Raw genomic sequence first — 144,179 nt, 5'->3', positions numbered from 1 at the left:
ATTAGTCTTCCCAAGGTCCTTGCCATAATAGCAAACAAAATGGGTGAAATAGGATCCCCTTGTTTGCAGACTCTAGAAGGTTTAAAGAAGTTAGAGGAAGATCCATTCACCAAAATAGAAACAAAAGAAGTGGAGATGAGTTGTCATATGAGATTGATAACTCTTTTATTGAACCCAAAATAATTGAGCACCTTGCACAAAAACAACCTATCAACTCTTCCATAAGCTTTAGATAAACCTAATTTCATGACGAATCATTCTTTTTTGGCCATTTCAAGGGAGTGAATATTTTCATGAACCATAATAATGAAGTCTAGGATTTGTCTTATAGAGGGAGTTGCATAAAATTATGGGTCTAAAGCCATCAACAATATCAACTCCTAGAGTTTTTGGAATAAGAGTAATGAAAGTGGAATTGATTTCTTTCAGTAAGGATTGCAAACCAAAGAACTCTTTAACACAATTAGAAACATCCATGTCGATAATAGTCCAAATCCTTTGAAAGAACGAAATAGGGAATCCATCATGGCCTGGTGACTTTTCCCCTTCAAAAGAAAAAATCACCTCTTTAATCTCCAACAAAGAAGGGATGGCAAAAAGAGTTTTACTTTTCTATTTAGAAATCCCTTTAGGAAGAGCAGAAAGAAAACCTTCTTGATAATGAGTATTAAGGGTAAGATCTTTCTTAAGAATATAAGAGAAATATTTCATCATTTCCTTTTTAATACACTCATCCTTTTCTAATTTACCTTGAAAATTTTTAATGGATTTGATCCTACTAGCTACTTTATGTTTTAGAGTTTTCATATGAAAGTATTTATTATTTTTGTCACCTACTTCTAGTCACAAAGCTCTAGATATTTATCTCCAAAAATTTTCTACCTTGAAAATAATATCATGGTAGTCAACCAAAATTTCACTTTCATTTTTCTTCCAATGGTCTAAGAAACAAGTCTCTTGAATCTGATCTTGGATATTCTTAAGATTATCAAAGGTTTTGTTTTTTTCCTTTTTAAATATCCCCAACTACCTCTTTTCTCCATTTATTTATTTTAGTTTTAACATTTCCAAGCTTTTTAGAAATCTTAAACATGGAAAATCCCTCCACATTAATATTCCACCATTCCTTGATTCTAGACTCCAAATCAGGATGAGCTAACCATGCCCTTTCAAATCTAAAAGGATTATTAGTCTTACCTATTAGAGGTTTCGCAATAAAAGAGAGGGGGGAGTGGTCAAAACCAATATGAGAGAAAGAAGAAAGACCACACTAGTATTTAGATAATCAATCCATAGAAAGGAGTGCTCTATCAAGCCTAACTTGATTTTGGTCTTTCCTCGCTCTTCTGTTTGACCAAGTGAATTGATTTTCTTGCAAATCTAAGTCAAGGAGGGAATTATTATTAATGATCTCTATAAGATCCAGCCTACTTTCAATATTAGGAGCATCCCCTTCAAAATTATCCGAATCCTTGAGAAGAGTATTAAAATCCCCAATCACCAACCAATTGTCAAGAGGGAAACAAGTTTTAGCATTTTCAATTTTTTTCCAAAACAAATTTCTACCACTCTTAAAATTTGGAGCATAAATGTTAGTGGCAATCCATTCAAACCTATCTCTTTTATGAAAGAACCTTATATAAATTAAATTGTTATCAATACAAATGGGATTACCTTCCACCTGGTCAATATTTTAGAAAATGGATGTCCCTACCGAGGCCCCAAAAGAGTCACTTCCTTCAACACCACAGTTTTTAAAAATCTTAATTTTTTCCATTTTTTCTTTTAGTATTTTAGTCTCTTGAATCATAACAATATTTGATTTATGACCATGCATAAAATTTCTTAGAACTTCTTGTTTACGAGGACTGTTCAACTCTCATATATTCATGATATGATCTTCATCTTTTGATGGCTTGACATGCCTCCTAGATTGTGATTTTTTTCCCATTCACTATATTTTTCTTTCTTTTTAACTCCCTTTTTTTTCTTGCCAAGAATCTTCTACTCCTTCTTTCTGAGATCCCACATCATCTTTCATTTCTTTAGTTAAAATGCTAGGTGATTCTTAAACCTCTCCCTTTTTACTTGTTGATTTTGATCATCCTTTTCTCTTATTTTTAATTGTCTTCTAGCCCTCTTCCTTCATTTCATTATTGATACATTCCACTTTAAACCACACCACAAGCCAAGAATGAACGTTGGTTTGTTGGGAAGAGATCTCCTCAATAAGAAATTCTTTTTCAGCCTCCAAAAGGTGGAATAACTATTGATGAGTCATAAATTTCTATTGAATAGGGTTGATTACCAAAATCTAGTTTTCATCCTTACCATTTTCAGCTTGGTTAGGACCTAGAATTTCCCTTTCTGTCATGCCCAAAATTTAAAAGGAAAAACACAACTAATAATTTTTTTTGAAGGATAAACTTAGGAAACCACATATTGACTTATGTATGTTAGAACAAGGTTATTGAATGGTTAGGTGTTTGGATTACATCTACTCCAAGTCTTCAAGTAACAATTATGATCACAATGTTGATACATACTTCAAACACTAAATCAAAAGTGATCTCTCTCAAGTTGGTTGGTTTGGCATAGAGTGTACAATTACAATATCTAGTTGTCATTAACATTTACAACTAGGTCTTAGGTATCACAAGATAATTAATTATGTACCTATAGGATGCAGTTTGATTGATTATAACTCCAATTAGGTGAAAATGCTAGATGGTTCTTATACTTAGTATTCTAGTATCACAACATTAGGATATTAATTGAGAATATATTTTCTGCAGGATTCCTCAATGTCAGCATTTAATAGGGTTCAAGTTAGCTCATAAGGACTAGGTGATGATTTTAAGATAAGTGTGTTCCCCTATGAACATTGTTGTGTAATTATTGATTAGGATATCAATTGAATGTTGCAACTTGAATATTGCATCCATAATGTATCACACAATTTTTTTTTCCAAAACATAGGTTCATAATTGAGTTGAATCACAATGGTTATTAATAAGTCCATATTCATGTTAGGATTCAAACTCTATATTATTTCTTTTAATGCTATATACTATGTCCATCGATTCAACTTATACATTTAGGGTTCACCATGTGATACTCCTTTATAAGTTGCTTAGATAGTTAAATTCATGCATGTTTGCCTCTCTTCTTTTTTAATATCACAATTACATATGTATACATTTTGTCCTCTAATGCTCATTAAATAATGTATATTTTAATTATTATAAATGCGCATCATAGTTTAAAATGGTAACTAAGCTATGGTAATGATTTAAATATCGACACTTAAGCATTCATATCATAGAAAATATGTAACGAATAACTACCCTACTAATCTCTAGCTAATTAGTTTACTAATTAATTATATACTACAACTCACACAAATATCTATCTTATTACCATACTAACTTACAACCTACTAATCCCTAATTACTTGATTATTTATTTCTAGCAAGTACTAACCATACCCAAGACTTTCTTTTTGCTAATTGCTGACCAATTTTAATTCATTATTTATTAATTAAATCAATTAGTACTAACCATTACTAATCACTAACTATAAATCTTCACTTCTTATATTCTATTATGACTAATTTATAATTTAGATTTCACTAGCACCAATTTATCCCTAACTACTTTTATGGGTGTTACCTAATCACTAGACAAAACAATTTAAGTTTATTTCCTAAACTAACCATCCATTCCCTAACCACACTTGCTATTTACCCCTACCTAGGAAACCCACATGCCCCCTTCCCATATATGTACTTGCCTACCAAAATGCTTCACTAACTCCCTAATGCATACACTCAACTAATCCCAAGGAAGGCGCATGCACTTTACTCCCAATTTAGTTCATGTGCCCATTCTGTATGCCATGTCTCATGTCCATCCCTCTTTCACAGAACATGGCTTGTCATATTGTACAAAAGTGAATAAAGCGTTCATATGATCAACTTTTAAAATATACATATATTATCGTATTAAATAGTGGTTTAATATATACATTTTTTTAAAAATATATATTATTTGTAACACTTTTATGGCCCATTTAGCGACCAGAATAGGAATTAAAAATAGGCATTTGCTATCTCAGATTCATTATTCTTGCATTTGTTATCCTAGATTTGTTATTCTCAATGTGTTTGGTTCACCCATAATTTGATGGAGAATATTTTTATCCTTTGTTTGGTTGTGCAAAATTAAAATAGGAATAAGATTAAGTTTAAATATTTCCCCCATTGCACAATCACCCAACTTTCTACTTTATGTGCTTGTAACATCTCTATTTGGATTGAATTCAAAAGTGGGAATGTCTTCGAATTTGGAGCTGATGGCAGAGTTAATGGGAAGGTTTCAATGCCCCCAATTCCTGCACTTAATCACAGAGACAAAGAAGAATACTCAAAAGATGAATATCCGCTTGCAGAGAACTCCTTGCAAGATTTAAATTCCTTCATTACCAAACCAGTGCTTTAAACCATCTATCTGGTGAGCTATCACTGCAAGTGTTCGCAAGTCCCTTGGAATAGTGTCTACAATGGCTTCTTAGATCTCATCACTTCAAGGAATACTAGTGTCCTCAAGGGTTTTGTCAAAAATCTCAATTGACTATGTTCGAGCCTAGAAAGTTGTCACATAAGACTCTTGAATCCAATTCATTTCTTCCACTTTTAATCTATGGTATTTGTAGAGCATATTCATGTATTCTCCATCTTGCTCATGTAGAAATAATAAATCAAATTCCAAACCCCAAACATGATTAAAATGTGAAAAAGTAAAAAGAAAAATCAAATGTACGTTTTGGTGGAATTTTATATTCCACATATTTTGGTGGAATATCAAATGCACATTTTGAGGTCAAAATGAGCTTATATATTCATATTCCTAATTCCTATTTGTCACACCCAAATAGTGGATTCAAAATTTGGGTATTTGTTGACGACTATTCCAGTTGTATTCTTGTCACCAAACGGGCCCTTATTCTTTTTATTTGTGGTTGGAAATTAGAATTCGATTATATTTCAGAATGATTTTTAAAAATATTTTGTTTTGTATAATTATAATTTTTTTATTACAAAATTGGAAGTTGAAAATGTTTTCTTAAATAAATAGATTTGTAAAGCGAGTCAATTTTTTCAATATTAATAACAATATATAGTTTGTAAATATCACTATAGATCTATAACAACTTAAAAGTATTAATGCATTATTGAATTTTTTTTATCAGAACAAGTTTAACTAGAAATATATTTAAAAAAAATTAATGTATAATTTTTAATTAATTATAGTTTTATATTTAAGATGGGTAAATTAAGTAGAATAATTATTTAATAGTATATTTTTACTTAATAACATTGAATTCATTAAATGTCACTCTTAGGATATTTTGTACCATTTTAATTTTAAAATATAGAGATTTTTTTACATTGGATTATTATTTTAATTTTTTATAAACTTGGGTAAAATAAAAATAATTATGCAATTTATTATATAATTTGAACTAATAGATTAATTTCTTTTGACTAGAAATACTCTCTATCAATTAATAGAATTGGAAGTGTTTATGTATATAACTTAAGTGCGTCAATTATTAATAAAAACTACAAGTTAAAATAATCTATTATCTTCTTTTTTATGTTTTATTATGGTTTAAAATAATTATTTTTAAATTTATTATCTTTAAATTAAAAATATTAATCTTAATTTAATATAATAATAATAAAATTCTTCATAGTGCATTCTAGAAAAAATCTATTGTATATATTTAGAAATTAAAACTAGTATAGATATCTTAAATAAATCTATCTCAAGAAATGCAGATAGATATCACTACAAAATGATTAAAATTTAATTTACTGCACCCAAAACTATTTATATTTCCTTTATCTCCATTTTTTTTTGAACTAACTTGAACTTTTTATTTTAATTTCTAAAATGCATTCATGATTTATATCTCCAAAGATTATAATTTTAACAATTATTTTATATGGCATTTATTAAATTATAGTAAAATATATATTTTATTTATAATAAAATTAAAAATTTTGATTTGTGGATGGTTGTCTAATTTAACCTAGAAAGATAAAAGTTAACATTAAGACACTCACACCATCCCACTCCATCCTTTCTACCATTTCTTCAATTGTAGAATGTCTATCGGCATTAATTATGAAGTTTCTAAAGTTATTAATATATTTAATTATATTTTTTTCTACATCTAACAATGTTTTTTTTTTGGGTGAAACATTATATTTATATTAATAATAACTGGTTCAAAATAGCTCTCGAATGAAAGAACCAAAAAAGAAAAACTTTGATCATTGCCTAATACAAAAAAGATGTAGAAGAAGAAATACCACATCAAGAGAGAGTATCTATCAATACTAATGAATCTTGTCCTAGAGATTCCCAAATCGAGAATATAGTGATTACAAAGAGCCCAAAACTCATACGAATACAATTCATTGTTTGGTGTCAGAGACAAAACCAAGAGCCTAGCCAAAAACTATCATAAAGATTACCATCATTGATCTACATCCAAAACTCCAATTGAGACCATGATATTAGAACGTCATCTAATGCAAGTTCAATCCAAGACCTTGACCTACATACAATATCTCAAAAGAACAAGTGAGATCCATAAAAGTAAAAACATGTGAAATCATAGAGAAGACATGATTTACTATCAAATAAAATATGAGGACTCAACCTTATTCGAAACATATTCTTTTGTCATAATATTAACCAAGTTGGGGAGATCAAGGAGGTTAAGTGGGTAAAGTAAAAAAAAATATAAACCCTGTCAGTATCCAAATTAGCTAGACAATGAGCTAAAAGATTGCCTTCTCTATAAGTATGCATGATGTAACATTCAGAGATTGAATCAAGAAGAGACCGTACTTGATGTAATATATATTGTATGGACCAATTATATACATGACATTTAATACACACAATAATAATAATGGATGAATCCCATTCAACATGTAACATAGATATAGAAAGTGATTTTGCAAGTTCCAAACCAAAAAGCAAGGCCAAGGCCTCAACTTTGTTATTAGTACACTAAGGGAGAGAAGATGATTTTGTTGCAATCACATGACCTTTAAAATCTCTAATGGCTATGCCATAGCCAGAGTTGTTTGGATTTCCTCTAAAGGCTCCATCAAAATTGAGTTTGAAATGACCCTCACTTGGAGGAATCCACTTGATTTGTGCTCAGATAAGAGGAATCTTGGATGGACACAATGGAGTAGGAAGATGAGGAAAAAGTAAACCCTTCCACCGATGAATAACATAGCCATCCCAAGGAGAAAAAACATGTTTACCCTTATATTTACTTACTGAAGCATTAACAAGCTCAACAATTGATCTCTCTAATCCTTCCAAAAATTGAGGAATTGGAGATGACATCTGTCTAAAAATTCTCTTGTTTCTTTCCCACCAAATTGCCCATACTATAGATGTAGGGATACACTTCCAAAGACATGAAAACATTGATTTAGAGTATAATATTGGCCATGCTTGGAATAAATCCCATAGAGAATTAGGTGATGGCATATGGAAATTAAGCTTATTAAGGACAAAATGCCAACAATCTTGGGCAAAAGGGCAATTTAAGAGGAGGTGATCTGTTGTTTCTATAACTTGCAGACAAAGCACATAGTTAAAGGGATCGGAAATGTTCAATCTATGAAGACAGTCACTAGTTAAAATTTGGTTTTTTAATGCAAGTCATGCAAAGCATCCTTCTTTTGGCAGAATTGAGCTATTCTAGTAGAATTCAAAAGCATGATATGTGGTCTGATTAAACTGGTTGTGTTGGAGAGCTAAGTATCCTAGTTTAATGGAGTATTTACCATATTTAGCTAGAACCTAAAAGAGGTAATCTGGTTGATTAGACATAAAAAAATTCCTTTCAACTAGTACTTGTTTGAAAGAAGCAACTTGATTGTGGGATATAGGAAGAGTTGAGGGGTCTTGCCAAATGACTAGCCCTGTGAATCTATGAATAGCTAAGACATAAGTAGAAAAAGATGTCCCCCAATCTTGAATCACTATTTTTGAGAAATCCTTTAAAGAATCAGGAGTGGTAGGGAACCCATTCCATGAATCAAACAAAAACTTAACACTATCCTCGTTCACTTCCCATGATATGAATAAAATGATAACTTCTTGAGAAGCCATCATGAAATCCTAAATGATAGACCCCTTTGGTGGGTCTAGCAAAGTAAGAACTCTGAAAGGTTCCAAGTTATCTAAAAATTTCTCTTGTAAAAGGCGACACCATTTGGTAGAGGATTTTTCATACATTTTCCAAATAAGTTTAGCACTAAAAGCCCTATTCCTATTGGCAATGTTGGAAAGTGTGACACCTCCTATTCTATAAGAGGTTGACATGGCATGAATAGAAATTGGTGATATTTTCTTCTAACCATTCATATTATCTGACCAAAGAAAGGTGCATATTAAAGTTTCAATTTGAGAGAAGATACCTTTGGGGGCTTGTAGAATGCAGAAGTAATAATTAGGAATGGTAGAAAGAACAATTTTGATAAGCAAAATTCTACCTGAGAGGGATAACCAGTGAACCTTCCAAGCACTAATTCTACTATTGATACGATCAATCACAGATTTCCACTAAGTGGGTTTGTTCAAGCCCATAAAAAAGGGAACACCAAGATAAGTAGAAGGTAAATGATCATGGGGAAAACCAAGAAGATAGATTATTCTTTGAATAACCAATTGGGGTGTATTAAAAACATAAATTTTAGATTTAGTTGCAGTGATACATTGACCTGAAACTTGTGTATATATGTCAATGGCTTTCTTCATATTTTTTGCTTCTTGATATGTAGATGATCCAAAGAGTAAAGTATCTTCAGAAAGAAAAGAAAAAAAAAGGGGTTATGGACAAAGATGTACCTACAATATTGATACCTTTATACAACCCTTTTTTATTAAAAGAGTTAATAAGTCTACTAAAGGTCTTTGCCATAATGATAAATAGGAATGGAGAAAGAGGATCACCTTGATGAACTCCTTGGGAAGAGGCATAGAAACTTGCTGGTACACCATTAATGAGAATAGAAAAATGTACACCTGAAATGCAAGCTTTAATCCATTTACAACACCTAGAAGAAAAACCAAACTGATGAAGAACTAGAAGAAGAAAAGACCAATTCAGTTTATCATAAGCCTTCATCATATATAATTTGGCAACAAAGGCTACAATAGTATGTTCTTTGATGGAATGAAGGGTCTCATGGGATATTATAGCTCCCTCAGTTGTTTCTCAACTAGGAACAAAAACCCCTTTTTCTATCGATATAATTTTTGGAATAATGAGCTTAAGTTGCAAATAAATAGCCTTTGTGATAATATTATAAATAGTGTTACATAAAGAAATAGGATGGAAATCAACAAAATAATAGGGATCATTAACCTTTGGGATGAGAACAATATTGGTGGTATTAAAATTCTTCAAAGTAGAAACCTTTTTCCTGGATTCTTCAAGAACCTCAAGCAATTCAAAACAAATGACATCCCAACAGTTTTGGAAAAATAATGTAGTGAACCCATCAGGGCATGGTGCCTTATCAGTAGGCATAGAAAATACTACAACACATATCTCAGAAAGAGTAAATGGGGCCATAAGAATCAAATTGTCTTGTTGCGTAATCAAAGAAGGAATCGAATCCAAGATCTCATCCACAAGGTGAGAAGAAGGGGGATCTTGCAGTGGAGGGGAAAGTAGATTAGAGAAGAACCTTTCACTCTCAATTTGAATGCCCTTAGCGTCAGAAATCAAATTTCCTAGATGGTCATGAATTGTAAAGATTGTGTTATTAGCCTTCTTTTGTTTGGTAGATGCATGAAAAAAATTAGTATTATGATCCCCTTGTTGAAACCACAATTCTCTAGACTTTGGTCTCCAATACTTTTCTTCTCACTTACATAATTTAGACCACTCCTCTTGCAAATTCTTCTATCTTGAATTATCAACATTTAAACCATGGAGTAAAATATGTTCATTAATCTCAACTAGTTTTTCTTCTACCACCTTTTTCTCCTCAAAAATATTTTTAAAAACATGTTTCTTCCAGATCTTGATAATTCGTTTGATATACTGCATTTTGTTGTGAAACTGAAACATTTTGGTTCTTGGCTCTAGTGGAACATCCTTTCACCATTGTTTTAAGAGGCCATAATATTATACTGGTTTTGGGCATTTTAGTTCAGGCAGTCTATTTTCAGCTTATTTTGAGTAGTTTAGAGAGTCATGACTCCTCCACGAAATCTAATCATGGATAATCATTCATGATAGATGGAAAAGGAAGAGGAGTCATTTTTGTATATATTTTTAGGAGTTAGGAGTTGTGAAAGCATGAAGAACTATATATTATGCTAGGCCCTAGGCGAGTTTGTGCAACCCGGTTAGAGGTTTAGAGGTGAAAAGAGTGAAGAAACATTGTATGGTTGTACGTATCCGTACTGCTCCAGGAATTTTTCATGAAGATAAACATCATATCTATCCATTCTATGCACTAAATTGTCTTATAAACTTCCTATAGTATTGTGCAAGACCATGAAAACTCCTTACCTCAGTTGCTGAGCTTGGAGTAGGCCAATTCATGATAGCCTCTACCTTGCTCTTATCCATTTTTAGATTGCCATGAGATAAAGAAAACCCAAGATATACCAGTTCTGATTTGATGAACTCACACTTCTCCAAATTGATCATCAACTTCTCTTCATGCAGCTTCTTGAAGACAATATCGAGATGTTTCAAATGCTCACTCTTTGTCTTGCTAAAAATCAGTATATCATCTAGATATACAACTACAAACTTGCCTATGTAGTCCTTGAGTACTTCATTCATGAGCCTCATGAATGTAGAGGGCGCATTTGACAATCCTAAATGACTGGTATGACTCCTATATGCATAGAATGGATAGATATGATGTTTATCTTCATGAAAAATTCTTGGAGCAGTACGGATACGTACAACCATACAATGTTTCTTCACTCTTTTCACCTCTAAACCTCTAACTGGGTTGCACAAACTCGCCTAGGGCCTAGCATAATATATAGTTCTTCATGCTTTCACAACTCCTAACTCCTAAAAATATATAAAAAAATTAATCCTCTTCCATTTCCATCTATCATGAATGATTATCCATGGTTAGATTTCATGGAGGAGTCATGACTCTCTAAACTACTCAAAATAAGCTGAAAATAGACTGCCTGAACTAAAACGCCCAAAACCAGTACTTAGATGAACTCAAAATGACCTGATATCAAAATGAAAAAGTTCATAAAAAACCTATAGAACATTAATCAAGAATTATATTTAGTCGTTCAGTCCATTAAATATGACTGTCAACACAAACACCAGTAAAAATATGTTAAAAATGCTTGCAGAGCTCTCTAAACTTTCTCTAAACTATTACAATACTTCCATCATACCTTGTGTTCAAGTATTAGGTCTCATTAGATGCCATTTCCTTCATTTTAGGGCCTATTAGATGCAGCATAACCATCCTATAACTTAGGGAATCCAAAGATACCTGAATGGCATGCACTCTTTTGCAATAATTGCAAAATTGAAGACAACTTCTTCTCAACACTTGGCAACTTTGTCATGTGCCTCAATCCTATATTCTAGGACTCATAACCACCTATTTTTCATGGATCCAAAGCCATTTATGACCTTATGGAATCTTTACAACAACCATTATGTATTTAGAACACATTTAAGACTCCAACTTAAGCTAAGCTCCTAACACTAGGAAATTGAAATAACAACAAACAAAGGTTAATTAGTGACCTTAGTCCTAGTGACTAATTCACCTAACCAACATAAAACAAGACCTTCTAAGGTCCTCAACCAAATTACACTAACTTCTTGACTTGGCTAGAGTCAAGTACAAGCCAAAATTGACTAACTAGTAGAGGTTAGCCTAGGTGCTCCTGCACCATCCTCCCCAAAATAAGAAGTTCAATCCATCCTTGGATTGATGATGGTAGGATCAAATCCCATCTTTTTGAACTCTGATTCTGTTATCCAAACAGCATCAACATCATTTTTTCCATGCCTTTTAATGAGATGCTCCTTGTACTCTTTAGTCCTTGTCTTTTTATAGACTCTTGTATCTAGTACGATGTCTGGGCCTATGACTGTAGCAGTAGGTAATTGGAGATCCTCCACATCTTGGATCACTTCATGAAGAGTCTGATCCATGTCTTTTTGTGGTCCTTTATAATGGACTAAGTCAGCAATATTAAAAATGGGTGACAATCCACTGTCTTCCGACAGTTCAACCTTGAATGCATTGTCACCATATTTAGCCAATATAGGACAGGGTCCTATCCTTCTCATTTGTAGCTTGTGGGGGACTCCTTTTTGTAGTCTTGACTTGTTGAGATGCACCATAACCAAGTCACCAACATTAAAATCAACTGTCCTTCTACTTTCATCCACTTTGGCTTTATGTTTTATAGTGTTCTCTGTCAATGTTTTCCTCACTGTTTCATGAACTTCTTGCATAGCAAATGCAAAGTCATCAGCATATGCACTTGCCTTGACTCCATCTTTTAAATCTCTCAACTCATAGACACCTCTAGGATGTAGGCCATATACAATTTCAAATGGACTCTTGCCGGTTGATCTATTTATGGTGTCATTATAGGCATATTCAGCTTGCCCAATCAACTGATCCCATTGCTGTCCATACTCCTTAGTTAGGCATCTTAGAAGGTTTCCAAGACTTCTATTAACAACCTCAGTTTGACCATCGGTTTGGGGATGGTAGGCTGACCCAAAGGATAAGTTAGTTCCCAATCTTTGCCAAAGAGTCTTCCAAAAATGACTCATAAATTTTGTGTCTCTGTCTGAAACAATGCTGATTGGTAGTCCATGTATTCTCACTATCTCTTTGAAGAATAGAGATGCTATTTGACTTGCATCATGTGTAGTCTTGCATGGCACAAAGTGAGCCATCTTGCTGAATCTATCCACAACCAAATACACACTATCCATTCCTTGTCTTGTCTTGGGTAACCCAACTACAAAATCCATGCTTAAGCATTCCCATGGCCTAGTAGGAATAGGTAGTGGTTGGTAAAGACCAGCATTTTTTGAAGTGCCCTTGGCTTTTTGACATACTAGACAACTCTCCACATACCTCCTAACATCAAGATTCATTCTAGGCCAAAAGTAAAACCATGAAACAAGGTCTTGAGTCTTAGTGATCCCAAAGTGACCACTCAAAGCACCATTATGCTTTTCTTGAATTAAATTCTCTCTAATAGAACCTCTAGGAACACACAATTGATTCCCTTTGAACAAGAGATCACTTTGCAAAGTATAATCAACATATTTGCTATGAAAATGATTCTTGTATTCAACACATACCTTATAGATGTTAGCAAAGTCCTCATCATCTACATATAGATCCTTGAAATGATCTATCCCCATGCTTTTCAACTGGATTTCTTGTAATGTGAGGGTTCTTCTTGACAATGCATCAACCACCTCATTTAGTACACCCTTCTTGTGCTTGATATGGAAGGTGTAGGCTTGTAGGTACTCAACCCACTTCATGTGCTTGTGACTCAACTTCTCTTGTGAATTCAGGAAGCTAAGTGCTTGATTGTTTGAATACACAATGAACTCCTTGGGAAGCAAGTAGTGCCTCCATTTTCTTAGAGCTTGGACCAATGCATACATCTCTAAGTCATATGAGGAGTACTTCCTCTTAGCCTCACTTAACTTCTCAGAATGGAAAGCCACCGGTCTACCCTCTTGGCTTAGAACAGCCCCAATTGCTACATTGCTAGCATCACATTCAATGGTGAATAGCTTCTCAAAGCTTGGCAGCACCAAAATAGGTTGGGTAGCTATTCTTTCCTTCAACAACTGAAAGCTCTTGTTAGCATCTTCATTCCACACAAACTTGGTTTTCATTCCTCCTCTGATAGTATCCAACATAGGAGCACAAATTGCACTAAATTGTCTTATAAACTTCCTATAGTATTGTGCAAGACCACGAAAACTCCTTACCTCAGTTGCTGACCTTGGAGTAGGCCAATTCATGATAGCCTCTACCTTGCTCTTATCCATTTTCAGATTGCCATGAGATAAAAAAAACCCAAGATATACCAGTTCTGATTTGATGAACTCACACTTCTCCAAATTGATCATCAACTTCTCTTCATGCAGCTTCTTGAAGACAATATCAAGATGTTTCAAATGCTCACTCTTTGTCTTGCTAAAAATCAGTATATCATCTAGATATACAACTACAAACTTGCCTATGTAGTCCTTGAGTACTTCATTCATGAGCCTCATGAATGTAGAGGGGGCATTTGACAATCCAAATGGCATGACAAGCCATTCATACAGTCCTTCATTAGTCTTGAAGGCTGTCTTCCACTCATCTCCTTCCTGGATTCTTATTTGGTGATAGCCACTCTTCAAGTCTATCTTGCTATAGTACTTTGCTTCACTTAAACAATCCATTAAGTCTTCAATCCTAGGGATAGGGAACCTATACCTTATGGTTATCCTATTGATAGCCCTTGAATCAGTACATAGCCTTCAATTTCCTCCCTTCTTAGGTGCAAGTACGGTGGGTACAACACATGGACTAATACTCTTTCTAATTAGGCCTTGGTCTAAGAGCTCTTGTATTTGCCTTGCTATTTCCTCATTTTGTTGAGGGGTCATCTTATAGGTTGCTTTGTTAGGTAGGGTAGCTCCTGGGATAAGGTCTATCCTATGACTTATGGCTCTTTGAGGGGGTAAGGCTGAAGGTTGACCATCACTTACAATGCCTTGGTAAGTCTGCAACATACCTTGAATCTCCTTTGGTAATCCAGTCTTCTTAGTCACCTTGTCTTCATCTCCTTCTCTTGGTTTCAACATCAATGCATACCCTATGCCTTCACCTTCTTCCATGGTTTTTAGGAACTCTTTTTCACCTACCATAAGAACATTTGGACCTGCTGTCTTTACTTCAACATCCTCCAACAATGACTGAATTTTGAAGGTAGTATTATCCTTCTTGAAAGAATAGGAATTATTTCCTCCATCATGTATGGCTTGACGGTCAAATTGCCAAGTTCTACCTAGAAGCAAATGACATGCATCCATAGGCAACACATCACATAAAACTTTGTCTTTGTACCTTCCAATGGAGAACTCCACCCATGCTTGTTCATTTACTAACACATGTTGACCCTTATTGAGCCAAGTGACCTTGTAAGGATTGGTATGGGATATCCTTTTCAATTTGAGCTTGCTGACTACTTCTTCTGACACTATATTATCAGTAGAGCCTGAATCAATAATGACCCTACATACTTTTCCCATTATCTTGCATTTGATTCTAAACAAAGATCTTCTTTGGCTTGGCTCCTCCTTCACCGGTTCCTTGATTAGAGTTCTCCTCATCATGAGGTTCTCCCCTTCCTCTGAATTTAATGGAATCTCAGAATGTTTAGCCGCTGCATTAGTGTCTTCATGAACAAGGTTAGCTCTCTTATCACCTCCTTGTGATGAGCCACCTTTCTCAGGGCATCTATAGGTAGGGTGCCCCATTTGATTGTAATGGTAGCACTTCATATTGGCAAAATAATTGCCTCTTCCACTTTGTGAAGAACCACCACTTCTTCCTCTAAAGTTAGAGTTAGAATTCCTTCCTCTACCACCTCTACTTGAGCTTCCTTCTTGCTACTCACTGAATTTTACCTCACCTTGAGCTCTAGAATCAGAACTTCTTCCACCATAGCCACCTCTTTGACCTTTTGTATCTTTTCCTTTGCCTTTACCTTTGGAGCTATCTTGCTTTCTCTTGCTCTTCTCCTCTATCTTCAAGGCCATTTGATAGCATTGCCTAATGGATTTGAAGTTCACTAGGCTCATCTCTTCTTGAATAGACCATTTGAGACCATTCAAATACCTTGCTAGCTTGATGCTCTCATCCTCAACTACCTTGGACCTCAAACACAGTTTTTGAAACTCCTCGGTATATGCTTGGACATCCAAATCTTTTTGCCTAAGATTTTGTCTCCTTCTATGCATTTGGACTTCATAGTCATCAGGAAGATATGTTTTCTTGACTTTGGATACCATACCCTTCCATGTCACAATAGGACCTTTACCATCCTTTTCCCTCTCGGTTTGCACAAACTTCCACCAAGTAAGAGCTGAACCTCTTAGTCTAGACTTGGCCACCATTACCTTTTGTGCTTCAGAGATACCATCACATTCAAAATGGTTCTCAATGTTGTCTATCCAATCCACAACTAAATCTGGATCCATTTGTCCACTAAAAAGTGGAACACCTTCTAAAGCCTTGCCACTCAATGCCTTCAATGCTTTCAAGAATGGCTCTTCAGGAAGAACAGGATCAGGAGCTGGTGCTTCTTCCTCCAACTCTACTTCCTTCTCCTTTGCTTCAGCTTCTTCTTTAAGGTCAATCTTTTCTTTGACCCTATCAGCTTTGTCTTGGACTTCACCCAAGAGCTGCTCCATTTGAGCTATTCTTTGTCTTAACAAATTGTTATCCTCTTCTTGTTCCTCAACCTTCTTTGCTAGTTCAGCATTAGTCACCATGGCTTGGGCTAGTGTATTATCTCCTACTGATTCAGAAGATTGATGCATTGACCACAAGCTTGATCAACCTGTCTCTGATACCAATATGGTGTAAGATAAAACTCCAAGGCTTGTTTTCACACCCTCCAAAAGACTTCACTTGCCTCCTAGTATCCTATTTCTCTATAGGATCTTCCAATAGGCTTAGATCATTAACTAAGACCTATTCAAACTCTTCTATAAGAGTCAATCTTTGAAAACTTCACCTTTAATGATCAACACCCTAGTTTTGATTCACTTCTCCACACTCCCTTAGAAGGCTCTAAGTGCCAAATCTCTATAAACATGCTCCAACATTGCAGGGGTCTTCTCCATCATGTAAAAAATCATAATATTTCCCATTTGAACTATTTTGGAAGGATCTTGACTCATCTTCCAATCAGCTTCAGCAATTCATCATGTAGAGACCTTAAAATAGGTTTATTTCCTTGTAGTCTTCACCAGTCCGTTTTTCCCCTTTTTAGTAAATTTTTTCCAAACAACTCAAAAAAATAAAACTTGATTTGGATACCCTTTTGGAAGTTTTAAAACTTTTATTAAGGGTTCTGGGTCTGAAAGTGATCGTACAGGGGGTTCCTATAAATAAGGACAAGATGCCTAATAGGCCTGATTTCTAGGACTGAACTGTGGTTTTGATAGCAAAATTGCTCAAAGTAAATCCTAAATGACTGGTATGACTCCTATATTCATAGAATGGATAGATATGATGTTTATCTTCATGAAAAATTCCTGGAGAAGTACGGATACGTACAACCATACAATGTTTCTTCACTCTTTTCACCTCTAAACCTCTAACCGGGTTGCACAAACTCGCCTAGGGCCTAGCATAATATATAGTTCTTCATGCTTTCACAACTCCTAACTCCTAAAAATATATACAAAAATTACTCCTCTTCCATTTCCATATATCATGAATGATTATCCATGGTTAGATTTCATGGAGGAGTCATGACTCTCTAAACTACTCAAAATAAGCTGAAAATAGACTGCCTGAACTAAAACGCCCAAAACCAGTACTTAGATGAACTCAAAATGACCTGATATCCAAATGAAAAAGTTCATAAACAACCTATAGAACACTAATCAAGAATTATATTTAGTCTTTTAGTCCATTAAATATGACTGTCAACACAAACACCAGTAAAAATCTGTTAAAAATGCTTGCAGAGCTCTCTAAACTTTCTCTAAACTATTACAATACTTCCATCATACTTTGTGTTCGAGTATTAGGTCTCATTAGATGCAATTTCCTTCATTTTAGGGCCTATTGGATGCAGCATAACCATCCTATAACTTAGGGAATCCAAAGATACCTGAATGGCATGCACTCTTTTGCAATAATTGCAAAATTGAAGACAACTTCTTCTCAACACTTGGCAACTTTGTCATGTGCCTCAATCCTATATTCTAGGACTCATAACCACCTATTTTTCATGGATCCAAAGCCATTTATGACCTTATGGAATCTTTACAACAACCATTATGTATTTAGAACACATTTAAGACTCCAACTTAAGCTAAGCTCCTAACACTAGGAAATTGAAATAACAACAAACAAAGGTTAATTAGTGACCTTAGTCCTAGTGACTAATTCACCTAACCAACATAAAACAAGACCTTCTAAGGTCCTCAACCAAATTACACTAACTTCTTGACTTGGCTAGAGTCAAGTACAAGCCAAAATTGACTAACTAGTAGAGGTTAGCCTAGGTGCTTCTGCACCACATTCAAGAACTCAAATGAGAAGAAGCTTTTAGCCATGGCTACTACTTCATCTTGTCCTTTAAGGTACCATTTTATTTTAATGAAACTTCTCACTACATCTATACTTGTTAGATCCATACCCTTAACATAGTGATCTATTAGCAAATCTGGGGTGGAAATGGTGAAGACCTCTTTCGCTATATCTGATATGTTATTAATATATGGGAAAATTAATTTTCCAGTCTATTTAACTCCAAAGAGAGAAGACCACTTGCCAAGATTCTTGCCTTAAGACAACCCCGAAATATTCCTTGAGCTTGAAGATTGCCCCAAGGAGACTTGACGATTCTTTCTAGTAGGGTTTTCATTATTCTTCTTGGTACTAAGACCTACTAACTTGGAATTATGGTTGTTATCAGAACTCGGGTCCTTTTTCCCCTCATATCCTGATATATCCTTTTTACCTTCAATTAGAATGTCCTACCAAGGAGTAGAAATCTCTCCCTTCTCTTTATCTCTTGAGAGGGCATCATTGATGTGGCCCACAACCTGTGGGGTCCACAACTCACTATCCTTGGAAGAAATGTTTGTTACCAAATGGTCCTCAAACATGATCTTTGTACTAGAATCTCCTAGGAAAAATGCCATGCTCTATCATCCGAGCTGTGAGCATTAGGTCCAACTCCTTGACCTGAACCAACATCAAATACAAGTACCCCACTTCTCCCTTCCCTCCCTCCTCTCTCACCTCTTCCTGCCATTTTTATGTCATGACACTTAGTTTATTGGGTATTTTTGAAGGATATTATAGAATAATCTAAAGAAGTATTTAAATTACACCGTCCACAGAGTGATGGGTAGACATAAGTAGTGATAGGAGTTTGGGAAAACTAGTAAGATGCTTAGAATGAGATAAATTGAAGAGGTTAGATTTGAATTTACCACATGCAAAATCTACATACAATAATTCTATCAAAAGTAGCACTAGTAAATATCCATTCTAAATTGTATACGGAAGTAGTCCTAGAAATGCTTTTAAGCTGAGTAATTTAGACAATAGAGAAAAGAGTCTAGTTTTAAATCTTAGGAACTTGTAGAAAACTTGAAGAATTTGCATAAAGAGGTGAGAAAACACATTTATAAAATAAATATTCAGTACAAGGCTAAGGTAAATTAGAAGAGGAAATATAAGGAATTTCATGGTGATGATAAAGTCATGGTTCATTTGCAAAATAGAGGTTTCTAATATGAACATATAATAATTTAAAGATGAAGAAATTTGGACTAAAGAAAATCTTGAAGAAGCATGATTAGGAAATTCTTCTAAAGTGCAATTGCCAAGTGAGCTCAATATTTACTTGTGTTTAAGATTTTATATTTTATAGAATATTGTGAAGGAAGTGTTGAACATGAGACAACAAAAGCACAATAGAATATTCTAGCACCTAATTCATCTATAGAGGAGATTAAATACATCATAGAAAGTCATGTTGATAAAAACACACAAAATAGAAAATATGAAGAGTATCTAGTGAAATGAAAATGAAGGTTTTTTGAAGTCTCATCATAGGCATCAAAAGAAGAGATTGATCATGTTGGTTTTCCTCTACACACTAAGATGTGACAAGGTGACATCAAATTACCCCAAGTGTCTCATGTAGGAGCATCTAGGGTGTAAGAGAAATCTTGCAACACCCAAAAAAATAGTATAGTTTTTCAATAAGGGTTTTTGTGCAGGGTTACTATTTTCAGTAAGTCTTTCGCTTGAACACATATTGTTCCATTTTTTTTTTTGGAGGTTCATTTTAGATATATAAACATGTTGATAAAGCTTCATGGCATGATCAAATCTTGTATTGAAGGTATTGAACTTTCTATTTGTTGCCAAGTTTTAGTCTTACCCCTTTAAAGCTTGAAGTCATTACTATGAAAGTGAGTGTGTGCCCAAGATATGATGTTTAATAATCTATTAGGTTACTTACTTCTCATCTTTCCCAAGTGCTCTACTTTATTTGTTTTTTGGGTCTCCCGTGGCATTACCTTTTTCTAATCTTTCTTAGCAGGTTTCTTATGTTTTCAATGTGAAAAGGGTCTAGGGGATCTAGGCATGGTTGGGGTGTGTTCTGGCCTCCTCTCAATGAGAAGTAAGTGTTCTACATTTCATTCTTTTCTATCTTTCCCTCACATTCTATATCCCACAGATTTTGAGTTTTCGAGTTGTTTTTCCCCTTGAGCGAACTCTATTAAGTGTGTATCTGAAGGATGAAACTGATTAATAGGCTATGAATATGATTATGTCATGCCCAAAGGCCTATGAAGTTGTGGATAGAAGCTAGAGTGAATCCCATTCAAATTCATGAAGGTAAAATCAAGTGCTACAAGGGAACACAATTCTATGGGTTTTTTGTTTCATACATATGGAAGCAAAGTTGTTTTGTTCTACTTCTGATGTTGTATAAACTTCAATCAAATCTAAGTCCTAATGATCAAGTAGTATGAGCACAATGTTGAATGAACCATTTATGGGCTCATAATTATTAAGACATGCTCAAAATCTGGCTTTGTGGCCATAAGATTGAGGTGAAGGAATGAGGTGTTGTTAGCTGTGCTCCAATCCAAAAAATATTGCTGAGAAAGGGGTTTTCTATCCTAAGGCAAGGAAAAAGGCCACTTCTCCGGAGGCCTTGAAAATAGAAAGTCAAGTTACTCTAAAGTACAAATATTCCTTGGAGATACTCAAAACATACTTTTGGAGAAGTTAGTGATGAAAATACGAACCTGTTATGAAGGAGATGCAATGTTAAAATCTTTAGGCAAAAAGTGAAAGAATGAGGTGCACAAGCTAACACAGGATCACTCCTCATGTTGCAATCCTGGATAGAAGGAAAAATGGTTTGTGAAAAATCTAAGTATTTGTCTCTCTCCCGCATATGTTAACATCATCAAGTATATTTGCATTCTAGATTTTGAAGCAAAGTAAGGCACTTCTCGTAAAGCTAAAGCATTTATGTTGTTAAGTGATTCTTAGTCATGTCACTTTACTTTAAGTAAAGTAAGAGAGCTATTGGGAATTTAGTATTTTACATGAAAATGAACATAAAATTTAAATAGTTGTTATTCATGGAATTAAATGCAAATCATGTCATTATAATTGTTGGCCGAACTTAATTTCATTCATGTGGTGCCAACGTTCTAATTCCTATACCTATTTCATCAGAATTGCGTACAATTACTTTCCTCAAGTATATTTAAATGACTATTTATCAAGAAATGCATCTTATGCATTCATAGCAAATGGCAATCAAAGTTTTTGGTTACGATAAGTTAATTGGCCTGGAGAGTGAGTTAAAAGAGCTTTCAGACACATGCTTCAAATTCTACGATTTGGGCGATCTTCATAGAAGACTTAACCCATTCACCCAATCACTCATAAACTTAAAGAGAGTGGATTGGTTGAAGCAATTGATTTTCCTATGGCAATGCATGCACCTAAGCTTGTAACGGAATGTATCAAAAGATACAACCCATAAACAAAGCAAATTTTGTTTCCTGACCAGTCTATTCTTGTATCAATTAACAAGGCACTAATGTATTATGCATTTGGCATTCCCATGAAGGAGCAGTATTGTGATGTCAATTTTGGGTCTTCTATGTTGGTGTTCAATGAGAAGAAGACCCTCAGATGGGAAGACATGTAGAGGACAAGCTCTAGACTGCTCGCTCAAAGAAGAGCAAAATTCCAAAGACCCTTTTAGGCACAAATTTGAAAAGAGAAATAGAGAATATCCTCGCACTCCTCAGACTAAAAGGAAAAGAGGAGATTTTGGGGTTCTTCCTAGTACAAGCAATATGTGTTGAGGATATGCAAATTGACTGGGCATCGATTATCTATGATGAGCTCACCTCATGGTTGAATTTGGCCAAAGGATTGAAGCAATTCTACATGTCCTCTTATCTGATCTATGCTTTGACAACTCATCACGTGTGGCTCAGCCTCCATAGCATCCTGAATTATGATGAGCGCACTAAAGTATACTAATTTTACCCACACCTGTAGCTGCAAAGAAGCTATGAGGAGTATGTGGTTGTTAATGATGCCTTCACAATGAGGCTATGCCAAGAATTGCAAGGATGCCCTGAAAAGAGATTCTCACCAGAGGTAATTTTGGCCATAAGCCAATTTGGATGCTCATTCATCCAATTCCCAAGTTTCTCTTATTTTTGAATAAGAGCTTACGATGGATTTCCTAAGAGGTTACCAAGATATCCAAAAGACAAGGTGGTTGTAGTCGAACTATGTTAACAGATCCTTGAAGTGAACACCCTGTGTTCTAATGTGAAGAAGATAGTTGGGATTCCCTTCCCTATAGTGGTTGGCCTGTATTCATGTGCCTCCAAATCAAATGCTCATAATGTGGTAAAGAGCTTTGAAAAAAAAAATAAGTTGTTAGACTATGAGGTATGCAAGCCTCAATATGAGCCAGTTAATTTTCTAAGGGATCATTTGAAGTTGGGATATGCCTACAGGCATGTTCCAAATATTGAAGAAATATGGTCCGGGTGTCTCAACGAGTACCAAACTTAGGAGAGATTTTGTTCATGACTAACCATTGATGAAATTAAATTATATAACGATTTTTTTGATGTTTCTGACCTTGCAGATGATGGATCCTACATGCACCCCACATCTTGCGAGAAGATTAAAGGCACCCCAATTTTGTCTACCCCAACTGTAGATCCAAGCATTGATATTATGGAGGTTCTTATGTAGGGGATAATCAATAGAATAGATAAATGGGTGGAGTGGACCCGAGTGAGGAAGAAAGGGACTAAGATCACTAGTTTTATGGGTGGAGTATCTATTGGAGCCTCCTAGTCAACCGCAGCAACAACCACTACAACCACTACATCAACATCTATAGGGTCATCACAATCCATTGGCCAAGGTAGAGACTAGCCTCCAAAAAAGAATGTGCCACTCACTCCTACTTGTGGAGTTGGTTGTCTTTCAAACACCGAGAAAGTTGGGGAGAAGGAGGATGACAAGGATAAGGGGAAAGAACAAGAAAAATTAGTGGCCAAGCCATCTTCCACTATTCAAGTCATCAATCTAGATGGCAATAATAAACCTATGGATTAAGGGGATACCTTAGCCCTTTTGGTAACTAAGGTCACCTTCCCTGTTGCTTCTCATACTAAGCCAACTCCATTAATCCCGAGGAAGTTGTTTGACCCCACTGTATTGTAATCTGTTATCAATGTGCTCTCTACACAGTCATGGCTCGAAGAGACCATTGATAGCAAGAAGAGGAGATATGAGGATGCAACCCCATCAAAGGACTTGATCACGCAAGTCACCTCTTCTCATCCATTCAAGAAGACAAAGAAGCAGAAGACGATTGTTACACTGGCTATGGATTCAACAACTGGCCATATGCTAGTCAAGATTGCTGAGCCATGGAAAGAAGGTAGATTTCATGAGCTCTCAAAGGATAATTTCCAGATCAAGACAATAGATCTTGGCATCCCAGTTCACAACTCCATGGTGAACATGTGGAAGTCTACCAATGAGAAAATCGAGGATAAGCTAGAAGAGCTTAGAGTAGAGAAGGAAATATTTAAGGCCTCAAATAGAGAGTTAGTGGAATACACAAGGTCTGCACTTGGGAGTGCTGCTTTGAGTCAATTTGACCCAAATGCAAAGGAGAATAAAAATCTACTCCTAAAGCTACAACAAGAAAGGCAATTTGGGTAGGTTGGACAAGCATGGGTAGATCAGATCAAGCCTCAAGGTCGCCCACTAGTTGAAAACTTGGGAAGCCTAGTGTTGGATGCTCACAAGCTTAGGGAAGAAAATTCAAAGCATTAGGCAACCATATAGAAGGCAATAGACAAGCTGATAGAGCAATTGGCCCTTCTACAAGAAGTAATTGACATGAAGACAAATGTGGTCATTACTCACAGGATTCTGAAGATGGGCATGGAGTAATTGTTTCACTAGAAACAATCCTTGGAGTTTGTTATAGAAAGCTCCATGAGATCTGTAAATGAGCTCAAGGATGTACATGAATTGGTCAAAAGGTCATTGAAAAATTGTTTCAATATTTGAAGACCTTGCACATAAGTCCCTTGTGTCTACTAATGGCAAGCTTGTGGACATTAAGAGAATGAAATCAAAGTTCTTGGCATTTGTTGATGAATCTGTTGACCCACTCAACTTCCAAGTGTCCAAGATCTAGGAACTCTTAGCATAAGATGCAATCATAAGGAGAGAAACAGAGAAATTCCAGTCAAGAGTGGCTAGAATAGATGAATTGACAGAGATGCATGACTACTGGATGGTTTGAGTCAATAATATCATCATTCCAGATGTTGAAGAGCTAGACAAAGTAACTAAAGCCATGAAAGCTTATAGAGAAAAATTAGTTACTTCTAAAAAGGCATGATGATTCTGATGCTTTTCCAGACATCTGTCATTTTCCTTCTTCTCTTTCCTAATTTTAGCCATTCTTGAAATTTTGTCAATCTTTGTAATGAACAATTATTCAAACTTGTCCTTTTTTTAGTCTTTTTGTTCTGATGCAGGAGCATCCAGAGGTATAAGGGCAATCCTATGTCACCCCAAAATATGTACTTAGACTTAGTTTCTGTTTCATGTCTTTACATTTTTGGATACCCATTTGGCTCAAATAAAGGTTCCAACTCTCATAGTTCAACTATCAGTGCGTTTGAAAATCCCAAAAAAATAGGAGCATGTATTTGGGCCATCATTTCGGTAAACTAGAAGGTGTGAATTGGCCAGATGAATGTAATCATGATTTAGAGCATTCTAGAAAAAGAATGAGGTCAATAGGCCCCACGTTTTGAAAGTTATTGCAGTTTTTTAGGTTTTGGAGACCTCTTAAGAATGCTTCAAAGTCAGGTTTGGGGCATTAAATGACCTCGAAAAGGGTCAAAAAATGGGGGACGAGCAAAGCTTTTCCATAGGGCTATAGAGCGCTTCGAGAGCTTTTCGAAAATGTAAACGGTTCGTCAATTGGAGCTACAGTTCAAAAGTTATGCCTCCCGGAAGTTAGATTACCGTTTCTAGATTCTTCTAGATTTGCACCGACTTCTAACACAACTTCCGGAACCTTCTATTTCGTCGGTGGATGCCTACTAGAACTTTCTAGAATGTACTCCTAGTCCTTAACCCTCCGGGGTCTATTTAAGGAGATTTCTGGCATTGTAAAAGGCAGTTCGGAGTGGAGTTTGAGAGGGGGTGCTAAAAGGAGAAATATTCTCCAGATTTATGCTGTTGTAAGCCCTTAGGGCATGTTTTGAAGTTTATTTTCTCTGCACTGTTTGTACTAGCTTGTTTTCTCAGTTAATATAATTTTCCCTTTCTATTGGTTCCATTCTGTTCTTGGGTTGTGTCCCCATCATGTTCAAAGATGCTCTACAAAGCAATCATCCATGTAACTGACCATTTTGAGAAGGCCTATAAATGTAACCTTTTATGATGTTAATAAGATCAGCAAATTTTACTTTGGGCAAACCCCTAGAGCTAGGACTACTATGTGTGACTCTGAGTTCATTTTAAGTTTTGATGTTCATTAAGTTTTAGTATAGGGAATGGAATGAAGGTGCTAATGTTGAAAGTTAAATGAATGTGAATGGACTTGGTTTTGTTTCCTTCGTTCAATAGATTATATGTCTTACTTTCTTCAATGTAAGCACCTTATTTGTTCTCTACATTGTATGTCATGGTTTATGTGTTTAGTATAGTTTGTTGCATAAGGAAGCTGAAAACTGGTGTTTGGAGTAGTTGAGAGATAGACATTTCGGTATTGTCAAAACATTAGTTAACTATGTAATCCGAGAATTACTTATTTCGCTATCTCTTCCTTTCTTCCTGTTGTCGTAGCTAGTTATGCATGTTTCCATTCCTTGCATCTAGGTTGTAATAGATTGCATGTTGTGAGTTAGTCCCCCTTTCAATTGTCTAGGTTGTTTAAAGTGTTGAACAACTTGGTTTTTGCCTCTTCTACTCTCTGGTTAAGAGCATACCCCCAAAACCCAAAAGAAAAAATTCATTGCATATCTTGCATTCATATAAGGGAGTTGTACCTTTCAATTCAAGGGTCCTTGATAGATTACTACATTGACCCATTATGTTGTTAACAACTTTGTCCTCCACAAGCCATTAGGTAGTCTGAGAGTCAAGGTATAAACCAAAAAGATAAGGAAGACAAACTATTAACCAACATTATTTTAGCGAGATGGCGTAAAAACTTTGAACTCAATTTTGAAGGCCTTAAAGGCTCAAAAAAAGGGGTCAAAACTTGCTCGAGAAAATACTTTGGAATTGAGTCGTAGAATACTACCTAAGGTTTTTAAAAAGAAGTTATAATAGAAAATCAAGCACATGGTTCGCAAAATATGGTCTCCACAAGTTGTCCTTCTTTAAGATGAAATAAAATAAAATCACTTCAAATACTCCAATGATTGTCGAAACCCTTTTGGGGCATATTCTTGACATATTTCAATGTAGGGAAAAATAATCTAACCGTGCTCGACCTTAAAATGAGGGTTACAAATTTTTAGAACCTATTAGAGAAATTACACTTTCCAATATAAATGAGACAAATATGAGTTACTAGGGGTAATATTGATCATACATATGATTGCTTTATCTTGCATATTATTGTAATGAAAATGCCCATGTGGTTGTAGCATGTTTTTAAATATTGTAAAGTCATTTCATTGAAGATAATGGAAAGCAAGTATTTATGTTCTTGCAAAAACAAAAGTATTCGCTTGTGTTGAGTGAGTGTTTAGGTGGGTAAGGAAATTGTCCTTCATTAGAATACAATCTCATAAAATGGTGAAAGCGAGAAAAATCCACGAGACTAAAATTGCCTTCAAAAGAGAGAAGAAACAAACAAGATGCATGGATGGAGGATTCAACACTCACTAAGAACTACATACATTATCTATATACAATCAATCACCCTTCATAGTAAGGAAACAAGGAGACAACATAGTCCCCTTGTAATGAACGGTGTCCTAGAAAGATGGTAAGTGCTTTGTTTAGTGTCGAATCTCATTAGTCCCTAGGTGGGAGATTGTTGATCTATGGTGATTGATCAAACAAGTGCTATACACTAATCATTTAGTGTAAGGGGAAAAAATTGGGGTTAACTCGTCCAACATTTTTTGGCTAACTCGTCAAACATTTCCCTAGGTTTATTTTTCAAGTATTTTTAGGGTTTACTTGTAATTGACATTTGTAAATCGTTTGAAGGACTACAAATAAGTGGTTGTGTGATTTTAAAATGTATCACACTATAATTTTCACTTCATTGAATAATAAGATTGGACTCTCTATTTGGTGGATGTAGCCTGACCTTAGGTGAACCATGCTAAATATTTGCATCTTGTATTCTACTTCTTTGTGCTTTATTCCTTTGCATTCAGATGTAACTGATTACATTTTCAAATCCTCTACCATGTGCTAATTCAATCAAGGACTAATTATACATTTTTTAATACCTTGAAAAGTTTACCAAATTGCAAGAGTTACGCCCTTTTGTGTTAACCCCCTTTGATTAGATAGACTTAAGATGGTAGTGAATTGTCTTTGAATGCCTTCAAACACCCAAACACAACAAGTAGTTGCAAGAAACATGTATGAAGCTCATGTGGGAAGAAAATGATTGAGTTGGATTTTTTTTAAATTTTAATTAAAAAGTTAATTTTGAATGATGCAAAATTTCTTTAACAATGTGAGATTGCCCCAAGATCAATGAATGATAATTGAGGTAGGTGATGAATGTTTTGGTATAAGCTATAATAAAGATACTAAATGTATGAAAAAATGTATAGATATAGATATAGATAATATACAATAGATTATATGAAAATAAGCAAGAATACATAAAGTAACAAACTAGTGAATACATCCAACTATGTTAAATAATTCAATTATTAATGTGGAATTATATTTAGAAATTTTATCAAAATAAATCTAAACTTACATAAAATTTCAATTTCATATTAAAGAACATATTAATGGTAGAAGAAAAACACTAGCCTCTTGTTTTCTATGTAATAGAAATTCTTCCTCATATTGTATTAGTTTTGAAACATTCCATAATGTGTAGTTTGTCCACCACCATAAGATGCGTTAGAAGTTGTGCAAATATAGAGTTGGGCCAAAATCGAGTTGAAAGCAACAAAAGAAGCGAGCAAACGACTATAACGTGGAAGGTCATTTTATGTGACCAAAATATTCAAGATTGCGTCCATCTGTTAAACATTTATCAATTCCTCTTCTTGGTATTTTTAATTCTTCCCATCACTGCCTCTGCAAGAGCTTCTGTACATTGCAATTTGCTTGAAAAAAATGTTACATAGATTAAATTTAGATACCAGAAAAAATAATTGCGTGAGTAGAAGACAAGATCTGTGTCTCGACTCTCTTTTGGCTCAATTGCAAGCAAGTCTTGGCCGTTACAGAGAAACACAACGGAAAAAGCTAATGGCTATTGTGTAAATGTGTGCTAGAACCTCACAAGAATACCAATTGGGATGTGGTAACCAAAACTACAATAATTATCATTAATCCAAAGGATCTTCCTTGCTTGTGAGGACTATGGTTTGGCAGCGGAGGGTATTCATCTGGCGGCGGCAATACACAATCATCACCATTAAAATATACTCTCCGGGGGAATGCCCACCCTTGTTTAAAGCTGAAAGTTTCCTTGTCCTTCTTGAGTAGCAGTTCAGATTGGACATTTCCCATTGGTCCAGCATGCATGAGCATATCATTGTAGAATTTGATGCCCCAAAATAAAGCAGTGTCATCTGCAAAATTGAATGCGTTTCAACCATAAGCATTTGAATGATATGGAGTTTAGATTCAGAGAACAATAAATTATAACTTACTTAGAGATTCATAGGGGTTCAGTGACTTGTAATTGAAGCTGAAAATTTGGGTCAAATTGTTAAAATTCGGATGCTGAGCAACAACATTCCAATCGGTATAATTCATTCTGTAATTGAAGTTTGTAAGAGTGATTTTCACTCTCCAGTACTCCTTGTAGTTGGTTTTGACATGCCAATGTATTCTGATAGGGCACATGTGAGATGTGCACTGAACAAGGGGTGCATTGTTGTGAGCAGGTGTAAGGGCTCTCACATTCTTGAGATACGAAGAATCCTTCCTGCAATACACCAGAAATAATGCTTCACATATTATATATATCTTTCAGTAGATTTTTGGATTACATTTTGTAGATTTTTTCTATCAACATTTCAGATCATACTATTGTTCCATCATCAGAATGAAAATTTAAAAAAAAATTGACGGTTCATATAATATGATTGTCAATGAAAAATCTGCAGCATAATTCAAATATTCGAGTTAAAAAATAGTTTATAGATTTTGCTCACATACTCAATACAATTGCCCAGCTGATTGATATTATCCTGGCAACCACAGCTACATACAGGGCAGCGGACAATAGTGTCATTGTAGAAAGATGAGAAGGAAACACAACAACTAGGAGTTCTTTGCGCCACAAACTGTGAATATATGCAGGTTACATTCCAGGTCACTGCAAGAAAAAGCGAAATCCAATGTTAAAGTCAACTATAATAAATGATCCAATTCATAAACTTGCTATCTAAATGAAATGCTCATGCAACTCCAAACTCCACATCGAATTTCAGATTTAGGACTCTAGAAAATGGAATTAAGAAGAAATGTTCCAGTTCCTAAACAGTTCTCTCGAAGTTGCATCCAGCATTTGGACTTTGTGAGCACGTTACATTGATACTTACTCATGGCAGCTTGATATAGTATCTTGGTTGACCATTTTTATGCCTTATAAATTTGTAATGTAAGTTGTAAATGAACCCCTAAAAGCTAAAGTAAGCTAAAATGAGCAAAAATGTCAGCTCTAAGCTAAAATGTTGGCTCTAAGTTAGTTTAAATCAGAAGTAAGTTAACATCAACAGGGTTCAAATAAAGTAATCATAGTTCAAAATAGCGCTGATATCTTGTTTTTTCTTGAGATTTTGAGAGCTGCACAAAAAGTTTTATTTTTCGCGCCAGAGAATCGCCACTTCTCGACGCTTCCCGGCGAGAAGTTGTTAAGTTTTTGCAGGTGTTTGCCAGTAAAACCGTCACGCCCAGCAAAACGACAAAACACAGTTTTATTCCACCATTGAGTGTCTTGGGTGGAAAAGGGTTTAGGAGGAGAAAATAAGTGTTTTGGCAACGATTTAAAACTTTTAGAACTACTGGGAGGGGGAAGAGGAAGATGTAGACTAATTTCATACTGTATTAGACATTTGTATTTGCTTGTCTTTATAAAGACAATTCAGTATTTGCAGTTTGCTTCAGAGTTCAGAGTTTCTAACTATATCGACATTCTACATGAGGATGCAATTTTGTTACTTATTGCAAATATATATATCAAGATCAACTTGTTTAGTTTGTTTACTCATTTACTGACTCGTTACATACATCTACTTATTGAATTTTGTAAAAAAAATGCATTTTTAATTTAATGTAAGTCATTTTTAAAATTTCCGATATTTTCCCTAGAAGTTGCCAATTTCTTTCCTATATTTGCTGAGGAAACATGTTTTGCCTTGCCAATAACTAGCAGAAAATGAGATTTTGAACTATGAAAGTAATATTGTTTGATGCTGTTTTCGATAACATTTTGGATCACATTTTGTTTTTCAATGTTTTAGATCACATTCTGTTTTTCAATGCTGTGTTATTATGGTAATCACTAACTCTTGCTACTAATTCATAGCTCTCGATACCAGGCATAGTGCTTCATTATACCATCTAAAAAAATTAACTAGTTAATAATCATCTTGCTTTAACACTCAAATATTATTCACCTATTACATTTTCTGGAATGGGGCTGCTAGAATCCCAAAAGAATAGTTTTTAGTGCAATGCATGCACCTTGTTTAGAGGACCACAGATTGGATACAAGGCTCAGCAATTGCATCTGGTTTAGAGGGCTAAATTATAGTGGCATGGCTGGGCGATTATGATGGTGTTAGAATTCCATCAAAGAGGTAAGACAGAATGACATGAACAAGAATCAAATGGATCTGGTTATAATGGCAGGAGAGTAACTGCTATCAGAATGTGGAGCAAGCTATACCAATGAAAACAGAGTGGGTACTATTAAAATAGCTATATTAACGAACATCATACAAGGACTGGTATAGATGCCACCAGGGTGTGACAACTAAAGGTGTGGGGTATTCTTAGCTGGATGAGCATTTTCACACATAAGATGCCCAATTTTCCTATTGAAAAAATGCTTGCAATCCAAGTCTAACGGTATGTTTCTATGAAGACGGATAAAGTATCAGAATTTCCAAAATTAAGTTTCCAACTTTGTAAGCATCTCATTCCTAATGCTTCACTCAATGAGCATCCCATTCCAAAATAAAGTTTCCACTTTGTAAGCATCTCATCCCTAAAGCGAGCATCTCATTCAAACAAAAAGGAACATGCAAGCTCGTGAAAAATGGCCCATGAGTTATTTTAGTGAGTATTCAATGCTAAATATCATACCTTGCTAATCCACAAAAACGATACATAAAATGTTGACTGAATTTAATGATAAGAGGTTGTTATTTCATGCAGCTTTGACTCATACTCTATACATCCACCGAGAAACAATCAGAGGTGGTAAGAATCATCCTAAGAATACAAAACAAAAAACTTGAAAATTTTGTGTGAAATGTCGATACAAAATTTTACACAATTAAATCTAGAGACTACAATCACAGATCTTATGAATTGTGGAAATGAAAAATCAACTGAAAAAATGGTATCTTTCTTACTTAAAGCTTGGGTGCGGCGGCGTCCATCTGAGGTGAGAAACTGGCTGGGGCGAACCTTCTTAGCAGGGCCACAAGTGTAGCCAGGGCCGGGTGTCCAAAGAGTGAAGTTCTTGGGCAAGCGGACGGTCGTATTGGTTGTCCCTGAGCTGCCCACGCTGAGCTGAAAAGCACCAAGTGCTCGAGCAGGGTCCTGACCACGCGACGCAATCACCCCTCCCCTGCAGCAGTTCGCTATCTGCTGGCTGTATGGAACCCCCGCCAGCAAGTCCACTATGGACGGCTCTTTCTTGCAGCAGTGTGGAATGTTCCCCGTATACCTTGAGCAGTCTCCTTGCTCTGTTGCCTGAGCCCCCACCATGGACCATATGACCTCCTTCTTAGCCCATGTCCACCCAAGAGTCCACCCTGGGCTCTCTATGTGCCTGTACTGTTGATAATTTACCAGTCTCACTACAGCCTGTACCAAAGAGAAAAATGCAATACTCAAGCTCTAACCCTCTTAAGAACATTGTAACTTTTTACAACTATTAGATTAGTCCAATACCAAAAAACAAACTTACTTCAGATAATCTGAATGTTGCTTTTGAATCTGATTGTTTATAAGTTTTTTCCTTATCAATGTTTTGAATTATAAAAAGTTTTTTTTTTTGTGATGTTCTCTATTATTCAGATGATGAATCAGATACATAACTCGCACAATTAACTCATAGATTCATGTCCCAAATTCCTAATAACCAATCCCTATGATCATTCTCAAGTAAAGCATGGATATATACTATACTCACAACATAGCCATCAGGTGTCCAGGATATGATGTCCCATTTTATGGTTATGTTACCATTTGGGTCCAGAGGATCATATGCATCTGTAAAACCACAAACACCAAATATTGCTTACAATTGATATTTGATACTCGCCAAAAAAGCATGCACAGACCACAAAGAATGTAATAAAAAACTTAAATCCCGCACAGATTACCCTGAAAAAAGAAAATTATAGAAACAAATCATAAGGGGAAAACAGGACGTATCATCAAACTTCATTTCACCATCAGAACAAGGAGTATTTAAAGTTATCATAAAATCAAATAGAACCCTTAAAAACACACTTAACTGATACAGAATGTAAATTGATTTCAGATGATCTGCTATGGAATGGTATCACTTGCGACTATTTCAGATACTTCAGAGTCAAGTGTGCATTAATTTTGAAATGACGAAAAAAATTGTATGTAGTTTAGCGGTAATTTATCTTAAGAATTATTCAGTCAGAAGAAGATTAGGGGAACTGAAAAACTCGTTATTAAGTTAAATAAGAGAAAGAAATAAAGAACAATTAGAGGATGTAGAATTTGAACTCTTGACCTCTCTGTCTACACCACTAGTTCTCCAGCACAAAATGAACACTTTAAAAAAATAAAAACGACAGATTTTATTGTCCAAATTATAATATTTAATCAGATAAATGCTATAAATCTACTATCCTATTAACTTTAGATTTCAATTTATCTGCAAATGTCAGTATTGTTTGTTGCAGCAGACAAGTTTATATTTGATGTAAAGACCATAAGTCTATTTTGTGTCAAATTTGGGTGAAATAATGTGAAAATTTACTAATGACGCACCTCCTGTGTGTGCTGATAAGAAGATGAATATTAAGCCAAGCAGAAGCCTGCATTTCCATTTATCCATGCCCAACCAAGTTAATGCAACTGCAGCTTCTTCAAATGTTGCCAAATTTTTCTTGTTGAAACCCACAAGCATACCAACGTTTGATTCAACAGCCAGAAAAAACATGAAGAGTTTTTTTTCTGTGGATCAACCATCTCGCCTTTGATTACTTGAATTTGTGCAGGAATGGTGGATTCTAACAAACAGACGTGCAGTGGGAAAAGAGCTTCGCTTGTGTTATTATTAGCTTGTCAGCTTACTCAGAATATTCTTTGGGGAAGAACTAATAATAATATTACGATAAAGAAACATATTCTTATGTTAAATCTTTTAATATTTTTGTAAATTTTATTATATTACAGTTATATATTTTTTTTTATTTTGAATAATCATTATTATTATAATTTTTTATTTTAAATTCAATATAATTTTTAAAATTTAAATATAAGTTATTTTTCACTCTTTTTCAAAAAACAAATCTTAAGAGTCAATTTTACTTGTAAAAATATAGAAGTAAAATTATTTCACTCATTCAAGGAACAAAGAATCATTATTTTGGTCAGAATTATATAGCACACCTCTATAGTATTACATTGCTATCATAAATTAAATATGTGACACGATCAAATCCATGTCAATGAGGATTGATGCATAAAATTATAAAATCAAATCAATTCGTTTTTTGTCATTTTAGTTCTAATACAAATCAGAAATTGTGATTATGAATTATGATCAAAAGTTATGAAAGAAATTATAGATGACCATTTATTCACTATGATAATCACCTAGCTATTCTTTGTTTGTATTTATTTCCAAATTTTAAAATTCTATTACATAATCTATCATACCTCTAAGATCAATGGATTGTCATTAAACATTTCATTAGATTTTTTTTTTTTTTTAGACTGCAGGAATCAGTGCAACACAGCCCCCCTATAAACTGCAGTGCGCCTGTTAACACGGCCCCACTATAAACTGCAGTGCGCCTGGTAAACTAAACTTTTTAACGTGACCGGTAGCGCTGACGCGACACGCCCACCGGTACCACGAGGACAGGGGAGACTAGAACCCGTGACCAACCCCCTGCAATAGGAAAGATTTAGCCAACCGAACTAGGGCCTCCGCCCTTTCATTAGATTTATTATCATTTTAAGGCCTAAAGTTTATAATTATAATATTATAACAAAAAAATATATATATATTTTTTTTATTACTAAAATATTTATAAATGAAATAAATATTATATTTTTACCTATAAAACCTTTCTTTCCCTTTTAGTTGGGTGTACAAGAATCAAAATAAGATATTAATAACATATTGGAAACTTCTTTTGAAAGATTTGCTAACGTTGAAATGTGATTGTATTGTTAGTAATTTCACTAAGGTGCCTCTTTTTAAGGATTTGATCTAATAATAAAATGAGTGGAGATAGTACTTACGGCTCTTAAACATTCTTGGGTTGTAAGAAGATGGTAATGGAAGCTCGCTCATAACTGATTATTGGAGGCTTGAGTAAGGAGAATTAAGGATTAAACTTTAAGTAATTTAATATGATAGACTTGTACTCTTCATTATTATGCTTGTGATAAAGTTACATATTATTTGACTAGTGTAGGAACCCATGGAATCATTGTCTAAATAAGAATTAGTCACCTAAATCTAACAAGATTTATTTTTCAATTGTTTATTATTATCTAATGGCACATTTTAGATATGCTATTTAACCTCCAATCATTAAGTCATCTTGGAGTCTTTGCTTCATAACCAAATGTATATAAGTACCTATAGATCATGTGGAAGGTGTTCCCTAGATATTAGAGTAGGCATGTTTTTAGGTGACACTTGTCTTTAGGTAAAGTTTTTTTGTTTTGGAGATTTAGTGATCTAATTTCTAGTAAATCTTTCTTGTGCATCAATGGTTGAGTTTCTTCTTGAATTTCATTTTCTTTACATATCAACCTTGTCTCTTTTTGATAAGTCATTTCTTTGTGACTGGTCAAAATGTTGAATATTGTGATCAATGATACTAATTAGATTGTCAACTGATTTGTAGATGTCTTTCAAAGCTTTGAATTAGATTCAAAGAAGTCTGTTGATTGTAGATTGTAGAATTGTTATATCTAATTTACATATAGAATAGAAATACACATTACTTTATAATTAATTTGTAATTTAAAAAATAGATTATATCTATTTGTAAAATAATCAAAATCTAACTTACTTTAGATATAAAATAAAAATAAAAATAAAACAATAAATACTCTGCAACCAAATTATAATCAACTTAAAAAATAGATATAACTATTTGAATTGCGGATGTGAAATGGGCAAATTTGATGATCAAATACTAAATAGTAACTTTACTTACACTTCAACCAAAAATAAATATATTATTATTGTTATTCTACTTTATTGCTCAAAATAGACCTTTGTCAATAAAAATTTATATAACATTTTAATATAGCCCATCCGTACAACCCCACACAAACGACAGAGTACTTGATTACAGTGAAACAGAGAGCTTTCAAAACGATTGCAGAGAAAACCAGAAAGTCCTTGAAAATGCCCAAACCGGGTTACTTTCAACAGTCGCTTAAGGTGACCTGAGGCAGAGCACAACTACCAACATATTTGCAATTTCAATCTAGTTGTGTATATATATTGTTTCAGTTCATTGTTTTCTAGAGACATGCGGAGGACCAATTTACAGGAATTGTAAACCGGATTCAATCAGTTGGGCTCAATTTAAAAACATCAAGGCACTGAGAAAACTCATGGGCTGTAACTAAATCGTACTACAGCATGGAAAATTGACCTCATATGAAGAAATTAGACTTACAGTTTCTTTGAAATTGCTGCTAGAAAGAATTACAATTTCCTCTATCTAATCATTTATAAGGCCTCCGTGTTAATGATCTTAGTGTAACGTCTTAGTACTGAACACTAAAGTTCACAATCTTGTTACGAAAACTATACTTCCAGAGAATCACAGAAAACTCAGAATCCTTTTTAAAACACAAGATACTGTCATACATTTCACAGGCAAACATTTGACATTGTAATCTAATCTTACACCAAGCCAAATTGTACTCACCCCCTGTTTGTGCCGAAAGCAGGAGCAGCATAAGCGTTAAGCCTGATATAAGTCCAGAAATTTTGCCACAACACAGCCATTTACCCATTCTTGTTCCTCAGGGCTGAAACAAATCCCCTGTTCCAAGAACCCAAATGCAACAAAAAATAAAATGCTAAGCAGCAGGAATGTTTTTCTCCCACACAAGAATCTGAAACACGGTTAAAGCTGAATTGGGTAAGCCGTGAGACTAAATAACAGCGGCCTCAGATTTTTCGGTGGGTGGCTTTGTATGTTTTAGCCCCTGGTTGTCAATGGCGGAAAATGTAAAAAGGGTCCCGCCAAAATACTCGATTGTTTAACCTTTCCTTGGTTTGGGTTCCAGCTTGGGCATTAGCTTATGATAAGGAGGACAGGCTGTCACCAAGTGAAATGCTTTCTTATTATCATGTAAGCTTTCCTTCCGTTTGTAACAAGTTTCTGACTAATTATCACCCTTGACATTCTTATTATGTATCCTCATGCTTTTGTTGCTTACTTTTGGCTTCAACATTCAGTAATGACTCTTTTTATAATGAGCTAACATAATTGTCATTGCAAAAGCAACATGGTCGATAACTGCACAGGAGTCACATTATTTGGTTGTACATGTACGAGTAAAATCTTAGCCATAAAAATTGGTAGTGGCTACGATGCAACTTATATGCATCCAAACTAGTGTTAAATAGTCTTAAGTCTTTTATATACAAATAAAATACACTCAAAAGAGGTGCAACTTATATGCACCCAAACTAGTGTTAAATAGTCTTAAGTCTTATACAAATAAAATACACTCAAAAGAGGTGCATGTAAGTTGCACTATAGACAGTGCCCATTACAACATCGACTACGGTGTCACCAAAATGCACCAATTTATAATGAAAATATAACTTGCTTAAACTATTGAACATTGGATGGGGTGCATATAAGTTTTCCGGTAGCCATTGGCTCAAAAGACTGGTAATTATCGTATTTATTGAATCTTTGTCATTTTTTAATGTTGTCTTTGTATGTGACTTAACTACTCAAAACGTATGTTTTGACTTATGAGTATTGAAGAAGTTCCTTATATTTTGAAGTTTCCCCTGATACCCACGTAAAGATACCCAAATATTCATGCCCTCAACTCAAAATTACTAGTACTTATGGACAAATGTCCCAATAGTGGTGCATAAATGGACCAATTATGAACCAAAAAAAGATGAAAAATGATCGGTTATTTGAATATGTGAAACTTATTAATACACTTCTAGTTATCAATTTATTGACTCCTTTATAATTAATAATTGTGGGTTTGGGTGCATAAGGAGTGTACAATTATTGATATGTGCTCTACTACTAGTGCTCTTCCCCAAGTCAATAAATGAAGATCAAGTGTAGGAGGGTGCTCTAATTGGTTGATTGTTGGAGTTGTCATTGATAATTTTATCGTTGGTATGAGAAGAAGAATGTTGCACATAGACTTTGTAGGTTGTCATTGATGTCAACATAGTTTTTTTGACTTACAATGTGTTTGCTTTGGCAATTGTGTGATTTTGTTCATCATGTTTTGGTTTGCATTTTTTTGTCATTATAGATATGGGTTCGTGGTAATTTGAACAATATGCTCATGAATACTAGATGTGCCTATCTCCAAGTTAGCATGTGTTATCGGTCTATAGAATGAAAGAGGTGTGATTTGTAAGCTTGATCTAGACAGTTCCCTTGCTTCCTTCAAAATTAAACAGTTTATCATAATCTTCACAAATCATTTGGTGATTTTCAATCCTACATCTTGGGTTGAGATTAAGCATTATTTGTAACATGTGATTTCTGGTTGACACTAATTTGTAGTATGTCTCAGTCGATTTATTTGGTGAAATGTATGAATTATTTTGGAGGAAGCGTCTAAAGCATTTTGGGAGTTGAATTATTGGTCAAATCATGTATGAATGACTTGAAGTATGATTAGAGTGGTATGTGTGTGTAGGGATGATGGCGAAGATATAGATGTGTCACTTGTTATATGTGATTGCAACTAAAATGTGCAAAGTTTGTTTATTAATCTTAAAAGGAATTGATTTCCATGCATGTGAGAAGCAATTATAATAGTTGATTATATTTACTCACTTCTCTCGGGCAGTGAGCCCTCCAACATTGAACCTTGTAGTGAGCAATTTTGCAATATATTATAACTACTTATAGTATATTGAGAGTAAACCCTCTTTGTGGTTTTCCCCCAACAGGTTTCCACAATTAAAATATTGAGTGTTTTCTTGTGCATGTTGTTGTGGATGATGTTTTTACTTTCATTAATTTGTCCATTATTTCTATCCTTCTAATAAAAATAATAAAGTTAATATGTATATAAAAAGGAATTAAATATTTTAAGGAATTTTGATTCATGATTCCATCTCCATTGATGTTTGGGGAGAACCAATTTAGTGTGATTCCCTCCTATTAAAGTTTCTCTTGTGGTTAAGTGTCTTTTAAGTTTATTGAGGTTTCGGTTTGACCCCATATAAGACATTTTCATCCTTTTTGGTTTCCAACTTGATCACAAATAGACTTTGTGTTGTACCCTTTTACCACCCACCTTTTTCTATCACATAGCACTATAATTGTCATCTTAGTTCTTAAGTACTCAAGGTCATATTCATCAAAATAAGTTTAGATATATAAATTTGGGTCTTACTAATTAATTATAATGGAAATTAAACATCCTTGGAAATATAAACAAGATTGTGTTAATGCATGTAGCTTTAGTCTGACATTACTGTGACAAGCACATACATATGTATGTACGTACAATACCATGATGCACACCTTGTTATGCATATATGCATACGTACATGTTGTTGTATCATACACAAACTGCAACTAATGAGATATATATATGTTCTGAGATCATTAAGGCATGTTCGAGATTATTTTTTGGTTCCTTTGATGTTTAGATCATGATCGATTTATCCTTTATATTGGTTCGCAGATGTAATTATTGGTTATACATGTAATCACTGTGTTTATGATAGTAACTAATCATGAGTATTAGTTAACAATGAATGGGTGTGAGAATGAATGTCCATGTCTCCAATTGGAGACATGACCATTCATCCCCACACTCCTTCTGTTGATATTTATCTAATCTGCCCGATGTAATCTTTGCATTGAAATCTATTAATGCAAGCACTCCAAAAGGATCGAAGATATTTTCGAGTTTGATATACTTCACTTTTGTTATTACTGCACTAACGTTTGCAGATTCTGGAAGCAATTCAAAATATGTGTTATTGTTTGTACCTGTACCAAAAATTCTACAATCAATTAAATTTGGGAATAAAATTTACAGATTGAATTAAGTATTTATTTTATGAATTATGAATTTGCGGGACAATATATACTTGGTATACAACCCACATAATTTTTTAAAGATACTCTCATTGGTTGGGAGCCTATTGATGATTCCATCTCTATTGATGTTTGAGGTAAACCAAATGACTATAACCTTCCTCAAATCAAAGTTGCTCTTGTCAACATTTAAGCTTGACCCCATTTAAAACATTTTTATCTTCTTGTTATTAACTAGATCATTCATAAAGTCTAGGGTGTGCTAATTCACCACCCAACTTTTTTCTTTTGAAAGGAACATTGTTGTCCTATTAGTTTTTAAGAAGTATTAAATGTCTTATTCGCCAAAATAAGTTCAGATATATAAAATTGGGTCTTATTATTTTTTATTGTTATAAATTACACTTGAAAATGTTCTAGTTGACATATATTCATATTGTATTTTTATAAACAAGGCACATGAGCCATTTGACTAGATGCCTTTAAGATATAAATACTTTCATGGAACACCCTTGGGATATTAACAAAATAGATTTTTTGAAAATTATTTAGAAACTTTCAACCAAATGAATTTAGCATGTGTACATCCATACTCAACATCCTTCACCAATATACTCCTAGCTTGTGATAAATGGGAGCTTTGGAACAAGGTATGGAAATTCATTGGAGCATAAAGGATAGAGGAGTTTTCTTAGATGTTGTTGTTATAACTACCTTAGATATTGTTCTTAGATGTGCATGGAAATGTATAACCCATAGACAAGGTACATGAAGTTTTGTCTAACAAATTGCTTCCAACAAATGTGCTTTCATGGAAGGCCCTAGTTATAAGATATTTATAAAATGGACTTTTTTTAAAGGATTTAGAACCTTTCAACCATATACAATTTGCAATCGTAAAACCAAACTCTACATCCTCAACCAAACATCCTCCAAACATGTGTCAAATGCAAGAAATAAAAAAGGTATGGTCATCCATTAACACATAAGGGTAAAGGAACTATTTTGAGTAGTTAGATTTCTCTAGTAGACATGTATCTAGGATGTGGCTACATATTCATAAAACCTACATACTCAGCTTTTGGAGTACTTTGGATAATATAATCGTAGAACCAATTCACCATACAAACTAGTACATGGTATATGCTAAATACGATCAATGAAGTTGAAGAAGGGTTCGACAAGGTATATGCTTAGATTAAAACTAAAGAAATGATTTTTTTTTGTTTGCATTGTATGTATGTGACTTGTGATGATTTGTGTTCATACTACAATTATTCTTATAGTTGGTATGTGGACATGTCCCATGTTTTTGAATTCATGAGTCTCGTGGTTTCATTTTTAGTGAAGAGAAATAATATGTACTATTTCTCCAATATAAAAAATAGGTTAGACATGTTACCCCTATTCTTGATTAGCATTAGTTGTCTTGAAATGTAGAGGTTCACTCTCCTCTAGTGTTTTACGAATCCCAAAATATTAAACTTTAATTTAATAAATTAAAAAGAAATTTGGATATATTGTGTAACTTTGCACTCTATATGTGTTCTTTGGGTTGCAAGTTTTCATGTGTTAGTCAAAACCATTTTATACATATTCTCTACATATTTGGTTTTATCAAATTGAATTAAAAACAATTAGAAGATTCTTTTGCAATGCATGTTTTGATTAAGTAAAAACAAGTTTTGAAAGGACCAGAAACCTTTTACAAAGAACAAGAAAGATATATCAATGAGGATCTTAAAACAACTGTGGAAAACCACCTGACAAAAAAGAGGGATACACCAAAGTTCCCAACAAGAGGGCAAATGGCCCAAGAAGCCACAAACCATCAAGATTTACATTTTGGTTTAGTCTTTTGAGAACTTAAAGACATATCAAATGAAGGTTTGGAGGATTTGCCTTTTTTTTTCCTTTAACTAATGTCCAACCATCCTCCACCTTCCTAGTAGCCTTCTACCAATCCCCACTAACCCCCAAAACCCCCACAACAGGAGAAGCACCAGTAAGTAACTAGGTTCTAGATAGAGTTAGCAGCAGAAAAAGGGACAACATCAACATTATGACCCAAGGTCGTCAAAGGGACAGCAGTCAAATCAACAAAGACATCAACAGGCAACGTGTTAAAAACAACATTCTAATTCAAATCTGTTGTAGGGACGCATTTGAATCATCTGAAACAGCAACAGAATCCTTAGCCAAAGTGAGATCAATATGAGAAGAGCTATCCTTTTGCAATGCATGTTATTATGGTCTACAATAGTTGTATGTTATTCATTAGTTTAATAAATGCACACTATTCACCATAAATTTCTTGTGCGTGTCAAAAACATAAAATTGATGAAATTTATCTGTATTATCGATGTGTTCATAAATAAATAAATGTGTATTTGTGTTGACTATTTAACATTTTTTTCCCAAAAACATATGAGAAATCATACACAGTATATTGTCTAAGCCTATTTCAAGTTTCCTTGTTTTCTTTTCTATTTTCCCTTTTTATATTGTTTTCCCTTTTATACTCTCTGATCAAAAGAACACAAAAAACATTGAATAAATAAATAATACATGAGGAAGTTGTCCCTCACAAACCTAGAAAAAGCTTAAACTATAATTATCCAACTAGTCACATTTATTTATATCCTTCACTTGTAATAGTCAACACCTTTGTTTATGTGACATTGACCTCTTTATGCCTTTGGTTGTGGTTGTGTAAGGGTCAACCCCCTCATTACGCTATTGAAATTAATAAAATAAAATTATATATATATATATATCCTAGCAAAAAAAATTAATTAATAACAATCAAGTGTAAATAAAATTTATTTCTTATTGCACAACTCTACCAAGCTAATTCTAAGATGTAACGTAGGAATCTTGTCTCATTTTCTATGAGTTATGTATGAGCATTTCCTATACAAGGCACTCACTTTTTCTATTATTAAACCATCAATTACAAGTTACAAGTTGCTTCCATGCATGTAATGGAGTTAGGACCCCAAAGAACATATGAATTATATTTTGGCCACAAAATAGTGTTGGAGTGTCAGAATATTCCAAGAGAATCTAGACCTAATTATGTGTGTATATATAATTTAATGTTTTATAATTTTACAAACCTAGGAGTTACATTTTGAAGGAACACTTTTAAGCATCTAAATTGGACTTTCAAATGGTAGTTGTTTCTCATTTTGCATGTTTTTGTCAAAAAAAAAATTGTAGTTCATTCACAACAAGTAGGATGTAAAAAAGCTCAAAAGATGAGCAAATCACAAGAGGCATATTGAACAACATTGTTTGCAAATTTGTAACATGTTTCAAGCTTATGATAGAAGGAAATCAAATTCCATGTAAAGATATTAAAAATTAAAGAAACATAGTTGTAGGTTGTAGTGTTGTTAAATAGTTGAGTAATTGTAGTTTATGTCTGAACTTGAATTTCTAAATGAGTGATGTGCTTTGCTAATTCTAATTGTTATGTCCCACCAGCTGACCCAAGAAGACAACTAATTGCAGTTTTTTTAAATGCTACAATAACATATTATTACACATAATAAGTATAAATTGATTAATGCAATATAACTGTTAAGATACACAATGCTAAACATCATAACATTACATTTTGACTTCTTAGGCTCCTTGACATCACTACTTGGTAATGTGCAAACACGTGATCAAATCTAAGAACCCATAATGAGATAATGTTCATAGTCTATACTCATTTTAAACCTAATATCCACATCCTCCTAACTCGTAGCAAAATCATAAACATGTATATATGACCAATAAACAATGAAACAATGTAAATCTAAAAAATATAATTCTATAATACATCATTACCTGATACAATTACATTTACATTTTCTCTACAAAGGGTGTACTGCTTGATTGTCATGATCACAAATACAACCACCTCTCATAAGGCGTATGTCAATTACACCAATCTACAACATGTGAATATCATATGACATAAGATAACGTAATGTACAACACATCTCTATTGCAGCAATGAGTAAGGGCACTTGAACTAAGTTCATCTGTGTGATCACAAACAACTAAACCTTAATAATAAAAATATTTACCACCCAACCGCATGGAACCCAAAGGACCACTCTCATTGTTCTCGAGAGGTTGATACCTAGGCTTCACCCCACACAAGCCAACAAGGTTAAAACATAAAGAACTCAAGCATACACAAAGGTTATAAAAGAGACACAACAAGAGATACTAGAGGTGAACCACAAGGCTAATTGGAGGAGATTCTAAGACACATGCACAATCTTGGGTCACTCTAGCAGTGTCTTCCTACACCCTGACCCCAAGTGAGAAATCATGTGGGATTGACAAAATTTCATAATAGATTGATAGATAGATAATGATATTAATGTTCAACAAGAGACCAACTAGGGTCTATGTGACTGAAAGATACAATAGTACTGAGAAGAATACAATAGCGGGAGTGCCAAAAGGCGTCTAGGGAAAAAAAAAAACAAGAGAGAGAAAGATCTTCAATCCTTTCAAGGTACAAAGAAATCTCACGCAGAAGGATAAGGCCTAGGACCTAAGACGAGCAAGGGTTAGGGCTTGACATCGTCGTTGTCTTTGTGTAGCTATGGGGTTAGAGTGTCACCGTCTAAGGAGCCCATGCTGAGGTCTGACCGATCTGGTGTGTCTGGAGATGAGTGTATGCGATCATTTCATGCCCTAAAAGTGGAAATGGAAGGAAAAAAGTCAATGATGAGCTGATTTGAGGTTTGACGCCAATGAAACAAGATTTGTAAAGTATGGTCTTTGAGTTGGGAGGCCTCCCCATCGAGCTAAAGGACGAGATGAAGGTCATGAAAGTGTGGCAAGGCTACGCATATTGTGCATGTCAATTGGCTTTTGAGGTTGACCTCGACTCCCAGTGTGCAGGAAAAGTGTCACGAATCACAACCTTGAGGTTTCATTTTTACCGTCCACTTACCCTCTTGAAGGGTAGCCACAACAAGAACCCGAGCTAGCTTAAAGTATAGTCACATGCGATTTAGTAAGATCCTAGTCAAGATAAATCTTGGTAGGGAGAGGGACAATTTTCCTCTTCGCCCTAAGAACCCAAAAGCGGTCAGCAAGTGAGAGGAACCGAATTAAGAGAATGCAGTCATGTCTGACCTAGGCACAATCAAGTTTGATGTCTGCAATATCCAATTGGTCCTTAAGAAAAGAGTAACTTGCTGCAAGAGGTTTTGAAGGAGGGAGAGGGAGACCACGGACCCTCAAGTTTAACTCATGTGCACGCTTGACCCTTTCGTCAACCATCTTGATCTAGACAATCTCCTCCACTCCGAAAAGAGTAGTAGTAGTAGTAGAAATGGGGTTGTTACAAATAGACGCCCAAGATTTCAACTGTTGTTCAATTTCAATCTTTAGGGAGCCATGTTTGTTATCGAGTTCAAACTGTTTCTTCTTCAATTCAAATTGTTTCTCCTTCAATTCATGAATATCTAACAGTTGCAACTTGCAATCGTCCACATGAGTTCTGAGATTGATAATGTCCAAAATAGCAATATCCAGCTTGTTTGGTAGATCTTGTTCTATTGTATATGGCAATCAAGTTGTATCTTGAAATCACTTAGTGTTTCTGAGATGTCTCGCACAAGGACTACACAATATCCCAAAGAGTTATATTCTCGAATTCATTCTTACTCAACTTAGTAAAGAGATTAAGAGAGAGCGAAGATGATGAAAGAGTTGTGTCTTTTAGGACTTTATTATCAGACTCAACTTTTGTCAAACGGTCTACAATCTGCTAGAATGTGACTAAAACATTCTAAAATAGGTGAAGGTTCCATGATGGGACCACAAATAAACACCCCCCCCCCCCCCCCTCCCCCGCTAAATGTTGTCGCTAATTAGACTTCAACACAGGTCAGACATTTGGTCAAACAGTTCCCATGCAACATTGCATCAGCGAGCCTAAGCTCCAAAAGCCGTTGGGGAGCCAACCTTGAGTGACGATGTCGTTGGAGAGTTCAAGAAAAAAGAAAACCCTTGCAACTACCTCAATAAAACCTTCCCTGCGTGTAGAGTGCACCTAGAGTACTAGTCCACGACACTGCATACGACTGACAACTCCAGAGGTCATGACCCTTCATTGCACAACTAATGGCTCCCACGGCAGGCACGACAAGGCACTGGGACAAGCACGCCACGACACGAGAAGCTCACGGCACAGCACCAGAGTCGAACACCAGCAGGCAAGGGCATCGCGGCTAGCATAAGGAAGTTGATTTGTCAATAAATGTGACACAGGTCACTAGACCTTCTTCAACCCATCATAGGATTTGTTATAGCAATTAGCAAGGAAACACAAACCCACTTCATTTTATAATTTTATCACTCACATGCAACTCTCTGATGGGTTACCCTTACAACCACTTAAGGTCCCAACCACCATTGTGAGTCAATCTCCCAATAATGTCCCCAGAATACTCATCCGTCAAAAGTTGAAACAGAAGATCATAGTATTCTCAAAACCATGAATAGACATCTCAAATGCTCATCGGAGCCACATGGATGTAACAACATCACCATATGCATATCATATAGGAACCCTTCTAAGTTCCAAATCATCAATCAAAGGCCAAATCCCACGTAATAGTTCATATCTTCAGAGATCAAATTTTCTTCAATTATACACCAAATCACTTGCATTATACAAGCAGACCCCCTACACAAACAACATACAAAATATAACATCGTACATATTTATAGGCCACAAACATTAGTTACAACCATAGGAGCAAAATATGAGGCATGACGACTCCCGCTGGCCTCTAGCAAACAGATGGAAAACCCAACTCATAAAGTTCTCAATACTCAAATAACAAACCACAATTTCTTACTCAACCATAGCAATAGATACAACAAAATTCTACATTCAATAATATACGGCAGTGTGATTGATTCTATCATGATAACCAAAATTCCTTCCTTAACAACCACATAGAATCAATTCTACACCAAATTTCACCCCCATATAGAGACTAATCGTAATACCCAGCTATATTCCTTGGTCTTTTATTACACAGGTAAATAAATTTAGTATCTAATGTAGGAATCGCATAGTAACTTTAATTTTTTTTTTAAATTAACAAGAATTGTGTTTTAACGAACAATTAATTATAGTCCCCAAGTATTTTAAATCAAATTATTTTATAGAATCTCAAGTACAATATAGTTCTTATCAAAATGAAATATAATTCTTAATAATAGAAAAGGTGCACTTTCTAATATAATGTTATTAAATTACATTTTTAAATAACCTCGTACTACCTATAGTTCAATTCACAATTAATTTTTTAACATCTTCAACTTGATAAATCTATAAATAATTATATAAACAATTTCAACCTAAATTAACATTTTTCTATTGTTCTATCACGATTATTCTACACTTCGCCTTACAAGTGATTCTTTTAATTACAAATGATTCATTTAACTAAAAACTGATTTTCAAACACAATACGATTGTATATTGAAATAGATTTATTGTAGTTTTGGAATTAATATTATATATTCATTTAATATTTAAGTATTTTATGTAATTATATATTAAAATACATTTATTGTAGTTTTGCATTTAATATAAATTCTTTTAATATTTAAGTACGATTTTATAAAAAGAGGGTATAATCTAAACCCAGATTTTAAAATGAAAGGAGGAATGATTTATAGTTTCTTTTCCTCCCTTATCATCTAAATACTAGTCTACCCTTAAAGGTTAGTTAGAGGAAGGACATTACAACAGTTCTTCAATTTTAAAAACAATAACCCCTTCTTCATGACGTAGGAGTTTTATTTATATTATCTAATTCAATTAAAGATTTATGATACTCATTTTGAATTCACCGTATCAAATTGAAGTACTAGACTATATATGTCGGCGTGTATAGCTACTAACAAAATTAAGAAACTAGTATTAATGTACAGATATTTGCATCCTTACCTTGAGTTATGTACATCACATTGATTTGTGGTTCCATAGAAAGAACGTGCTACACCCACTGAAACCATACATAATTTTAACCATCGGATATATTGCTCACACAAGAATAAGAAATTATATATATATATATATATATATTTTTTTTTTTTTGCGAAAAAAAAGAGGTGTATATAGAATATAGCGTAGGATCACCTCTGGAACTTACATATGATCACTGTAGCCAAAGCATTGCAATATTATGTCTGAAAATCGATTTAATCCCTTTCCAAACAAATTAAAAAGCCACATAATAAAAAGCCATACTGTAAACAGATCATTTCAGATGTGGACACACAGTTTACAAATTTCTGTCAGAAGCATACAGCTCTCATAATTGTATAATAGGAAAATCAAATCCTCAACAGAGGGAATCTTGACAGAGAGATGGATGCAATGGAAGGCAAGAACCTTGTGGGCTAATTAATAATATTAAAATATACAAAGAACAATAAAAGGGCCGTCTTGTGCACTAGACTAAAATGCCAAGATGTAATAGCAACAGTACGTGCAGACTTACATGCTCGAAAGAATCTAAACGCCCATAATCAAGAACTTTGGCACACGAAAACACAAGAAAATAAGTCTGTTAAAAAATTAGCTTTGAACACTCACGAACCTCATGTACTTTCATATTAATGCTTCGGTACTTAAAACAATTTTTTTGCTTGCTAGGCCATCGGTTTGTTCCAGTCTGAAATTACAAAATATCCCATCATCCCCTCTACAAAATTGCTATCATCCGCCTTCCAAGCAATTGTGAACGATGCCAGAAGTTTGAAGCCAACATTAGAAGTTCAGCTTTTCCGCATGTTACGTCCAGCACGGATCACCTCGTCCACCAGAAGTAACTGTGAAGCAATCATGGGGCTGTACAAGACATTCATGTCAGTAATACATTCAAATTAAACAGAAGCACAAATGTTGATCATAATTCATGTAAGATCTTGTGGAAAACATTACAGGACTCTATTGAGCTAACTCCAACATATTTTGGGTTAGATAGCAGTCTATAGTGATATAAAAGATAATAGGTGCAGTTTAAACAGACAAGAAATTATTCCACTTGCAACTTTGGCACACACATGTAACCGTAGTAGTAGGATAATTTGGTGTAAAATAAAACATATCAAAACACACCCTGAATTGATGATTTGACGCTTGACAGAGTAATTGTCAAAGATGCCCTCCATATATGGGTCCATTGGTTCTCCTGTATGATGATTTAGACCAACAATGTTGCCTTGGTCATGTTCAGCCTGTAGTAAACACAGTCAGACATATCCAAAAGCATAACAAATAGAAATAAGTCCAGAAATTCTATGTTTATGCAATATCAACAAACAATCTCACCTGGAGCCCAATCAATACATCCTGAGTATCTAATCCAGAGTTTTCTGCTAGAGTTTTTGGCACAACTAAAAGAGCATCAGCAAAGGCTTCGACTCCGAGCTGTGCACGCTGAAAATAAAAAAGAATGAGCCATTAATAGGTATAGAAATATCGTTGGGCAAATTTATTAAATGGTGCTTCCTCCATCCCAAAAAAATGTAATCTTCAATTTACCAATCAAAAAGACCAGTTTAATAAAAACAGAGATTTACTTTACCAAAACATAAAGCAAATTGATTAATTATAACTCAGATGCTTTATTTCAAATCCTATTTGAAAAGTTTATATACTGTACTTTCTTTTCCGACAATTTCTTATGATATCACTTCTTGGCACAAATTGGCACTTATTTATGTGCCTGGGGAAGCTCCTCGTTGCTGTTTCCTATCTGTAAAGAAAGAAAAGAGCACGAGTTTTTCCCAGCATGCTGCCTTTTCCATCACCGTCTAAAAGATTATCATCAATATCATTTTAGTTGATCGACATTTCAAAAGATCTTATTAATGAGCCTTTGAAAAGCAACCCAAAAAACCAAGTTTTAAATATACAGATTTATTGTCAAGAATTTCAGATTCAACAAATCAACAGGCAAAATGAAAAATACTTCTGTTAATTTTTCTTTCATTAGCATGTCTGCAGTTTCAGTAAGTATGCCTTCCAATTAGCGGTTTACACAGTGGGTCGTGCTTCTGGGTTCTCACAAAAGGACTTGTAGAAGTTTATTTATCCATATATAAATTGAAATCTAAGTTGGGAGGTTCTTCCTTAAGTTACGAGGTCCTTCCTTGCAGGCCTGGCTCTGCTCCTGGTTCTGCCCAGGTACCGGTTTGCCGCAACATAAAGCAAGACCAAAATCTGCTCAAATAGTTATTCTTTTGTACGTGACTCGCAAAACTTATAACCGATTACAATCGATTTTATGTTTTCTTATTTATGTTGTATAAGTACTTTGCTTATTAAATATAAGTAAACATATATATTTGTGGGTTGGTGTGTGTGTGTAAGTGAATGAGATTTTTACATGTTATGCACTAACAAACCCAAAACCCCCAAAAGTTTGGACGAATTGGAAAAGCAGATTACCGAATCCAAACCAGCAACATACCTCTAAATATACATTAACTTACTCTTTGAAACCTCTGCTTCGAAATATTAGAAAAGATATTAACATCATGTTCAAAGGTCTCGTCTTAATATATTATTGGAGTAAAATATAACGATATGAAGTTTGAACTGAATGATAAAATAAAACTAGAAAATCTGACATGTAATATCATATGTTTCCATGATTAAGAACTCATGGCTTACCCCCTTAACAGTTTTCTTAACAGTGTTCTTGAGATGCTGACTTGCTGCAACTTCAAATGCTCCCGCACCCTAATATCCATCAACAAAGAGTACAGTATGTTCAAGCAATGCAATCCAATCGACACTGAAATAGATACACTTCCAGATCCGACATTAAATATATGGTAGAATAGTAGTCAAAACTTATAGATAGTTGCAAAAAAAGTCTTCTAAAAATTTCACATAAATTAATTTAAATTTTGTACAAATTCAACACAAAGACAAATAAAATATAAAACAAAACACCTGGAGATTTATTATGATTATATGGCATCTACAATAAAATAATAGAATGACTGGAATCAAATTTTAAAATGAGGTTGACAATGGACTTTTTCTGTCATATGTTTCCATTAGCTAAGTGGAGGCATAACCTTAAGCAAATTGTGCTGCCTTTTGAACCATATACACTAGCTATGAGACCGAAAAAAGATCGTACTAAATAAAAAATGGCAAGTTACCAAGACAACAGCTTGATCTTCAATTGTATTTTTGACAGCCCTCAGTCCATCACGGACTGCATCCTTAATTTGAGCAATAGTGTGATCATTAGGCCCTGCAATGGGCAAAATACCAGATGAACAAAAAATTGATAATAATTAGTAAAAGACAAAATCATCATTAAGCCCCATAATCTTCAAAATACAGCCCTAATAATTATTAATGGCATAATCTGCAAAACAAAGACAGATAATTTACATGTTTTTGAGCCTACCTTTTATAAGAATTGTACATGAGTGAGGATTTTTAACGTTCTCCACAAAGGTGTATTTTTCTTCCCCAAGCACATGCTCATATACAAGTCCTGCCCAGCCAAGCACATCGGGAGTCAAGTCATCAACAGAATTAACAGCCTCACCACCACAAGCAAGCACCAATCTCTCCATATTCCGTCTCTTTGCTCTTCTCAGAGCTACAATCTGCAAAACACCAGTTAAAAAGGGCATTACTCACAACCTAAGTCACAAGGTTCAAATTCGAATTCAAATTAGTCAATCATAAAATTTGGATGAAGTTAGGCAAGGGTAAAAATTCTGAAAATTAACTTATATAAACTTACTTACTTCTGATAATTAACTTATATAAACTTACTTACTTTTTAGTATAAAATAGTCAATCATGAAATTTGGATGAAGTTACGCAAGGGTAAAAATTCGAATTTAAATTAGTCAATCATAAAATTTGGATGAAGTTAGGCAAGGGTAAAAATTCTGAAAAAAAATGACATTAAATTTAACTTATATAAATTTACATACTTTTTAGTATAAATAGTATATCCACAAAATTGTCAAATAGTTTGACATTGCTAAATAATTGAACAAAATAACTCTATTATTTTAAAATAAAATAGTATTATTATAAAGAACAATATTATATTATATTAAATATCATAAGGCTCGGAGAGGATTAAAAATGGCTGAAATTCAAACTTCATGGATGAAATTTAGCATATCCTATGACTCAGCTCACAAGATTGTTAAACAATTCAAGCTCTGTAGTAGTGGTTTTCTCTAAGAACAATGAACAAAACACAATTCAACTGAACTAGCATAAAGATTTTGTGATGTAACAAAATGGCAAGATCAATAGCAACTGAAAAGGCTGTTAAGAGTGATTAGAATAATTGAGACGGGGGGGGAAGGGGGGTGAATCAGTTATCCTCTAGTCCAGAGGTACCAATTCAACTTTTAACAACTTCAAACAGCTTAATCAAACTCATAAATCATCTCGGTCAATATAGCAACTCATCAATAATTCAACTTATTCATATCATCACCTAACTCCCTGTTTTAGTGTTGGCCAAATTGCAGAAACATATAACAGTAAATAGCATAACACATGAAAACATCCACACAAGTATGACACCAGGATTTAACGTAGAAACCCAATTTGGGAAAAAACCAAGTAACATGCTACCACTTTGTCACTCTTCTTAAATGAGCTCGGTTAAGAGCCAACCTTATTAAAAGTTACAAAACAATCTATTATGTGTGACTATTAAAAGATTTGATCACCCTATTAGGAGTGACCTTGTTCGAGAGGTCTTCAAAAACATCTCATCAGAATGTCACTTTGATTAAAGGGTTTTTTACTACCACAATGGTTAGAAAGTAACAAGTAGGTTTATCTAATAAATTACAACTCACTTTGCATGTTCATATCTCCATTCAGCTTGATCTAATAAATTACAACTCACTTTGCATGTTCATATCTCCATTCAGCTCATTCTTGATTCATTAACCGGTCTTTATCACATTTTGCATTTTTGATCTACTTGGCAACACCTCAAGCAATCTCTCTTTCACCAACTTCTCGCTTTTTCTCTGCAACTATTGTTCTTCCACTTATTCTTCACAAATTCACCAACCAACTGTAAAACATGTCATATGCCTCCTTAAATAGACAGGTTTAATCTTTTGCCATTTAAACATAACTGTAGATCTTAGGGTTTGATTACATTCATTGAATATGTTCATATGACATTTTGTCTTTCTTCTTCTTTCCTTAAAACTTCTGGAAACTTGTCATTGAATCTTTGCCTTAGATTGCTTAACAAACTTAATTCATGAATTAAACATGCCAACTCATCAATCCTCATCTTGAACATGTTTTGACTATTCGGTAAATTCAACTGTGTCAACCTCAAATCTTGACTCTTTCTCAAACTGTTAATATGTTGACACTCGGTTATTACTATGTTCTTCAGCTCGGTCATCACTGGATAGCTCGGTCACTACTGATTTGTCTTCAGTCAGCTTGCACTAGCTTGCTCGGCCATTGTTGTGCTCAGTCATTACTTTAATTTCCTTCATCTTTCTTTGTCATTACCATCACTCAGCTACTACTGTTTTGCTCGGCTAATACTCAAGTTCCTTAATCTTTTGCATGATAATGCTTAACTTCTTCATTGACCTAGTAACTTGTTGCTTGGTCAAACTAGTGTTTTACTCAACTTCTTTACTTGCATCAATCATCTATTCTACACTTCAACTCATCTTTCTTCTTCACTTAATACAATGATCAAACAACATATTATCTTGTCAAATACTAATTGATCAAGTGCCCTTTGTAGTTCCACCATACTTACTCCTCTTTACTCAAACCACTTTACTAATTCATCGTGTTATCTCTCTTTTAAAATCCTCTTCATTAATCAAATAATATGGCGCTTTACACTATTAGCAGATGTCTTACCAATACGGTGTGACAACAACGACAACATAACAATTGTTCAAATTGTAGTTCCACCAAAGGCAACACAATCTAGACATTAATTTATGGGTAGAAATTCTATAAGCAATGATGTGTGGTTTATGTGCTTCATTTTGGGATTAACATAAACAATTATGAGTACTTGAGCTGTGCCCATAATTTTATGGATCTGTGCCAATCATGGGATTGAGCTGTATCAATTATCTTCCAGGGGTCTAGCCAAACCCCAGTGAATCAGCCAACAAGTTCCCTAGGTGGGCGGGTGACTGGGTCTAGCCTTTTTTAGAATATAAAAAATCTTCTAACAATTCAAATGACAGTAAAGCTGCATTGCCTATCTCCATTCTAAATTCCCTTCTTCCAATCAAAATAAAGAACCAAGGGTAAACCTAAAATGGTAAACCCAAACCATGCAAAAGTTGATATAGATGTGCAAGTGAAGGACCCTCCAAAGCAGAGAGAGCAAAACAAGACAAAACTGGAAACCCATTCAAAAGGGGAAAGCAATGTAACATAGGCACTGGGACATGGCGGAACAGGTTCTGGACGGGGAAAAAAGGGGCTTCAATTGGGAGGATGGTGACAGCAGGGCACAGGGCAGTAATATACTATACATATAGTTCTTGAAATGCTAGTTATGAAATGATGCATGTAGTATAAGAACTCATAAATTATAATACCAAATACTTACAATGACTAGCATGATATCAAAACAAGTACATAATCATGTACATACATTCATACATATGCATCTGTAGTGTGTTCGTGTGGAACAGTGACCTCTACAGAAAGGGGCAAGCAGTGTAACACAAGCACTAGGACATGTCGGCACAGGTTTCTAGGACGGGCAAAAAGGGGCTTCAATTGGGAGGATGGTGATGGCAGGGCACAAGGGCAGTATTATACTATACATATAGTTCTTGAAATGCTAGTTATGAAATGATGCATATAGTATAAGAACTCATAAATTATAATACTAACTACTTACAATGACTAGCATGATATCAAAACAAGTACAGAATCATGTAGATACATTCATACATATGCATCTGTAGTGTGTTTGTGTGGAACAGTGACCTTTACAGTACCCAGTAAACCCCTTTCAGCTCTGGTTATGTTACCATAGCAGCCCTTACAGAGCCTGGGTCATGGCCTTGTCCAGCATGGGTTCAAGGTCCAGATCTGGTCCCCCATGGACTTGACCAGGATTGTGTTGAAACTTGGTGGGTCCCCAAGGTGAACCCATGACTCACTTTTTATTTTCTTATTTTTACTTTTTTGCAAATTGCCCCCCAACCCTAAAAATGGATTGCAGTGCATTTTGAAGACAAAATGCAAATGAAATGTATCATATATTTGTGTGTGCACATGTACACCCACACACGTGGTCAAATCCACGATCCCATGACCATTCTTGTTCTGGCAACTTAGGTTCTGTGTATAGATTCTAGAGCACAATATATGGAAAGCCTCTACAACACAATTTTCCTCAGTATTAGTATTAACCATAAAACAAGCACTGTTTGAAGATATCTACCTAACTTGCTGTTAGATTTTATGTTGTTGATGGCATGATTATGTTAAAGATGACTGAAGACAATTGAGAAGACAACAATTAATTATTGATATAACAGTCTGTTGTGTAATCTGATCAAGAACAAAACATAATGTGATTTAAATCGTGTCCCTCATAGTCTACAGATTCAATGAATCCAAGTCCGCAAAAAATATTGCAATTATAATATGGAAAAATAAATTGGTATACTAGCTGATGCCAAAATATTACAGTTGACTATGCTTTTTGACAAAAACCATTGTTAACAGCAATTGAGTCGTCATCAGCATCAGAGTCTTCATCAGCAAGCTTAATAACGATAGTGATTCCAATTCTGATATAAAACAGTAAGACAGAAGTAACACTAGTGGAACTAAAAGATAATGATATTCAAATTATTTCAGGAGTTCGGAATTATCAAGTAGTTAATTCTGAGTATTGTGCTGATATATAAATAGGAGTTCAGATTATTGGCTCTGTGAGAGTCATTGCTTCCTGTAAGACATAGTAACAGAGAGCTTGTGACTCAGTAATGGAGAAAATACAGTAACAGTAATATTTACAGTACAAGATTCAGTATATGTTGGTATCTGGTGGAGCATGGTAGAAGAGTATCCAGCTCTTCATTGAAGAAGAAAAATACAATTACTTTGGAGCTTCAGAAACAAAATGACAACCAATTGCTGGTTAGCAAATATAATGAGGAAAATAATTATCTGCTTATACATTGTTTCGAAACAAGAATATATTGGAGCACAAGATTCATTTGCAGTTTGCCATTATCAGATGTGAGAAACATAAATACGTCTTTCTATAAGATCAGCAATTTAATAATATTGTCAGCATATTGAGCACATCATCGAGCAAGACAAACAGATACTCACACATATACATACTAATGCCCAGTGATGCGTACGTATACCAATCAAATAATGGCACTGATAATGGATAAGCAAAACAGCTATTAGAATATACTAATGGCAGCATAGTCAGCAAAGTTATTTGCCACATAACTCCTTGACAGAAATGCAAAAAGTATGATTTGTCTTGATAAATATATCTAAGGGAGCAATTATATTCAAAGTTATGATTAGCGTGTGAAAAGACTTTCTTAAAAGATAGGATCAAAGAAGAATGAAGAGACGTGTCTCTCCGAAGATAGGCATATAAGTGAATAGTGTTGAGTGTGAAGAATAAAATATATAACAAATATACACCAGCAAGTTAATGTTAAAAAGAAAATATAAAGAGTATGTATGCAGATATAAGCAGTGAACACCAGCGCAGGAGGATGCAAGGACGAGTCTCCAGGATGGGAGAAAAGGGCCTCAATTTGCATACGGCAGGGAGACAGCAGCAGGGAGAGGGCCAGCAGTTGGTAGGGGGAGGGATGTTGCATACTATACATATAGAAAATGAAATGCTAGTTATGAAATGATGTCACAGTATAACTTACCGAATTGAAATACTTGCACATAGCAAAAATGCAATGTGAACCAGAACCATTGAACATTCAAAATGGTAACATACTACATAACCAATAGTAACATTCATAAATCAAGATTCAAATAGAAATCCAAATTATCAAGAAATGGGATTTATATTAGTTTTTATCAAATATCAGCTATATCATAAGGATAAAGATGATAACAATGTGAACCATCATGCATGATATGAATCATGATCACTATCAAAGTGACAACATTATATCAAAATGACAAAATGTAGAGATAGAAGCCTCTAATCATCCCCGAAGCCAAAGTCCTCATCACTGGAACTAATAGATTCCTCGCGCTCAAGTTTCGCAATATGAACACCAACCAACCCTACATCGTGCTGCTTGGCTCTCTTCATAAGTGTATCTTGCGATCTACGATATACAAAACATTGTGTACAACAACTAGCTTCTCTACTCTCTTAGAGGTAAGTTAGTTCCTCTTAACAGAGGGGATGAAGCACCCAAGCGCCCAATTAGAGATAAGTTTGTTCCTCTTAATAGAGTTGATGAAGCCCTCAAGCGGCGTGGCGGTGACACTTTGGCAGTGGTGGGGGAACTTGGGTACTCCAAGTACCCGTCTCAGGAACATCCCTGCATCGGGCACTCCTCGATTTTGGGCTGGGTGTGTGTTACCAAGTTTCACTGGATATAAGGAAGATATATGCAGAGAAAAAGAAGATATATACAGATATGTATAGGGAACAAGTGCAAGAATATATGCATGGTGATTTGGCGGCAAGAATATTATCAGATGTAGAGCAGAAAAGTAACTAAATGAAAGTAGTGTAAGATCAAAGCAGAGAATTGTGAGCAATAAATCAGATTTATATTGAAGACTATAATGAGATTTGTGAAGCAAGGTCTCATACAAGGTTAAACCAGATTTGGAACCAGCATATCGGATTGACTATTTATGTAAACTCATGGCAGGTTTTCAAATGATTCTTGAGCAAATTTGGACAATTTTATAATGCAGATTTTTAGAAGAATATAATGTAGATTATGATGAAGGAGATGAAAAAATATTGTAAAAGAAATAATTATAATGTTTGTAGGCACCAAATCTCTAGAAGGTTGGTGCGTACAAAAATTGTCAAAGAAATTCATATAAAGCAAGAAATTTGTTGTGGTTTTCTCCTGCCTTGGGTTCTCATGTAAACATTGTGGTATTGTGTATTAGAATATTATAATGTTTCTTTAATGGTCATCTTAGTTAATCTTAAGTTTATTAGGTAGTTCCTATTTCCGTCTTTAGTGCACAATTGTTTCTTTTAGAAACATCGCCTTTGTAAATCTATATAAGGAGTTTTCATCTCCTCTACTTAATACAACTACAACACCATCGTTTTACCATAACATAGTGTCCAAGTGGGCCAATGGGGTTCCATAACATTTAGCAGTTTTTTCAAGTTAAGTTTGAGCCTCTTCTCAGCTGGAATTTTTTCCCCCAAAAAAATACATTTTTTAAATGAAAATCATTGCAGGTATTTTATGATATAATGCGGTTCGTCTTCGAAGATGTTTTCCTCAAAATCAGAAATCTACTCGAGGGTTTTGATTGCACAATTTCTTGGTTTGAGCAAAAGTCTCTGATTTTCAACAATTGAATATACTTGCATGTGCTTTTTGAGAGTTGCATGCTCTTGCATGTGTTCTTTTACCATGAAGTCTTGTGTTTTGGCACATGAAGGTTTCTTTGATGGGTTTTCATATTTTTTCCTAAAAAATTATCTGGTGGGTTTATACTTTTTTCCTCAAAAATTATCTGGTGGGTTTTACCATTTTTTCCTCAAGAACAAAGCTTTGTATTCTCCGATCCATGTCTTGGATTCTATTGTTTAGTTTTGATCAATTTTTAATCTCAAAATTTGTGTTTGGTTTTTCCAATTTTTCTCTTGAAAATCATGGCTTTTGTTTTTGGGCATCATTATGATTTGGATGGTTTGTTATTTTTTCCTCAAAAACATGCCATAACTATTCTCAATGTTTGTCTCTGTCTCCAGGGTAGAGCAGCTCCATTATCCAACATCGAGTTAATTGTTTTGTGATGATTCTTAGTCAAATGTTTTCATGATTTTGGGAGGGTTAGTGGCAGAATCAGCTCAATGGCAGGCTCTTCTCTTTTTTGAAAGCTTTTTGAAGAACAGGCACCCTTCTCTATTCTTTTCTGCATGAATTTAGCTTCTTGATCATATACATTTTGCTTAAAGACAGTTGTTAGAGGATGACTATTAAGGGAGGGTATTATTATATTATAATGTTTCTTTAATAGTTATCTTAGTTTATCTTTATTTTAATAGGCAGTTTCTATTTCCATCTTTAGTTTGCAATTGTTTCTTTTAGAAACATCATCTTTGTAAATCTATATACAGAGCATTCATCTCCTCTATTAAATACAACTAACAAGATCAATTTACCATAACATTATGTTGTTGTTGAGACCCTCCCTAGATTTGCAAACTGTAAGTGACCAAGAAGCCAAAATCATTCTAGAAAAGAACAAAGGGTGCCCCTACTTCAGAAATCTTTGTAAAAAGAGACAAGCCTCCCACTAACTTTGTCACTGTGATGAGGCTGCCCCTAACCCTCCCCCAATCAGCAAAACATGTGACCAGAAATCATCACAAAGCTGCTCTACAAGAGACAGAGACAAATACTGAGAACAGTAAAGCTATTGTGATGGAAAAAATTTAAATTGATATAATTTATTGCTATATTGATTCCTTCTTGCTTAGGTTGGATTAATTGTTTGAAGCACCATTGCGGATGTGTCCTATCAGATCTTTTTACAAGCTCTTGTGTGAACTCATCATAACTTTTTATTTGTCGATGACCTTGGGTGACAAGGCCAGGATGCCACCATTCATGGGCTACCCCTATCAATTGAAGCACCACAAATTTTAAATATTTTCTCCCATCATGGAGCTTGTTGAGAGATAGGTGTCTAATTTTTGCACCCATGAACATGTTGTGGTTCTAAATGCATGACACATGGCCTTGTCTTTGGATGGCTGGTAAATGTGTATGGCAGTTATATTAATTGGCATTCACTATATATTCTAAATGAAATATGGGTGGTGTTAGATATTTACTATTGGCAGTTTATTGAAAAGAATTCATTTATGCATTCTATTTGTGGTATACCTTCAGAATTGTGCAACGTTTTCACATTGAGTGGGGCAGTGTCAAGTTCTTGTAATGGGGCTGGCAAAGGAGATATTATGTGGGACCACAAAGTTGCACAATACAGTTTCAGCCTTTGACAATGAAGAAATGACTACTGACTACTGTGGGATTCCTGCAATACACACACACACACTTCTGGTATACACTAGCAGTGAGTGTGCAACAACATACGAATGTGGTTGAGTCGTATAGTGTAGTGGTGCTGTGTTGAAAAAGGAGTCAATGCTTGAACTTTGGTGAGCAGAGTAAGTTTATTTGGGGCACAGCTGAGCAGTGTTATGTTTGAGTTGTGCTGCGATTTGGTTGAAGAATGCTAAGGAGCTGATGATGCACAATGGCTGTTATTCTGTATGAAGCCCATGATATTTTGCTGGTTCAAGTATGAATCAAAACGACTAAATACTGTGAATGAGTTAGTACTAGTGTGTCGTGTAACTTTTGGGCTGTGATTGAGGTGCTGTGTGTATGGTTAAATGTGGTTTTTGTTTCAGTGTATTTATGAGTTGGTGTCTTGGCGCTTCGAGGACAGTCGATGCTGTCTAAGAGTTGATGCTCACTTATATAATCTGGATCAGTGCCCTTTATGTTAATGAAAGCTATTGTCATGGTATTCTTACCAAAAGTGGTTTTCCAGGTGAAATTGAGTGTTTGTGTCTTGATGTTTGCTCTCTCTGTGTTTTATGAGGTTTCATGTTGTAAAAAGCCTGATATCTTCTTTGAGCAAAGCAAATCACAATAAAACCTTAGTAATATTCAGAGAAATTCATTTGTCCCGACTTTGTACAAGAAGCACCCACATATGGTGCTAATTAATTGACTAATGGCTCCATAAAATGCTAAAAATGTGTTGTAATTTAAAAGATCAAAATTATGGCAGTTTTCACATGCGTAACATTCCTTGAAAACACATACCTTCATTGTGCAAAGCAATACCAAGAAAACATTTCTACGATTTGGACATTCAATTGTCACTAATCTATACAGAAAAGGAAGTTTAACTCCCCTACCTTAAGAGAAATCACCAACCCTTTTGAAATGTACCACAACCATCTAGTTGAGATTAAAAGTTCAAACAAACATTAACACATACCCCTTCTTTTGCTAGCATATCAAGTGAAGTGGGGTCTATTCCTTTTTGGTTGATTACAACAAGATTCTTGTCATGTCCATCACAAATCTGCAAAGCACAAGGATTTCATTATAGTGAAACCCACATATGATTCAGCCCCCATTGTATTCACTGTAGTAAGTGTATATTTATTGTTGCATTCACCTTCTTCTTTAAGTCGATTATCTTTTGAACTTTGTCATCTACATGTCTTCTTTCTGCTAATACCATTTTCTCCCTCTGCTCAGCATTCGAGTAAAAGAAACCAGCATTTACTTCACTGTGAAACAATAGAGAGCATTCCTGTTAGAGAGTGACATGATAAACAATGTAACCTACATTCAATTGCAAACATTTTCCACAAAACATATACCAAAAAAAAAAATCATCTTATTTCACTTTTGTAAAATCAGTGAAACTTCATGGCATTTACAAGGTCCTGAAGATATTGTATGTATCAAGGGTAGGCTAGCAATAACCCCTCACAGCTCGTAGCTACAGTATATGCATTAATGAGCACTCATGACATTTTTCTAGTTTTATCTCAGACAACTTTCTCGTCCATATATACTGGATTATCCTGATGTATTAAAAATTTAGACATCGTATTTTTTCCTGGGAATCCTATACATTCTAATCAAATTAAAAAGACGCTTTTATTAAACACAGACAACCACTGCTGAAACATTAGTACACCGCAGGAAATAAATCCTGAGCAACAAAAAGCACAGATGTAGTTATATGATGTGAACTTGTTAGGAAATACTGGTCAATGTAGCTGGAATGAATACTACATCACTAAATACCAAAAAATTATAGCATAATTTAATACACTGCAGACACAACAGTAGAAAAGGAATAAGCTAAAAAGCACTACTATTAACAAGCAATTAGACACAACACTTGCTGATAAGCACATGTTTTATGGTTTGAGGCTCACTTATTGGCATTTTTGCTTAACTGTCATTATATATGTTTATGGATGCTTTTAAGGGCTAGGATTTTTCCTCTGCAAGGGTTTTCCAAAGTTATATCTTGTGTGAACTTGTGATAACTCTTTGGTCTTTGCATGTGGTTATTATGTATACTTGTATGCAAGCTTTTCTCACATTGAGTCATGTAAGAAATGAATTGATCATCATGCTTGATTTTTCCAGCATTTGGTATTAGACATTTTTGTGATTGTTACAATTTGCTATAACCCTTGGATAAGTAGATCTGATGCAAAGTTGAAGCCATGACATTGAAGCATCTCAAGATATGAACACACTTTGCAAGTTGTTATTTTGCAGATGAAAGATTTTGGGTTGTAGATTTCTGATTTCTCTTGCAAATCTCAGGTTTGAATCTGAGCTTGGAAAGAGGGTTTTATTTATGTTGTTCAACATGAAAGGTTTGGGGAGAAGGTTTCATTAGTGACCCCCTGGTCCAAAACCAACCTTGCCATTGGGTCCAATAAATAAAGATTGACATAAAATTCAGCTAGCCAAAGGTGGCTTCAAAGAAATTTTGAAAAAAAATTAGAATATTTTGATAGGCCTTGTAACATTTATAAGTAGAAAGAAACTTCATATGCCAATTATTTTTGCAAGTTTAAAAAAAAGCTCCCAAAATATGTTTCCAGGAACAAACACGGAAATATTAAAATGCAGCAAACAAAGCCTCCAAAAAATGCAGTTCTAAGACAGAAAACCCTTGCATGTGACAGAAAAAACTCTGAAATCTTCATAGATGTGCAATCTCAAAAACCATTATTTTTGCAACATTCGAAAAGAACTTTGAAAATTTTCTAAAATTCTACACAATTTTTAATAAAACTTTGTTATGAACTTGAGAAATTTAATTCCATGTAAGAAGCTACGGAAAATTAACCCATGAGCTCTAATACCATGAAATGATAATTCATCAATTGAAAGAGTAATTTTACAAAGGAAATGAAGGATCCAATAAAGAATTACTATTAAAATGCAAATGATTGTTGTAGGTGAAATAACATTGTTTGTGATTTCTATGTCCTTTCCAAGTACAACAATCTCTTTCCATTTTATTGAGTATTTATGCCTATGAAGAGACATGTCCCTTGATGGGACATGTTTTGTAATATCCCTTTGCGGATATTTACTAAGACCCTTGATATAAAACTTACAAATTTTAAACTGAATCGTAAACCAATGTTTGATATAAATTCTAGAACTTAAATCGACTGTAAGAAGGCTAGGTTTGCATCCAACCTCCAAAGGTTTCTTCAAGGGTTTGCATCCTTGAAGAGATAACCAGTAACTGTTTCTAGCTCCCAGATTAATATTTATTTTAAATATTATAATCTTCATGACTTCCCATGTGGAGTCTGTTGTACCTTTATCACTTTTCCCAATGTAATACACGCTCTTTTAAGCAATGTGGGATAAAGCATCTTTTTTGTGCTTTAGTCACTCAAGTGAACATAGTACTTTTTAAAAATAAAGTAACACGTTAAATGAACTTTAAAAGTCACTTAGTCAGTAAACCCTATAATCATTAGTCATCAAAATAACCGACCAAATGAACTCGGATAAGTATGTGCAATAGCTTGTTGGAAAGCTCTCAGTGAGACGCTTCCAAACCAACACTGAGATACCAACAATTCTGAGCTTTGCTTACTAAAAATAGTATGCATCCGGACAACCTCCCAAAACTGCTCTGATGGCTCTGGAACTAGAAATGTCTAGGCCAAGTCTTGAACTGAACCCCGTAAAGAACTTTTTCACCCCCAAAACTTAGGTGAAGTGAGTTGGCAACATAGAAATATAATGTCCTAGAAAAAAGGGACATTACAAAGCCTCCCCTCTCAAAGATTGCTTGCCCTCAAGCAATTCGCTCATACCTGCAGAAACCAAATGCCAAGATCCCATACTCGCCTCGAGAATGAGATTCTACTCCTCAACCGATGTACTCCAGCATGCATCTTCCCAAACTCGAAATGGTGAAACAGTACAATAGGAATCAATGTGCCAAAAAACTGAATGTCAGGATCCAAGTCTCACCATAAAGGAACACCAACTGCCATGTGTTGCTGCCCTGTGTGCCAATACCCTCAGTCAGAATGAATGCCTCACTCCATGAGTGACCCTGCGAGTCTCTACTATCAAGTGAAGATAGGAGCTCAACAATATACCAATATCCACCCCAAGAAGATAGCAACCAAACTCTCCACCTAGCTCCCTAATAAAAGGCAAAACCTAGGGATGCTCCACCTAGATCCCAAGTGAGGACTCGTGCGCTCTCTGAGATACCACTGACCAGTTCCTGTAATATCTGCACCAATGACAATGACAGATCCAGCCAATCTAACTCAACCACTATATCACCCTAGTGAAAACGAAGTAATCTTGATCTCTAGAACTTTGATATGTCAAAAGGCTGAAACACACAGATCATAATCCTATGACTATGTAACAATGTAGCATAATCCACCAGATGTAAGATACTATTAACACCTGGATACCCGATCACCCAATCAACATGATCCTAGATAAAGGGAAGAGTGGTTGGTAAATTAACAACATCATGAAGGCTAACACTGTCTTCAAGATATTGCTGAATAAAAAATGTAGACACCTCACGAGGAACGTAGGATAATGTGTGTTCTCCCCTCTCATCTGCAAATAGCTCACTAACCCTTGAAGGCCAAATAGAATCAGCGAAAATACTACTAACATATGCAGGCAAATCACTGATAGCTGGAATATACCAACAACTACAATCACCAATCAACAAGTAAGTCGTGGCCATCTCATAAGAGCTGGGTGATAAAACGTTGGGTAAGCTGAAAAATCCCTCAAAGCATCCTAAGGATAAATCTGAACTTCCTACTCCAACATAAGTACTCTTGCTTATGTCAAAGTCTTCGTAAAAGGATGGTTCACCATTAATTGAAATCTCTGAATTATCTTCACTTATTGTATCACTAACCATGTGCTCTTGTGAAAATGTACAGTTGTTGTCATAAAAATCAGAATTTCTAGACTCATCAACTTGCTGATCCATAGAATTTTTCTCATCATAGAAAGTCTCAAACGGGGAACACATGATTGAATCACATTGTTTGCCTTCACAGCTACCCACTTTATGGATTCCTTCAATGATTTGCATGATTTCTTGTGCCCTTGATCCCCAGTTATCTTCTTCATGAGTGGCTGCTCCACTCGTTTGATTTTCAGCTTTGTGGAAAGAGTAATGTGTTAAGCTCAATTGAAGGCATAACTCATCTACCTCACTCTCCTTGTCCTTCCCAAATTTTATGGCTAGATCTCTATCCATTAATAATTGCAAGTAATCATATTTTATCATTTTCAAAGCTTCGAAAATAGTATGTAAGAGGACTTGTGACACCACATACACTACCATGTCTCTCTTCTATCACAATCTTCCGCATGACATCCTCAACCAATTTGGAAGAATCATCCATCCTTGTCAACAATTGGACAACCTTGTCCTCTTTGACCAAAAGGAGCGATAATGGTTTTTGACCATCTCCTTCGAACACAAGTGGGCTGCTCTCCATAGAATTTTTTAATTTTTCATCACCTAGGGGAACAACATTTTCAAATATGTCCTCTAACTCATCGCATGCTATATCATCTATCCTACCAACATTGTGGTCCATTTGCTCCTCAAAATTTGACATCATTTTCAGCCTAGTATCACCATAAAATTTATCCAAGTTAATTTTCATGTCACCAAATAAGACGGTGTTTTCCATGTCTAAACAAGATGAGGAGTAGTGTAAACAGCTCCATAAGTTACTTTTGTCTCACAATTACCCATTAGTATACTTGTGCCATCATTAGTATTTTGCATATTAGCATGCGAAAGTTGCTTTTCTTTATTAGCACTACTATCAAGATGATTAATATCTTCCCTATGCAAATTTTTGCAACTATCCTTTATAAGGAGATCTCGAGCCAAAATCATAGCATTTGTTTCTTATCATATCCGTCTTGTTTTGCAGCTCTAGCTGAAAGTCCACATAATCAATGAAAGGAAATTTTTTTGAATCTAAGGAGGGGATTTTGTTATACTCATCATATATGCTCATTATTTCAATCCTCATATCGGATTGGAAATTTTGGGACTGTGCATCTTTCGCATAGCTTCTCTCTTAAGATTCTAAAGTCTGATGTGTTGGGACCTTTAACTTCTTATTAAGACCAATGCTTGGTCTTAGCAGTCTTAGACTTCCTAAATTTCTGATTTGCTACAAATTTCTGCAGTCTTCCTTCTAAGGCTGTAAATTTGCATGAACTATTCCCATAGCAATGCTACCCAAGCCTCCTGTCTGTACAATCCTACAACGGAATCAAAGGGTCTCTTGGCATTTCCACCAAGAATCCTCCTCCATGAACCCATGCAACGATCTCATTTTTTGAAATCTCTGGAAAAGTCTTTGAAAATCCAAATCTGTATCCTTTAAAGACGTTAGACTTACTTGGCACAGAACTATTTAGATTTTGAACTTGTTAGAATTTATAATCTTTCCTTGGTTGTATTTATTAAATGGGATAAACCAAGGTATCCCTTAAGTTGTTTGTCCTCTAGTCCACATGTGAGGACAAGTCGTTTTTGTAATTCCTTTATTAAGGAAAATAGTTTATTCCTCCTTAAGAGGATTATGACACTTGTCAAGCACACACTTATGAATGTGGCAATCATTCACTTGGGAGTTACAAATAACTCCTCTTCTCATCTCTTTATAAGAGATGCTTCTCTCTCATTCTAAACACACAATCACAATGTAGTTCATGTAATGAGCACTATGGCTCTTCATTATGTCCTTCTCTCTCCCTCTCTTTTCATTCTTAGGCATTTGCCTCATTCATATAATTCACAAGGGGTTTTCTTTGCTTTCCCCTTTCAAAATCTGTCTCCATTCTTGTGTTGATCTTGGAAAGCTCTTTAAAGTATGGTAATTATATTCATCACAAACTCTCTTTGGATTAATTGATAATTCTTTTATTTTAGTTCATTTCAATGTTATTGTTTCTAACATGGTATCAGAGCCAAGAACTAATCCTTGTTTTGAGTTTTGTGATGATAGATTGGAGTTCACCTTATTTTGACCTAGGTAACTCTATTTAAAAAATTATTATTTTTTGCTCTTAGTAACATTTATTAATTAGAGTTTAATTTTTTTTTTTTAATTTTACATTATTATTTCCCTAACATTTTATTGAAGGGATTACTTAAGTAATAATAAATAATGTTATTTATATCTCATATTATAGTCATTCATAAAAAAAATATTTGAAATAATTTTCTCTCATTTAGAATTTTTTAAAAATATATATATTTTCCTTTCATATATATATTAGAAATTTTCTGTATTTTTTTTAATTTATGATTAAAATTCTTATTTCTCTTTCATTCCATCTTTGAAAATATTTTTTATTTAAATAATAATATTTAATCCTAATTGTTTTTTAAAGTTTGGACATTCCTATTCGAAAGTTTCCTTATTGCTCTTACTGTTCTTTTAGAACTTACCTTTTATTTTCAAATCATAAGTCTCTTTTTTAGAAGTTTCCTTTTACTCCCTCTCTCTGAATTTCCCTCACCTATTTTAATCCTATTACTCTTCCCTTCATTATTTTTTTGATACATTTTTTCCTCTCTTGTTGTTTTTTTTGTTTACTGCTCTGCATTATTCTTTGCATGTGATGCTGGTCTTGATTTTTTTTGCTACTTGTGCTTTTGAATAGTTCGTCTTGTTAATGCAAATCTCTTCCATTTGGTTCCAGCAAAAGTGTTTCGTCATATTTACCTCTGTGTCATGAAATACTTTTAATACTGAAATACTTTGAAACTACTTTTACGTCGCTTGAGAGATTCGTTCTCTAAGTTTTTCTTGTTTTTTTTTGAGCTACATCTCATGCACTTAAAACCTAATCTAGATCCATTTTTTTGTTACCCCACAAAACGGCAAGCCTCAAATTTCCATGGTCTGGGAGGCCATAGTCCCTCTAAGATCATCCAGCGTATCAAATCCTTTGCCGAATGTGAGATTGTGAGCCACGGATCATCCGAAAACCGCAGCCTTCCAAGCAAAACTGCCTCAAATATTTGTTGCGGGGTTTCTCCATGAAATGGAGGATTTCCACAGAGCATTATGTAGAGAATAACCCATGCGCTCCAAATATCCACCTTCTCACTGTAATCTTTCCCTTGCAGCACCTCCAGCACCACATAATATGATCTTCCTCCTCAACCGCATGCATCAGAGCCGCATATATATATATTTAAGTGCGGCAAAGTGAAGGGAGCGCAAGAGCTGCTTGTAAATCCAACTCCACCTCTTCTGCTTGATTTGGCTGCTGTACTAGGTTGGAAATTTGGCATCTGAATTTTTTCTTATTATTGTTTGCATAACAAATCTCAAGTGATCCTTGAACTTTTGCCTTGTCTTTATTTTTGTGTAATGTCGACTTGGGCATTCTGCCTCCTCTTGCATGCGTTGGCTCCTCTTTGAAATGGTTGCTCCTCCAATTCGTTTTTTTGTTTTTTGTGATTCCAATCTTTTTTTTCTCATTGAGCATGCAACTTCACTCTGTATCTCTTGCATGCGACGTATCTCTTGCATGCAGGCGAAACCCAACAAATTTCAAGGTTTTTGATTTTTTTTTCTAGATGTTGAGGGGCTTGTAGATTGAATGAAGTGCGTTTTTTTATTGTGTGGGTATGGACAAAGCCACACGTACAAAACCACCACAGAGAGCTCCGCCTCAGCCATCGTCAGTAGCTCGAGTTTTTTTTCTTTTAAAAGTTTTTAACGTTTTATAAATCATTTTATTCTAAGGAAAGTTTAATATAGATTTTAAAGGTTTAATATAAAGTTTTCTTTATTATTAATAAAGTGTCTTTAAAATTAGTGTTTCAAGTTTTTTATTAATAGAGTAGTTTTCAAGTATTATTTTTAATTATTGATTTAATAATCTAAGTCTTTGGTTTGTCATTTATCAAACCAATTTTTTTTATTTTTTTTTAGTTTGGTTATATAAATGACTCAAATTATAAATTTAATATAATTTTTTTTTTCAAAAAGAGCTTGTCTGTGCTCATAAAGTTTAATATTTTTTTTCCTTTCTTAAGCTAACTTTAATCTAAAGTTTTTTACTTCTTTAATAACAAACCTTGAGCAATTCATTTATTAACCAAGTTATGTAGTAATTTTATTTTATTTCTTTCATTAAGCATTTATATGTTTCAAATGGTCATATTGTAGGTTATAAAACTAATTTATAACCTCTATACGGCTTTTGATCACTAAAGCTCTATTATAATTTTAATTTATAAGTTTGGTTATTTACTTTAGTTTACTTTTTTATAAGTTATAAATTATTAAGTTGCTAAATCATTTATAACTTACTTATTTAACTTTTATCATTATAATTCGTATTCAGAAATGTCTAACTTCAAGTAATTTAATAACTGTTCTACATGTTGCAAGATTATTATTCCTCTAACGTTTTCTTGCAGGTCTGCATTATTATTCACCTGCAACAACATCTATTTTTTAACTTATTCTTTGACAAGTTATTTTAACTCAAGATTAATTTTTAGAATACTATTCATAATATCGCGAGGAAGAATAGTTATCATAACCAATTCTTTCATTTGCAATGTTGCCTGATAAAGAGAAATCATTGCTAATAAGAGAAGTTGTTGCTAAAGTTAAAACATCTTTTCCTATGTTAAAATAAATTCATGTAGGCAATTAATTCAATAAGTCTATTTTCAGATAAAATCAGTTCATAAATGTTTCTTTTCTTTCTCTCTCCTATCATAATTAAACCTAAACCTATTGCATGCCTAACCTTTTTTTAACCCTCTACTCTAGACCCAAACCCCTACACCTGATTAGTAGAACCCACCGACTCCACTACAATCCCTATGTTGTCATCCCCAGAAGAGGCCCTCATTTGAGGATGAACCCTTTGATTTTCACAGTATCGGACCACCACTAAGATTGCATCAAATAATGCATATGCCCTAGCCACCATATCCTCTGGTAGTAGCCCTGCAATATGAATCGTTTCCCTTTCAAAATACATGCGATTCCTTAGCCGCAACCCTATCCTCATAGTATCCAAAAGGATCATTCGTACCATATCCTCATCAAACTTCTTGATGGGAATAATTCCTCCCACCCACGCCTTTGAACCATGCAACATATAACCACTGATTGCTTCATCCAATATGGTTGCATTCACAAAAGAAGGATTAATACAAATCTCTTGGATCTTCATCAACATCTTGTACTCAGATAACATATCATATATGTTTGAGTACAATATCGACAATACTTGAGTCTGATAGATAGGTCGCAGTGCCCTTGGCCTCAACACCCCATCTCCTATTATGCTCCTTATTGTATGCTCCACCTCTCCAGGCATTGCCTGAAATAGTTCATCAAAATCTCTCCTCAGCTATGTTGACTCCAATGGAAATTCCCATGTTAAAATGGGAATCATCACTCGAAGATTCAACGCTTTGTGATCCATTTCCTCTCTAAAACCTACATTCAAAATTCATAAGAAATATAAGTGTTTTTTTTCATGACAAAAAAAAAGATACTTTTGCATACTCTACTTTCATATGCTTTACCTTCACCTAGATCTAGCTCAACTGAAGTTTTTGAGTAAGACTCTAAATGCTTCTCTCAACTTCATTCTCTTTGTTTGCAACTTATAATAGTTTTTTTTTCCTTTTCTATTCGATTACACTGTTGACTGCCCAATGCATGTTAGGGGATTCTTTTTTGTCTTTCTTGCAATTGTTTATTCTAGTTATATTCCTTTGTAACTGCTAAACTTCTATCATTGCTTTAACGTCTCTATTCATATATGCACAAAAAAACATTTTTTTTAGTTGTTCATGTAATATGCTTTTTTGGCTTTCATCATTCTGAAAATTCGATTATGTTATTTTTTAACAAAAAGGAGTACTCTATTTGCTTTGGCAGTCATTCCTAATGATCATGCATATCTTTGATTGTGATAGATTTCGTTATTTCAATTTATCAAAAATTACTATATAAGACATTTTGTCTTCATTCAAAATATTCATTCTATTTGATATATTTTTATAGAAGGATCCTATCAATGCTTTTTAAAGGTAAATATTATGACTTATCATTTAAGTATATATGGGTGCACACATATATACCCAAATAAATATATAATTTTATTTATGACTATTATGATTCAGAAATTGATATATACCTTCACAAAATGAATTAAGTACTCATGTTTACCCTCAACGGAGTTTATACCTGATATCCATACTTTGTTTATTTTTTCATTGATCTTCCTTGGATACCTGCATTTACCTTAAATGGATTATGAGTTATCTTACACATTTGCCTTCATTGTGATAGTTTGATATGTACTTAGTTGCACTTTTATGCTTTTATAGCATCATTCTATGCCCATGTTGGCACTTTATGGTTTTATACCATTGATCTACATGATTTATATGATTTTTTTTTTGAGTTGCATAGGCAGCCAAGTTTTCAAGGTTAACTATGTAGGCCCCCTCAGAATAACTGATACATAGTTTCTTTATCTGGCCCATGGAGTATCCCTCCATCCTATATTGGTGTGCACTCATTTTATATGGAGTTTCCCTCCATTTGATCCTATCTGTTCCACTTTGATAGGATAATATCTTTATGGAGTTTCCCTCCATTTGGTTCTATTGGTTCCACTTTGAAAGATTGATATTTATATGGAGTTTCCCTCCATTTGATTCTATTTGCTCTACTTTGAAAGGTTGATATTTATGGAGTTTTACCTCCATGTTGTTCCATTTTTGTTCCTCAATGAAGAGGATGTTATTATTGGAGTTTTACCCTCCAAATTCAGATGATTTGATCCAATTTGAAAGCAATATGTTGTTAAATCCTCATAATCCATTCCTTTGAGTATCCTAACAAAATCATGATAATACTAAATTGATCAGCATTTCTTTCCTTTCACTTTATTTTTATATATTAATGTGATAACGATATGCATACTTTATTGCTTAGATCATGAATCATGCATGTTATGGATTGATCACCCATTAACTTGCAATGGGATGATTCATTAAGTGGACTGTCTATATCCACATGATTGATGCAATGTTGATGCAAGTATCATTAGTTGGCCTTGTCTGTGGTCATTAGTACATTGGTATTAATATACCTTTCATTAGAATATTGGTCAAACTTTTTTGATAATATTTTGAGCTTATACTATCTTGATATCAGGTTATCTCCATTGCTTTGTGGTAACATGTTTCTTTTTTTTCCTCATTGTTTCTCTATCAGAGTCTCCTTATACTTATTCAAAAGCATTTCTAATTTGCATATAAGATGAAATACTTCTTGTGGATAGCTGTCTTGTTTCTTGTGTCTATGTTTTTCAAGTAATCCATCTAGGCACATACAAGATTTGGTGTATTTTAATGAACTATCCACTTGGCTCTATGAAGATCTACCTGCACTCACAAGAGACCTTTCACATAATTGAAGACATTCTCAAAGCTCAAGTTGCTGCTATTTAGCATATCATTGTAAATTTGGGTTTAATACCCTTTGATGTGATTTCCCCAATTAAAAATTAAAGTGGGGTGTTAGAATTTATAATCTTTCCTTGGTTGTATTTATTAAATGGGATAAACCAAGGTATCCCTTAAGTTGTTTGTCCTCTAGTCCACATGTGAGGACAAGTCTTTTTTGTAAGACCTTTATTAAGGAAAATAGTTTATTCCTCCTTAAGAGGATTATGACACTTGTCAAGCACACACTTATGAATGTGGCAATCATTCACTTGGGAGTTACAAATAACTCCTCTTCTCATCTCTTTATAAGAGATGCTTCTCTCTCATTCCAAACACACAATCACGATGTAGTTCATGTAATGAACACTATGGCTCTTCATTATGTCCTTCTCTCTCTCTCTTTTCATTCTTAGGCATTTGCCTCATTCATATAATTCACAAAGGGTTTTCTTTGCTTTCCCCTTTCAAAATCTGTGTCTCCATTCTTGTGTTGATCTTGGAAAGCTCTTTAAAGTATGGTAATTATATTCATCACAAACTCTCTTGGATTAATTGATAATTCTTTTATTTTAGTTCATTTCGATGTTATTGTTTCTAACAGAACTGTAGTGCAAACAAATTCTGATTGATTTGAAAGCTTTTTATCCCATAAATCTTCTCTTGTAAAACAGGTTTCTGCCCAAACAAATTTTCAAATTGGAAATTTGATTCCAAAGAGGCTTTCTTTGCATTAAGAAACTCATTGTTGCATGCTTCCCATGATTCATTTTCAAGAGGATTTATCTTCCCACTAAAAACAAAACCAAATTTGGAGTTGTCCCAAGGAGCTATACAGTTCTGCTCTTGAGAATTCAAATTAGAACCAGCTAATTTTGGTCTTTTACGAGATTCAATGCATCAACTTCTCATCTACTTCAAATGCAATCCTCGAGCCCTAGAGGGTTCACCGCATTGACAATACCCCACATTGTGAGCCTTCTTATCTCCTTCATTTCATTGTATCTCTAATGGTCTCCCAACTATTATATGGGTCAATTTCTCATTAAATGACATATATCTAGAGCCACTGTAAATGTATCCAGTACTTTTTGATATATATTCAGCTGATAAATTCACTGTCTCCGAATTTTCTTTTGCTAATGTTGGAGTATTTAGAGGGGTTTTGTGTGGAATTATTCTTGTTGCTGATACAACCTCCAACCATTATCAACACCCATCCACCCTGCACACTTACAATTCCACGTGCTTTTGGTTTCCTGACATTCCACGGGTTTTGTGTCCCTGTATTCACTCGTTTTCCTTGATGGTGTGACTCAGCAAAACTTCAGAGCACGGCTCCTGTCTATCTATGACTTACTTTGATTCTGATCTTATGCTCTTAACCAACGAATAACATCTACAGAGACTAGTGAAAACTGAGTTCCTTACCTCCTTCAATTTCTCTTTAACCACATTCCACATCTACTATATGAAGCTCCTCATGCGGCTTCCTAAGATGGAGATCATTGCCCATGTGAGGTTGTATTTGCGTGTAAGCCTGCTCAATCCTGTATATGGCGAGAGTAACTTCCGAGCTTGGTTACAGCTTGAAGACCTATGAAATCCCGACTGAATATAAGCCGCCGGCTAACTGTATGGCAGCTTCACATGTTCTGTCATGACCCTTAGTCGGGTGTATTTGTGATCCCTGTTGCTACGGACGTTGAACCCAAGTATTACTAAAACTGTCGCAGCCTACCCAAGACACTCAACTATTACTTGCGAAATTTGCAACCTCCCACTATCGGTGAGGGATTACACCAGCAACTGGCCCATATTAAACTCTCCCTTGTACCCAACCACGAATTATTGTTCCTTGTTGGACGTATGGAGTCAGAATCCCGTGGTGACTAACTTCCTGTTATATTGCTGCCAAGACATGGATTGTTAACTTGCTACCGGCCTGTCAAACCACGTTAATGTGGTTCCACTCCAAACCTAGACACTATGATTTCATAGACTTCAAATACGAGCTCCTTTATATCTCTTGAATTCTACTTCCCCAAACTCCTAACTCACTCCAAAACACATTACATGGCTTAAACGATAATACTATTGTATTGCTTCAGATGTGAGTACCTGACTTACTTAAATCTAATCTCCTCCTGCTTATACTGTAAAGACCATCCAATGTTGATCTCATGAAACCAATGGCTCGACATCCAAGCTTCATACACATGCTCTTGTTAACAACTGAAATCCATATTTGTAGCATAGAGTAGTCCTGATTTGAGGGGTTGGGGTGACGTCCAACTTCCTCAGAAACTAAACTCGAGGGGTTTCGTCCTTGGAGTTTTTACTAGTCACATTTAAGCACCCAGACTTTCTGGATATTTGGAGTTCATAAATTCCTTGTGTGTTGCGTGATTCCACAGGATGGCAGGATTCTAGGCTCTGATACCACTGTAATATCCCTTTCCGAATATTTATTAAAACCCTTGATATAAAACTTACAAATTTTAAACTGAACCGTAAACCAATGTTTGATATAAATTCCAAAACTTAAATCAACTGTAAGAAGGCTAAGTTTGTGTCCAACCTCCAAAGGGTTTTTCAAGGGTCTGCATTCTCAAAGAGATAACCAATAACTGTTTCCAGCTCCCAAATTAATATTTGTCTTAAATATTATAATCTTCATGACTTCCCATGTAGAGCCTGTTATACCTTTATCACTTTTCCCAATGTAGTACACGCTCTTTTAAGCAATATGGGACAAAGCACCTTTTTTGTCCTTTAGTCACTTAAGTGAACATAGTACTTTTTAAAAATAAAGTGACAAGTTAAATAAACGTTAAAAGTCACTTAATTAGTAAACCCTATAATCATTAGTCATCAAAATAACCAACCAAATGAACTCGGATAAGCACGTGCAATGTTGGAAAGCTCTCAGCAAGACGCTTACAAGCCAAAACTGAGATACTAAGAATTTTGAGCTCTGTTTACTTACTAAAAATAATAAGCATCCGAACAACCTGCCAAAACTACTCTGATCAGTCTGGAACTAGAAATGTCTAAACCAAGTCTCGAACTCAACCCTGTAAAAAACCTTTTCGCCCCCCGAAACCTAAGCGAAGTGAGCCGGCAACACAGAAATATAATGTCCCAGGAAAAAGGGGACATTACATATCTATTCATTTATTATAATTAATATAATATATATATATATATATATATATATATATATATATATATATATATATATATATATATATATATATATATATATATATATATATATATATATATATATTCATAGGTTTATCCAACTAAAGCTTTAAAACATTAACACTCCCTCCTAGCTAGGAAGGATAAACATACGATAAATATTACACCATAGGTAATATTAGGAAATCACATCAAGGAAATCAAATAACAACTATATATATAGATAGATAACCTTATATATATAAACACATTATATCTCATATATAATTATTCATAGGTTTATCCAACTAAAGCTTTAAAACATTAACACTCCCTCTTAGCTAGGAAGGATAAAAATATGATAAATATTACACCACAGGTAATATTAGGAAATCACAAGCAAGAGCCTACAACACAATGGTAAATTGTGAGCCTCTTATCAAAGAGGTCTTGAGGTCGAATCTACTCACACTTAATAATTAATAATTAATCTTGGCTCCGGCCTCTTACCCATAAAAAAAAAATTAGGAAATCACATCAAGGAAATCATTGATCAGAAGACTTCCATTATCTAATATCATATGGGTATTGGACTATCAAAATATCAACACATGATATTCACCAAATACTCTTTTGATATCATAATAGGTAATGAGTATTGGCCTATCAAAGCATCAATCAAATCATATTCACCAAGTACTCTAAGTAATGACCTATCAGAACATCAACTAAATGATATTCACCAAGTATTCAATACAGTAATGGCCTATCACAATATCAAGGCAAGATATTCACCAAATACCTATCATATATCTATACAAACAACTTATAGACAGTCAATTTAATGACATCTAACACTTAGTTGTTGATTTGCAGGATTAAGCCTTTTATGATCTATTTCAATATTTACTCAAAATGTATATCATGATATATGTTATTGTAAGGTCGTCACCTTCCAATAACTTCTGCAGGTACAAGTAATAATCATTTGGAAGTCATCACTTCCTCATGATATACACATGAGGGTTCCCATACACATGAAGTCACTACTATTACTATCATGTGGTGTTGTTATGACATCCACCATGGATCATATTAGAGAATAAGGTTTTCACCTCAAACTTATGTCTAATAGACAAGAATGTATCCCAAAGGATTGAACTTGGGAAATCTTCTTCACGAAGAAACACTAACCTTTTGATCTACTTGTCAATGATACTATTAAAATGTAAAAACCTATGTTCCCCTAAAGGCAGGGGACAGTGGGATAGGTTTCGAGGACGGCAAATTTTTTTGGTGATTTTGGGAACTGAGGGGGGGACGGCAAACGAGGATGGCTATATATATATAGGGAAATTTTAAAATATATATTGAAATTTGCAAATATACATGTCATTCATATGAGCATATCATTTAAACATTACAAAACCATAACATACAACATTTGAATGCCATCAAGGAAATAATATCCGATTTTAGTACCCAATTGTCAAAATGCATACCAATATCAGTGAACATTAACAATTGCCAATATCATAATGTCATAATGATAAACATGATAAATCTGAAGATCAAAATCAAAACATGCCCAAAGCTATAGGCCCAAAGGGTAGAGGGCTGCCATAAAGTAATAAGTATCAATGTATCATAATCTTGTTCATGTTCAACATTTAAAAAATAGAAAAATGAAGCAGCCTGCTGCTCCTATTCTACCTCTACTGCCTTTTAGGGCATTTGGAGAGGTGGGGACAACCTGGCTGACCAAGGGGGACGGCCAGCCGTACCCAGTACGGAAAGGGGACGTCTAGTACGGCACAAAAAGGAGACGTCCAGACGTCACCTTTCTGTACCGGGTACGGCTGGCCATCCCCCTTTTTTCCCTCAAGCATCCCCAAGTTTCTGAGACATCCCTTGCATTTTTTCACTTTTTGGGGATGGCTAAGGGACGTCCCATACCCGTCCCCCCGTCCCTGAAACGCCGAGTTTTAGGCCAAGTACGCATCCCCGAGGAACATAGGTAAAAACTTCGAGTTTGATAACTACTTTTCTAACCTCTTATTTCAAGGTTGTCTCCAATGAAGTGTCAAACTCCCTCTGAATTTGTTATCATCCTTCTAACCTCCTAGCAACAAGTCATGTCATGCTTTCCTAGTTCAATAGGTATCTTGATAGCATAAGGCCTTCCAATCTACATACATGCAACTTTATCCTATAGATCATATTCCTTTATCTGTTATAATGTCTAATCCCTAGAGAACCCATCTCAACATGATCTATTCCTTTTGAACCAATATGACCAAGATTTTTATAAGAAAACTGAAACATATCATATATCTACACCCTCTCTGATAGATGATACAAACTTCATCTTATTTATAAGGGTACTCGTAATCTCAAGCATCAAAGACATTCGCTTCAAGAGCCTCTCTTTATCCAACATGATCATGAGTTCTAGATCAAAACTTCTTTGAAACTATTGCCATAAGATTGAGTTTTGCACAATATGTGGTAGCATGCCTAATGTATCAATCTTCTTTTACTGAAAGAACACTCTTTAAGATAAAGGAAAAGATCAAGGCAAATAACTCTTATAGTTCGTATAGATATACAAATAAGAGAGAGACCACAAGAAAAAAAATTGTAATAATCAAAAGATAATAAATACTTATCTGAACATCAACATCCTTCTCGATGTAATCTTCTTCTTTCTTCTAAATGAAGAGTTAAGACCAGTTTTCTCAAAAGGTCTCTTCAATAAGGTAGTATGATGAGAACTTCTTTTAGTTTTCATCTTTGGTATCACTTTGTTTCTTCTAGAAAGTTGTTTGTAATGACCAATGGCAAATGAGACAAAGGCATCAATGCAAGCATACTCAATCTGCTTCTGCATAAGAAATCTCGAAAGCCCAATTGCTCATTGAAATGTGTTTTGGCTTAGACAACTCCAAACCCAATATTGCTAGAGCCAAACCCTTGAGATCCATCTTTTTAAGCTCATTTCATCGGAGCTTCTCGATGGCCAAAAACGCCAGTTTACTTCAGCCCATGGTCGCGCCTCAACTTCTTCACATCATTGTTAATACCCACACCAACCAAACTAACCTCAAGCTTCTTCAAAAGCCTAACCAAACTCGAAGGCACAAAATCCACATACAACATTTGAAAAATCAAATAGTTGCTAAGCTACCAATTCACACGCAAAATATGGTTCTTTTCCATTCACATATGCAGCGATATATTATGTTCATAAGAACATGGTTACATTTGCATCCCCCAACTATATAGCGCATTAAATCTTCTCTGTTTATTGGAGGCTCAGTAGCATGGAGGAATTAAGACCAACGTTATAGGACTCAGTGAGTCCCAAGGCAAGCCAAGCAAAACGAGGCAAACTGCCTCTAGACTCCGAGTCTTGGCTGACTCACCAAATCAGCTGACTCGACTGACTCACCCAGTCTTGTCAACATGACTCAACCAGCGTGCAGTGTCTAGAAAAGACCCAAAAAAAATAAGTTTTTTTTTTTTTCTGTTTTTTTGGGTATGTTAAGCATGAGTAAGAGCTAAAAAGGTTATTCAATCACTTGCAAACACAAAGAATAGAGAAACAAGAGTTAAGGGAAGAGTATTGGAGTTTTGGGATCTAACAATGGCAATGGCAGTGGAGGAGGCTAGAGCATGAGGAGACCCATTGCAGTACCTTGAGGTCGAGAGTGATGGATTCGACTCTGATGATCATGATTATTATGTATTTGATGTTAATTGGCTAAATGATGCATGAAAAAAACTTAAAATCCTTAATCTTTGAATTTCATGGGTTTTATAATTTATTGAGTCCTTGCCAAGTCTTGCTACCGAGACCGACTCGGAGGCCAATTTTGGCCCGACCGAGTCTGAGCCAAGTCTGAGGCTAGTAACACTGATTAAGACACACCAATCATACTGTTGTTGATTCCCAACATCAGTAGCTTAGTAATGCTCAATGATGTCTATGTCCAGACACATCAGTTTAGAGTAATATTAAACCTCTTTTCGTCTTATGTTGTCATCAATCTTGTAATGCTCTCTAGCATCCAAACTAAAACAAAAAAAAAACTGACAACATAACCAATCCCATGATGGTCTACAATTGTGGCTTCAAGCATTCAATGCAAATGGTTTAACATTCATTTATTTGTGGCAAGGACTTTGAAGGTATTTTACCTCAATATATACACAACACTCCAAATAATATTGGTATTTCCCACCAATAGACATGCTTGTTTCAATTGATATTACAGCTATGAATATTGAATACTTCTCATGAGAGATTTGAAATAGACCATTACAAAAGTAACCAAATCATTATTTGCCACAGGAGTTTAATATTTCTTCGCTAAGTGAGTCCATCTGTCTAGTGTCACTGCCTCATGGAATTTGTGCATTCACATCCAATTCATCATGCTCGACAAATTGAATAGCATTGCATCCCCTCTAGTTCTTATGCTTCACACGCTATCCTGATGTCTTTGTTACATGGATTTTAATTTTAATGAGTCAACTATGAGTTTTGACCTTACAGGCTTCCCTTTCAATTCTCTTTGCTATTTTCATCTTGGACTTCAGTTGTTGGGGTGACGACTGCATTCGCCTACACATTGTGGATGCCATGTACAAAAATAGACTAGGTAATGTTGCGATCCACCTCCAAACAAGGCTTTCAATTAAATACACACTCGTTTACGTCATATGCTTCTACTCCTAATGGTATGTTTTCGCATATAAATCCGGAATACCTTACAAATGGTGAATACTCTACCAAATCTATTGTTTACAATGTTGAGATCTTCGTTCTCCAACTTCTAACTAAAAAACCAGCCCTAGGACTCGTCAAAGAGGTGGAAATGGCTTTATAAAGTTCAAGCTTTCACAAGAATTTGGATCCTTCAACCGAGAATTGGCCATTTGTGCATGCTACTCAACTGGCTTATCTTGCCTTCAGCTGTCTGTAAAAATGATGAATTAGATTCACAATATTTTCCATAGAACAATCTTGTGGCAAGTGTGTTGAATGCTCACTGATCCGAGTGGAAGTCGCTCATCAGAGATAATGACTTAGGTTTGGAATAAAAGTCACTCAACAATGCTCCACAATAGAACTTGGCGCCCACAGTCCAAACCCGCTTTATGTGCATGATGATTTCTATATGTGCTGCAAGTATTATTTCGAAGATGCCCTGAAAACTCCTCCTGATTTCTCAGATAACATGTGCAGTATTATGGTCGGACCTCCTTTCTACTCACCAAGAACTTAATCGCACAATCATGATGAATCTTCACCTTACAGATTGTGAATCTGTCCTAAAATATAATGAGATCTCTCGAAATCTTAACCAATTTTCACTAAAGTAATCGTTGTGCAACTAGGTTTTCGCCCTGCTCTGATACCATCTTAAAATGCAAATGATTGTTGTAGGTGAAATTACATTGCTTGTGATTTCAATGTCCATTTAGTATAAGTGTTCATATTTGGTAGCTTTTGTCGGAGAAACCTATGACTATATATAATTATATATGAGATACAATTAAATATAAGTTTATCAAATGAGAAAAATTAATGTAATAAGAGTGAACCAATAGACATGTCCCATCATGGGACATGTCTCTTCTTAGCCCTTGCTCATTATATATAAAAGGTCACTGCCATTTGGAAAACACATACCAAAGATCATGGCAGTGCTTAGTACATTTGCAGCGATTCTGGAAAATCAACATAGTATCAGAACCAACTGCAAATGTAAAAGATAACATAGTTATCATAGCACATATCATAGAAATACATTTTCACTTCAAAGATTAAAGAGTACATATCGCAGAAAATAATACACATTACAAAGGTTATTATACAAACTAGAGATTGCATACCGAACACACTTGCCTACAGGAAGACTGATCAAAGTTGATTGACATTGTTTAACATATAGATAGACTATTTAAGTAAAACAAACAAACAAAAAGGTAGAACTTTATTGCCTCGACCCATTAGTGCATTTAACAAAAGATATGAAGAAAGGTGGCATGCGATCAAACAACGTATTGGATCAACCATAAAGGAAGTCTGCGAAAATACCAAGACACTTGCACGTTAACAGCTGACACTCAAAAATTCCATTCAATGTTCAAACATTGGGAGATATATATGGTGGAGCTACACAATTCAAACCAGGGAGAAAATCATATAACAAGGACAGACAAAAAGAACAAAGTCAAGCACTTTCAAAGTGAGAATTTGTATGACTTAACTAGCAATCACATTTAAAGTAGGAAGATTGAGAAAATGTAAGCCTAGGCATCGCCAGCAAACATAGATCGTACCTCGCAGCAGTCAACCATGACATCCAACGTAACAGTAGGAGTTGTATATACTTTCACTCAAGCTGTATACCCATACAGAGGTAGTGAGGGGAGACTTGAGATCAGCAATGTGGCCCACCAACTTTACCACATAAATGAGAGATGAGAGGAGTTTGTGAAGATATATTAAAAAAAAGAAAACAGAGAGGGATATACTCGACATGGCACTTGATCCAATGACATGGTATTCCATATCGCCATGGTGATAGAATTGGAGAGACTTATGTTTCAGACTTTGGAGGTCGCCAATTCTTGAGTACCATCAATATGAACATGAAATACTTACTTTGCAGTTCCACCATAACATAGACCACCATGTATTAAGTGACATTAACATAGAAACAACCAAACAATATGGAGGTAGTTAGTGAAGCTGTGACATGGACACGGACTGAGAAATGATGTTAAGGGGATAGGAAGAAGCATGGCCCCACACTTTCGTTAAGAGGTATGATATATTACAATTATTGATATTTGTAACCATTTATTTATATTTGAATAGAATTAATTCATTATGAGTGTATACCATCAAATTACTAATGTTCTTATAATTAAAATATAACTATTGAGAATAATTATTTAAAAGTGATTTTTATTATTATAAGAGCTATTTTCCTTGATCTTTTCTTCCAAGAATACTGCTGCAATAAAAGCGAGGTTGATTTCAGACTCAGAGGGAGTTTGAAACCTCTTCAAAGGTAATATTGAATGAGTACTTATGAAGATTGATATTGAGAGGAAGTCTAAAAGTCCATGTGTGTGACTATATGGTTTTAATAGGCCTACCCCCTGTGTACATCACGAAGAAGTGACGACTTCCAAATGATGTCCTTTGTAATTGCAGAAGTTATTGAAAGGTATCGACCTTACAATAACTTAGTTTTCTATTATGATAGATATCTTACAATGTCTACGAAGATCATGATAGATTATACTTTTCATGGTGGATGTTCATATGGTAAGCATTATGAGACTGTGCGTGCACATACCTTATAAACATTTTGAGTACATGGTGAATGTTATGCAAGTTAATATTTAGGAGGCCATTACACAAAGTACTTGGTGAATATCAAATGAGTTGACACTCATAAGGCCATTACTCACACTCTGGCGAATATCGTGCAACTTAACATTCAGGAGGCCATTGCTCAAAGAGTACGTGGTGAATGTCAAATGAGTTGACATTCTAGAGGCCATTACTCCCAATATATTTATATTACATTGAGGTAGTATATGGTCATGTGTTTATCCTCCCTATCGAAGAGGGAGTGTTGGCGTTTGGTAGCTTCTGTCGAATAAAACTATGACTATATATAATTATATATGAGATATAATTAAATATAAGTTTATCAAATGAGAAAAATTAATGTAATAAGAGTGATATATATATATATATATTACTTGTCAAATTAACCAATAGACATATCCCATCATGGGACATGTCTCTTCTTGGCCCTTGCTCATAAATAAAAGGTCGTTGCCATTTGGAAAACACATACCAAAGATCGTGGCAATGCTTAGTACATTTGCAGTGATTCTAGAAAATCAACAATAAGCCTATGAAGGGACATGTCTATTCATTTATTATATAATTAATATAATAACCATATATATATATATATATATATATATATATATATATATATATATATATATATATATATATATATATATATATATATATATATATATATATAATTAACACATTATATGTCATATATAATTGTTCATAGGTTTATCCAACTAAAGCTATAAACATTATCAATTACAAAGACGATCAACTGAGAACTAGAAAGGAAAGATACTAAACTATCTAAACCAAAGTTCCCAAACTCACCATGACTTGTTGAGCCTAGGTGAGTTGTAGGTTGAGTCATTCGTGCCAGTCACAAGGACTCAAATGCGGACTTAGCAGTGTTGTGCAGGTGACTCGCTGAGTCATAGCGAGTTGCAAGTCTTCCTATGACTCACTGAGTCTCAATAAAACAACTCGGTCGTCATACTTCCCAAGTATGCAAAAAGAACTTAATAGTTTTATTTACTTTTTTGATCTACTTCTTTCATGCAGCCTTAAAAAGCATTTCATTTCATTGTATTGAAAAGAGAGCAGTGGGAGAAAAGGAAGAAAATCAAGACTCGCCAAATCTTGATGACGAAACTTGACTAGCAGCAATCTTCTTTCTTGCAAAAAGAAAAAGAAAAAATGAATGTTTTAAGTTGTTTTTATCAAACCATACATGGTACCACTACATGAAGACCACCCTTTCCTAAATCAGCTGCAACTCCTTGTGATCTTGTGATTTGTTCAACAAGGAAGAGAGTTAACAACAAGAGATTTGGAAATTGCATTTTTGGCCTTTATCGGTACTGTTTTTGGTATCTTAAAAATTCAAGAAAATGATGGAAACTATGGAGTTCTAATGTAGTTCTTAAGGTGCTAATTTGACCTTGGTGACCAAGGTGCTGCCCCTCCACCCTTATGGGGGTGTTGCACGCTAACCCCCATTTTATTTTTGAAGTACACTACAACCTTTGGGTGTGTGTACAAGTCTAGAAGACAACTTTTCTTTTGGGGGAGATACGATAGTTGACATATCATGCCTATTGTCGTGTTCGATAATGTTTGTTATTTGTTAGTGTAATAATTGTTGACAATGTATTTGCGTTTGTAGTTATGTATCAATGAATATTTATGCATGTGATCAAATTAGCTTCAAATAAGCTTTACTCAATAATGAGTTCATAAAACAAGTTATAATTCCTTAAAAATCTCTAAATTTCAAGGGTTTTCTTCACTTTGCCAAGTCGAGTCAGCCTTGCTGAGTTCGAGCTGAGTCCAAGTCTGGTAATTTTGACCTAAACTAACTTGATATTTGAAGTGACCAGATACAGTTGAAGATACAATAAGTGACCAAATACATCTAAATGACTTAAATGACCATTATGAGGTAGGTAATATAATATTATTTGAATATCCGCTACCTCATGAAAATGACTTCTTTAATGCTAAACAAGAAGCATTATAAAGAATTGAGGTCATTGTTGCACTAAGGAACAAGTAAATAATTTTGTTCCAATATGAAAGCAACAAACACAAATTTCAGAGAGTGTCCAAACACATTTAAGTTGATTGTCATGTTCTAAAAAAGTTGTCACATGTAATCATCATCGTCCAGCTTGAATAATTCAATAGTGACATTTTAAACAGTAACTTTGCACAAGTTGGGAAGTGAAGTATACAAGCAGGCAGCTTAAGCAAACACCCAACCAGCACAACAAGAAGTAAGCAGATCAGGCATGTAACCAAGTAGATCAACCAAACAATCAAGTAGCTCAACTAGAACTCAACCAAGTAACCAAGTAGATCAACCAAACAACCAAGCTGCTTAAGCAAACAACCATACAGTTCATTCCAAATCTCCATTACTTTAAGTAGCCCTTTGAAATTTATAAAACCTTGAACCTTTGACAACAAGGGCAACATATTCAACAGAACTTCCATGGCCAATCAAACACACACCTACAACTTCTTGCAGTCCAAATTTTCTACCAGGTTTTGTTTATATTTTCAATTTATAATTTGAAATTTGAAATTTTATCAACTCTTAACTCTTATTTTGTCTTATAGTTTGCTAATTTATCTGAATCTAAGTAGAATATGGGCACATGTTTCTTCATCTACTCAATAAAGTGCAATAGACTCCAATCTAAAAAGGTAGAGCAGTTGGTATTCGTGGATTCGTACTTGCAGCTCCTTACACATAAAGAAGGTAGCTACAAAGGAAATAGGTTATCAAGCAAGAAAGTATCGACTTGGATGCCCTACTTTGTGGCACTCAACGATGACTGTAAGCCAACCAGCACGACAAACAAGTAAGCAGCTCAGGACGTAACCAAGTAGATCAACCAAACAATCAAGTAGCTCAACCAGACAACCAAGTAACCAAGTAGACCAACCAAACAACCAAGCAGCTTAAGAAAACAACAGACAGTTCATTCCAATTCTTCATTACTTTGACTAATCCTCTGAAATTTATAAAATCTTGAACCTTTGACAAAAATGACAACATATTCAACAGAACTTCCATGGCCAATCAAACACGCACCTACAGGCTCTTGCAGTCCAAATTGTGTTGCAGGTTTTGTTTATATTTTGAATTTATAATTTTGTATTAATAATTTTCTAATTTATCTGAATCTAAGTGGAATTTGCGCACATGCTTCTTCATCTACCCAAAAGTGCAATAGACTACAATCTACAAAGGTAGAGGAGTTCGTATTCATGGATTCCTACTTGCGGCTCCTTACACACAAAGAAGGTAGCTACAAAGTAGAGGACACAAGGAAATAGGTTGTCAAGCAGGAAAGTATTGACTAGGATGCCCTACTTCATGGGACTTGATGTCAATGATGAGTGTAAGCCAACTAATAAGCATGAATGTGCTAGTGGTAGTACCAATGCCAATGCTAGTGGCACTATTTGTGGTTCTAATTTACCACTACATAATAATGTTTTTGACGACCAATATGATATTTGATCAATGATGACTGCTTGTGGACACTTGACATTATTATTTTTATTTTTAATATATATATATCATGACATTGAAATTTAAAATTTAACTAATATTTGATGATTAATATGGTGGTGTATTTTGCTATAACATTTGATTGTAAATATGATGGTAAGTTTTGAACTTAATTCACTATTGCAAATATGTATATATTTCTTTTTTTTTTTTTTGCACATTTTTACATGGACTAACCTATTAATGAGGATCTCTGTAAAGGTAATTGCACTGCCGTCTTCAATATGTGTTTTCCAAATGACAGTGATATATTATTTATATTGAGGATAAATCGTGAAGAGACATGTCCCATGAAGGGACATGCCTATTCATTAATAATACAATTAATAAACTTAATCTCTCATATATATATATATATATATATATATATATATTTTTTTTTTTTTTTTTTTTTATAAATTTATTTTCATATAATTTTAAAAGTATATCTCAAATATATATATAAATTATATCTCATATATAATTATATGTAAGTTTATCCTACTAAAGCTATCAAACATCAACACTCCCTCTTAGCTAAGGAGGATAAACTAGATATCTTTGATTAGAAAATATCCACCATTTTGATATCACATTTGATATCATGAGTATTGGCCTTCAAAATATATGATATTCACTAAATACTCTGAGAAATAGTCTCCAGAATATCAACACTTCATACTCACCATGTACTTAGTAAGGCAATGGTCTACAGAATATCAACATATGATATCACATCTGAGTATTGGTCTACAAAATATCAATATTTGATATTCACCGCATACTCTTTAAATAATGGTCTCCAAAATGAGATGCAAGATGTTCACCAAGTATTGTGAATAATGGCCTCCCGAACATCAAGTCGTATAATATTCACCGCATACTTTGTGTGATGGCCTCTAGAACATCAATTTGCATAACATTCACCATATACTAAAAAATGTTTATAAGGTATGTGCACACGCATTCTCATAATGCTTATCATATAAACATCAAGCATACAAAGTATAATCTATCATGAACTAGATAGATATCGAAAGATATCCATCATAATAGAAAATTTAAGTTATTGTAAGATTGTCACCTTTCAATAACTTCTGCAAATACAAGCGACATCATTTGAAAGTCGTCAGTTCCTCATGATGTACACAGGGTGTAGGCCCATTAAAATCACATAGTCACGACATATATACATGAATTATAGTCCTCTTAACTGCTACAATTTATTGATCACTAGTGAAACCATCACACCATGGTTTACTCCCTCTAAATCAATATGATTGTGATCACTGAAGGTTTGACTAAATCACATTCTCTATTTGCTCCCTATCTTACAAGATTTCCCCTACTGAATTGTCAGTCTCCCTCCAAATCCCAATCTCCCTCTTCCTGCAATAACATTCTCAAAGGAAAAGATCAAGGCACATAGTGCTTATTGTACGTAATGAATTATAGAAAATAAAAGAGACTAACATAATACGAAGGATAGTTCTGAATAATGATATAAGATCATACCAATGTAATATAGTTAATGATCTAATTTAACTGTTTACTTTGAACATATATGCATATATGTATTCAATCTTCTAAGTATATGTCTTAAATCTATGTTTTCACATATTACTACTACTTATACATAATATAATCATCATAATTTTTCCAGTTATACTATCTCATATAATATAACTACAAAATATTTATTAATAATGACGCATATTATCATAATATAAAATAGAGATATAACAATAATAATGTAAAGGAAATACATTGCCTCAACATTACCTTACATACTCTTATGGGACCCGATGCTCTCTTAATGGTCGTCACCACCAAAAAAGGTCTCTCATATGACTCAGCGTTAGAAGTAATTTCTCTCTATAGTTTGACTTCTTCACGTTCTTGAAGTTTCAAAACATCAACTAGAATTAGAGTGTTTGATGCTCTAAATATTTTCATAAATTCAAAAGGATGAAATTGTCACCAATTCTTAATTTCAAGCTTCCTACTCTTATATATTCCTGCCCATTGCAAAGAAATAGTTTTACTTCAAAAAAGGTGTATTCGCAATGGATAGATTCTCATTAAATAGAATGTTCACCTAGATACAGTACTCAGCGGCAACAATGAGATAGACGATGGCAATACCATCCCACCGATATCTCTAGCACATTCAATATTTAATGCAATTGATGTGTAAGTCTTTGTAGGGCCATCTTGAACTTTTACGCCCTCCACATATAAGTGCCTCATCTTTCTTTGAGTACACCATTGCTCCTTTTATTGGAGTAGTTTTCATCCTCCTTGACTCGATGATCTCTTATCGTTTTACATTGTGGATGGCCACATTGGAGGCACTACTTTCTATGCACTTACCACATGTTGAGAACCTTGTCATGGAAAACGAGGGAGTTCGTTGCTTGTCTCTTTTATATTTGCTTATGTGTAATGTCCCCATTTTTGGCCAATCTATGTGGTTGATAGAGTTAGCTCATCATAGCAACCCTCGTGAGCTGACAAGGCATTCTGGGGGTCTCAGTTATGGATTTACTATTTTTAGTAAGTCTATTTTTAGTAGTTGTTACTTTTGGTACTACAATTGGTGGCTTGGCAGTTGATCGTCACTTGCAATTAAGTAGGTTAATAATTGCATAAACTCTCATTTATTTATTATTCATTGAGTTGCATTATTATAATGATGACTTTAAGAGATATTTCTAAAAAGCAAGTTGGAAAGTTTCTAGTGTTGAGTTCTTTTGGGAAACTTCCACGATTTCTAAAGTGGAGTTTAATGTAAACTTTTGCCAACGAATGCTTATAAATGAGAGCTCATTTCATTGGGAAAGACGAGCTTAAATATATATTTGCTATGGTGCTTAGTTTCTGGATTAGATTTGTGTTAAGATTTTTGCCATCAACGTTTCGAATCACACTACGTGATCCATCATCAGGATGAGAGAGCAAGAGATGTAAAACAATGTAAGTTGCAGATTTTAGCATGGACTCACCCAAAAAAGGGACCAAGAGAAGAGGGATTGCACACACCCCAAAGAAAAATAATAATAAAACAAGTGGGGTAAAAGACTAAACAAGAAGGCACCTCACAAGTATAAGTAATAAAGGTTAATAGTTAGGGTAAAAAATAACCAATCTAAATCTAGGTGTAGTAAGCATAAAGATTACGAAGGTAGGTATATATGTATGTATGTATGTATATACATATATATACACATATCTATTACATATATATGTGTATATATGTCTCTGTGTGTATATATATATATATATATATATATCACACACACACACACATATATGTGCCCATACATTACACAAAGATCAATAAGCATAAATATAAGAACCTCTCTATATATAAGTTGTACATCTGTACTTACAAATATATGTATAAATATCAACAAAAAAATCAGTGTGTTAACATATACACATGTATATATATACATATATGTATATATGTATATGTATGTATATTACATATGTGTGTGTGTGTGTGTGTATGTGTGTATGTATATATGATATACATATACATATACATATACATATAAATATATATATGCACCCATACATTGCACAAAGATCAATAAGAATAAATATAAGAACCTATCTATATATACATTATACATCTGTACTTACATATATATGTATAAATATCAACAAAAAATCAGTATGTGTGTAAACATATGCACATATGTATATATGTATATATATACCTATATATGTATATATGTGTGTGTGTGTGTGACGAATGTATATATGTGTATATTTATAAACGTATGTATATATGTGTATATATGTGTGTGTGTGTGTTTGTATGTATGTACATAAGAGAACAATAAAAATATAAAGGAAACAAAAATAGGATGGAAACAAACGGAGAGGAAGAACACTAACAAAAGTACCTAGGACAAAAGTGAGGTGGAGGGCGCGACACACCTAACTAAGAGGACCCAAGAGCCGAAGGAGCACAAGAGCACCTACCCACACCGCCCAAGACAAGACAAGAAAGAACAAGGAGAAGAGAGGAAGGATCACAAAGACACTAACATTGTTGCCACCCTAGAGGAAAGGGAGGGGCACGAACCACCTAAGGAGAGGAGGAGGGGAGAGAGGACAAGGACATATTTGCTCTTTGTGCCTTTGTGGCTTTTTCCTGAGTTCTGAATTGTGTGACCTTGCTGAAGTAAACGGGTCTCGGCTGAGAAGTTATTGACAATTGTGCTGACATATACAATTGGTCAACATTCTCCTGCTGTTTCTTCTGTATCTAAGGAGAATTGAAGGTGAGAGGTGGTTATTGAGTCACTGCTGAGATATGGTGATTCTATTATATTCTGGTTCATGTGGATTTTGTGATTGCCTTTGTTCCTGAAGACCTGCGATTTTTATTGTAATACCACTATGCATGTTTTGGGCTGCCAATACCTATCTGTGGCAGCATTGGAGGATTATTTGGAGCTGCTAATCATTCTTGAAGGGTGTCGTTGCATGTTAATATCCCTGTATGCAACGTAAAGGAGCAGCAATTCATCTATTTGGGTCTGCATTTTACAATTAAGGCCATCATCAAGCATTTGAGGCCTGCGATTTGATCTGGGCAGTTTTAAGACATTTCAGGGCCTGCAGTTGGATATCTAAGGCCTGTGGATGGTTTAGATGTCACGGGAGATGCTTTGGGAACCCTGCATTTGTGATTTATGGATTGTTTATGACTGCCAGCTGCCTTGTGTTTTATTCTGTAGAAGAGTCTGCAAGTAAGAGTGGCCTGTGTTTGGCAATTCATCATGTGAAGAAGGTCCAGCATTGTGACCAGACTTGCCTGTGCATTTTGGGAGAAGAATACATCATTTCCATCGGGTTCTTATGCCAAAATACTTATTTGTAATTGCAATATTCAGTAAAGTTGACTGTGAAAAGTTTTTTGAAATAACTGAATGGAAGATTGAATACTTTCATCTATGGGTTGTTTCTTGGTGTTATTTTTGTATTTACTTCCATATATATATTTGTTTGAAATCTTATGTACTGAAAATCTAGAATTTGCAAGACACGAGAAACTACACATTGAGCTATCAAAGTATGACTGTCAAGTGTTTGATAAAATGCCAAACTAACTAGTTGATATATGGAATTGGTAATATTGGAATTATTCAAATTGGAGCCAAGTCAGGGTTTTTACATTATGTCGCTCCCTGATTTCAGTCTTGTCCACCAATGGCCCTTTTATGGTCTATGTCCTTTGCATTCGGTCTTATCGCATCTCTTAATTTAGTAGAGCCAATAAATGGAACTCCTCTTAAGGCTTGTGTTGACCCCGCTACTATGCGCTGTCATCAATATCTTGTCGTTTATATAAGGAGTATGTCTTGTGACTTAATCTCTCAGGCTTTTATTGTATATGACAATGTACTTCATCCAGTCTACTCCACTTTTCAATGCATTTACTTCTGTATTAGTGCACGGTTTGGGTGGAAGATAGTACATAGAATTATTTCCACATTGGCCGGTAACAGTTGACTATTGACAAAGTCGTTCTGTGAGTCTGCCTTTACTATGGTAGAATGTGTTTGCGTTCTTCCATCTACTTGCTTCCATACTCTTATGTGAGGATCGTGAGGATTGTAGATTCGTATGCTTTCCCCACAAAGGAAATATAATATTTTCCATTATGAAAAGCATCAGCCCAACCATCTCAATGCGACTGATTCAATTCGATCCGAGGAAGAGCAGAGACCTTGCTTACTTAGAAAATAGACAGGGTCCTCTGGCGATGTTGCCACTGCGAGAGGAATGAACCATATAGAAGTAAGGCAAAACAACTTTTCTCTTGTCAAATCTCTTGTGAACACCCATCACAAACAACTCACTACACATCTAGTGTTCAGTCCCGATTTCTCTATGGGATAAGAATATAAGTTTCATTTTTTCTGCATAAGGATCATATAATTAATATAATAAATTTAGTCTCTTATCTCTCATATATATATATATATATAAAAGTTTCTCTCATATTATAAAAATCATAAATCTCAAATATATACATATATATTATATCTCACATATAATTATATATAAGTTTATCAGACTGAAACTATCAAACATCAACAGAACCTAACCTCAAAAATTTACCAAACCCGAACCCTAACCAATAACTTTGCTATTGGTCAGTGGCATAGTGCTTTATTTTGTTTTATGCAGTTTTAGTAGTTTGGTTCCCCTAATCAATAACACTTTGCTATTGGTCAGTGGCACAGTGCTTTATTTTGTTTTATGCAGTTTTAGTATTTCGGTTCTAAAGTTCCCTTGTCCTAGAACTTTCTATTGTTAAAAGCTGTAAACTGCAGTTGCATTGACCAACTTTACGTCTTTATGTCATCCATAGACATTGATATGATTTCTTTCTTTTTTTTTCCTTCTGTAAGAATCCTCTTTTTCAGAGTCAGGGATAATTTGCACAGTTGCACCCTGATCTGAGTCATTTTAGTGAGCACAGATTCATTCTGACACTTGAAAACCCAGGGAAATTTCTGACTGTCTTTTGTTATACTAAATGATTTACTGGACAAAATCTGATATTTTAGTTTAACGATCCATTATGGATAATCATAAGATGGTGAGATTAAAATAGAACGAAAAACATATCCCATCCCTCACATGAATTCTGATTTGACAATACATTAAGGATCAAAATGACATTAAAACAGAAGTAAAAAATAATGTTTTCACAATTCTTTTTATCTAGTGCTCAAGTTATATTTATCAATTAATAATAGTCCCAAAAACCAAGTTCACAATTCATATAGTATCTCATCTGCAAAGCTTCAATTTGACCTACCTCTTTTCATATTCCAAAGATACATTGCAAGTTAATATATAACAATTCTCAACACGCTTCTTCATGTCTGGATGACGAGCTCCATGATCAAGGACCAGACCTTCAACCTGGTAAATTAAAGACCATATAATTTTAGCATTTGAAACCAAAAACATCATGAACAGAACAGCAATTTAATGAATATCAATTGCAATGAAGAATGATATCCTTCAATAATTTACAATTTCATTAAGTGCTAAAAATCACTACAAAACTGAACAAATTATAATGTCATTTAAGAAAAAAATAAGTACAAGCACCACAATACAACCTGAAAATAATAGACCTTTGCAATAGAGAAGTATGATAGCCCCCCCTTTTGACTCTTTGTTTACTATTTACTCTGGGTTTCTACAGTTTATTGGCATCATAGTTTTAGTCTTACCTGGATGTTAAAGTTAAACAAATAGGATTGAATTCTTAAAAACCAAATGTTTCAATGATCTTCACCTATGAAGGCATGCCCATCATCTGCTCAAACAAATATTTCCTCTATAACGAACTCACGCCCTTGTCTACCCATTACAAGAATGTCATAACCACTCTAAAAGGATTCTGTGTCATGCCATAATTATCTTTTGGACCATATAGAAATTCATCTTCAAGATAGACATGTTATATAGCAATTGTGGAATGCTGAATCTAAATTCATGTGTATCAAATATCAATCGGCCAATATGGACTGTGCATACTGCATACTATGTTGGAATGTATCTGAGCATGAACCCATATCAGAGGTCAGAGCCATTTCTAGATTAGGATTATGAAATTCAAATATCAAATTTTTTTTAAAAATTATTTTACAAAAAAAATACATATGATGTGCATGTGTAACTCTTTAATTAATGTTGTATGCAACAATATCCATATTGAGCACTGGCCTGTTAATGGGCCAATATCTGGGCCAGTCTAGATCTAAAGGAAAACGAAGTTTGTTTATTAGATCAGACAGGAAGGAGGATGGATCAAAGTAAACTTCAATGGAGCATCAAAGCACAACCCAAGTCCATCAGGGGCTGGATACCTATCACAAGATTGGACTGTAAGTATAGTAGCAATGGGAGCCAAGAACTTGATTGAAGGGTTGAACAATGAGGCAGAAGGAAAGCTCCACTATTGGCTGTCAAAATGGCCAAAAAATATCAATTTCAAAATTATATCTGCAAGGAGATTATTTAATGACTGTTGTCGTTAATACCATAATTAAAGATTAAGCTTTAGCTTGGAAATTGAATTAAGTAATAAGAATCATAAAAAATCACTTACCTACATTAAAAGATTTTACAGTGTCCCACATGCCATGAAGTGGAAACACTGTGGCAGACACGCTGTAAAAGGTAGTTATACCACTTAATAATTGTCAATCGAATATAAAATATAAAACTCGAGTATTGAGGGTCCTTGTGCGCAAAATACAAAACTCGATTATTGAGGTTCCCTGTGCGCCTTCATGTGAAGATTTCATAATGATAGGTGAAGGGCATTTGATGCTATTAAGCTAAATGAAAGCTTTATTATCACCTTGGCAGAATTTTACTCCATCCCAAATTCACCTTTGATCACTCTAGTAAGTAGCAAAAATCCCCTGAGACTTCATCAATTAGTCTCAAGCAATTTCTAATGACCCCATTTGTTGCCAACATCATTTCAAGGATTAGCCTAATATTGGATCTTCGTAGGCTAATGAGGATGGTTAGAGGGTCTTCTGACGATTGATTCATCTCCAACATTCAAGGAAAAATGGATTTGGCCTTCGTTGGATATCATTTGGACTCCGTTTGCCATACTTGCTATGTACATTAAGTCCGACATATTAGAGAGGGACCCTTTCTAATTTTAGAAAGTGTATTTGGTCACATGGGGAATTATGAGGAGAGATTCCTATTTCAGACAGCATGGCAATCAGACAAGTATTTCAAGAGATATTAAAGTTCAAGTGACTTAAGTGATTTATTTAAATATTTAAATATTATGATAAAGTTATAAAGTAACTTATAATAATAAAGTCACTCTAATATTATAAAGTGCAAATATAAAGTTACTTTATGGTTTAAAGTCACTTTATGACAAAAGTAACTTAAGTGACTAAAAGACTGAAATTGGCTTTTATCCCACATTGCCAAGTTGTTTGCATCTTCCCTCATATCGAGGTTATAAAAGAGTGGAGCTACATTGGGATTGACACCATGAATAATATGATATTGATCAAATACAAATGGTTGCTTAAATGTGACTGGTTATCTTAAGGACGAAACCTCTTAAGAAGTTCGGAAAGCTGAACGTAGCCCCAGTATTCCTTGTGAGATCTACATCAAGTTCAGAAAATCGGTAGATAGTATAGTGCAATGGCTTCTGAACCAGATTTCTTATGCTAGCCATGAAGCCTATTGGATAAGTGGTTGTTCATTAGTAAGGTACTAAGGGGAGTCATAGGACCAGGAATCACCTGAGGGGCAGAGGGAAGAATACAAGGTAACAGACGTGACCCTACATTCACTCCTTGCACGTACATTCTGCCGTATAACAAAGTGGAGGCTAGGTTACTGGAAGGGGATATTCATATTACTTCGGCAGTCTGATGCAACAGCAATTAGAGCTCTGAAAACTGCCACAGCAGTCTGATACAACAGCAATTAGAGCATCCAAATGCTGCCCCAGCAGTACGATACTTGTCTGATTGGGAAGTGGATTACAGGTAGCTCCAGCAGTCTGATACAACAGCGATTAGAGCTCCGAACGCTGCCCCAAAGGATTAATAGAGGATCTGTGCATGGCTCATTCATTCATATGCAGGGATTGGTACTTAGCCGACATAACTAAGGTGACGTAAAAGAGAAGGGAGACCACGGATCAAGGCCTTCACACCAAGACAGATTCCAATAACCAATACGGGCAGCAGAGTGAGTGGGCATTGGCAGCTCCAGAACAGTGACCTTGAAGAGTATGCCGTAGGTGAGCAGTCCAGTTTATTAGCAGCTACAGTATACAGGTTCCATTATTTCCTTGTCTATGTTTGTAATACCATGTGTTGGTGTTTTAAACATGAATAAATATGTGTGAACTCATTCAGTAATTATTTCTCTATAATCCAAGTTAGACAAAATGTTGTATGGGATCTGCTGTACTAGAAGAGTAATATACATACAATACTGTTATTTTCTGAGGTTGTCACACTGTATGCAAATTCCGTAGTCATATTGTTATATATATTCTGGAGTTGAACTATTCACAGCAGCATCAGAGTTTAATGCCAAGGTTACCTGCCAACTGTTTGACAAAATACCCATAGCCAAGGTTTAACGTATTGATCATACTAAGTCAGGATTATTATGATAGTTAGAGGGTCTTCTGAGGATTGATTCATCTCCAACATTCAGGGATTTATGGATTTGGCCTTCGTTGGATATCATTTGGACTTCATTTGCCATACTTAATATGTATAATAAGTCAGAAGTATTAGAGAGGGACCCTTTATAATTTTAGAAAGTGTATTTGGTCACATGGGGAATTATGAGGAGAGATTCCTATTTCAAACGGCATGGCAATCAGACAAGTATTTCAAGAGATATTAAAGTTCAGGTGACTTAAGTGATTTATTTAAATATTTTAAAATTATTATAAAGTTATAAAGTAACTTATAATAATAAAATCACTCTAATATTATAAAGTGCAAATATAAAGTTACTTTATGATTTAAAGTCACTTTATGACAAAAGTAACTTAAGTGACTAAAAGACTGAAATTGGCTTTTATCCCACATTGCCAAGTTGTTTGCATCTTCCCTCATATCGAGGTTATAAAAGAGTGGAGCTACATTGGGATTGACACCATGAATAATATGATATTGATCAAATACAAATGGTTGCTTAAATGTGACTGGTTATCTTAAGAACGAAACCCCTTAAGAAGTTTGGGAATCTGGACGTAGCCCGAGTATTCCTTGTGAGATCTACATCAAGTTCAGAAAATCGGTAGATAGTATAGTGCAATGGCTTCGGAACCAGATTTCTTATGCTAGCCATGAAGCCTATTGGATTAGTGGTTGTTCATCAGTAAGGGGAGTCATAGGACCAGGAATCACCTGAGGGGCAGAAGGAAGAATACAAGGTAGCAGACATGACCCTACATTCACTCCTTGCACGTACATTCTGCCGTATAACAAGGTGGAGGCTAGGTTACTGGAAGGGGATATTCATATTACTTTGGCAGTCTGATGCAACAGCGATTAGAGCTCCGAACACTGCCACAGCAGTCTGATACAACAGCGATTAGAGCATCCGAACGCTGCCCCAGCAGTACGATACTTGTCTGATTGGGAAGTGGAGTACAGGTAGCTCCAGCAGTCTGATACAACAGCAATTAGGGCTCCAAACGCTGCCCCAAAGGATTGATAGAGGATCTGTGCATGGCTCATTCATTCATATGCAAGGATTGGTACTTAGCCGACATAAGTAAGGCGATGTAAACGAGAAGGGAGACCACAGGTCAAGGCCTTCACACCAAGACAGATTCCAGTAACCAATACCTTCACACCAAGACAGATTCCAGTAACCAATACGGGCAGTGAGTGGGCATTGGCAGCTCCAGAACAGTGAACTTGAAGAGTATGCCGTAGCTGAGCAATCCAGTTTATTAGCAGCTGCAGTATACAGATTCCATTATTTCCTTGTCTATGTTTGTAATACCATGTGTTGGTGCTTTAAACATGAATAAATATGTGTGAACTCATTCAGTAATTATTTCTCTATAATCCAAGTTAGACAAAATGTTGTATGGGATCTGCTGTACTTGAAGAGTAACATACTATGTTCTCCCAAGTTTCCGGTACGAGGACAGCAGGGGACGGCAGGACGGGTTTCTGGGACGGCAATTTTTTTTGGCAATTTTGGGAACGGGGGGGACGGCAAACGGGGACGGCTATATATATATAGGGAAATTTTAAAATATATATTGAAATTTGCAAATATACATGTCATTCATATGAGCATGTCATTTAAACATTATACAACCATAAAATACAACATTTGAATGCCATCTAGGAAATAATATCCAATTTTAGTACCCAATTGTCAAAATGCATATCAATATCAGTGAACACTGAACAATGAACATTAACAATTGTCAATATCATAATGTCATAATGATAAATATGATAAATCTGAAAATCAAAATCAAAATATGTCCAAAGCTATAGGCCCAAAGGGTAGAGGGCTGCCATAAAGTCATAAGTATCAATGTATCATAATCATGTTCATGTTCAACATTAAAAAAAAAACATAGAAAAATGATGCAGCTTGCTGCTCCTATTCTGCCTCTACTGCCTTTTAGGGCATTTGGAGGGGTGGGGACAACTTGGCCGAACAAGTTGGAGGCTTTAAAATACCGAGTACTTCTGGCCTTCCCCTCAGCCATCCCCAAGTTTCCAAGACATCCCCTACATTTTTTCACTTTTTGGAGATGGCTGGGGGACATCCCATACCCGTCCCGCCGTTCCCATCCCTGAAACACCGGGTTTTAGGCCGGGTACGTGTCCCCGGGGAACATAAGTAATATACATACAATACTGTTATTTTCTGAGGTTGTCACACTGTATGCAAATTCCGTAGTCATATTGTTATATATATTCTGGAGTTGGACTATTCACAGCAGCATCAGAGTTTAATGCCAAGGTTACCTGCCAACTGTTTGACAAAATACCCCTAGCCAAGGTTTAACGTATTGATCATACTAAGTCAAGATTATTACACAATTGTACCCCACACCCCCCCCCCCTGCCGGTTCCTGCGGTTGGGCATGAGTTAGCAATCCCCTAAAGTTGTCTTAATGCATGCATCATAAATGCAGCATTTACACTTTTACGATGTTTCTGCTCTAATTCCACCTGTGAGTAAAAATCATACATTTGAGTTCATACACAAGATGAAAGGAGATGTGGAAGCGGTGGTTTGTGCCAAAATAAATCAGCTGCTCATGCAAACAATCACTAATAAGGCTGCCCTAATCAATGAATTGCTTTCCTACTGATATGACAACGATGAAAAAGATACATCCATATCTTAAGTGCTGAAGAGTTTTCGATTTGTCAATGTTGGTGCCTTATTCTCTGTATGGTAGCTGGTGGATAATTCCCATGGAAATCCCATTAAACATCACCAATAAAGAAAGAACAGTGAAGTGTCTTAGGAAGCTGAATGTTTCCACCCTTAGGTGTTTGTAGCCAAGTTTTTGCCAGGTTATCCAAACACTTGCTTCTATTTTAACTGAAGGATTAGAGGGTTTTCCGTTTGTCAATGTTGGCGCATTGTTCTCTGCATGGTAGCCTGAGGACGATTCCCATGGAAATCCCATTAAATTTAGCCATTAACTGACCATCAGCTATTATGATTTCTCTGGTTTCTGGATTATTACCCTTTACACACTCCAACACCAATTTGGGGCATTGAACTGCTGCTGGAAGCCTGGCTGCATGAGCTAACCCACTTTTTAAAGTCCTCAGTTCAAGGATTCTCATCTGTAACTGACTTCCAAAAACATTGAAGTTCAATATGGCCAAGTTTCATATCAGGGTTTTTGGGTGGAGAGCTTTCTATGATAGGGGCATAATCAAATCTCTAGTAGTTGTTCTTCCTGATGTTGGCTTCTAACATTAAAAGTTGACTAGAAAGTTGTTGTGGCACACACTGCTGAAATTAATTTATATTTGAGTAAGCTGTCAAGAACTTGGTACTTAAAACTACTAATAAACCCATCCAGTTATCCAACAAAGTCTTTGTTCAACAAAATTTTAATTTTTACACTGCAAATATTGCCATCACTGCATCTCCAGAGACTGATATGTCTTTGAATGAAAATTTTAAAACTTTTCAGAGAAATCAAATTTTCATCCTATCTCATAGGAAAGTTGTTTTCCATATTGTCCTTTCAAAAACATAATATCCTCTTTCCCGTGATTGCAAAACCTTCTACTGTGCACTCGTTAAGCTTTCACATTATGTATGCTATCAGGTGAAAAATCAGTTTTTATTTTTTTCTGATATGTGCTTATACCTCCATCAAGGCTCTATTTTCAAAAAGTCAAACAGAATCCTATGAAGAAAAAAAATGCTTATGCTTATGCTTGCATGAAGGCTCTATTTTCAAAAAAACCATGTCTTACGATACATATTTATAGGAAAAAAATATTTAATAGAGAAAAATTGTGACTTCATGAGATCACATCTGTTCCTGTCACTTCTGTAAGACAGCTCAGGCATGTTGTCAATGATTAAGTATGCTTCCACATTTCATATGCAATTATATGCACACAGTTGCAAACGGCAAATTCAACAAATTTCTTCTTTACTTATCTCTCTGCAAATGTCCAAAACCACCTCTTCTGTGTTTCTTGTTCCACATGCATGATAACAGTGAATTCATTGAGATGACGTCTTTGAGGCAAAATAACTCAAGCATGTTGTCAATGATTCCATACTTTGCACAGATGTAGCTTTACAAATATCGGTTATATTTACTCGATAGTTTTTAAAGACTTTGTTTGTCTTCAAGACAGTTCATTTTATGTATATCTGCAACCACACTCTTGCATTCATTTGCAATTCTTTGAAACCCTTTCAACCACTTGGTGCTCATGCTACAATCATAAGACGGTAGCTTTCTGATGCATAGTACTGGTATAAACTGGTAAACGCAGAAGAATGAGGCTTTACACCCACAAGAATTTGCTTGAAAGTTTTTAACGACTCCTTACCAAAACTGTTTTCTGCATATCATGCAATCATTTCACTTCATTCCTTGAGATAACATCTCTTTATGGCAGTTAGTAAACAATTGAGGTGCTTCATCTGTGTTTTCATACATTGCATTAATGTTAACTGCATCAATAATACAACTTGTCAAGCCAAACCATTGTCAATTCATGAATAAGCTTTTATATTTGCAATCATGCCATGCAACAAGAGGAAACCAGGATGACTGTTTACAAAAGGTGGTGGATCTTTCACATGCATATTTATCAGCAATTTTTTAATTTTTGTTAATAACCTTTTCCAAAGCTCTCATATGGCATCAACTTGCTTAGTTTCAAAGTGTATCCATTGCAATCCTTCCATTCACCAAAGTGATTTCTCCTTAATGCACACGGCCAAGAACCAAAATCTGCGAAGAAAATAATTTACTTGGTGTGTAAATAAGCATGAGTGGAGACTGTTATTTCAACAGTTTTCTCCAACATGTCACCTTCTTTTTTATCGGGTCTTATGTTGTTTATCCCTAACTTGTTTTTATTCATTTAAATTTTTCATCGGACTCTTAAATAACTTTAACAACTTTCTAAATCACCAATAACATATTTAATTTGGCTTACTTGTAGTCCTTCAGCGTTTCAAGTCACTTTTAAGAGTTTTTAATTTGCCCGACTTCAGCATTTACGCCTCTCATAGTCTAATACATATAACCCATGCTAAAAGTTCGAGGTGTGAGCACAAGCTTGTAGTTATTTAGCAAACTTCGGTTTATTGATCTCCATGTTCAACAAATCGAGTTTGAAGTTGCCTGAAGGAATAAGTAAGTGAGCTCGTGGTACACTTGTTTGAGATATGCTTTCATCTTAATGCCATCTTTTATCATTATCAACTTCATCTTGATAATTTGTTTGTCCTACATTGGCATCATGGAAGGATTAGAAGGAAGGAATTCTTTCAATTGAGGTTTTAAAGAAGTTTATGAAGACCACAAGATAAATGCATTTGACCACCCAATTTACTATTAGTGCTTTGAACAATTTGAGCAACTTTTATAAAGTTCCGGTGAAATTCTTTCTGTATCACCTTTTGGTAATATTTCAAATCTTTGGGCACTGTGCGCTGCTTTTAATGATAAATCTAGGTGATCAATGGATTAATTTAGCAACTAATTTTAGCTTTATTGGCAACTTATTGGCAATTAAAGTGACTTTGAGAAGTTTGCACTATGGAAAAGCTATGAACATTCCCAAACAAACATTCATCAACTATGGCCATAAAGGATGAAAACTGGTTTGCTTTATTGAGGATTTAATTGGCTAAATCCACCACATAAAGGCGTCTTCAACCTATATAGGAATGATGTCTAATTTGATTTGCTCGATTAGAAGTGTCCTTGAAAACATTCAATTACTCTCTTAATTCAATGATACATTTATTAACATTTCAACCTTATTTAAGAGTTTAATCATATTGTGTGATCATAAAACTCTTTTGAGGTGACAACTTTTCATCAAACTCTTTTTGAGTTTACAACTTTTCATCATACTCTTCACATACCTTATTAGTGTCACCAAATACATAGAGGGAAAGATTTATTCATGCATTTACATTCGGTGACCAAAACTATGAAGATCTAGAAGACCAGACATTGATTAGAAGTGTCCTTGAAAACGTTCAATGACTTTCTTAATTCAATGATACACTTATTAACATTTCAACCTTATTTAAGAGTTTAATCATATCGTGTGATCATAAAACTCTTTTGAGGTGACAAGGTTTCATCATGCTCTTCACATACGTTATTAATGTCACCAAATGAGGGAAGATTCGTTCATGCATTTACATTTGGTGATCAAAACTATGAAGATCTAGGAGACCAGACATTGATGATGGGATCTGCACCTATGAATCGGCTCGAAGAACAATATTATGCATATATTGATTTAAAACTTTTGGGGCCATGTTTGAAAAACTGGGTAACAGACTTTGAAAAAAGCTAATTATATGACCATTATACTAAATATTATACTATTAGTTTAATACCTCCCTTAATGGTCATTCAACTATCTACCATACAGAAGACATGACATAGTCAGTAGATCATTTGGCCACGAATTCATAGAAGGTTAACTCCTCTTCTTCAGAGCGTTCTGCAACATGAGCCTGTAACTAATACCCTCCATGATGATGCACAACTTTTGGATATGACCAAGTTCAACATAATCCTTCCAACATGATATGAGCTATCCCTCCTTTTATTCCAGAATGAAGCTGCTCAAACTACTGCTGATGGTAAAATTATTTAAATGCTTCTTGAATGTTTGTAGTTGTATCCTTGGCAACACAGAATTCTTCTGTGCAGTTCTGTTATTAACAATTATGCTTTTACTGTGACCTCTGAGCAGCCCATAAAAATTAACCTGGTTTGCAAAATTTTGAATTTCCTACTGCTTAGTATTCAACTGAACTGTTAATCAGATAATTTGTGTGCATAACTAATTTTACTGTTACCTTGCAAATGATTACTAATTTGGTTTATGTAAGTCACCAGCTAACTGTTTCATTTTGAGGCTAGATGATATACTTAATTAATGGTTAAAGGCTGATGGACTAATTTGAATTTTGTAATTTGATGCCTCTTCAATATTTGTTTACTGTGCCTTCTGATAAACATTTCCTACATAAATCTGCAAAGTACAAATAGCAAACAAAATGCTTTAAATTGAACTACATTTTTTCCAGGCCCACATGTAATCGAACAGTTGACCATTAATATAATGAAACAAATGCAAACAGATAAATACATCCAGCATGCAAATGTAGTGCTGAAAATATACCAGGCGGGTATCTACATCAAACTTATGCCTCATATGCATAATTTCTACCATAAATAGATCAATTGGTTCCTCCGGTTTTTGAATGCAAAGCACCTGCAATAATATAACTCAACAGTAAATCAAGCATGAAAATGAAACCTATGCAAATGATATTGACAAAAGTAGATTATATGCATATATCTTTATGCTAAAAGATTATTTACAATTAAATTTAATGTTCAGTATTGTCATTTGCTGGTAGAAATAAACAAACAAATTACCAAATCTGGTTAATGGAACTTCAAATTACAACTAGCTAACATGCCTTAAGTAAGGAGATGCTTAAATCAACTACATAAAATGATAATTTAAAACCTGGCAAACACAATTCTTTTTGACAGCTGTTTTCATATCTCTACATATGCGCTTGTGGTAATTGTCAAATTGACATCCAAACAATTCCATACGTAATTTATGACTACATAAATGGCTTCTATTAGATCAAGATCCTACAAAATAATTAGGTCACGGCCATGTGCCACATGGATGTTTGATTCATTAAACATAATTAGGAACTGATACTATAAAGAATGATCTCAAAAAGGTCAACATAGCTTGAAGTCAAGCAGATATGCATTGTCATGGAACCAGAGCACAGACTTTTGCTATCCATAATGGACTTGAGATTTAGGAGATAAAAAGATCACACGCTCTAAACTGAAGACATACAAATATAGATAACCTTCAACACCTTCCATAATGAATAATTGTATTCACGTATCCATATAATGCTAGGTGCAAATCTAGATGCAATTCAAATTTCCTAACAACAAAAATAGCACTTGTGAATCTCTAAGGAATGTTAAGATATTTGGAGCATACATGGTCATGCAGAAATAAAGACCATCTAATCATCTTAATGACAATATCTGTTGACAATTGTAACTTTACAGCCATATATTCTATACAAACCTAGACATCAAATGTCTTTCTAATACCCTGCTATAAACTTCCCAAGCTTTCAATATTTTAAATGCAAGTACTAATGAATGCAAAGTCGTGCTACCACAATCAATTTTAAACACAAAAATAACATTCCTTTTGAATGCAATTATTATATATGAAAATTTTAACACTGGACAAGCAAACATCATCATGGATACTTAATGATCATGCTTTTATGAAACTGAATGTTTTATTTTATTAATGTACAACAGATGCATATAACAGGTACAAAAACTATAAAAAAATATGGCCGCACAAGACAAATATAGTTCAGCATTTATAAACAAAACTTCCAACACAAAAATAAACCATTTTGCACAGAACTGCAAGCAAGAAGAAGAATAGGTATTCAATTGCAAGGTACTTAGTGATGAGTTTACACATACCGCATTTACAACAATGTCAGTTAGTTGATCTGCAAGTGCTTCATGAAGCTACACAAGTTCAAAAAAAAGTTATTTCACAATAATGAAAACTCTGAGAAATTAACATCCACAAAATAATTTGAGTAATTCCTTGCAGAGACAAAAAAATGTCTATCATAAACCAGTCATTAATTAGATTGTCTAGAATTCTTCATCAAAATTCTTATAAAACTGTATAATATACCTTTGTCCTAACTGTTGTCCTTGCTACCATTTTTAACATCTCCTTATCTGGTGTTCCTTCCATGATTACCAAAGTTTTGAACTTCTCAAGAAAATCCAATGTGCCTCTTTTTGCAATCTCAATTCCATCAACAAGCACACGAGGGTGCATTCCTGAAAAGGAGTTAGATTTCCAAGTTACAATTTAAAAATAAGTACGACGGCTTCACATTTTGATCAAATACAAAATTATTGTAGGATTATATTCATTGGAATTTTCACGTTCAGACTCCAGATTGTATTTGGTCACATTAAAGTTAAGATATTAATATGTACAATTTATTTCTGTACACCATGAGATATTACTATGCAACTTAATTACAACACACCAGAAGGGCATCACTAGGAAGACTGACAGTATATGACTCAATCTAGCATTATGTCATATCCCAGACATGATGAATACTTAAGCAAACAATATTTATAAGAAAATTGTCTTATTCAAAAGATATCACGATTTTCGGAAAATTGCAGTCCAGGAATTAATAGTAAGTCTGCATCAGCACAAATCTTTGTGCTGCAATATCAAGATTCAAAGAATTTTACACATTGATTTCTAAAAACCAGGTTAATATGCAAGTTTTAGGTAACCAAAGCCACTGTGATTTGTTCTCCAAAGAAGTACAATAAAACCAATATAATGACCAACCCCTTAAAATAAGTATAAATTAATAAAGCGATGTGTTTACTAATTACTTTCCAAAAGGAGGCAAGGTACAATTTAGTGAATATTAACAAAGCATGATTAAAAGAAGAGGCAATTGTATAAGTGAAGGATGCAACAGTTCTGAAGGGATATAACCGTGGAAAGAACATGACTCTTCCACTGCAAGGAAGAAGTATATGCATCAAAGAACAAGCATTCAATGAGGATATCAAACCAATTTCTCAGAGCAAATAAAAAGCAATGGTGACAAATCAATGACCAGGGATAAAGGACTAAAGCAGTGGCGATGTAAATATGAGCAGAGACCAGAAGGAAGGCAGTGGTGATATAGTAATGAGCAGAGACCAACGTGCAGCAGTTATGGAAGAACAACATTTAAAATGAAAACGTTGTGATTAACAAAAGATATGTCCATTCAGAGAGCTATCTACATTCAGAAAGACAACTCTCTTCAAGAGAGATAAAGATGCATAAAGGAGAATACTTCCTTGGAGGGAAGTATCTGACCAACAATCACAAACACTGATCCATAAGAGCAGATCAGTTTCATCAGACGTCAGCAATCGGGCGCATGGGTGGATCAGACTAAGATTACTACTTATACCAGTCTATAGCATTCCTTTTCATCAGTGGTATAAATCTGATGAATGCTTAGTACGCATGATGAAGATGTTATCTAACATATTATTTCTAATGTGAAGTGATAATCTTTCTAGATTTTTAATTTATTTATTTATGCTCCTAAGGAAACAATCAAACTTAGTAAGCTTAGGAAAGGAGTAGAACGAAGGAGAAACAGTTATGAGGTCCTCTTCTAAGTACACCACCTCATGGTGGTGATAGTCATGAAGCCAAGGGGGTGCAAGGAGTGCCCTGCCCTTGGGCTTAGAAGGGAAGGGCACTATAGACACCCTATTATAGTTTCCTCAGACCCTTACTTTGGTTGACCATTTTGTTTAGGGAATCCAATCATAAGAAGAAGAGGGGTGAGAATGGAAGGGGGAACAAGAATGAAATTCCTCACTAGGTACAACCCCTCAAATGGATGGTAAAGTGTCATTCGATGGCCAAGAGGGATTATCTCCACTCTTGTTACTAGGGTGGATTATTCATTGGACATGGACACCTGACTAGGTACACCCCCTCATATGGATGGTAAAGTACACCCCCTCATATGGATGGTAAAGTGCCACATGATGACAAGAGGGAGGACATCCACCATTGGGCCTACGTTAGAGGATTGATTGGATATGGCCTCCTCACTAGGTACATCCCTCATATGTATGGCAAGCGCCACATGATGGCCAAGAATGTTTTGATATAGTTTCCCACCATCTTATCTCTACAATGAGTTACTTATGAATTGCACAATTTAGATATATCATACTAAAAACTTGTTAGTTTTTGTTTTCCAAATATCTTGGGTCCAATATATTTTATGTTTTCTTAGCCTTTATTTACTGTTACTGCAACGAATGTAGAAGTTGTTTGAACTAAATGTTTGCTGGCATAATAGAAGAGGCGTATAATGCAGAGAACCCAGATCTAGTCATGTTACTCTCATTAAATGCAACAAGTAAGCCAATAAGTTTGTAAATTCAAAGGAAAGTTGATTTAGAAAAGAAAGCAAGATTCCAAAGTCAAAGCCCCTATTAAAGAGTCTAGGACTAAGGAATATTTATGATTTAAAGTCATCTTTTTAATGAAGGTTTGGAATCAAGAATTCGTGATTACAAAAAAAGATAAATTGAAGGTTTCTTATCTAAAGGCAAAAAACACACTTGTGTAAATTTTAGTTACAACAAAAATTAAATACTCAATACATTCAAGGAACACAGGTATACAGGGATTTATAATTGTGTAGAAAAAGTATTGCTAAAAGGACACACAACAAGAAATTAGCATCTGATCTATGTTTAGCTGCAAAGGCTTGTAGTAGAATCCGGCCTCAATCAGGAAGCATCATAGGATACTACCTGTCAAAAAAGAACGCAAACATAGGCCAGGTCACTCAATGGGTTACTTAACCTATGTTGGATCCCTTTTCTCACTCTGAAATATTTCAGAATTGTAAATTTACCGATTGTGTACTAACAAACTCTCATGTCATAGTCAAAACAGATAAGAAAACAAAGTTGACATTTTAGGATTTCATTTGGGACAACAAACCTCAAAAGAAAAAGCATTGTCCCTCAACAAGTTCAATTAGAATTCAGAACAGTGAATTGGGGAATGAACCTCAAAGCAGAAACACTAGACCATACAGATCAAGACACCCTAGTTCAAAGCTCAAAAGCAAAAAAATGTTATGCATCAAAAGGTCCAAGTACAAATCAGATGATCCTAATCATGGAAGGAATCACCCTAGCCTTAAGTAAAATAAAACACTAATAGTCTTCAACTTGTGTACTTAACAAGGGTTTATATGCTGCTCAAGTGGGCTTGTCAGTTGATACCATCTTAACTTGCATAAATAGTAAACACAAGTAGGACTATGGAAAAGTTAGTTTGGGTCTTCTACATGCTGGATTCACAACAGCATTTATTCAAGACAACTGACATTCAAATCACTAACAATGATTACCAAAATTTCTGTCTTCCAGCCAACTGTCCAGGACATTATTACATGTAAAATAAGCTGAGAAATCCTTAAACAAAATTATTGCATCATTTCATAATCTTCTCTGAGGTGCAAATTTTACATGATTTATCACTAGGTAAATAAAAACATAAAAATTTTAGGTTACGCCATGTGAGACCCAGATTTAGCACACAAATTATGAATGTAACACTAACCTTCACTTATGTAACGCTCTGATTGTTTCATTAGCTCGCCAATAAAAAGAACTGTTGAGGTTGTACCATCCCCACTTATGTCATCCTGTGCAACAGCTGTCCTTGCTATCATGATAGCTGTTGGGTTCTGAATTTGCTGCATAAGAAATAAAACAAAACAAGCACAATCAAAACCAGATACTACAAAGAGAGATTATTACATCATATATAGCCAGAACTTCCAACACATGCAAATTCAGAATGTGTAATAAAAATTTCTTTAAAAAACATTAGTTCTAAAATGACATAGCTTCTTCACATTCTTCAATATACTAGTTGTAAAAAGACAAAGCTTCTCCACATATTTCACTATAGAATGCTATCCTTATTCAATATAAGTTATAGCTGATTATTGCTTACAATAGTGTTGCCACATAATTTTTACATCAGTGCACCCATGATGTTACATAATGCTAAGTTACCATTTTAGCATTTGGCTAATAGATTCCGCAAAAAGAATTTTCGGTTTGGTTCACATGTATCTGTGTGTGAGTGTGTCCGTCTGTCTGTCTCTCTGTATATGTGTGCATGTATGTATGTGAACCAAACCCAGAACAAACCTAACCTCTAAATTATTTTTGCCAGATCTCTGAGCTAAATCTGCTTCCAAACAGGCAACCCATATATATATGGGACAAACCCCAAGACAAACCTAAACCCAAAATTCATTCTACCAGATCCATAAGCAAAAGCAGCAACTTAACATTAGGTAACACCATAAATGCGCTTAGATGAAAATTTGTGAATATAGTATTTGTCTTTATTCAATTAAAGTTCCCATTATATCCTCAAAACATCTACATTTATATGGTAAACCATAATAGGTTTTCCTTATATCATCAATTTAATAATTGTCATAGAAAATAAACCTTCCATATTTTAATTAATTATATTTTTTAATCTCAACAATTCTTGTTACATTCCACCAGAACATAGATTGCAAAAAAACATTGCACTGGACAGAGAAACTTTGACAGTGGACATGTATCAACAATGACAATGGAAGGATCTCTACTATGCTTGACCAAGGAATGCTAACCTCTCAAGAAACAGCAGACTAACAGCTACAAGAAAATAGTATCAGGCGAGGGCGTTGTCAGAAAAAAATATTTAGTCACCTGAAAAGTTTACAGATCAATTCAAATTCATCCAGGAGAAATGCACACTAAAATTGTAAGCTCGCTATGTGAATCCCTGGCACACCAAACCCAGTTGGAACTAAACCCAGATCTGAGGCCTACTAATAAAATTTGTAAACTTTAAATTGGCAAGAAAATATTATTGCTTTCTCACTAAGTCCACATATATTTAAGTTGGCAAGAAAATGTTATTGCTTTCTCACTAAATCCACATATATGAAAATCCCTAGAGGTATCAATCATACAAAACATTCTGTTTATATAAAACTTGTATGTTAAACAAGTCTATATTCCCATGAAATGATTCCTGGGCAATATGTAGTATCAGCGAAGAGAAGTTAGAAATTCAGGTTTTGATGACATCTCGTTGAGAGTTAGGCTTCTGTTTACATAATTTTGATAAGAAAAATTATAAACAAATTCAAAAGAGAAACAAAAAGCCATCTCCAAGTTTGAAACCTTCTCACAGGCAACTAAACACAAGAATCCATGGAATTTTCGGAAACATTCAGAAAAATTAAAAAACAACAGCTAATGATCACTAGTAGTATTCCAAGCTCTAGAACATAAAGATGTTGATAAAATATGTATGACCTTAAATCAGCATTAATGGCACACAAAGCTAATCTCTCATATGACACAAATTCACAATCACCAATTTCTCACAAGTTGCACAAGTGTCTGTTAGTGCTATTTCAATGACCTCTTACACAAGGAATGTACATTGCATATAGCAAAAGATATGTTTCCAAGAATTTTACCAGGTTAACAAAGTTTGCAACTGCCACATTCACCAGAACTATAGCAATTTTTTTGTTATTTAATACAACTCAAGTAATAAATGTAAACACTTACCATTTCTTTCAAAAGGGTGTTTCCATCTTTCGTAAGCTTAATATCCCCAGACCCTCCAACAAGCCTACACAAATTGATAAATAAAAAATAACAAGTGATATAAGATTAGAAGATTTACGTTCAGAGTGTATTCCTAGATTAGAATCAAAAAAAGAAAAACAGCATATTTTAAAAAATTATTCCCTATCAAGCAATACCTTAGATAGAGCGAATGGATACAAAAAGATTATGCAAATAGAAACAAGAATGTACCAAACCTCCATGACTATTTGGGTGTTATGGAAGTGGAGGATGAAGGGGTTGACTTATTGGTTTTTTAAAAGGAACATGAACAATGGAGATTCAATCTTAACAGATAGTTGAGGCCAAATGAGACAAGTGAGGAATCCACACTGAATAAGAATATTCAAGGGGTTAATATTTATCTTTATATTTCATTTATTTTAGATAAGTAGATGTGTGGGGGATTAAAAAATAGATAAGGAATAGAATGTGATAGATATTTGGATCTATTTTTTTATTCGAAATTTAAGTTGCTGTTTCTGGTACGGGGTTGCGTACAAAATGCTGGGCAAAAAAAACCTTGGGTACACCACCATACAATACATTTTCATTACAGCCGTGCATGTGTGTGTACATATGCAAAAAAACAAATTAGAAACATACAAAATTGTAAATATATTTGATATATCATACAGATTATTATGCATTATAAAAATAATGACATTTAATCTTTTGAAGTAATAAGTATAATACCCAATTATTGATCAATGATATTATGATAGTAATAAAGATAATTGTCTAAATTGTCAGTTTTAGTCTCCACTCCCAAAACCTTGGGTACACCACCATACAATACATTTTCATTACAGCCGTGCATGTGTGTGTACATATGCAAAAAAACAAATTAGAAACATACAAAATTGTAAATATATTTGATATATCATACAGATTATTATGCATTATAAAAATAATGACATTTAATCTTTTGAAGTAATAAGTATAATACCCAATTATTGATCAATGATATTATGATAGTAATAAAGATAATTGTCTAAATTGTCAGTTTTAGTCTCCACTCCCAAAACCCCCTGATTGCAATCAAGTTTCTTATGCGACTTGAAATCCCAATACCTAGTGACAGCCCGTTGGGACTGAATGGTAGCACCCCTCATGTGGATCTAGGCCAAATGCACCAAGCGCAATCAAGAGGCAGTTGCCCTTGTTAGAATATGGAGGCAATCTCATTTTCACAATTTCATCACTTACTGACAAGATTATGTGTTTGGCACTTTTTTGTTTACAAAAATGCTTTTATATAATGTTTTATTTGGGCAACCCTTAGGTTCCGCCCTTCAAGAACAGCCCAGGTATGCCTAGGACACCTGGACAAGACCCTGGGCATACCAAGGCCAATCTGATTACAAGACCCAAAAATTCAATATAGGACCAGGGTGCACAGGGGCGCACAAATAACCTAGTTGGAAATGGATAACGTATAAAAAAGAGTATTTGCATTGGGAATAGACAAAAATGGATTATGTAATTTATAAAAATACATGTGACAGGAAAACGAAAGGGTTAATTAAATGGGTACTAAGAAATAGGACTAGGTTATGACAAACATGAATATAATGTTATCATGTTAGGAGATGGTTACAAAAAAGTGTCTACACCAAGAGTGCATGAGATTGATGGAATAAACCTTGTACAGCTAACCAAATAAAGTTCATACTAAATTAATGAATTAACCAGTTATGTGAACAGTATATGCACATAGTACTGTAATTACAAGAATCTGTGACTATGTACAATGAGTAAAGCATGGCAGTTTTAGTTTATGCCAAAAGAAAACACTATCTGTGTCGCAATAAGATTGGAACATATATTAGTATTCACAGAAATTTGAGTTAATTATAAATGGCACACATCATCACAGCACTTAAAAACTAGTGCCAATCCTTCAAATCACCTTCAGTGGGTTCATGTAAATCAAATGAGATAACAAATGATTGCATCAGAAGAATATAATTGCTAAAAGCCTAAAAGCATGCAAATATAGATTACAGAATTTTCTTATCAGAACAAGCAAGTAAGCCTCGCATGTCAAACAAATTATAAAACAGATTAAGGGAAATTACTAATGGGGGAAAAATGGTAAATATTAAAGAATAACTACCAGTGCATCAAAAAGTGAGCTAAACATAATTGTACAAAGTAAAGGGATAATATAACCTTCTAGTTGGGGTATCGGGCATCCATTTATTTGTCAGTGTGACACTTGGGAACTATTCATAAGACAACTAGTTGATCTTCTAAGTTACTCTGAGTCAAAAAAAAGAAAAATCTGCCCTAAAAAACATGTCGATCCAGACATTTTGCTCCTTCAAATTTCTGCAAGGTGACATACTAACGGTGGCAAGAGTTTGAAATTAACAATGCCAAGCTTCATATAGAAATAACTGGATCAAACACCCCATATCAGACATCTGAAGATTACAACTTCTATTTCAACACACCAAAAACCTAATGTACTGGTTTTCATGACAAAATAGTTAAAAACCATCACCATCAAGCAACCTGTTTAAAGTGCAGTGTTAAATTTAAAAGTTCATAAACAATATTGGAAACACTATATCGATCAAAGTGATTAACTTCTTTTGCTGGCAACCATCCATCAGGACACATCACAAACCGCTAGTTTTACACGATGCCCAAAGAACTGATGAAAATACAACCAAATTTCAAGAGCCTGGCACACCCTGCTCGAAGCTAAGTGATGTATATATGAGTGCGACACAGTTCAAATTTTTATAATGCGTGAGGGGAAAACAACTTAAAGACATGCCATTAAGGTTGAGCAGGTCGTTCAGAGTACCTAAGGTCGTCTGTTTTGGTAATGACAATAACTAACCATAAGCAAACCGATCATCCTACACTGCATATTAAGAAATTCTACCTTTGATCTCCAATCAATAAACATTTGAGTCCGGTTGTGAAGTATTTGCCTCTACTTTTAATTCATCTCCCTGTGGAAAAGGGTTAAGTAAGGATGAGGGGCATGTGTTGTGCCTTCAACTTCCCCAATTTTATCAAAGGAGGGTCATATCAGGTTGCCGACTGCATGCTCGACCAGGGGCTTCCTCCTCTCCTTTTTAAAAAAAAGCCGACTGAGGTCATGAATTATGTACTTTAACTTCAGCTCACTCTCTCTATCAGAAAAGGTTTAGGTGAAAACAACAAGTATTGTAAAACGGATACAGTAAATGATCGGCCCGAGTTTAACAAGGCAAGCGTACAACTTACTCCCGCAAACCAATAAAACAGGCAGGACTCTCTCCACTGGACCCTGAGTTACAAGAAACAAAATCTAGCCCAATCCGAGACCAAACTACTTCAGGCTTTAACACCGTAGAAAAACACAAGCAGCTGCGGCAATCTGCCGGGAAAACAAACGAGGTTTTGCAGAACGTTTGCTCTAACTCAGGGTTGGACATCAGCTAAAAATAAGCAACTGCAACAATCCATGGGAAAGGTAAGCACGATTTGGAAAATGCTTCCAGATGTCTCTGAAGTATCTACAGAATGTTTTGAAAATGTTTGAAGTACATTCAAAAGGCTTCAGAGGACTTTCAAATGTTTGCATATGCCATTTACAAACCTTTGTATGGATCAGAACGCATTGGTAAAACAAAAATATAATGAAATGATCCATACATTTTAATGGTGCCCTTGGGGCCGAGATTGGTCTTGAGAACGTCTTGCAAGCCCTTGGCAGCATTGATGTTCATGTACAAGGCGGCAGATTTATTCAGGATCTCCGCATTTGGATTCAACACGCGTAGCGACATTGTTACAGAAAATAGCTTAAACCCTTCTCGCTGTTTTCTTCTGGAACTTTTTTCGCAAAGATTTGAACCTCGGAAGTTTTAAATAACAAGTAATAGGCGTGAGCAAATCTAAAATATAAGAAAGGGCTAGAAGGTAAAAGATTGTTTACTCACGACCATCATTGTTACGAATTTTATAGCTAGCATTCTGGAAAGGAAATAACCCCATGCTGTTGCTAGAGCTCAAAATTTTCAGGAATAAAATGTGGAGCGGGTGGTCTCATGCAATTATTTTTAAAGCATTCATTAGATGTAAATTGTGATTAAAAATTTGGAAGGAAAATCTAATGGAAAATAAAAGAAAGAATTCATGGAAAATAAAGGAGGGAAAGAATTTAGTGAAGCCATTGTCAATATTTTCAATAAGGCTTATTTTCAGCCCCCCTTATTTTCCATGGCTTATTTTTATTTGTCAAAAAATAGGTCTCCATGAAAATAGGAAAAGACTCTAAAATATCCGTTTCCTCCAATTTTATTTTTCCATGGGAACACTTTATTGCTTAAATTTAAGCAGAAATTTCATTTAAGCAGCAACATGGGAACATGAGGTTAGTTCAAAATGACCTTATGCACAATGACCACCGACTATCCAACCACGGAAAAGGTTTACTCTTGTATTGGTTTTCACAACTTCTTAAAAAAAATCAAGTGCCTCTCCTTCGTATGAGAGACATTTTTTGTGGCTAAATAGCTACAGCCTGCATAATGCTAGAGAGGTTATGGGTACAAATGGTTCGGGGTCTTCCCAAATTTTCTAAATTCAAATTATTTATTTATATTTGGGGTGGGGAGGGGGAGAGCTTATTCTTTGGGCAGAATTTGATTTAGATAGATAGATAGAAAGATGATTTTTAATGTTCATGAGGCGAAACATAGTAAACCAATTTTAACAATTTGGTTCTTTTTTTGTGCAAGTTGATGATGACCCCACCTAACTTCTCAATGTTCTCCTCGCTGAATAAGTTGTGCCAAGAGCTGACACATATAACATCCACAAATTTGAACCTAATGCCTTTGTGCACCTCACATTCTTGCATAAAGTGTTGTTCCATTTCCTAGAGTTGCAGAGCATGCAAACTCTCTCTTCCCAAGACTCCTTTTGGCCTCTTCCATCGTGATATAGTATGTTTTTTTCCTTTCAAATTCATTTCACCAATTTCTCTTATAGAATTTCTCCATAGCAAAGCCCTTTATTTCTTTATTATTTGTGGGACACATACTGAAATGAATATTCCATTTGCTCATCCACTTGATGTTTTGTTCCATCCATGTATTTTTATGTTTGTACAATTTATCATTAAAGACCACTTAAGGTCATCTACCTTCACACATTTTTTCAGTTCTTTTTAGATAACTAATGAGATGAACCATATCAATTACCCCAATGGTTGCAGCCCCCACTTCAATTAACATAATATCATGTGAAATAGTGTTTTTGATTTTAAACTTGTTTATGATCCAACGCTTTTGAATCCTCTCAATTTTTTTCCACTGTAAGGTTGACATGTTACTAACCTATATTTCACATCCATAAAGAACAACCAGTAGCACAAGAGGACCAAACAAAATTTGATTAGTTCTTCAATCCGAAAGCTCTACCTCATGACACCTATTTTGAAGCATATAAAATGTCTTTCATCTTCTTAATACTCTTTTCTTTCTACAACCTTCCCAACTTAGCTTTTTGTTGAAGTTAATCCCAATGTTTTTATACTCTATAACTTCCTCAAGAATGTTGCCCAAAAAATATAACTTATGTTAATATAGTTTTTTATTTTTCAAAAAAATCATAGCTTTAGTCTTATTGATATTGACCTACATCCCTACCAATTTGCAAAAATGCTCAAGAGAAAGTAAATGTTCTTGTAAACCACAAGCATATTTGGCAACCAAAATGAGATCGTCTGCATAAAGGAGCAACCTTATTGAAAAATTACCTAATTGGATACCCTCACCGTTTTATATGTCTAACCATTCTTCAAGTTTGTCAATATATAGGCCAAACTGAGTAGGAGATAGTGGACAACTCTTTTTGACCCCTATATCACTCTTAAAACAATCTGAAATACAATCAAAAGTTTTGATTTTGACTTTCATCTCTTCATACATCCTATGAACAATAGCTCTGAGATTCATAGGGATCCCTAATTCTTCTACCCCAAGCCAAAATTTGTCCCTGAGGACAATGTCAGAAGCCTTTTTAAAGTGAACAAGGCAACAAAACCTCATTCTTTCTCTCTCACATTTTTTTGATAGTATGCCTTAGGGTGACATAGTGATCAATTGTTGAGTGCTTTGACCTAAAACCAACTTTCCCTTTTGCGTGTTTATGATTATCCGTAGCTCGTTTTCTTATTCTATTTTCTATCATGTTGCCAAAGAGTTTTGCAAACATAGGGTTGATCATTATAGTAAGGTAGTTAGAGGGATTATTAACATCATCGCTCTTAAAAAGGGGTATAGCCAGGCTAATCGTCTAGTCTCTAAGAAACCTGTGTTGGCAAATATTATTGAAGATTTTTTTAATGTGTGGTGCAAGGGTTTTTCATGCTCCACTTGAGATACTCTGCTTGAATTTCAACCAAGTCTTTTGTCTTGCCTATACCCAACTTCTTAATACTCATCTCAACCTCTTGCCCAGTGAAAAGATCCTTCATATTATTGACCAAGGGTGGCAGGTCCACCTCATCTTCTTTTTCATAATGTTTCTTAGCATATTTGAACCATTAAGTGGATATAATAATATTCTTAGTTTGTTTCTTTCTTTGTTGTAATTCTTTCCAAAAATGTTTGGGGTTACTTTTACCAAGAAAGATTAGCTATTCTCTCCTTGTGAACATAAAGTCTTTTTTCTTCTTCTTCATGAGCTGCTAGTACACTTTAATGTCGAGGCTCATTTAATTAGACTCTCTTAACTTTCTCCTGCTAGTTTCTAATCCTTATCAAACGACACATTTGCTGGAAAATAATTTATTTCACATTTTCTTTGCTTTGATCTTTTGCACTTGGAAAGATCCTTGTGAATGAGATTAGATAATGCATGCTTGTTAACATCATGAACATGTATGCCTTCACCCTTTTATATTATCTCAAGTGTGGTTAGATGGACAAAGTATAATAATTTGCTTATAATATTGAATAAATGAATGAAATATTTTAATAATGTCTATAAGGTCAAAGTAATCAATAGGACTCCTCAAGATAGAAAACATTCAAAACAGGGTGCAAAATTTTAGGTCATTTAAAACTTTTTCTTGAAGTTTTCCCTTTGAATTTTGATCATTTAATTTGTTGTCCTGTCTAGTTGTGTTTTTTTTCAAATAAGGTACCTAAATTGTTAGCTTCTAAAATATTCTTATAGTTGGAGGGGATGACATTATATGTTGGACACTTTATCATAAAATGTTGGTATATCTTGACTGTTAGAGTAATAAAGTATTTTCTTATTAATTAAATAATTTCATTTTGATTTAATTATTAATTCATTTATTATCTCTATTTTACTTAAGCTAAACTTTAGGCTTATAATAATTATTTATTTTATTAATTATTATAATGCAATCTAGGTTAGATTCCTGCTAGGGTTTTGATCTCCTTTTATAAGGACGATCTCTCTTTGTAATTAATTCACTTTTGATAATAGCAATTTTATCTTTTTTCTCATCAAGAATGTATCATCTATGGGTCTGGCAATTCTAACCTCCATAGCTTTTGTTTCTCTCTTTTTGTGATAGGTGTTTGCATGTAGGTGATTCTTGGGGTTTGTGGGGTTGTTTTTTTCAAATAAGGTACCTAAATTGTTTACTTCTAAAATATTCTTATAGTTGGAGAGGATGACATTATATTTTGGACACTTTATCATAAAATGTTGATATATCTTGACCACTTCCATGTTGCAAAATAAACACATTCCCTCTTCTCATTCTTCCTTAGGTATCATCCATCTACATATTTCATGCCTCATGGTAAGAATTTGTCTAGAGTTGCGCCAACACGCTATAAGCATTTTCACTCTATTTCATATTTTCTCTTATGTGTAGTTCCTTTGCATTATCTCTTGTGGGGTTAAATTCTTTGATATAGTAGACATTTTTTAGCCCATTTTATTTTGACTATGTTATACTCAAGAACTTTTCCCTCACTAACTTTTTTGTTTCTTCATTGTTTTCCAAACAATCGTACATATTAACATTCCAATTTTATCCATTTGATGTTTTATTTCATCCATGTATATTTTCTTATGTGTAGTCTTTACTCCATAATTAATTCAGGCCAACGATATTTTTCCATACTTTGAGTTTTCTTAAGATAGCTTAACAACTAAACCATTGTCGAAGCCTATAAGGAAATATGTATGTTTTGGCCAATAAGATCTCATAGGGGAAAACATTTCCAATTTTGAAGTTATCGATGATTAAATGTGTCGAATTCTATCTATTTGACTCCCTTTTTAACCTCACATGTTGCCACCCCAAATCTCACATCCACAAAGGATCACTACGATAACTAATAAACTAAAAAGCATCTTCTTGATTTTCCAATCTTATAAATTTGCATTCTAGTATCTATTTTGCAAGGAATATAGTGTTTTTGAGTCTCCCTAGCTTTTTTTTCTCTACATGTTTCTCAACTATAGTGAATTATGCATATTGATACAAGTGTAGTGGATTATGCAATTTTCTCACATAGCTTGTGTGATAATATGGAAGATGTTTCTATTGGTGAAAAACTCTAAAATCAAAATTTTTACCATAACCTAGTTATTCAAGTATCTCATACACAAAAAAGAAGCAAAATGGGATAAAAAATCAACAAAGGGTAGATTTATTCTAACTCAAAACAATTGTAGTGCATTCAAGTTAGCACTTGAGAGAGTTTTTAAGAGTTAGAAGTTTGTGTTGCATGGCCTTTATGATCACATGCTAGCAAATTTGATTCAAAGTGCACTTGTTGAGTGCAAAGAGGCAAAAAATAAGAAATTTGAAATAAGTTGTTCCTTCTGCACTAAGATTAAAGAGCATGATACTAAAAATTGTTGAAGTTGATAAAAGATCAACCCCACAGCTCCCAAGAACCACCTGCATATAAACACATGTCACAAAAGAGAGAAGCAAAAAGGCTGGAATTGTCATATCCACAGACGAGACATTCTTGATGAGCAAATGGAGAATTTGTTATAATCAAAAGTGAATTAATTAGTTTTAACAATGAGATATCGTCCTTATAAGGGAAATCAAAACCCTAAAAAGGTCTAACCTAGGTTGCATAATAATAATTAATAAAAGAATTAATCATTATATGCCTAAAGTTTAGCTTAAGAAAACTAGAGTTAATTAGAAAATATCTAATTACTCTAACACCCCCCTTAAGATAAACTTAGGGAGTAGCTAAAAAACTAGAAACCACTACTGAAAGAAAAATTGGGTCTCGAGAACAAGGTCTAATGAGGTACCCAAGCACAATCAAATCTCTAGAAAGAGGAGAAATAGAGAAAACTACATGGGAAAAACCTTACTAAAAAAAGAGATGGAAAACATGTTGAAAGAAACTAGTGAAGGAATGAAGAAGCTTCCAAACTAGGGGATGCCCCAGAAGATAGGAACAAAAGATGATCATGAAGAACACCACTGAAGCATGTAGAAGCTGCAAAGCTCTATTGAAAATTAATTGTTGATCTAAAGAACCTCCACTGAAATAGAACCTAACTAGGTAGAGAAGACTATAATTTGCATCGAATCAGAAGGCATACAGAGGCAAACAACTAAACTTGAAGATATAGATGACATGAAACACCAAAGCCTGAAGATTTGATCAATCAAACATGGAAAGCTACGATTAGAGTAGGAATGAAGAGAAGAGTGTCTATATGGTAGATGATCCATCTTACCAAAATGCATAGGTACCTAGCCATTGCAATTGTGTAGTACATAGGAACAAATACTGAATACATAGCTCACTCCATTGAACTAAGGAAGCATGAGAAATAACAGAAGAACCTCCCCTAATGCAGACAACAGTGAGGTGACAGGCAACTGGAAAAGTGGGCCAAAATAATTGAATGTCAAGGAACCACGATTAAGATGCACAAAGGAGTACATATATGTATACTAAGGTGATCAATCTTAGACACGTCATGAGGCTAGAATGTCACAAAAGGGAAACTCATTGGACAAAGGAAGATGGAAAACAAAGGCAAAATACCAACCCCCCATGGCACTTTAATCAGAGTAGTGCATGTACAATAAGGCACAAGATATGGTGAATCCCAAGAATACAATAATTTGCATGAGTGTCCTAAGACGACACTAGTCAAATCCAATGGAAAAACAAGGCAAAACTACTGAAACAAAAATATAGATGCAATATGGCACTTTATCTCAGTGTGTTTGCAATAGTGCATAAAAATGATGTCTAAATAGACTAGAAGAGACATAAGACTAATACAATAGATAATACAAGTTATGACAAATCATCTGAAGCAACAAAATCAATCCGCGAACCTGAAACAACCAAGATATCCACCACAATGCAAAAATGCAAAAGATTAAATAGAATGTGCCTGGAGTAGAATCTGGAAAAATAACTAGCATCACTAAAAAGAGCTCAGAAAGACCTTTCCAACGAAATAAAGAATTCCCAAATCAGAGATGGGATGCTTGAGATATGTCTCCCAAAGTGGAAAACTATACACCTAAATTTGATAGCAAAAAAAATAATTAAAAAAGCATCAAAATTGAAAACTGACTGTACCACTGTGACGAGCTCAAAACCATCTTTTTGGTGACATATTATTTTTGGAAAATGAAGTTTGTATGCCTGAGATATGAGAAAAAATGCAAAGGTGGGTCGAAACAGAGCCTGAAGAGGTGACATAAGTGTTGATGCAGTGTTGACATGGCGCTGATTATAGCAAATGACGAGCCCAAATTTGACACTCAAATGGTTGTCAAGGCAAAAGAATGCCAAAAAAATGACCCTTATCAAAAAAAGAGTATTTGATTACTGAAAACACTATGTCGAACAAAGGGTTGATGCTAAAAAAATAACTTTGGTGGCCAATAAAGCATGTACAAGTGTCAAAAAAAATTATGCCCATTTAAGTCAAACCCGTTGATGTGGACCCAAAATGGGTAAAAACAAGACTGCAGATCGCATGTGTGTGGGTTTAGTTTCTAACAAAGACATGTAGTCCCAAACTGGTACCATTACATGTAACGCTAATTCAATCTAAAGACCAATGCCACTTCAACACACCACTGGTTGACCCATGAGGAACTCAAGAAAAACTCCAAGAAAATTCATAAAACCACAAAATTCGGCTCAAAGAGGGAGTACCAAATAAGACCACCAAAAAAAAGATAGTGCGCTCACTCAAAAGACATGTCGAACCTACACAGCTCATCATTCTTTCTCATGCACAAACACGCCATTGAAACATAACATGGACTAGGGTTGGGTCTGAGGGTTAGTGCCACATGGTACAGTCATAGTGCATATAAGAAATCATGTCATTGGCCCTAAAAATCATGCCACCATGTCATTAAAAAAACACCCCCTTACTTCATGGCCAAAAACTGCCTATAATGCCTAAATTGCTGAGGAGCGCATTTGGCCTTGATAGGGCCACGTGGTAGCCTTAAGTGCAAGTCCAATGCTCTTTTCATGGGCGTGATTCAAAGAAACCATCATTAGCAAAAATTGAATGATCTTGAGGCAGATTAGATGAGCTTGAGGAGAGAGGGTGGAACATATGGCCCTGTAAAAGAACAATGCATGCTCTCCAAATACACACACACAACTCCCAGACTCCTCCAAAGACTGTGAAGTCTACAAAATAAGTCTTGTTTGCATGATGAGACAGGAGCTTGGAGAAGACCATGAATTGTAGACAGGCTCTACCAAATACAAGTCACACATCGGCCAAAAAAGAAGGCAATCAACCCTAAATAAAAGTGGGCATGTGACCATAGGTGCGGATCTCAGATGGGTATATTGAGAGACTTGGAAAAACTATCAAGTGTTGTATTTGCCATGAAAGAAGGTGAGACTGGAAGAAAAATCACATAAACACCTTACAAGGGTGCCCAAAAAATACTTTCATTATGATCCATAGAAAAATTACATAATTTCCCATAGACTTTCGAAAAATGGTGTGTCAGAAAAATGTGGCACTAATGATCACACATTTAGTGAGGTGAAGGGCTTGTACTATGGACACAAATTATAGAGATCTCCAAAGTCACAGTCGAATGTACTCGTAGCCCAAGTCTATGCCCAGATCAAGGGAAGAAGAGGCGTTGAGGGCAAAAACCACCAATCATGTCATTAGTCTATCTTAAATGCAACCAATGATGGCACCATCCCACCAAAAATAGTCAAGCATCAAAGCCCAAAAAGGAGATCCACGTTTGGAGAGTTTAGAGCCTATGGTGGGGCAACCATTGTTCAAAAAAAAAGTATCATTAAAGGTCGAAGGCCAAAAATGACATAAAAAATCTTCTCATGAAGACCTGCAGGGTGCGATGGAGTATAGAGGTGCGTGCCACTTTGGATGGAAGGTTGCTAATGTACGAAGCCTACAAGGCCAGTAGGCCTACAGGTACCTTCAATAAAGGGTTGTTCTCCAAAAAGCAATGCTCCTTCAAAAGTATGCCTACCTTCAAACATTTTGACTAAACAAAAAAAGGAATTGAAATATATATATATATATATATATATATATATATATATATATATATATATATATATATCATTGCCTTGTTTTGTGTGCCTAGGTCAAGACGGTTTGGGTACAAAAAAAAAATTGCCTCAAATTTCAATAGCATCCAAACTGGACATATTTTATATGGAGATGGGGTTTTGAATGCTTTGAGCTCAACGCTGATGTCCATTTTTGCTCAAAGTTTTTCAAAAATCAGTGACCCCCCAAAACCAATAAAAAAAAACTATTGAAAACTCAGATCAGAAAGCCAATGCCAAATCTCTATAGAATAGAATAGGGGCATTAAGATCTGGAGCTCTAATACCATGTTGAAGTTGATAAAAGATCAACCCCACAACTCCCAAGAATCATCTGCATGCAAACACCTATCACAAAAGAGAGAAGTAAAAGGTTATAGAGGCTGGAATTTCTAGATCCACAGATGATACATTCTTGATGAGCAAAAAGAGAAATTGCTATAATCAAAAGTGAATTAGTTAGTTTTAACAATGAGAGATTGTCCTTATAAAGGAGATCGAAACCCTAAAAAGTCTAACCTAGGTTGTATAATAATAATTAATAAAATAATTAATTATTATATGCCCAAAGTTTAGCTTAAGAAAACTAGAGTTAATTAGAAAATATCTAATTACTCTAACAAAATCAAGAATGAACGGGATATTAAATCCAGCTTAGTTGAATATTCCTCCACCACTAAGCATCATATTTTCTTAGAGGGGATTAAAATCATGTTTAGGGAGGTCAATGTCTTTAAAATGAAGCTCAAGGTGGTGATAGAGATTAATAACAACCCATATAATTCTATTGTAATGACAAGTGGTACTCAAGTTTGTTTGTGGCAACCCTTCTTGTCTATTTTAAGAAAATATTCTTAGGATTGACAACAAAATTAATTATCAAATATTGTCATCATGGATAAACACATAAATTTATTACTAAGTTAACCCCACAAGGATCTCTCTTCATTATTTCACATATAGCTCTTTTTGGTCAAATCTATTTGACAACAATACAACAACAAGAGTTTTTAAAGAAAGTGATCTAGCGATGGGCTATGGGCCACTATTCAATTTCAATTGATATAGGTCAACTAATAGCCTCTGACCAGTAAGGTGACAATTAAATATTTGATCATTAATGGTAGAAAGGGACCACAACCTTCACATCTTGTAGTTGGTTTATGCTCAAAGGCTTGTGATGGCACAATGAGATTTGGATCAAGTTTTTAATTAATAAAATCAATAATTGTTGAAGTTGAGGAAAGCTCAACCCCATAGCCCCCAAGAATCATTGCATGCAAATACATGTCACAAAAAGAGAGAAGCAAAAGCTATAGAGGCTGAAATTAAAAAATCTATAGAGGAGACATTCTTGATGAGCAAAAAGATAAATTGCTATTAATCAAAAAGTGAAAATTACAAATTGAGATCATCCTTGTAAAGGATATCAAAACCACAAAGGTGTCTAACCTAGGTTACATGAATAAAAGAAATAATTAGTACATGCCTAAAGTTTAGCTTAAGTAAAATAGAGTTAATAAGAAACACCTTATTACTCTAACACCCCTCCTTAAGATAAACATATAGAGTAGCTCAAGACCTAGAAACTACTAATGAAAGTAAATATGGGTTCCAACAACAAAGTCTGATGAGGTACCCAAGCACAACCGAGTCTCTATAAAGAGGATAAATAGAGAAACCCTACTCCAAGAAGAGATGGAAATAATGTTGAAAGAACTAGTGAAGGACTGAAGAAGCCTCTAAACTATAGAATGTCCTAGAAGATAGGAAAAAAAGAGATGATCATGTAGAACACCATTGAAGCATGTAGAGATGCAAAGCTCTATCAAAAATTAACTGTTGATATGAAGAACCTCTATTGAAATAGAATCTGACTAGGCAGAGAAAACTATAATCAACATGAGTGCTCTCAAGGGACACTATTCGAATCAAGAGGTACACAAAGGCAAGCAACTAAACTTGAAGATGAAAATGACATGAAACACTAAAGCTTGAAGAGTTGATCAATCAAAACATGAAAGGTTGCAACCAAAGTAGGAACGAAAAGAAGAGTGTCTTAATGGTAAATGTTCCATCTTAGTGAAATGTATAGGTTACATAGCTCACTTTTTCGAGGCAAGGAAGCATAAGAACCAAAAGAGAAACCCCTCTAATGCAGACAAGGGTGAGGTGACAAGTAACTGGAAAAGAGAGCAAATGGAATTGCATGTCAAAGAACCATGATCAAGATGCACAAAAGAATACATATGTGTGTAATAAGGTGATCAATCTTAGAAACATCATGAGGCTAATGTCATGGATGAAATACTCAGTAACAAAGGCATAACATCAAACCCCCATGGCACTTTAATCAAAGTATTTTGTGTATAATAAGGCACAAGATATTGTGAATCCCAAGAATACAATAATTTGTATGAGTGTCCTCATATAACATTATCAAATCAAAAGAAAAAAGAAGGTAAAATAACTAAAATAAAAATACAGAAGGAATATGACACTTTACCTTAGTGTGTTTGCAAAAATGTATACAACATATGTCTACAAAGACCAAAAGAGACATAAGGTTGATACAAAAAATAGTCAAGCCCATGACAAATCATCCAAAATAATGAAATAGATCCTCAAACCTAAAACAACCAAGATATCCACCAAAATGAAAAAATGCAAAAAAACAAATAGATTGCACCTAGAATAGAATATAGAAAAATAACCAACATCAATAAAAAGAGTACAAAATATATTTCCAATAATATAAAGGATTCCCAAATCAAAGGTCAAATGCTTAAGATATGTCTCCCAAAGTACAAAAAAAAACTCCTAATTTTGACAAAAAAAAGTCATAAAAAAAATATATCAAAACTAAAAATTACTTGCACCAATTTGATGGGCTCAGAACCAACTTTCTAGTGATATCTTGTTTACAAAAGATTAATATTATATGTCTGAGATATGAGCAAAAATGCAAAAGGTAGGTCCAAACAGAGCCACAAGAGAAAACAAGTGTGTTGATGCAGGTTGACATCAGCAAGTGATGAGCCTAAATTTGATGGTCAAATGGTCATCAGGGCAAAAAAAGATTGAAAAATGTCGAGTTCTTTGAAAAACATTTGCTAGACAACAAATAGATGCTGGAAAAAAGAGTTGAAGCCAGAGCTGAAAATGTTTTTGGTGGCCATAAAGGAATGCCTCATGTCAAAAGGAGATTTGTTGGCAAAAAAATGCCTTCAAATTTCCACAAACCACTGGCATATGAGAAATCACCAATGCCATGAAATAAGTATGTGATGGAAAAAATTTCGTTGCTGGGAAAGAACTCGTGGCAAAAAAGAGTAGGTCTAAACCACTGATCCTTACAAAACCACCTTTCTTAGGTCAAAACCATTCAAGGAAAAAATGAAACCATTACCAAGTATTTTCCCAAAAAATGACAAACTACCCAAAGAACAAGATTCCACCATGCATGGGCAAAAAACTACCCTCATAGAAGAAAACTCTTGAAAAAAAGTGTGAAACCACTTTTGAGTTTGGACGATGGTTTTGGGGGTCGATCAAGATGAGGTATAGTGGGGCCACGTAGGCACAAGACTTGGGCCTAGTGAAGGTAGTCAAATGTAATGGGCACCCCTGAATGTCCCAAAAACTAAACCAAATTGTTGAAAGGAATTATGTCAAACAGTTTGCATTCAACTTCTTAAAACCCCTTATAACTCTGGAAATCAAACGTTTATTTGTTTGTTGTGTTTCGTGCATGGAATTGGTATCATACAACATAAACAAGAAAGAAACTACAATAATATGCAAAGTGGAAATGAACTGCTGCTAATAAAATGTTATTTTCAGAATTCATAAAACCAAATACATGGCAGATTTATCAACTCACTAATTACTTCAGCAATATTGTCATAATACTCCAGCCCATGCTTACGAACTTGCTGCTACAATACTTTGTCCTCCAATCAGTCCACTACCTTCATAATACCATTCCCTCCAAGCGGCATAAGCGTCGGACAAGTAGTGAAGAAGATATGAGCAAAATATCAAATCTGCTTGTAGCTAGAAATGCAACTAAACTGCCTGATAATGAAGCCAATAAGAAAGAATTCCAAAGGCCAAACCCCAAGGGAATGACGTCTAGAATGTTACAAGAGAGGATAGACGTCCTCAAATGCCAAGAACAAAGCTGCAACTCACACACCAATTTCTTCCCATATTCAACCTGTCTAATGAAGCCACAAGTGCTTCCTTTTATTCTATTTCCAAGGGTCCGCTCAACTCATATGGGCAATGTGGGATAAAAGATGTGTAATATATAAAACATATATTAAAATACCCCTTATGTCTCCCTTGGGTACACATCACCATAAAATAAATATTAAAGTAACACTTTAATATTTTACAATTAAATTAGACATTACTTTAATAAAACTTCAGGCACTAAAATGTATTAGCAATCGGACTTCGAATAATGCGAGTGATAGCTCATCGGAAAGCTTTCACCGAGGAGTATCGAATCCAATCACCAAAATTGACCTGCACTATTTCCTGCCGACTTACTAAAAATAGTAAGTATGCTTGAAACTGAGTAAATCAACTTCGTTTTGGCCCAAACTGGAAACGACTAGGCCAAAACACTCCAGGATCCCATTGAACCCTTCGTTAGCCCTCGGGACCATGTAGAACAAGGCTAATGCACACAAACTTGGTCAACTGCTAAAATGGGGACATTACAGGCTCCACTTAGACTTTGGAGAACATGAAGGCCAAAAGATGGGATCATTACATCAAATGTCTTGAGGGGTAGGTGCAGAAACAAAGAGCCACCAAAAATCATGGAAAACTAGCTTCAACTTGCCAAAAAAGACCTAAATGCATGCAACGAGAGGAATATTCTCAAAATCCCCATAAAGAGTGTTGATTGGGGCACAAATAGGGGTCCTTCATGTCAACATGATAGGATGGGTAAACAAGGATGCATGTAGAGCGTTGACGGAGAAGCGACGTCGTCATCGATAAATGTGCCCAACATGAAAAAAGTGTCATTGAAGTGGGAGGAACACGTGACACGTGACAACAGGGCATACAAAATGCAAAATGAAAAAAAAATAGTCCCCCCATGTACACAAAAATCATGCTCAAAATGACATTCACAAATGTCAATGGAGCAAGGGCCCACTAACAATGACGATTGGGACTCTATCAAACGGTATAAGGCCCATTGGTAAGGTACCTGCGGGTGCCCTATGAATGCCCCCTAAAAAAAAGCCTCCTTTTTAATAATAAAAATACCCTTTATTAGATCACATCCTCTTGTGTTGGCTATAAAAAAAATTTTAAAATCATCTTGAAATCTATGCCAAAGATGTACGACCCAGGTGCAATTTTTTTAACCTTTGATTGCAATTTTGTCTGAATAAGATAAATTGTATATGGAAATGGGGTCTTTTGGGTGCTCTAAGTTCAACAATGATGTTTGTCTAGGCTTAAAAAGACTAGAAACAAAGCCCCTCCCCCCATATCCAATACAAAATATTCTAAAGAAACCAAATCTATAAAAAAAGTCACGTAAACAAAACATGGGCATGAAATCCTAGAGCTTTGATACCATGTTGAAGTTGAGGAAAGATCAACCCCACAACTCCCAATAATCATTGCATGCAAATACCTATCACAGAAAGAGAGAAGCAAAATCTATGGAGATTGGAATTCATGGCCCATAGAGGAAACATTCTTCATTAAGCAAAAAGATAGATTGCTTCTAGTAAAAAACTAAAAATTGCAATGAGAGATCATCCTTATAAAGGAGATCAAAACCCTAAAGGTATCTAACTTAGGTTATGTGATAATAATTAATAAAATAATTAATTATTATATGCCTAAAGTTTATCTTAAGTAAAATAGAGTTCATAAGAAACACCTTATTACTCTAACCATTATAATCTAGGCCTATCAGAGGGATGATATGTTAATGCCATCTTATATGGCCATGTAATTTCGCTAATCATAATATTTTTCCTAGGAGGGTTTTGTCTTCACAAATCTCTATGAGGGTCATTATAGAGATTTTTTACAGCCCCTTGAATCTCAATTGTGATGACAGGTGGTGGTTAAGTTTGTAGTGGCAATCTTTGTTGTCTATCTTAGAGAAATATGAACGACCCCTCTCCTTGACCCTCCTTTGTTGGCCCTCTTCATTTTTATGCCTTATTTTCTATCTTCCTCTCCTATTTGTATCATCCTTGTGGTTCTTTTCATATCCTTCACCCCTTCATTTCCCCCTCCCACTCTTTTTTGTGTAGCCCCAATCTGAAGCTAACCTCTTGTCTTTTGTGCCTTTTATTTTTGGGTGTAGCCTTCTTTGGGCTTGGTAATTCTCTTCTTTCTTGCTTTCCCTTGTCCTTATTTTATTGGTTGTTTGCCTTTTTTATTTTTTTATTTCATTTCTTTTTCCTCCTGTCCTTTTCTTCTTTCTTCTCATTTATTTCTTGTGTACGTATGTGTTCTTTTTGTTCTCATGCCCTCCTTTTTTTACATTTTTCTTTTTTCTTTATCTTTTTTTATTTGTATTATATATGTTTATATTTATTGAAATATATTTAATATATACATATATTTATTGTAAGAATTTTCCTAAGGCAATAATGCAACACCAAGATCTAGAAGCACACAAGATAACACAAGAGAGATAAGAGATGATCAAATGAGAACCTCAACAATGATCAAATGATAATGGATTTCAAATTAGTACATCATAGAAGTTCCTAAATATATAGGCAATGTAAGATAGCTAGGAGTCATGCAAGTTATAAGCATCATAACTAAGCACATGTCCACCAAAGGTGGATTATCCTACATTGTGCATGAAAGTATGTGCACCAATGAGAGGATAAGAATACAACGTTGTATCACACAAAGAGAGGTGTGAGACAACATGTGCTCAAATAAAGTGCAAACTCATAGGTCTCTATGTGAAAACCAACATGAAAATGCATTATCGTAAGTAAACTTACATAAAGTGTAACCAGTATAGTTAATTACACCAACAACGCTGTTAAGTGCAACTTAGGGAATGCACTTAAGCTTACAAAAGCTAAATGATAATGCATGATGGGTCCTAACTACTAGGCCATGTTAGGTACCCATGTACAAATTGAAATTGAAAGTGCAAAAAATATCGAATGCAATCTCTCATAAAGCAAAGAAAGAGAGAAAACCTCATGGGAAAAACCCTTCCCCAAAAAGAGAGATGAAAAAGAAAAACAAGATGGATGCATGGATAGAGTAATCAAGACCTGCTATTATGGCATACATCATGCATATAAAATATGTAATCCCTCCAAAAGAAGGAAACAAGGAGAAATGGCATCCCCCCATAGTGAATAATGTCTTGAAAGTATGGTGAGTGCTCAGAGACAAAAGATTGTCCAATGTCGACAAACAACATTTCTCCCCTTAGGAAGAAGATACACCAAGTATAAATGCAAGATGCTTCCCATTGTGGATAGGAAGATGGAAGGGGAATCCATATTAAGTACGTAGTCTCTAGAGTATGAATATGTGTCACCATGTCCTTGATTGATGAAGATGCCATGAACCAACAAGGAACCAATGGTAATTGATCCATGTAATAATTTGATTCAAACTCCAAAGAAAAGCATGTCTCCTTAAAAGAGGAATGTGGAAGAGAAGAAAAGTAACCCCCTCACAATGTAGAATGTATTACACCGATGATAGATGCTCCTGGATCAATGTGAAAGTTTCAACAAGTAAACTGAATGACGTTTCTCCCTTAAAGAAGAAATGGTGTCATAGGTATATCAAAGTATCATCCCCAATCAATAGGAAGAACCCTCAAAATGTAGGATGTCTCAGGAAATGGGATAGGAATCTCCAACACATGAGTATGATAAACCATGCAATATGATATCTCAAGTAAAGATTAAAACTCATGAATATCAATCTCCATAGACACACATATCTTCTCTGAAGTGAAAGATACCTACTGCAACTATTGTAAGAAAGGATCCACAATCATATCAAACTCAAAAGAATGATCAAGTGGAGAATCACGAGGGTTAGAGTGTTCCCTCACAATAATTGAAGAAGAATCATCCTCAACAAAGAGAAGAGGAATGTCATGAATACTATCTCCTAAATCTTCAATACATGACTCCACAAACAAACCTGCAATATCTATGAAGTAGTCATCCTATGGAACTGAGTCTGGAAGGCAATGAATACCCTACTACATTGAATCACCTAAATCCATGGATTATTAGTTTGTCATGACTGATCAAGGAAGTACTGTACATACTTAAAAAAATTTGGGTCGTGGTTGATGTTGTGGCTGACGTATGGCCAACATGTTGTAACCCTAAAGTGGCATAAAATTACTTGTATAAAAGGGCTCAAGGTTAGGTGTTTTCACAGTTGTGATGTGAAAATTGGTTCTTGCGATAGTATTGAGTTGTAAGGGATTACGGATTGTAATCAGGTTGTAATCACTGGATTGTAATAATTTTGGACTTGTTGTTTGGTGGACATAGCCCAAGGGTTGGGTGAACCACATTAAATCTTGGTTTCTTGTGTTCTTTTCTGCGTGATCTATTATTTTCTGTTATTGGTTATATTTGCATGTAATTATTATTTCTGTCTATGGTTTAATCCTAACAAGTGGTATCAGAGCCTAGTTGTGTTTTTTCAATTATCCTTTACATGAAAGTCTCACAGTTGAGTGGGAGCGATGACAGACAAGGGTAAGCTGAGGGTTGACAAGTTTAATGGGTAGAACTTTTAGTTATCAAAGATGCAAATGGAAGACTATCTTTATTAGAAGGATTTATGGAAATTTTTGAAAGGAAAAACCAAGAATCAGAGATCTATGTCAAATGACGACTGGGATCTTTTGGACAGAAAGGCACTTGGAAGCATTTGATTATGCCTAGCACCATCAGTGGCATTTAATATTACAAAAATGAAGACAATGAAAGAGTTGATGCAAACCCTAGCGAAACTGTATACAGAGCCCTCCACTTCAAACAAGGTATTTCTCATGAAGCATTTATTTATTATGAAAATGACAAAAGGTGGATCTGTTGTAGATCATTTAAATGAGTTTAATACTGTTACTCGTCAGTTATCTTCTATGTGTATCAATTTTAATGAAGAAATTAGGGATCTCTTAATTTTGTGTTCTTTGCATGAAAGTTGAATTTTTTTGGTAAAGGTTGTTAGTAATTATGTTCCTAGATTTAGTACCCTAAAATATGATGATGTGATCAGTGTTATTTTGAGTGAGGAAACTCGTAGGACATCCTTAGGTGGATCTACATCAAGAAGTGCTTTGAATTCGCAAAGCAGAGGTAGAACAACTAAAAGAGGAAATAATTTCAAAAATCATGGGAAATCAAGAGGAAAGTCAAAGGGAGGAGGTCTCAATTGAGAGGACCAAATGACTATTGGTACTGTGGGAAACCAGGGCATAAAAAGAAAGATTGTTAGACTAGAAAGAAAAATGAAGGAGATAAACTAGATGGAGACAAGGAGGCAAATGTGGTAAGTAACAAATCCAAAGAGGATGCTTTGCTTCTATCTTTAGAAAGTGTTGATGATTCATGAGTTTTAGATTATGGTGCTTCATTTCATGCTACATTTCATAGAGGTTATTTCATTGATTACACCCAAGGGGATTTTGGGCTTGTTTATTTGGTGGATAATGAATCCTATCAGATTGTTGGAAAGGGAAAACTTAACATTAAGTTGCAGAATGGGAATTATTGGCTACTACATGAGGCAAGACATGTTCCAAGGCTAAGTAGGAATTTAATTTCAGCAGGGCAACTCAGTGATGAGGATTGTGTAGTTACTTTTAATGATAAAATTTGGAAGGTTTCAAAAGGTTCCCTTGTAGTAGCAAGAGGTGTGAAAGTAGGCACCTCATATCTTTGTACATGTCATATTGTTCCTTCTACTTTAATTGTTTCAGAGAAAAATGAATATTCAAGAATAGTTGTTGTAAATTCTGATATAGCATTGTTGCACAAAAAACTTGGGCAGATAGGTGAGAAAGGTATGAAAGTACTTCATTCAAAGAAAATTTTACCAGATCTAAAATGTGTTAATATGGATTTTTGTGAAAGTTGTGTGTATGGAAAACAAAAAAGAGTGAATTTTGTGAAGACTGGGAAGGAAAATAAAAGAGAGAAATTAGAGCTTGTGCATACAAATGTGTGGGGACCAACTCATGTATTTTCCCTCAGTGGCTTTCATTGTTATGTTACATTTATTGATGACACAGCTAGAAAAGTATGGGTTTATTTCCTTAGATAGAAATTTGATGTAATTCAAACTTTTAAGAAATGGAAATGCTTGGTTGAAAATGAGACTGGTAAGAAATTAAAATGTCTTAGATCTGATAATGGTGGTGAGTATTGCAGTCATGAATTTGAAGATTATTGCTTCACTAATGGTATTCGTAGACAGAAAACTATTCCAAGGACTCCACAAGAAAATGGAGTGGCTGAGCGCATGAATAGGACTATAATGGAGCCTGCAAGGAGCATGTGGTTGCATGTTGGGTTGCCCTTACACATGTGGATGGAGGCTATCAATTGTAACGCCCCGCCAAGGGATCCAAAAGAATTAACCTAAAGTTTCACTAGGTTTGCAAAACATTTTTTTTTTTTAAAGTAAGAAAGTATAACATACACATCAAACACATAGTAGCGGAAGCAATAACATGTAATCATCAACAAACATACATCACAAGTTACACCTTAAGGATCCCAAGACGTTGAGTCACATTTAAATTTAATTAATTCTAAGTCTAACAACTACCACATACATATGAAAGAATAATCAGAAAGTCCAATGTCCATAATATACATTTGTTCCGAATGCCTCTTGGCAAATTAATTCGGAATGCTCAATCATCCATTGTACATGTCACAGGGTATGAAAGGCTTAAAAGAATATACATATATAAAGATAAAGATACATCATCCTCAATTCCATGATACAAAGTACAGTAAAATCAATGAAATTATATACCATACATGATAAATCCATCCATCGTAAAAAGATAAAACATCCACCATAAAATCTAACCATTCATCATAATAATCCATGAACAGAATGAAGGTATAAGCCAATAGTAATACTCCAGCCACGGTGTCTCGGATGGATTTCAATGGTAAGAGTAAAAGCACTACCACCCGACCACGTGGAACCTAGATGGTCCACTCCCACCACGCTGAGGAGATAGTCTCAAGTCCCAAACAAGGTATCAAACACAAAACACAAGTACTCTCTAAGTCTGGGAAATCCTAAAAGTATACTAACTCAAAGGTTCAACATAGATAGACATCTAGACCCAGAGGCACCACAAAGACACGTAGGAAACCTGCTATGCAAGAGGGAAAGTGTCATCACAAAAGTCACGTAGAAGTTACCCAAGCAATCCCTTAGGAATCCCGGGTCCCTAGTGATTCCTACGGCCACTAGTATCCTCTCGTACTGACGAGGCATACTGCAGAATGCAAGGTCGTAACCAAGCGTTCTCTCTACCCCATCCTAGCCTGTACTAGCACTCAAGGCATGGGAGAGAACATACAATTATCTTATTAGGTTCATTTAAGTCAATATTTAGGTGAGATGTTTTCACTTGTTAAAACAACTTACAATGGGTTACTCCAAGCAGCCTCTTAGGGCCCTGATCCCCATTGCAAGCCACTTCCCGACACTACACATAGATAACCTACCCTAGGCTCATGAAATCACAAATCAAAGAATCATAATAAAATCACCTCAGTCCTATACAAGCAACTGAAAAACATCATAAAAGATAAGCCACAAAATTTACATCAGTTCTTCATGAGCAACAGGTAAGCATCAAATAATAATCATATGATCACAACAGTTCTCTATCAGCAACTGAAGGCATCAATGATAAATCACAATACTGATCAAAGACTCCAAAATGGTCAAGTCAACACATGACATCATCAAGAACATAACAAACACTTCAGTCCTCTCAAGCGACCGAAAGCAATCCAAGTGTAACTGATCGAGACTCAAAAATGGTTATCAAATATAACTGATCGATGACTCAAAAATGGTTAAGTCAGGTATCTTATATACATACACTTCAACTTCACACCAGGAAACTGGAAAGCAATAACAAACAGTAAATACAATCATGTCATAGAGCACTCCATCACACTACCATGGTCGGGTTAAGAAAGATCGAGACCAAATCATCATAACATCACATTCACAACCCCGAGCCTCTGGTAACAACCTAAACTGGTCAAACTAAATCAACCCCCAACACCTCAAAGCATAGATAGAACATAGAAAACATCCTAGTGTCATAGTTGGGTTTAATCTAGAAAACACATTGTTTGAGTTAAAAGTAAAGTCCAGTTTTCCAGTTTAATCTTTATTTCAAGACACTAAGTTTCATAGATTACCCTATAAGTTAAACTCATACTCGATCTTAGAAAATCATGACTAAAAGAGCAATAATAATCATTTATTAATTATTAAAAATAATAATAATTGATTATTAAATAATAATAATAATCTCAATCAAATTTTTAAATACTAACATAATTATGATATTTCTTATTAGTTTTAGTTAATTCCCAATACCAATTTACCTTACTAATTTAATAATTATAAATTATTTAATAATAAATAAATAAATAATAAACAATGTCTTTTAACAAAAATCTCTAATAAATAATATTTATAATTATTAACTAATTCAATAACTATAATTGACATTCATTTATTAAATAATATTTAATAACTATTAATTAATAAAATTAACAATGAAATCTTTTAATTTTAAACATTATTTAAAATTTAATAATATATATTAATAATTAAAAAAAATTTAAACACATTTAAAAAAAATGCACGTCAAGCAATATTAAATCGTTGACAGCAGAGTCTCTGATTGCAGAGACTGCAGCGCAGGCTACTGCTGCGTCAGCAGTACCTGCTGTCCCAGCAGTACTGCTGCCGCAGCAGTACTTGCTGCGACACGCAGCAGGCCGACAGGTAGGTAGGGGGGTGGGCCAGGTTCCCCCCCCAGATTTTTATATATATTTTTTTAATAATTTATTTTATCATTAATATTATGCTTGCAAAAAAGTTAAAAATAAATTTATTTATTTTATAAACTTTTATTTTTATTTTTATTTATTTTTAAATAAACTAAATTTAACACACAATTCCTTTCAATATTGATTAAGGTTTAATAATATATGGTTTATTATTATAATATATATATATATATATATATTTATTATTCTTTTATTTATTTATTTATAAAAGATTACAATTTAATCTGATAGGAGAATAAATCGAACCAATCGAATTTCTTTTTAAGATTTCTATTTTTTTATAAACATTAACAATTGCAATCTAATAGAGAAAATAATTCCAACCCTACGAATTTTTTTTTTAATCGCAAAACTCTCCCCAAATCAATTCTCTCTTTTCTCTATTTTAATACAATCCTAAATCCTGATTTAATTTGGTTGAAGGATGTTCCTGAACAATTTTTCAATCTAGATTTACAAATGAAATCGAATAGCAAAAGATCCAGAACGAATAAATAATACATTCAAGAAGACAAGATTCTTACAATCACGAAGTAGACAGAACATATTAAATTTCTTAAATCATTTAGGGGTCAAAATATCAGACCCTACCTGAACCTGATGCTAATACGCAATCCCCAAAATCTGTAAGAGAACTCGCTCCTCTTCAATAACTTTCTTCTGAAAATCTTTCCTAGAATTCTCCTTCTGAAATTTGCTTCCAAAAACTCTCTCCAAAATTCACGGTCCAAATTCATGTCCCCCAAAAATGAACCCCAAAGTTGTGATAAGGAGTTTTCTCCTCAAATCGGGGCACTAATTGTGCGTTCACCCGAGAGGACTCTTTGCTCAACTGAGTTAACTCAAAATTATCTTTTATTAATCTTTGCTTTATCTTTTTAATGCATATTAAATGAATCATTAAATAACTTTATTTAATTTTTCCACTTGACTTCTATTTTTAATCTTTATTACTTTTAAACCCATGCACACTTTATGAAATTAAAATAACATTATAATTTCCTCTTATTTTATCTTTTTAATTAATTTCTTTATTTACAACACATGCTCGCATCATGCAATCTTACAACTTTTAATAATTAATATATTTTCACTTTTTACTTTATTTTAGAACTTAATTGATAAAATATTTAATTAACTTAAATAACAATAATATTTAGCATTTATTTAAAAATGAACTCTAAATATATTATTATTAAATTAAATAAATATTATAATGTTCTAAATTATCCTTAAACTTTTATCTCCAAATTTAATTCTTTTTATTTAATTAATTTCTCAATTAATTAAATATAATTAAATATTAAAATATCATAATAATCTTCTATTAAATTAAATCATTAATTAATCGTTTTAATTAATTTATTTTATATTTAAACTCATGCTTAGATCATGCGATCTAGAAACCTTTAATAATTTAATATCTTTTCCACTTTTAATTTATTTAAGAAACTTTAATTGATAAAATATTTATTAATTCAATTAATAATAATATTTAGCATTTATTTAAAAAAATGAACTCTAAATATATATTATTATTAAATTAAATAAATATTATCACATTCTAAAATTATACTTAAAATTTTTATCTCCAAATTTAATTCTTTTTATATAATTAATTTCTCAATTAATTAAATATAATCAATTATTAAAATATCATAATAATTTTCTATTAAATTAAATCATTAATTAATCCTTTTAATTAAACTTAATTAATAGAAAATACATCAAGGACTCATAAAGCAACATACGAAAACCCATCATAGAAAAATACATACTAAATCAAACAAAAGGGTTATAATCATGAAATAACATCATTTGATGCATTCAGAGGGTACTTAACTCAGATACTTGCCCTAATTATCAATTAGGACAATTGGCTAAAGGGTTTAGGAATTGGACTTAAGAGTTTATCTCCCCTCTCTTACCATTGAGATAATGCGATAGGGTATGCTCATCCTGGCAATTTAGGGAAGTCGATACCCGGTACCTGCATCCTGCATAAAATTCACGCATGTACAGACACAATATTCTAAGCTAAACAAACAATGGCAGAAAGTGGTGCATCATGTAGATCCCGACTAGCAGGTGACTACGACTCCCTTCCTTAACCACATCAGAAACACCATACATAAAGAAAACAAATACACACACCATACACATGCAGTATGGGGTAAGTATCCATAAGAAAGCACATGTGACAATAAACCATCTAACTAATCATCATCGATAATTGAAAACATTAAATAATCATCATACATGCATGAAATATAGAGTACCAAGTCATCTCATCATATAATAAATTGAGTGTAAAACAACATCTGATAATCTGAAAGTAATGCTACTAAACATCAAGTATAAAACTGGCCTAAAAGAGTTTGGCAATTAAAACAAAATGTGAACTAGGGGTAGGCACTACATCAATATTGCTATATATTTGATTAATAAAGGTCCCTCTACTCTTTTGGGCTATGGTATTCCAGAGGAAGCATGGACTGGCAAGAAGGTCAGTTATTCTTTTCTCAAAACCTTTGGTTGTGAAGCGTTTGTTCATATAGATTCTGGAAATAGAACCAAGCTAGAAGTTAAGTCAAAGAAATGTGTATTTTTTGGATATGACATTAATGAATTTGGTTATAGGCTTTGGGATTTTAAAAATCATAAAATTGTAAGAAGTAGGGATGCCATATTCAATAAGAAAGTGTTGTACAATGATCTATTGCAACAACATGAGAATAAAGAAAATGATTATGTAGTGCTAAATGATATTCCAAAAGATGATGTTCTAGCCATTCCTCATGATGTGCAACAACCACAACAACAAATACCACACACACCAGTGAATGTTAGATGGCCAACAAGGCAAATTAGACCTCCAAAAATATTTTCACCCTCTTTGTATTCTATTTTACTTATTAATGCTGGTGAACCTGAATGTTATGATGAAGCTGTGTAGGTGGATACTAAGATTCAGTGGGAGTCTACAATGAAAGACAAAATGGACTCTTTGCTGAAAAATAAGACATGGGATTTATGCAAGTTGCCTATAGGTAAAAGGGCTTTACAGAATAAATGGCTTTACAGGTTAAAAGAAGAAGATGGAGGTAAGAAAATATTTAAAGCTAGGTTAGTTGTAAAAGAATTTGCATAGAAAAAGGGCATTGATTTTGATGAGATCTTTTCTCCTGTTGTTAAGATGACTTCTATTTGTATTGTCTTAAGTATTGTAGCTACTGAAGATTTACATTTAGAGCAGCTTGATGTTAAAACAACCTTCCTTCATGGTGATTTAGATGAAGAGATATATATATGGCTCAGCCACCAGGATTTGAGGTCAAAGGTAAGGAGAACTTAGTATACAAATTGAAGAAAAGTTTATATGGCTTGAAGTAAGCACCTCCGTAATGGTATCTAAAATTTGATAGTTTTATGCATGAGCATGGATATAGTAGGTGTCATTTAGATCATTGTGTTTATTTTAAGAGGTTGGATGATGAAAACTACATTATTCTTATGTTTATATGTTGATGATATGCTTGTAGCTAGGTCTAACATAGATCACATTTAGGGGCTGAAACGCCAGTTAACACATGTATTTGCTATGAAGGATTTGGGGGCAGCAAAACAAATCCTTGGTATGAAGATTTGCAGAGATAGGAAGAACTAGAAAATTGACGCTATCTCATATTGATTATGTTGAGAAGGTGTTGCAACATTTCTCTATGGGCAATACTAAAGATGTTAGTACACCTTTAGCTGGTCATTTGAAGTTGACCAAGGAGATGTGTCCCAAGACACAAGAAGAGGAGGAGAAGATGTCAAAGGTACCCTATGCTTTAGCTGTAGGAAGCTTGATGTATGTTATGGTATGTACAAGGCCAGATATTGCACATGTAGTGGGAGTCGTTAGCAGGTATATGAGTCATCCAGGAATTGAGCATTGGAATGCAGTCAAATGAATTCTTAGATATTTGAGAAGAATATGAATAAGTGTTTACACTTTGAGGGCTCCACTATTGATCTATAGGGCTATGTTGACTCAAATTTGGCCAGGGATATTGATACTAGGCGGAGTACTATAGGTTATGTATTTACTATTGGGGGGGCAACAGTGAGCTGGGTTTGTAGGCTACAAAAGGTTAATGTTTTATCCACTACAGAGGCAGAGTACGTTGTTGATACAGAGGCAACCTGGCTTTAGTTCTTCTTGGAAGAATTGGGACATCTTTAAAAGGATAATTATTTGTTTATAGATAGTCAAAGTGTCATTCATCTTGCAAAGAATTCTACTCTACATTCAAAGACAAAACACATATAGTTGCGGTACTATTTCATTTGGTTAGTTTTGGATGATGGATAGTTAAAGCTAGATAAGATACATACATATGACAATCTAGTGGATATGTTTATAAAGGTGATAATAAAGGAGAAGTTGAACTCCTCTTTAGCTTCAATTGGTCTTCTAGACTGATCATTAATACAATAACAACAAAGTCCGAGGTGGTTTGATCTAGTGGGAGCCTCATGGAGTAGCAACATAGCTACAAGATCAGTCTCCAAGTGGGAGATTATTGTCTAGTTTGGAGTCTGATCAGTCCCTAAGTGGGAGATTGTTATTTTGTGGTGACTGATCAGGGAAGTACTGTACATACTTCAAAAAATTTGGGTCATGGCTGATGTTGTGGCCGACATATGGCTGACATGTTGTAACCCAAAGAGGCATAAAATTACTTGTATAAAAGGGCTTAGGGTTAGGTGTTTTCACAGTTGTAATGCAAAAATTGGTTCTTGCGGCAATATTGAGCTATAAGGATTATGAATTGTAATCAGGTTGTAATCATTGGATCATAGTAATATTGGACTTGTTGTTTGGTGGACGTAGCCCAGGGGTTGGGTGAACCACGTTAAATCTTATTGTCTTGTGTTATTTTTTGTGTGATCTATTATTTTCTGTTATTGGTTATATTTACATGTAATTGTTATTTATATATGTGGTTTAATCATAACATGAATGTGTGAATACAAACATCATCATGAACTACAATAGATGTGATCTCAACTAGAGGAGTGAAAGGTGCAACTTTAGGATTTGGATCATCACGACATTCCATTTTTGCAAGATTTGTAATGAACTCTAATTCCCAAATAATATTCCACTATGAAAGAGGGGAAACACTAAACCTATTATCATCCATGAAAAAATGGTAGACTATGTGATATCCAAAGGATTGGAGACTCGATTCATTAATACCTCTAGTATGCCCAAATTTTACTTCCTAGGCATATTTCTTCCAATATGTCTCTGGCTCAGGTGTTAGTCCATAAAGTTGAAGCAAGATATTAATCCATCTACAATGTCTAATGATGTCTTTTGCCCATGATGCATAAGTATCCCTAGTTAACTATATGAGAGCAAAATGTTCCATGCTTACATCAATAATTCACCTCCAAAATGCAACTAATGAAAGAACCTCCCCTAAAGAGACAATTTGGCACTTTATATGTAGCGTGAGTATAATTGCCACTTCCTCAATTTGACCAAGTGGACTTTTGATTTTGATTAGTACAACAACAAGAAGGAAGCTACAACAAACTCAATACAATTGGGACACAAGATCTCTAAAGGGTGAGAATATTACAAGTACTCCATAGGCCAAAATAGAACAAATGTTGAAAGTGAAATTTTCATCCAAATAAGCCTACCTTAGAATAGTAAATCTTGATTTCTCTCTGAAAATTATGCACTTCAAAAAAATGACAAATAAATTAATTTTTATCCAACATTAAGATAATTTTAATACTAGTACGTGCACCTTAGAGGATGCAAGAACTTAGATGACAATTTTATATATTTTATATAATGATATTGTATTGTTGATATAAAAAATTTGGTCAATAAAAAATTTACATATATATGCATATAAACATATGTATTTATTTTATAATAAGAAATTAATGATAGTATGTAATAGATTTATATTTTTATATTTCATAAACCTTCATCTACATAAGTTATTTTATATCCTTTATTGATCTCAGATTGCTTTTGACAAGTGAGTATCAACACACTTAAGCCATTTACTTAGTTCATGTCGAACTAGTAATACATGTTGAGCACAACATATGAATATTAGACCATGCCGAGTTGCAATGAGTGTTGAGTCACTCATATGCTAAGCAGATAGACCACGTCGAGTGATTCAAGAGTTGAGTAAATAGTGGATGTTGAGTAATGTAGGTGCCAAGTCATAGCATACAAAATAGTGCATGTCGAGTGTCAGAGACTTCATATGATGAGTGACACAGTTTTGACATATTTGTTTGTAATGGCACAAACAACTATGTAAACTATTTTTGAGTTGACTTAAGGATAGATTACGATATTTTGGAGATAAGGATGAGTCTATATTTGGATTCCCTATGCA

At 34.5% G+C, this 144,179-nt stretch overlaps 2 protein-coding genes across 3 annotated transcripts; both read right to left on the bottom strand.

Moving 5' to 3' along the window:
- Window positions 1-28,628: 28,628 nt before the first annotated feature.
- LOC149532272 (COBRA-like protein 4) lies at window positions 28,629-37,476 on the bottom strand. Of its 2 annotated transcripts, none has more exons than XM_089804933.1 (6): window positions 37,019-37,476; window positions 33,040-33,119; window positions 32,255-32,711; window positions 29,829-29,988; window positions 29,318-29,595; window positions 28,629-29,236 (listed from the first exon to the last, which is right to left on the bottom strand). In XM_089804933.1, exons 1-6 carry the CDS (start codon window positions 37,104-37,106, stop codon window positions 28,941-28,943), a joined length of 1,359 nt encoding a protein of 452 aa, XP_089661059.1. In that variant the 5' UTR covers window positions 37,107-37,476; the 3' UTR covers window positions 28,629-28,940. The 2 variants fall into 2 exon arrangements, with proteins under 2 accessions (XP_089661059.1, XP_089661058.1); XM_089804932.1 differs by lacking the exon at window positions 37,019-37,476 and adding an exon at window positions 33,879-34,121.
- An 11,161-nt stretch (window positions 37,477-48,637) lies between these two features.
- LOC149532271 (T-complex protein 1 subunit zeta 1) lies at window positions 48,638-115,933 on the bottom strand. Its single transcript, XM_089806498.1, has 15 exons — window positions 115,713-115,933; window positions 111,996-112,059; window positions 109,963-110,098; window positions 106,462-106,613; window positions 106,239-106,286; window positions 104,869-104,961; window positions 94,251-94,357; window positions 61,851-61,965; window positions 61,668-61,754; window positions 51,841-52,045; window positions 51,587-51,681; window positions 51,087-51,155; window positions 49,740-49,847; window positions 49,527-49,645; window positions 48,638-49,256 (listed from the first exon to the last, which is right to left on the bottom strand). The coding sequence occupies exons 1-15, from the start codon at window positions 115,844-115,846 to the stop codon at window positions 49,184-49,186; spliced, it is 1,605 nt and encodes a 534-aa protein (XP_089662624.1). The 5' UTR covers window positions 115,847-115,933; the 3' UTR covers window positions 48,638-49,183.
- Between the last annotated feature and the right edge of the window lie 28,246 nt (window positions 115,934-144,179).

The sequence above is a fragment of the Cupressus sempervirens genome, chromosome 10, assembly GCF_028749045.1.
Source record: "Cupressus sempervirens isolate cs-2001-9-10 chromosome 10, ASM2874904v1, whole genome shotgun sequence".
Taxonomy (NCBI): Eukaryota; Viridiplantae; Streptophyta; class Pinopsida; order Cupressales; family Cupressaceae; genus Cupressus; species Cupressus sempervirens.
This window is presented reverse-complemented; position numbering and strand designations above follow the sequence as displayed.

What these genes read in the sequence shown, in the direction of transcription:
- LOC149532271 (XM_089806498.1), bottom strand. Translation starts at nt 115,846, where the DNA reads ATGTCGCTACGCGTGTTGAATCCAAATGCGGAGATCCTGAATAAATCT. An exon ending in TTGATGTAGATACCCGCCTG is followed by an intron (nt 94,358 to 104,868) that starts GTATATTTTCAG and finishes TTAATTTACCAG; the next exon opens with GTTGAAGGTCTGGTCCTTGA. An exon ending in AAGATCAAGCTGTTGTCTTG is followed by an intron (nt 51,156 to 51,586) that starts GTAACTTGCCAT and finishes GATGGATATTAG; the next exon opens with GGTGCGGGAGCATTTGAAGT.
- LOC149532272 (XM_089804932.1), bottom strand. Translation starts at nt 34,050, where the DNA reads ATGTTTTTTCTGGCTGTTGAATCAAACGTTGGTATGCTTGTGGGTTTC. An exon ending in CTTATCAGCACACACAGGAG is followed by an intron (nt 33,120 to 33,878) that starts GTGCGTCATTAG and finishes GTGGTTTTACAG; the next exon opens with ATGCATATGATCCTCTGGAC. An exon ending in CAGCTGGGCAATTGTATTGA is followed by an intron (nt 29,596 to 29,828) that starts GTATGTGAGCAA and finishes GGTGTATTGCAG; the next exon opens with GAAGGATTCTTCGTATCTCA.